At 36.9% G+C, this 143302-nt stretch overlaps 10 protein-coding genes and 1 long non-coding RNA gene across 31 annotated transcripts in view; 7 read left to right on the plus strand and 4 right to left on the minus strand.

Annotated features, from left to right (window-relative positions):
- Window positions 1-2866: 2866 nt before the first annotated feature.
- Window positions 2867-6346, plus strand: LOC113645145 (cathepsin Z). The gene is made up of 6 exons (XM_027150488.2): window positions 2867-3099; window positions 3931-4094; window positions 4671-4850; window positions 5135-5285; window positions 5395-5560; window positions 5876-6346. The coding sequence occupies exons 1-6, from the start codon at window positions 2981-2983 to the stop codon at window positions 5987-5989; spliced, it is 894 nt and encodes a 297-aa protein (XP_027006289.1). The 5' UTR covers window positions 2867-2980; the 3' UTR covers window positions 5990-6346.
- Window positions 6347-6744: 398 nt separating this feature from the next.
- Window positions 6745-17205, plus strand: abhd8a (abhydrolase domain containing 8a). The gene is made up of 5 exons (XM_027150491.2): window positions 6745-7049; window positions 11233-12005; window positions 12345-12515; window positions 12828-13044; window positions 13961-17205. Exons 2-5 carry the CDS (start codon window positions 11251-11253, stop codon window positions 14186-14188), a joined length of 1371 nt encoding a protein of 456 aa, XP_027006292.1. The 5' UTR covers window positions 6745-7049; window positions 11233-11250; the 3' UTR covers window positions 14189-17205.
- A 7886-nt stretch (window positions 17206-25091) lies between these two features.
- LOC113645149 (neurturin) lies at window positions 25092-39139 on the plus strand. Its single transcript, XM_027150492.2, has 4 exons — window positions 25092-25226; window positions 25461-26032; window positions 35884-36154; window positions 36782-39139. The coding sequence occupies exons 3-4, from the start codon at window positions 35911-35913 to the stop codon at window positions 37207-37209; spliced, it is 672 nt and encodes a 223-aa protein (XP_027006293.1). The 5' UTR covers window positions 25092-25226; window positions 25461-26032; window positions 35884-35910; the 3' UTR covers window positions 37210-39139.
- Window positions 39140-40674: 1535 nt separating this feature from the next.
- On the plus strand, window positions 40675-42900 carry capsla (calcyphosine-like a). 2 transcript variants are annotated; one of them, XM_027150684.2, is made up of 5 exons: window positions 40675-40801; window positions 41059-41255; window positions 41433-41610; window positions 41748-41957; window positions 42603-42900. In XM_027150684.2, the coding sequence occupies exons 2-5, from the start codon at window positions 41182-41184 to the stop codon at window positions 42702-42704; spliced, it is 564 nt and encodes a 187-aa protein (XP_027006485.1). In that variant the 5' UTR covers window positions 40675-40801; window positions 41059-41181; the 3' UTR covers window positions 42705-42900. The 2 variants fall into 2 exon arrangements, with proteins under 2 accessions (XP_027006485.1, XP_027006484.1); XM_027150683.2 differs by having other exon boundaries at window positions 40711-40812.
- A 205-nt stretch (window positions 42901-43105) lies between these two features.
- ranbp3b (RAN binding protein 3b) lies at window positions 43106-62297 on the minus strand. Of its 4 annotated transcripts, none has more exons than XM_027150682.2 (17): window positions 62233-62297; window positions 56055-56113; window positions 52647-52683; window positions 51685-51771; window positions 51305-51376; window positions 50179-50244; window positions 49206-49307; window positions 48670-48770; window positions 48361-48483; window positions 48183-48277; window positions 47994-48069; window positions 47761-47854; window positions 47213-47337; window positions 46840-46960; window positions 46526-46668; window positions 45547-45760; window positions 43106-44390 (listed from the first exon to the last, which is right to left on the minus strand). In XM_027150682.2, the coding sequence occupies exons 1-17, from the start codon at window positions 62252-62254 to the stop codon at window positions 44344-44346; spliced, it is 1584 nt and encodes a 527-aa protein (XP_027006483.2). In that variant the 5' UTR covers window positions 62255-62297; the 3' UTR covers window positions 43106-44343. The 4 variants fall into 4 exon arrangements, with proteins under 4 accessions (XP_027006483.2, XP_027006482.2, XP_047662327.1 ...); XM_027150681.2 differs by having other exon boundaries at window positions 47213-47364; XM_047806371.1 differs by having other exon boundaries at window positions 49206-49319.
- Window positions 62298-64426: 2129 nt separating this feature from the next.
- On the minus strand, window positions 64427-95474 carry LOC113645286. 3 transcript variants are annotated; one of them, XR_007139167.1, is made up of 8 exons: window positions 95158-95474; window positions 91952-92301; window positions 91117-91366; window positions 90139-90283; window positions 86702-86837; window positions 86393-86498; window positions 65006-65128; window positions 64427-64633 (listed from the first exon to the last, which is right to left on the minus strand). It is a non-coding gene; the product is annotated as an uncharacterized LOC113645286 (long non-coding RNA). The 3 variants fall into 3 exon arrangements; XR_007139165.1 differs by lacking the exons at window positions 64427-64633; window positions 65006-65128 and adding an exon at window positions 80368-80792; XR_007139166.1 differs by lacking the exons at window positions 64427-64633; window positions 65006-65128 and adding an exon at window positions 80368-80792 and having other exon boundaries at window positions 91925-92301.
- On the plus strand, window positions 75704-78526 carry ccl25a (chemokine (C-C motif) ligand 25a). Its single transcript, XM_027150802.2, has 5 exons — window positions 75704-75810; window positions 76287-76369; window positions 76999-77116; window positions 77247-77363; window positions 77512-78526. The coding sequence occupies exons 2-5, from the start codon at window positions 76306-76308 to the stop codon at window positions 77522-77524; spliced, it is 312 nt and encodes a 103-aa protein (XP_027006603.1). The 5' UTR covers window positions 75704-75810; window positions 76287-76305; the 3' UTR covers window positions 77525-78526.
- pnhd (pinhead) lies at window positions 89404-93044 on the plus strand. The gene is made up of 7 exons (XM_027150803.2): window positions 89404-89458; window positions 89826-89921; window positions 90168-90298; window positions 90597-90873; window positions 91168-91349; window positions 92153-92211; window positions 92747-93044. Exons 1-7 carry the CDS (start codon window positions 89404-89406, stop codon window positions 92895-92897), a joined length of 951 nt encoding a protein of 316 aa, XP_027006604.2. The 3' UTR covers window positions 92898-93044.
- LOC113645282 (anti-dorsalizing morphogenic protein) lies at window positions 95059-97227 on the plus strand. Its single transcript, XM_027150801.2, has 5 exons — window positions 95059-95600; window positions 95722-95858; window positions 95959-96081; window positions 96197-96392; window positions 96499-97227. The coding sequence occupies exons 1-5, from the start codon at window positions 95294-95296 to the stop codon at window positions 96924-96926; spliced, it is 1191 nt and encodes a 396-aa protein (XP_027006602.2). The 5' UTR covers window positions 95059-95293; the 3' UTR covers window positions 96927-97227.
- Window positions 97228-98114: 887 nt separating this feature from the next.
- LOC113645266 (GRAM domain-containing protein 2B-like) lies at window positions 98115-111186 on the minus strand. Of its 2 annotated transcripts, none has more exons than XM_027150782.2 (13): window positions 111065-111186; window positions 107208-107351; window positions 106590-106650; window positions 106020-106092; window positions 105715-105818; window positions 104831-104929; window positions 104668-104739; window positions 104061-104129; window positions 103378-103498; window positions 102299-102367; window positions 102043-102142; window positions 100147-100254; window positions 98115-99764 (listed from the first exon to the last, which is right to left on the minus strand). In XM_027150782.2, exons 1-13 carry the CDS (start codon window positions 111112-111114, stop codon window positions 99749-99751), a joined length of 1086 nt encoding a protein of 361 aa, XP_027006583.1. In that variant the 5' UTR covers window positions 111115-111186; the 3' UTR covers window positions 98115-99748. The 2 variants fall into 2 exon arrangements, with proteins under 2 accessions (XP_027006583.1, XP_027006584.1); XM_027150783.2 differs by lacking the exon at window positions 111065-111186 and adding an exon at window positions 108418-108768 and having other exon boundaries at window positions 98116-99764.
- Window positions 111187-117220: 6034 nt separating this feature from the next.
- Window positions 117221-143302, minus strand: part of ptprsb (protein tyrosine phosphatase receptor type Sb) — a 125326-nt gene continuing 99244 nt past the window's right edge. For 11 of the 14 annotated variants that reach the window (XM_047806212.1, XM_047806213.1, XM_047806218.1 and 8 more), the window contains 17 exons: window positions 143047-143134; window positions 140457-140672; window positions 139183-139340; window positions 137525-137536; window positions 137084-137196; window positions 135000-135097; window positions 134402-134525; window positions 130761-130936; window positions 129913-130032; window positions 128910-129064; window positions 127349-127634; window positions 125584-125762; window positions 125082-125208; window positions 124372-124497; window positions 123132-123286; window positions 121452-121587; window positions 117221-120810 (listed from right to left, as the gene is read on the minus strand). In XM_047806212.1, the coding sequence (XP_047662168.1) occupies window positions 120742-120810; window positions 121452-121587; window positions 123132-123286; window positions 124372-124497; window positions 125082-125208; window positions 125584-125762; window positions 127349-127634; window positions 128910-129064; window positions 129913-130032; window positions 130761-130936; window positions 134402-134525; window positions 135000-135097; window positions 137084-137196; window positions 137525-137536; window positions 139183-139340; window positions 140457-140672; window positions 143047-143134 (2338 nt within the window). In that variant the 3' untranslated portion in view covers window positions 117221-120741. The remainder of the gene's footprint in view (window positions 120811-121451; window positions 121588-123131; window positions 123287-124371; window positions 124498-125081; window positions 125209-125583; window positions 125763-127348; window positions 127635-128909; window positions 129065-129912; window positions 130033-130760; window positions 130937-134401; window positions 134526-134999; window positions 135098-137083; window positions 137197-137524; window positions 137537-139182; window positions 139341-140456; window positions 140673-143046; window positions 143135-143302) is intronic. The other 3 variants (XM_047806214.1, XM_047806224.1, XM_047806225.1) reach the window with 1 other exon arrangement.

Consider the following 143302-nt stretch of genomic DNA (forward strand, 5'->3'; position numbering starts at 1 on the left):
TAAAGATATGAGCTGGAGAAAGTCAGAGTGTTAAGAGCTGTTGTAGCTTTTGTTTTCAAATCAGTCAGAGTAATACATTTACACATATGACATGAACTTAATGGTAATTAAAACTGATATAAAATATAAGTTTTTGAAGGAAGATGGAAGGCAACACTTCATACGATTAAGTATGAGTAATGAAGTTGCATTTGCTTCTGATTTTTTTTCTTTCTTTTGATCAGGTAAATATCTATACTATTTTATCATATCCTGTATCTGTCAATAGATTTTAATAGATACTTTAAATAGTTTAAATAAGCCATGCTTTACATGAATGAGAAGAAAACACCATGAGCAAGAACACAGTGGTCAGCAGCAGCTTCAGCACTGAAACAATAAACGTTTGAAGCCATTTCAATATTTCAATATTCAATATTCAAAACAGAAACTACAGGCAAATTTCTCCACACCTGATGGTCTGTAAGATAAAAACATGTTAATTATTCTATATTGCTGTAATGGTGTAAACACACAAGTAGCAATTTCTGAAAATATCATCATAAGACAATATAAATAAATAAATATATATATATGTTTAAAGCACAGATGGTACAGTGGTATTGGGGATTGTTGGGCTTGAGAGGCTCATTTGTTTTAAAATGACATATGAGTTATTTGACGGATTAAAAATTAAAAAGCAAAATACGCCCTGTTGTAATTTACTTCCATTACACAGTAATCGTTTGTGGGATAAATCAGACCAATGTTGTGCAAAGGTGAAATAAAACTTAAAAATGCCTCATAGTTCCTTTCTCAATCACCAGGTTGTTTTACAAAATCCATTACATGGTTGGCATAGAACAAAAGTGTGTGTGTGTTTATACATTCTACGTTAAAGTTTAGAGTTACATCACATACTTTAAAGCATCTACAGTATAAGCAACCGTTTCTTCAAAAGCTTCAAAAAATGTGTCTTGTCAAATTACAAAAAAATCGCAAATCTCTGTCCTGAAGACACAGAATTAGCCCTCGAGACACAAAAGTGCTTTATATGATCAATTTTAAACCACATTGATATTATCAATAGTTTCAATTACAGTATATGGAGTATATGCAATACAAGTCTCTGTGAATTATATTACTATATTAGTGAAGCAGTATGTATCACCTGTTCACCTTTTAACCAGTCAGAACCCAGAATCATGCATTTTAATAATAAAAATAAATATATTTTCATTCAGTTTCAAATCATTGTTCCTAGATTATTATTTCAATGGTCTCAAGGGATCACTCGGGGGCCACTGACCCTATTCAATAAGATCATTCTGTAGTGAATCACAATCCATAAATATAAACCACACAGCTGGATCACAGATCTTCATTTCTTCCACCTACTGAACAACTAACATCAGTGTTCATGTGTAATCAGTGTTCATGAGAAATTCAAATATTTCTATGTGCTTTGTGTTTTATAACAAATACATTTTTCATGTCTCTTAGAAATGTAATAATCAATCATGTGTATTAAAATAAATAACCTTTCGAAAAGATATACAACCAAAAATCAGACTAATCATTTATTTTGCATGTTCTTTACGATTTGGAAAAAGTTAAACGTTATATTTCTTTATACATCAAGTTAATGAGTTTTGTCTAATACACTCTTAACTGATCTAACTACCAAATCTAATTTTCTCCTGTTATACTTTAATAAACAAACCTGCTTATTTAGCTCCTTGTGTGCTTTTAACATAGGATTCCATCTTATGTTAAATGATCCAAATTACTCTCATTATATTACAGGAAAAGTTTAGAAAGCGCTCCTGATGGGTTGCTGTTAACAGGAGTTCTGCTGTGTCTAATTTAATCACATGGCAATCTCAACCGAATGCACTTTGCTGACTAGACAATACGTGAAGTAATGACCCTTAGCTATTATACTAATAAGAACAATTTAATTATGCGAAAGTATAGCCAATAAATCTATCCTACTCTGTCCAAGGCCTTCAACAAAGTTAAGAGAAAAGGCTAGCAATATTATGACTACTGCTGATATCTATATTGCTGATTTTACTATTACATATGATAATATGTATGTATGGTAATAAACTCCAGGTGACATCGCCTGTGTAATAAAGACATCATTTCTGAAAGGGATGGATATTGTCTAAGAACCTAACTATATAGATATAGTGCAAAAACCTAAAGAAGATGTGACATGTCTAGGGATGTTTCTGAATAGAATTCTTGCATGCAATTTATCTGAAGCTGCTTTTCTTTAATCTGCACCAACATGCTAACATGCTAATAATTTATATTTATACTTTTTACTTATACTCTCTGTGCATCCTTGGGGGACATGAATGAGGATGATCCATATGTTTGGTATGACTGGAATACCAAGAGATATTGGCATAAATGAAATTCTTAGGTGAGATATTTCATATAAAAAAAAAACTTGATTTTTTGTGTTAATGGAGTAAAACCACAACATAAAGAACAATTCCTGTTTGTCATGTATTTTGTAAGATTTAAGATTTTTTTTATATATTTAACAAGTAATTTATGTTAAGATAAAATTGTAATATACGAATAATTATTGTAGATTAATATTACATTTTTTCTAGATTGAGTAACAAATTTCAGGTTTTGAATTCCAAGCCTGACAAACTGTGTCCTTGCTTCTACCGCCATCTATCGACGACATTTTGTTACGTCACTTGGGTTTAACTTCGGCTTCACTCGGGTTTAACTTCGGCTTCACTCGGTTTTCACTTCGGCTTCACCTTCACTCGGTTTTAACTTCGGCTTCACTCGGTTTTTATTTCGGCTTCACTCGGTTTTAACTTCGGCTTCACTCGGTTTTAACTTCGGCTTCACTCGGCTCTAGCATGGGCTAGACCGGAACGCGCAATGCATTGTGGATGTTAATGGCCAATATTTGCATTTTGCATTTGCGTACTTGATTTGCGGCAGCTTTGAGGATTTATTGCACACCATGACTCTCATCACCTGTGCTTTACTTTGGCTGTTATTTGTTTTGGATGTAATTTGTGTCGATATAATATCCAGTTCGTGCTACAAACCAGTCAAGTCCAACAGACCTACGTTTATTAGGTAACTACATGTTTTGGAGGGGGAAAAAAACATTTAAATCGTTATCATAGTAACTTTTACATTTTATACAGTGTATATGGTGTAATTCACAGCATTCCATAAATAAATAAAAACTAATTAAACACGTGATGTTACGCAGCTTTAGTAATGTGTGTACAACGGCGCGTTTGAATTCTCGATTCTGATTGGTTAATGGAGTTGGTTTACTTTTCTATCTTACAATGTAAGGGAAATCACACGTTAAGGGTATAAATATTAGTATTTCTTCATTCGTGTACATACTATTACATTTACATCATTTAGCAGACACTCTTATCCAGAGTGATTTACATTTTTATTTCAGTTTATACACCTGAGCAATTGAGGGTTAAGGGCCTTGCTCAGGGGTGGTGGACCTGGGATTCGAACCAATGACCTTCCCCTGGTATAACTACCTATACGTTAACATGGCGACCCCATTGTAGGGGAAATCATATTTATATCAATGTGCTCCTTCTCATTGTCTTTCTACAGCAGTAACATTTACAGTAGTGGGTATAGTATTGCAGATGCTCAACATAAACAGATTAAAAATTAATATTAATATTTAATTTCTAACATGGGCTATCTTGTATTGTGGACATTCTACTATATTAAATATTACTTTAAACAAAAAGTATGTGTTCTTCATCTTAAACAAAATTTCTGTGGTGTTTTGTTTATTTTGTGTGTGATTGGTCGGTCTTTATTTATTATGACAAATTGTGAAAAAAAAAATAGATTACAGTAATCCATAGAGAGAATTTTGCAGGGTTGCATTAAAGTGCTTTTTTTCCATGTTTTTTTTTTTAGAACCTATACTAGACCTTATGAGTACTTGAATATCACTGAGCTCCCTGCTGCCTGGGACTGGCGTAACATTGATGGGAAAAACTATGTGAGTGTGACACGAAATCAGCATATCCCTCAGTACTGTGGCTCCTGCTGGGCCATGGGCTCCACCAGTGCCCTTGCAGGTATTACCTGGACTATAATATATAATTAACAAAGTCTGGATCCCAGATGGATTTTTGTAGGGCCTGAAGAGCTAGACCTAGAGTGCAGAAGTTATTATATCATATATTATGCAGTGTGTGTGGAGAAGGAATGAAGTGCATCATATAGCAACTGAACAAATCCAACAGCTACTATTGACCAGTCAGCATTATGGGGGGAATGTGGTTATTGCTATAGTGTGTAAAAGGAGCAAAAAGGCTCATCCAGAGTGTTGTGGTGTACATTAATGTGATTACAAATAGAAGATGTAGATTAATTTTCTGTAACAGGAGCTGTGACAGTAGATCTGGCTTTAATTCAAAAGGTATGTGGAATAGCCTAATCTTAGACACATGACAATCTATGACAAATATTAATTGTTATTTTATACACTTATTTTATTGAGTTCACATGTATGTGATCTTCAGTAAGTGGTCCACTATGTCATGGGAAAGTGAGGACAGAGCAGTATGACAAGAAAAGCTGCATCCCTTTGGTCATGAAGATAGAAAAAAATATTCTGCAATCAAAGCACCTTGTTTGTTTTTCCTCATAAGATCGTATAAACATCAAAAGGAAAGGCGTGTGGCCATCAGCTTATCTCTCCGTCCAGAATGTAATTGATTGTGGAGGGGCAGGGTCTTGTTTTGGAGGTGATCACCTAGGTGTGTATGCTTACGCACATCACAAGGGCATTCCAGATGAAACCTGCAACAATTATCAGGCCAGAAATCAAAGTAAGTACAGAGTCTATTTATATACACCCATATGATTATGATTAACATAATGTATTTTATATGCACATAAAGAAGTGACCAAGCATCAGATATCTTTAATGAATGTGTTTATTACATTTAAATGTCATATTATATAGATCTGTAATAAATCAGTAATGATATGTCGGCCTAATTTCATTAGGGATTTACGGTAGCTTATGTCTCAGAATAGATGGTTGAACAAGAATCTTCAAACATGTAACAGTGTGAGGTTGGCATTATTTTCCAAATTTCTGTGTGTGTAGAGTGTGATCTGTTTAACCAATGTGGCACCTGCTCATTCTTCGGGTCCTGTACTGTTGTGAAGAACTACACTTTGTGGAAAGTAGGAGACTATGGTGAGGTTTCAGAACGAGACCGGATGAAAGCTGAGATCTACAAAAATGGCCCAATAAGGCAAGTTTCCTACTTCATATATGGAGTCAGTAAGCGCTTACTTCAGTGATCGTATGCAATCTGAACCTGAACCTGTTCCTTCCTCTCCATCCTCTCTGCATGGTGGCAGCTGTGCAATCATGGCAACTAAAGGTCTCGAGGCATATAAGGGAGGCGTCTTTGCAGAGTTTCATGTCATCCCACACACGAACCACATCGTATCTGTGGCGGGATGGGGAGTCACTGATGATGGAACAGAGTACTGGATAGTCAGAAACTCCTGGGGCGAGTTTTGGGTGAGCTACCCATTCATCTTTTCTGTACAGCCAGCATTGTACATGAACTGGGCAATATATGTATCATATAAGATTATTGTTGTCATTGATATTTTTACTTACTGATCCCTTGCTTTGGATCAGCTGTAACCTAGTCCAGAATATTATCAGAAGCTTAACATTTTATTAAAAGCCTAATGTCTGAAAAGGATACTAGGCACCTCAACTAAGACCTTAATCTGTCTAGCAAGACACAGTGCAATGAAATATGTTAATGAATGAGCTGGATATATTGGCTGTGATTTAAGCAGCAGTAATTTGTACATTTCTCCACAGGGTGAGGCAGGCTGGGCAAGGATAGTCACCAGCGCATATAAAGCGGGTAAAGGAAACTGGTACAATCTTGCCATCGAGAAATCCTGTGCATATGGAGACCCCATAGTGGCCTAGAGGAAGAGCAACTGTTGAGAATGACCCGTCCACATGTCCAGAAAGGAATCCAACTGAGTGCAATGAATGAGAATATGTGTTTGCAATATGATTCTTTTTTTTTTTTTTTTAGGTAAAATGCATTAACATTCTTCTGCTGTCATACAATATAAAGTAAACCATTTTAAGGTTTTATTTAACATGTATTAAGCACTATTATGAAGTGGTTATGGAAATCAGTAGTTTTCTTTATTGTTTATTACAATGTTTGGAATTTTTTTTTTCTTAAAATAACCTTGATTGTAAAATAAAAATATTTTTTAATTGTTATTTTCTAATCACGATACATCAGATTTTAGGAGCTTGATAACAATATCGCTTATGAAAAAATAAACATTATACATTCTTAAAACTTGGTTGTTAAATTGTTTGAATAAAAAAACAGTTTTTAAGCAACACGGCTACTAAAATAACATTCCGTTATATATCACACATTTATAATAAACAACAAACATGTATGCATTTTAACACAAAACATCCACTTAATTTACACGGTATTTTTAACCCAATATAGAACAACATTTTTTGTTGTTTTATTTTTAATGAGCATCTCATATTGTGATGTTTGTTGCCTCAGTACAGTTTTCTACATCAGTGCTAGCATGTACCGGTTCCTCTGCTTCCTATTGACTGACAACCTTAGCAACAGAATACAGGCGCGTCTCATTGGCTACTTTCTACTGCTAAGCCCCGCCTTTCCCGACTGCAGAAAACAAGGGCACCGGGTTAGTAACTAACCCGCCCTGGATGCACTGCGAAACGGGGATGCTGGGCAGAGACGCGCCCCTGTCACGGCGGGAGTCTCTGGATCATTTATCACTATGCACTTCTCTCTATAATACACACTTGGATGTGAAAGATGCCAGTGGTTTCTCATGTGCTTTGCAGAATCCGGTCCTATTGCAATTCTGGACTGCATGTACATTAGAGACATCATAACTGGTGGTGTTTTTTTTTCCCCGCGAGCGGATGCTGCATCTCTGCAGACCTGGAAACCGTTGCTAAGGAATAAGCATCCCAGGTGAGCAATGATATTAAAGCATTAAAAACAATGCTGTGATATTTTATACATAAATGCTGTGTCATGATGCACTGTAGTCTAGATCAGTCAACTGCGCAGTTAATATTTAATGTAAAGGATTTTCTTCTGCACCAAACAGTGTTAACAATATTAGGGAATAATATTGCTGTGTATAGTGAATCATTGTACTGTATGTTCCCATGTGTGTTAAACATTATGGGTTTGCATGTCCACACACCACCGAACACACAACTACATTATTTTATTTTAATGAACTCCATTCATTTCACTCATCTTCACTCATCCTTATACTGTACATCCTAAGGAACATGAGTAGTGTAGAGACAATGTATTCTTCATTCATTTAGCACACTCACACTATTTATGTCCCACTTTATTTATTTATTTATTTATTTATTTACAACCATTAACGTATAACATTGCACATTACATACTCTAGTCGATGTCAATTTTTCAATTTTCAATTTTTTTTTAATACATACGTATATTCTCTATCCATATATAAGACATGTAAACTTAATTCCATTGTTCTAGTATAAACTTACCAGGTAAGATATTAATTATTATTGATTAAATATTATTAAGTCATAATTTGTTTAAAAATATGTAACGCTTGTTCTAAAAACTAGCACTGGACTAGCAATTGACCTTGAGACAACAGGTTTAAAACAGACAACTGGATTTAATATTGCATATGGTTCAAAGATGTGTCACAGGTTCATGGGTTGTTGTGTACCTGTGATCGACAGGTTCTTTTACCTCTATAAACCAACCCCATTACTATGCGTGGGCCTTCACTGTCTACCTCTAGTATTGATCTAGGTGCAACTCTTATTGAGCTTCCCTGAGGGAAATGGGTGAACTGCACACTCACTGCAGGATAATCTGATTCATCCTTATTTTCTAAATGGAATCTTGCATCATTAGCATTGGAATAATCATTAGTGTAATAATTGTGATTATTACATAATGAACTTGCAGCCACCAATTCGTTCAACAGGTGTAGTATTACAGCAAATTGGCTTTTGATTATATGCCTTTATTAATACCAATGTTATCAAACTAAGAGGAAACAGATCAGTTATATTCTAAGAATGTATTTTAAAAATACTACAAAGATCTAAATGGTACTTTCAAGTGATTTAGATTATTTAAGATGGTTTATCTTGTTTTAACAAGGTATTGCTCCAGAAGCTTGGTTGAATAAAACTCTTCCCCTTAGCACTCCCCTTGCCCATAGCATTGATTTTAATGCAGAGTGGGAACGTCAGAGGATACCCTCTTTTGCCAATCGATAGTTGAGAAAGTGCAATGCAGTATCTATAAGAAAGGCAGGGTTGTTAGGATGTCCTTGAGCAATATAAATGCCTATAAAGTTATCTAGAACTAAAACAAGTCTCTATATCTGAAAGACAGGGAGACAATGGACAAGAAAATGTGATAACACACCCCTATTATGCATTTCAAATTCGAGACAATCCTTACGTCTCCTGAGTCCCTGGAACTCTCAAAAAAAAATATAATAATAATTTAAAACACTGAATCATTCAAATGATTTCCCTTTTTCCGTTTAGTACAGATGGTGGTGGGACTTGGAAGTATGGGCTGTAATTACAGCATGAGGATGTGAGGATGCACTGACCATAATTAAGCTTTAAGCATGCATATCAAATGAGAACTGTTGTTTGAACTTAAGTAGTTCTTCCTCCAGTTGTTGAATTAACTTAACTAACAGGTATATATAAAAAGGACACAATGGTACAACATTTTATTCTACAATGATGGCCTGAAGCTTGTACCAGCCCTAATGCCCTAAAGGGGATTCTTCCCATACACTCACTCACTCACTCATTTTCTACCGTTTTATCCGAACTACCTCGGGTCACGGGGAGCCTGTGCCGATCTCAGACGTCATCGGGCATCAAGGCAGGATACACCCTGGACGGAGTGCCAACCCATCGCAGGACACACACACTCTCATTCACTCACGCAATCACACACTACGGGCAATTTTTCCAGAGATGCCAATCAACCAACCATACATATCTTTGGACCGGGGGAGGAAACCGGAGTACCCGGAGGAAACCCCCGAGGCACGGGGAGAACATGCAAACTCCACACACACAAGGCAGTGGCGGGAATCGAACCCCCAACCCCGGAGGTGTGAAGCGAACGTGCTAACCACTAAGCCACCGTGCCCCCGCCTTCCCATACAATCACCAACAAAATAATTCTCCGTGCTAGAGAACTGGAGAAGCACTTTTCTATATTCTTATTTACTGTAGTCTCTTGTGATCTGGACTTATTTTAAGGCATGCTTTGGAAGGTTCCTTTTAAGTACCTTCCCCAATTTGAAATAAGTTACATCCAAAAACAATTCATTCTAAATAATGCATTGCTCATCACTTGGAAAAATGAGTGGAGGAAGCTGGGGGTGGCTGTAGGAGACACAGCTGTGGGAAATAACAGAGAACAAGACTGGGAGATGCAGGTGTTATTATGTTGTCCTAAAAAGGCAGACTGTCAGGGCATATATCAGAGAGACGGGCCTGATAAGTGCTCATATTTCTGCTTGCTGCTCTGAATGCTATTTGTGAATTACCGATCGACAGTCCTTAGGACTCTGCGTTCTGTCTGTCTAATTATTAGTCTGTCAGCTCTCATCAGCACTTATAAAAGCCAGGCTGCTGACTAATGCAACTCCAAGCTTCTGGTGAGCAGGAGAAATGTGCTACAATGCCTTAAATAGGAGGAATGACAAGAAAAGCCGTGGAAGACCTGATAGTACCCGAAGTTTCCTGTGTTTATCTGTGCAAAATTGTGTATTAGAAAAAATATCACTCCAGTCAAATCATTTTAGAGTCATCATTATGTTATTCAGTGTCCGACAAACACAAAGCTGCTAAGTAGAAATCCAGTTAGAACATTGTCTGCCTGTACAAGTGGCCTGATTACACAACAGTAAGCAGGCAGGCATCCACTCTCATTCGAAATACAACCCAGAGTAGCCTTTTTTTGTATGATGGTCCATCAATTATGCCATCATTCCATAGGCTGCTTTCTCTCAGCACCCAAAAGAAGCATGGTGGATTTTTAGCAGCTTTGGGTATTTTTAGATTAATGGCAAGGTCAAAATGTGAATTGACATGTCCTCGTTGTCACTTACAGCACAGTTAAGCTGCATGCGCCATATCATATTACCATTTCGCCGAATAGAATCAGTGATCTTTAATGTGGGTGAGTGTTTGGTCTTAATTATGTTTGATTACAGTTATTTGTAGTGGGCATTTGACAAGATTTCCATTCGGCATGAAAGCATGTTTAAAGCAAAAAGCAGTTGAGGAATGTTTATCTGTGTGAATGTGATTTCACTGCCATAAGCACAGAAGAACTGGAAGTTTCTTGAAAGCTTTTCTGCAGGCAATGCTGCTAAATATGTCCTTATACACTGTCGGTTGACAGCAGCTGTCAGGCACCACATCAGCAATTGCACGCAGCCTCTTTTGTGTGAGTCACTTTAACTCTATTTCTCTTTCTCTAGGGCACAAAACAAAAGCCCACGCTGCAAAATAAATGCTTAGTGTCCGTGCTGGTGTACTGTACTGCAGCTAAAACCAGGTCAAGAACATATTCAGGGGATTTACATGGTGGGCTTTGTTTGGTATTGTCTAGATCACATAATGTCATTTACATTATCTTATTCATCCAAAGTGAGTGAAGATACAATTTAGCAGTTTGTGGTTAAATATCTTGTTGGCAGTTCTGGAAATTAAAATTACAACCTGCCTTAACCACAGAGCCAACATTTCCCAATGGTACTTTGGGAAGCAAAAAAAAACCACATAATCCGCTGTGCTGAAAACTTTACCAGTGTTATCTCTCATCTGACTTGTTACAGAAACTTAATCTAACACCTTTTAACCAATCAGAACTGTTTGTTTATTTATTTATTTATTTATTTATTTATTTATTTATTTATTTATTTTCATTTCTTTACCAATTACTTGCATTGGACAGGTTAGACGACTGTGAATACTGTATGTCCAGATTGCATAAGAATTATAATGTATGTTTAAAATCAGACTGTATGTGATGGTTTCTAAATCCTGTAATTAATTAATCTGGTGTGTAGATGACACTAATTAGACTCTTTATACATTAGTCCAGGTAAGTGGGCGCCATGCTGACTAGCATCACAGAAGGCATCCTATGCTGCTTGACAGGCAAAAGTGGAAATACGGTGCTGCCTGTGGACTCATCGGACACTGCTCCATCTGATGGGTTCGAGTTTGTAGAGGTGAAGCCAGGCCGTGTACTGCGTGTTCGCCATGTTCTGCCAGAGCGTCCTGCCAGTCCTGAGCTAAAGCAGGAGCAGGGTACCAGTGTGCATTGCAAACGCAAGATCACAGTCTACCGCAACGGGCAACTGGTAATTGAGAACCTGGGTGACGTGCTGCGTGCAGAGATTCTACATTGCCCCAATGGAGATGTGGAGCAGTGCAGCACCGTGGAGCTGGAGCTTGCTGATTACTTTACTGCACCTTCCTCTCCAGAACCCAAGCCGGCTCCTCCCACTCTTACGGCTTCAGACCAGCAGAAACCAGCTCCGCCGCCGAGACGACGGAGGAGGAAGCCCAAGCGCACAGTACTTATTGACTCAGAGAGATGCATCAGCAGCTGTAAGGGGACACACTCCGACGTGGCACTCTTCTTCATCCATGGCGTTGGAGGCTCACTGGACATCTGGGGTCGTCAGTTGGACTTCTTCTCCAAATTGGGCTATGAGGTCATCGCGCCAGACCTGGCAGGGCATGGAGCCAGCACGGCCCCTCAGATAGCGGCTGCTTACACATTCTACGCCCTGGCTGAGGATCTCCGTGCCATTTTTAAAAGATATGCTCGCAAGCGCAACATCCTCATTGGCCACTCATACGGGTGAGCTTAGGCATGCTTCTCTCATGTATACACATGTACACATGAATGCATGTTAATAAAATGTGCTAAAGAAAATTGCTGACATTGGATCAGCTCTTCATGTTCACATGCAAAGGTATCTAAAAATTTTTAGTTAATAAGATTTAAATCAAGGACTTTTAGCCTAAATAAGGACAAAAGAGGGCAAAGAAAGCAGGAGTTTTAAGAGAACCGGAAGGGATTAGAGACAGAGTTTTAAGTAAGGTCTCTTAAAATGGCAGTGTTTAATTTTTTTGTGTACTTGCAAAGGTAATTTTAGCTAATGAAATCTAATTGAAGTCCTTACTATCCTCATTCCAGGGTATCATTCTGCACATTCCTAGCACATGAGTACCCAGAGCAGGTACATAAGGTGGTTATGATAAACGGTGGTGGCCCCACAGCGCTGGAGCCAAGTCTCTGCTCCATCTTCCAGCTACCTTCCTGTGTCTTGCACTGTCTGTCACCTTGCCTCGCATGGAGCTTCCTCAAGTACGTTCCTCACATTTACACGAAATGTGCAGACACATAAATGATGCTTCAACTGCACAGGGATTTAGGGTGTAATTAAGGTTTTACTGCTTGGTTCAATACCTTATAAAGGGGTTCTCACCAAACTCACCAAATTAGTAGGTAATGTAATGGTTGTCATTACAGTGGTAGCAAAGCAGGTGTATTGTACCCCAACAGTACTTCTTTTTGGTAGCATATCTGTCTGTATTTCTCTTTTGCGTTATTAGTCTTTTTTTCTCTCAATCTGTCATCTCTTCACTCTTCTCAAGCTTACTCTTGCTTTCTCCACAGAGCTGGATTTGCTAGACAGGGAGCTAAAGAGAAACAGATGCTAAAGGAGGGCAATGCATTTAATGTGGCTCCGTTCGTGCTGCGGGCCATGATGAGTGGTCAGTACTGGCCTGAGGGAGACGAGGTGTACCATGCTGAGCTTACTGTCCCCATTTTGCTTGTGCACGGCCTCTATGACAAGTTTGTGCCCATGGATGAGGACCAGCGAATGGCTGAGGTACGGTGAAATGTAGATAATAAAAAAGCAGAATTATCAAAATAGTTCTCATTTAATGATTTACGTCTTAAGGTCATGGGATTTTCTACCCTAAAGACAACACTATAGATGGCAAGTCAACCATAAACAACTAGATCTCTGTGCTGTAATGAATGTATTGTTCATTAAGGAGCATTACGTATATGCCGATGTCCCCACAGACGTGACAGATGGTTGCTGAATGAAACAAAGACTTTCTTTCATTTTACTGAGGAGTGTTATTATTATTTTTTTTACCGAAGCACTAGTAAATTCTCAAAATCAGAACACATATAATATAATAGCAGCTCTGTCAGCAGATCTGACTGTGAAAGTTTTATATTACACTGATTTGAATGTTATCATTTCTATAGTAACGTCGACTCCGCATGGATTTGTATGCTGGATGCTTCACGTAATTGAAATCTAACAATAAACTGCTTAAAACAGATGGTCTTCTCCCAATTATCAACTGTACAGGTTCAGAGAGACCACAGTGTCTTCAGGGTGTCCACAGTAACCTTAGACTCCTCTTAATGGTTTCAGTTCACCAGAGGTGTAAAGAGTTATTATTGGAGTAACTGTAGTGATCCTATCAGCTTGAGGCAGTGTGGTCTCGGACGTCTTTCGAGGCATTTTGTAAGATAGTCGTGCATGAAAATCAGTTTCTGAAACACTCATAGCAGCCCATTTGGCACCAAATGCTCCATTAAACTTTAATTGAACTTTTGTCTTTAGTTCATTATGTTTCCATGCATTGCACTGCTGCCACATGACTCTCTGATTGGATAATTGCATGAAGGAGCAGTTGTACAGGTGGTGCAAATAAAGAACAGTTGAGTTTGTTTGCCAGCGATTATTTTTTTAACCAAAAATCTGACATTATGTGTATTTCTAGATTCTCCTCTTTGCCTTCTTGAAAGTGATTGAAGAGGGCAGTCACATGGTCATGATGGAATGCCCAGACACAGTCAACACACTTCTGCATGAGTTCTTTCTCTGGGAACCAGACATCACCAGAAAGGATTGTACAGATGATACACCTGCTGTTCTGACTGTTACTGCAGATACCGTGACTGACGAAAACACTGGCAAACAAAAAACCAACAAGCCTGTAAACAAATAACCGATGAGAAGTGGTGTCTTTGTAGGGCAAACCAATCAGAAGGCTCTTGATGGCAGGCTGCATGAGGTGGAGTGATCACCCAGGCTGAAAGCTAATTTTTTGGAGCTGAAGATTGAGCTGAGCGTTCGAGCTGGTTGCACGAAGCAAGAAAGGTCCAAGAGGTGACTCTGCCGAAGTAGGTCAGAGGACAAAAGAGAAAAAAAAAATGAAAGCATAAAACTAATTTCAGAGCAGACCATCATGGTTTATTACATTTCACATCTCTCTGCTACCTTTGGACAGATATCTTTTGTTCTTGTGGTATATCAGCAAAAGGACTAAAGCTCTGTCTGATGGATGAACTCGGGCCGATTTTAAGTGCTCATGCTCTAAGTGGAAAGGTATGGGCTGATTTTTCGGCTGGATTACAGAGCTGTCCCCATGCTCACGCATTGCTTATAAATCTATTGTGTGATCTACTGTGCTCTAGGCCACATAAGTGCATCGAGGCAGGGAGAGAGATGTTTCTAAACATTGCTGTTTTTTGTAACACTAATAATTAACATAAGGGATAAAAGGGTAGTGATTTTGTCTTCCCATGGAACACATGCCTACAGTCCCATGAAGAAAAAAAAGAAGGCTGGAAGGGAAAACAATAACTTCCAACATGCGTATTTAATTTGAAGACGTTACCTCTGTAGTCCTTGTATAAGTGAGGCAGTTATGTAAAACATAACTAAAATACTAACATATCACTGTTACAGTTAAATAACCTGCTATAATGGGCTGTTGTTTTTGCCATGAATTGATATGTTTTCTTTAAACAAACAAACTAATGCAGATTCGTGGCTAAGTGCAGGGCCGAAGGGTGAACACAAATGCAATGAGCATAAAATTCTGTCAGCAGGAGCACTTTCATGTCTCCTAGCAACGAGAAAAGATTCGTTGGTGGTGCATTCACAGCTTTGCCACAAAGAGGAAAAGGGAGAGAGAGAGAGAAAGAGAGAGAGAGAGAGAGAGAGAGAGAGAGAGATATGTTGGTGCTGATGATATGGTTTATACACAGGGAATAAGCTAGGAAAACAAAATACTGTTAATATAAATGTAACGCTGTTATATATTACCATCAAGACAATAAGCAACGCTGGAAAACAACCAGAGATTAAAATAACATCAGTGTCACATTACAGCATTCATACAAATGCAGCCGACACACACCGAGTGATTATGCAGTCGGACAGGGTTTGACTTTATAAATAAACAGAAATACAGAAGTGGTGACTCATGACTAAGGAACAGATTGAGGATATATGAATGTGCAGGTTGCCATAACAACAGACGGTTGAATGTCCGCATGGTAAAAAAAGATGAAGGCTTGGTCGGTGCAGGGTAATGGATGCTGGAACTGTACTGTAGAGCAACATAATTTTCAGTGTGCGTTGCCTTCATTGTTTTTTTCCCCCATGTCATACACTGAAATACGAATTCTTATCAAATTCATTCAGTGTCATTCGGTGGAAACACGTTCTGTTCTCATAGCAGATATTATGTAAATGGGATCATGGCTTAAACTGATGCATTTATACTGTTTGGGCGATTATAATATTCTTAAGCTGCAACTTCTGGGCCCTTTGAGCAAGGCCCCTAACCCTCAATTGTATAAATAAGATAAATGAAAGTCACTCTGGATAATAGGATCTACCAAATCCCGTAAATGGAAATGTTGCTTTCAAGCTTATTCATTCATTTTAGATCTTAAATGAATGTGAAATGGGTGAAACGAGGCAGATTTTTGCGTTATTTATTATTTCAAAGCCAAAAACATCTCATATGAATGAATGAATGCAACGCACATTTCTTCTTCTTGTGATTCCTTTTCAGCAAAAGGATAAAAGGGATATACATTTTTCAAAATTGTGGAAAACTTATTTCAATCTTTCTCTTGGTCGATTAGATATGAGTCATGAACACTTCAATTTAAACACAGTATTTAAACACCGTTAAATATTATCTGTGTTTTCAGGTCTGACACAAAAAGGTCCAGGTGGAAATATTTTTTTAAAGGTTATTGTACTGGAATCACTGCATAGAAACATTATGCATGCAAAATTGAAGAACGCTGCTTCGAGCAGCTCTATATATCTTCCCAAGACAATGGTTTTTATTCTATTCATGCTTAGTCAAAACCTTGTGGTGATGTGAAACCATTGCAAAAGCACAAGTAGCATTGATATGCATGGCATTTCTGACCGTTACATTCCAGAGTGAGCCTTGAGATACAGGTTTTATGCAGAATGCAAGCAGAGTCATTTTTTAACCCTTGAATGATGAATTCTTCAGTAGACATGGGTGTGATCTGGTGTACATCCATCCAAAATACTCCATACAAGACTTTGGTAATCACAAGTGTTCAATCTCTAATTCGGTTGATTAACACTTCTGTGTGATAATAACTGCCGGGACAAATATGCATTGTTTCACTTTATCATCATCACCAAAATCCAAAACTATATAATAACTCAATTATTCATTTGTACTAACGATTAAGGATTATGCCAGATTTACTGTAAGTGTGAACCACTGAAACCACTGGTAAGTAAATGCGTTTTTTTATGCACTGGACACTAATAAAAAGTTCAAAATATTTGGAGGGAAGCAGCTTTAGGTGCAGTGTGAGTACATGTCTCTACAAGTGAATGGAGGTTTAGTTTCTGAACAAGAAGGACAGCATACTGTAAAAGGGTGTTGAAAGATTGAGAAGTTTCTCTTGAAGCACATGTGAATATCAGTAAGAGGCAAAGTGACTCTACAACTTGGCTTAGTGTTAGAACAAAGGAGATCAGTTTTGACAACCAAGATGAAAGACTCGTCCTCCTGCTCTTCCTCTGTGTGTGTGTGTGTGTGTGTGTGTGTGTGGGTGTGTGTGCAGTATCAGTGCTCCAGTGTACTGCCATCTGTGGTTCAATCTATGCCAGAGATCTATGTTATACTATCTATGATATACACACTGCCTGAAATGTGTGAATATATAAAATAATAAAAATGAAAATAAAAACTATTTTCTCAATTTCTCAATTAATTTATATCAACATATAAAAAAACCTGTTTGTTGAACGGCTTGGAGACAAATTGAGAGTTCTTTAATATAAAAGCATGGATCCATCATACCAAATGGTGAGTATTATTTATGTCCCTCTTTATATTTTTTTTCCATTTTAGCTATGAAATTAAAGGAAAGCTCCAAACGTTAACTCTGTTTGTACTGAAATTTTTAATGACATCTTGAAATTTAGTTTAATAGGAGAAAAAAAAAGGATCTAACAATCTCACAAATATGGGATAATGATCAGGTTTTGCTTGGATCTCTTCTAATTCAATATGGAAATGGGAGCCAGCACAGAACATGGAGAAACACTGAATACAGAATGCTGTGAGTTCATATAATACACAGTTGTGCTGTGTCTCAGTACGTTAGCGATCTGCGCCATGACAAGTGCAGTGCTATTAGGAGTGGTGTTGTAGAGGGCAGAGATGTAGCGAGGGCTAAATCACATATTACCAGCAGGTATGATGCTGAATGGCATTGTGGGCAATATTTAATGATGCTACTGGAGATGACATGTTAATGATTAAGAGTGCCATTTAGGGTGGATTTTTCTCCTTTAATTGATCTACATATGCAGCTTTCGATCTACAGGCTAATATGAAGTCCAACATTAATCATTAATCTGCCTTTCCTAAATAAATGGTTCTCAAAACCCTGCACAATGAAAATAAAGCTGGAACCAGTGTGCCAGTTTCTAAGCCCCCACTAGACGGCGCTGCTGATAGAGAAAACCTCTACAGTACAATTGAACTGCACTTGTTTGCAACTCTGTGAGACTTCAGTGTAACTTAAACTCAGTGTTTATTCAGTTAGTCATATTTACAAATATTATTCAGTAGTTATTATAAACTTCAGATCCAAATGAGGATTTTATTTTGTCACATTTTGATAAAACAACAAGGCTAAGAGCAACACGCTTTCAACATTTCCCTGTGAATGTTTCAAATTCATGGTAAAGCCCAAATCTTTGTCCTGGAAAAGCCCAAATGGTCGTCAGGAAACCCTGAATCACAAGAAACCGCCAAATATTTATATCCCACGCTCTTGAAGGAGTCATCATCACAACAGCTTCAGAGCATTTTCTTTATACTGAATGCTTGGCCACATGATCACCCCACCCTCTTGCATATTTTTGTGCTTAGTAAATCATCAAATATGAAGTCAGCTCTCAACTCGCACATGGAATATAAAACCTATGACTGTGTCACCTGGAATCCCCTCTTGGCAGTGCATGACATTTCAATTATATAATTTCAAAGCTCTTACTCATAGCTGCATAGATTAAAATCATATCTAACCTGCTGATCACACACTCTTTCCGATTGTGCAGTAATTTAATAAGACATATTCCCGGAGCTGGTCTGTCTCGCAAGGTACGTGCAACACATTATTCTACCACTTCATTATACAGTAATGTTTACAGGAGCATCAACCAAAACCATGTCAGGAAGTCCTTGGTGAGCTGCTTAAGTTATGCAGGGAACTAAATAAACACGTTAAGCCTCAGTAAAAACTGGTGAAGTTTCCTTGGGATGTGTGTTGGTGTTGGATTGTGTTACGAGTAATTGGTTCCATCGTGTGAAGAGTCGTGCCCAGAGAGAAGCTGATTAACATGTTGTGTGTGTGTATGTGTGTGTGTGTGTGTGTGTGTGTGTGTGTGTGTGTGTGTGTGTGTGTGTGTGTGTGTGTGTGCTTTGTTTACTCCAATCAATAACCTATGATCATAAGTTTTGATTAAACTTGCCAAGCAAACTGCCTTTTTTGGTGCCAACAAAATCGAAGAAATTTGCCTTTTGTCTTTTTTCCACCTTTAATTTTTATTATGTTTACTAGTTTCCTGTGTTCGCACCAAGCACAAAGACCACAACCCTTGAGACAGAAGCTGTAACATAATACACTTTCTGTGTGATATCCTGATACAATAAAAACACACCAAGAATCAAATGGCTGAATAACCAGAATGTCATGTAGTAAAAAAAAATGAATACAAAGGAGTTTGCGTGTCTCTTCACATGTCCACATGTCAGGTTTTATATTTCAGGAAAGTAAATGGTTTTACACAGAAGCTTTAACACAGGAGTCAAAGAATTCCTTGCTTTGCCTGACGCACACACACACATGCTATTTGTATCCATTCAAAAGAAGTTATCCATTTATTCAGAGTGATATATTCGTATTCAATTACACCCCAACACAAGCGCATTAAAAGTGTAAGGTTACTTTGCACTTACTGTACACACTCTTACTCCTTGTTCTTGAAGCTATTAATACTCATAGCATAGCAAATACAGAAAATCTAATGGACATCTTATTTTGTTTTTCTTGGCCTGGACCACAGAAGTCTAAAAGAAGTCTAAAGAAATTTTACCTGGACTAGATCCCACTAGCTGCATACCTACTAAGGAAAAAAGTCACCATTTTTTAGAATCTCTAAAATGCATTCAGAAAAGGTGACACATCACGTCAACACTTTAGAGCTCTCATGTGGTCTTTTGCTATGGAAATAATAGATCACCTTTTAAACTTCTAATTTAAACACAGAAAGGAACCCTGCATAGATAATGAGGAAAAGGTCTGTTCCTTGACTGAGTTTTGTCTGGCTCAGTGCTCCTTCCAGTACAATTTGTAAACAAATCCTTTTCTCCAGTTCATATTCCCACCTACTGCGCAACCGAGGGCCATTGTACTGTCAATTTACTAGTAGTTACTGTAGATGAGAAAGAAATCTGCAGAAACCGTTGCGGTTATGTTATTGGAATGTCAACAAATCACAATCCGCTTTGGTTTTGTAATGAATGTGTGTTTGCAGGAGCATTTGTAGCAATGATTCAAATGATTGCGAGGATTTCATATTTGTTGCTTTGGCTCAGTAGTTCAACGCTCTGGATATGAAATGGCAGGAGACGCACTAGCCACATAAGAGGAATTGCACAATTGCAGTGAATTTGATGTACATAAATAAATTCCGTTTCAAAATTGCAGCGCATTTTATATACATAAAGATCAAGTTACATTCAAGCTACATTATAAGATCAAGCAATTGCTATGATGATTATAGCCATAACTTAGATGAATCGCTTTACATATGCAGTACAGGCATCTGGTACAAACATGCAAAACGTCTACTGTAGTCACTATCTGATTGTATTCAAGCAGCTTTACCATCAAGATATATGGAATACAGGCTCGGTATCAGCTGACTTGGTATCTCATCAGTGTTCCACTTTGAAGTGTACTTGCACCAAAGAACTTTTTTCTGTAGAATTAATCCTGAATTCACAAACTATTGTTTTTTATCTTGTGGAATGATTTTTCCATATAAGTACTTTGTTGTAAACATATTCTGCTTTTAAGATTTCTTTTTGAAGATTTGTACTTTACTACACTTGTACTCACACTCAAGTGAATGTACAACAGAAATACAAACTGTGCAAGAAACATTTTTTTTTACTTTAAAATCTCTTTAGCTCAGCTGCTATTCCATTCATTTGTATGTATGTTTTAAGCATTATTAAGCATTTATTGAATATTAACTAATCAGATTTGGTAAATTCTACTAGAGTTTTTAATAAATATTTTATTTCATCAATACTTTTGATTTTAAGCTCCATACCTTTTCTTCTGATTAAGATTTTGACACAGTACCCATATTTTTACTCAAGTACCATTTCTCTGTAATGTTTTCACTCCTACATTTGTTACATAATAAATGAACAGAGTTTGTGTGATCCGAATCATTCTTTCATTAATGTCTAATCTAAACGCCCTTGGTGCAATTTTTGTTCACACCCTAAGAATTTTCCAGGATCTGTTCAGTCAATATTTGAGGATTTGTGGTTTCGTCTGGAGAATTGTCAGCTAGCCAACATGGTAGGCTTCTCTGGTTAACCGACACATTTTTCCTCTACAGATGCTCACAGTGGTTTTGTTCTCCTTAACGATGTGACAAACATTGACATGGATGGCTTTCATGGTTCTCATATTGTATACAGACAACAGAACCATCAGCAAACCAATGCATACAATTATCTCTTGAATGTAATATCTCTTGAATGACTTGAGTCACGGCTCCAGGTTCCCTACAACGTTTTTGGTAAACGTGACTGCTGTATGTTCCAGGCTGTGATATTGTAGTTAACTTAGCAGTGTATTAACAGTGGTTTTCTAAGTGTTGGCATGGTTTTGTTGAAGATGTCAGTGGCCAGTGCTGGACAGATGTGAATGTGGATAATATGTGAATTGTAGCTGGTTATATTTCACTACAGTAATTAGACATCTAAAGTGGCTATCAGTAACGAGTTCATTTTCAGTATAGCTAGCCTTTGCAGAATTTTTCTTGGGCCTACAGTATGTACTTCTTGGTTATTCTATTTCATTTGTTCTTGTTTTTCTTTTGATTTTTGTAGAAACAAATAAAGTCTGTAAGTTTCTAAAACTAAAAAGTCATTTCAATTTTGTTTCTGCTATTTCTGACAGCAAAATTTAATTTTGTCTTTTGTTTCTCCTGCCTGGATTTTCGAACAAACAAAAACAATTCATGCTTCACCTTTTCATAAAACGTGTCTGTTTCCGAATAAGCAAAATGTTGAATTTAATAAATGTACATGTTTAAAACATATAATTCCAAATTACTGGTTGTTACACTGATATCAAGCAAGTATCAAATTGTTTGTAAATTAGGCCAAAGGGGACAATATGGAACATAATGAGATAATTACAACTAACGTTTCTGTGTTACTGTAAAAGCTAAATTCCTATGAAGCAACTACAGTAACTTTGGCTTTTAAATTCAAAAGAAAAAACCCAACGAACATTAATTTTTAATGGAAAAAGTAAATAAATAAATAACAATTATATGCAAGCCAATTTAAAACCTATTATATTTTATAATTTAATTTAAAACTTATCGTAATTTATTTTTTTATATATTTATTACAATATTTTTACCCAAGCATCATCCTTCTGTAGCACTTTTCATATCAAAACTAAACCTAAAAATCCTGTTGCTTATGCTTCAAATGATAATGTCTTGTTCTGTGACTTAACTGGAACTGTTGAACTGCTTTCCAAAGAACAGCCTATGATCACTATACACTCTGAATTCCACGTAATTCTTTAGTTGACAAGGCATTCGTGAGGAAAGATAAACACTATGGTAAACACTCGTGACAACAGGAGTTTAGTAACAGGTTATGTTCTAAATATATTGACCCAGGCAACAAAACATAGAAAATTGATGGTTTTGCATCGATTCATAATCAGGGATTTACAATTTTAAAAGTGTTTTTTCTATCTTTGGACTTTTTTTAAGTGATGAATGCATTTTAATATTATTTGTGGAGTGTTGTTAGGAAGGTGCAGAGAATTGGTGAGCCAATTCAGGAAGATATCAAATAGTCAATCCAGAAATGAAAGCAAAGCAAAGCAAAGCAGACAGAGTAGAAAAAATATTCATAATAACAAAAATATATCACTGCAGTGAACCGAATTATATAAATAAATAATTAGAAGTGGGAAATACTGTAATGGGCATCATTATTGTGGGCATCAGCGGCCATGTGATAATCATATCTGCGTAAAGTTGGCTGGTCGAGGTTCTTTGGTAATGAGTTTCGCTTTTTCAAGTGAGGCTGGCAGTGACATTACAAATTTAGTTGCGAGTAAGTGATTTTGGTGATTAAATGTAAGGGGCAAAAAATTATAATCATCAAGAATATAATAAACAATATGCTTCAAGATGCATAAAGATTTGTTTTACTTTCTATTCAACCTCAAATTGAATTATTGCTGAGTCATGCTACTGGATAACAAAAGGATTTTAAGCAGTTATGTGTTCGATGATTTAGAGAAATGAGGTGTGATAAAAGTTGATATATTTGCAATATAAATACAATTCAACTAAGCTTTCTTAAAACCGATTTGATCGTATTGCATTTACTTGAATTGTATTCTAAGGAATTCATCATTTTAACCACAAATTTATTTTACAAATATATTCTGTTAAACGATCGTGGTGGATCCAGAGCCAATCCCAGAATACTAAGCATAAGACACAAATACAGAGACACCAGTCCACTGAACTTGTGTTAGTTCTGGCAGTTACCAGTTGCGCTCTTCAAAGTGTTTGCTTTTAAATGTACCTAGAGTTTTTACTGAACTGGGGAAAACTGCATTTTCCTATTTTGGACCTTTGGCATGGAATAATTTGCAAAAAGATTTAAAACTAGAGAAATTGGTGTCTATCGGTGAATTTAAAGGCATCATAAAGAAAGTGGTAATGAATGCATGTGATTGTTTTTGTTGAGAGGATCCTATGTTTTAATATTTCTTTTTATTTTTGTACTTGTTGTATTTTAATGTTGTCAAAATGTATGGCTGCTACCTTGGCCAGGTCTCTCTTGTAAAAGAGATTTTAATCTCAATGAGACTTAAAAAATAAAGGTAAATAAATAATAACACACACATTAATACCTAGTGGCAACACCAGTCCATGTATTGCCAGTGGGAGGGAAGCAAACCCAGAGGAGGGACATAGGGACAGTAAAAATCTTTCGTGAAACTCTTCTGCATGACATTGTTTACTTCAGTTTTCAACTATCTTAGTGAACGCTCTGCTCTTTGATATTTTTAAGAAAGCTAAAGGATCTCTTAGGGTTTAAATCAATTATACTGTAAGTATGTCTGTCTTGAGACACCTTTTCTAGACACTGCAATTTCCCATCATACACAATCACAAAAAACTCAAATCTTGGTAACTTAACCACTTTCTGTACAGAATATTTCAGCCCCAGACATAATACAAGTCAACTCAATGATAAAATGATATAAAATATAAAATAATCTTTTTATTTCCTCTAGTGATTTGTAGTTTAAGATGAAATATTTGTAAAAATATGAGATAATCCGTTAACGAATCTCAACTACTTTACTGGTATTGGGGCTTGACATTAGAATGTAAAGTAGTAGCAAATGTTCTGTCACACATGAAAAGGGTGCTTAGTGAAACTGACAGCAATGGGAGACATGTTATTAATTTCTTGCACTGACCCTTGCTATGCCATGTACGTTATAAAAGCATTAAGTGATGTGCACATAGTACGCTCGGATATTTTACGCGACACTCAGGTATTTATTTATTTTGAAGATTAGAGTGCTGGAGGGCTGCCCATAAGCTCTCCATCTGTTCGCCATTTGCTGCTTTTTACACACCCAATATTCACACAGAAGAAAGAGCTGGCCCCTTTCAAAAGACTTGTGTCTATGTCTTTCTCTCTGTTCTTTTCTGTCCCCCTCCTACTCTTTCTGGCAAACATCTCCTCTGGTTTATGTCCTCAGCTTGTGAGATGTTTTAGTTTGGAATGGCTTCCAGAGAGAATCATTCTCCAATTTGATTGAAGACGTTCCTTATTAGTCAACACAGCTGAAGGCCATGTATGCTCGTGCTCGTGCTTTGTGAAATATAGGAGAAATCAATGAGATGCATCCAGAACAAAGCACAATGCCAATGCCCTTGGCTTATCCGTGCTGACAGGTTACAATGCAACTTCGATCACAGCCATTGTGACAGGCTGAAAGTTGGCAGCTAAACATCAACACCTGGCCTATTATTATATTTGTGAGACTGAAACATACAGTAGTAATAAGGTATAAGGAGCCTCTGGACAGCATGTTCTGCTTGACCTGAGGGGGGACACCAGGGCAATGCCGCAAGCGATTAGGAAGACAACAGTAATCTGAGCTAGTCTGTGATCGCTGGTCTGGCTGAGGTGGAGCCTTGGACACAGGGAGGAGAGAAGGAGTGCTACCAGGAGGAGCACACATATTCACACAGTCTAATCCTTATACTCCAATACACTCAGATATTTACAGAGGCTTACAGCCTATTCTGTGGCTATATCCACCAGACCAAAGGAGATGCAATGAGCGTGTGCAAAGCTCTTCTTACTCACTGAGGTAGGTGAAGCGATGAAACAAATGCAGTTTTTTCTTATTGGCCTTCTTGTCACATGGTTGATGTTGTTGCATATGAAAATGTCTCTATGAATATATGCCGTTTACTTTGGGTAGTAAATTTGTATTCACATAGACTTTACTCAGTCAAAACTTTTTCTTTATAATTTTTTTTTATAAAAATTTTTTAGGAATTATTTCTTGACTGTTCACTCTGTTCGTGATCTGCTGTTTCAGATGACTGATCTGCCTTTGCTTTCTGAATGGTGAATCCCTGCTTCATCTTACTTTTTAAGTAAGGACTCATCATTTACCTACCTAAGAAGTGCCCAATACACCGGGATTTATACACGCTCTTGCTGTAAAACAAATACGTGCTGAATAAGACTAAAAAACTTAACTCTACTAGCCCTGGACATGTCTACGCTGAAGGATGTGAAAGATCCGAAATTTCCTCCAGGGGATCCTGACTCATGAATGATGTAAGCGCTCAAGAAAACTCGGAAAACTGCGTTACCATGACAAGGAAGCTTTAGTAGTAAACTTTGTCTACATTTATACTGAATCCAGACAACCCAACCCAGCCCAACCCAGCCCAGCCCAACCCAAACCAGCCCAGACGAGCCCAGCTTAGCCAGGGGGTTCCTTTCTTCCACAACACATGGAGGTATAAGGCACAGGGGGAGCATGATCTATGGTCCCCAATCCTGGCTTACATTACAAAATGAGGGATTTACCCTCCCAACCTCTTTCCTGAGGTCAACACAACACAACGCCACCCTGATAAGTCCGACTTAGCGGGGCACTCGGTAAGGACACATCTTCTTCTGTTAACATAAGCTGCTCCTTATAGTTTCGGCGATAAACACCACAGACAGCTCAAGCTCTGGGAAGATCCAATGTGCCAGAGCATGCACTATACTAACCAATGACTGTTGTGTTTATGTATACATTATGTTTTTTCTGCCAGTTGTTGCTAGGAGATGCTTTGGGAAGATTTTATTGTTTATGAAATACTATTGAGCTAACCATAGGTTAAGAGAAAGGTCTAAGGGTGTTAGATTACCTTAGACAGGATATGTATGTTTGCTGGTTTCTACAAAATACTCCCAGACTTAAATCCCTGTAGAGGATCCACAGTTATTGTTAACTTCCTGTGAGTCATCCAGTCTGAACTTTGCACTATAAGGCATGCAATTCATGGTATGCCACTTAAAAAGGTGGAGAGTATTTCAATGGAAGTTGGGATCATGAAGTAATTACATTTGTCTACTTGCGTGTTTGATGGATTGTACTCGTATAGATCAGACGGGAGAAATTATTTGTTAGGTCTCAGCTTTGAGCCAGTAGAAATCAGTTACTCGTGTTCTGACTCGGAATGGATCATCTGCTATTGTGCAGTCAAACTATACTGTGCTATAGTCATAATTGTATTGGTGATGTGTGGTAAATTGTAGTAGATGTAGCAGAACAAGAATGTAATATTTATCCTTTATCTCCAGCATCCAGGGATCCAGTTAGATTTAGCTTTCGATCAATCTTCAACTTAAGTAGGTGGTAAAACCTCTAAACCATTCCAGTCCATGTGGGGCATGAATGTAACATGTCCTGTGACATTCGATTTTGATTCCTACATGGTTTAGATTGATGCGTTTGTGTTGTGTTTTCTCTGTCTTCCCTGCTCTGACATGCTGCAACTGTATTTAGCTCCAGCCAAGCCTTCATCAGCTAGGCTTTTAAGCTGCCATCAAATATAACAAAACTCAAAGTTTGAATGTTTTGTAAGAGTGTGAACTCTTCGCTGTGTACAGATCCAGTCAAGATTCCAGCAAAAAGCTTTGAGACGAACGTTGCAAAATAAATAAATAAATAAATAGATAGATAGATAAATAAATAATAAACTTTTAAGTATTAAGCATACATTTTTAAAAAGCTACGTCTAAATGACCCCATTAAAAATTCCCCCTTAAAACTACTGCCGCAGAAGTAAATTTTATATCTAAACAAACATAAACCTAACAAGAACATGCATGTAGGTGCATTTGGGGTGAATTCTCCCTCCAGGTGCCTGGAGTTCCAGGGAAAATGAAACGAAGATCACTGAAAATGGCCGAATGGAAAAACCTAAAGAAAGATATTGTAGTATTGTGTATTATTGTATGTAGTCATTTGTACTGTATATCAAGACTTTTTCATTTAGAAGAAGTTTTAATTTATATTAATTTCCTTATATTTACCTTTTAACCTTAACATACCTACTTAACATTTTCTCTACCACCATCTCTCATTTGTACACCCAAGCTTTCATGTGTTAGATGTCTCTTGGTTTCTAAAACAGGGCACATTTTAACAAGCGAACAGACATAAATGGAAGTGAAAGAAAGGGGTCAAGAACTTGCTGTGGTCTTCAAAGATCCTGTGCACAGAAAGATCTTGAGAAGGCAGCCATATAAAATGATTAAATTCCTCCTCCAGTAACCTCCATGGATCCACAAATCATACTGACTGTGCGACGATACCTAACCTTATGCCTCTGAAAGCATATACAATATCCATCGCACACAGTGAAAATATAAAATGCTGCAGTGCAAATATTCTTGCTGAAGGACAGCCAGACTACATGGAACATCTGTACCTATTTATCAAATGTAAATTGCTGGTCAAGACATGCCAGGTGTTAACCCGGTTAACACACTTACATTAGTATAATCTGATCCAGCCACAGACAGCATTTATTATGATTTAGCCATGTAAACAGAGTAATACTCATAAAATGAATTGATGATTGAATTTCACGCTATTTAGAAATAAAAACCTTCCCACATCCCTGTTTGTGCCTTTGTGAAAGGCCTCAGCTAAACCAGTGCCAGTTTCCCAATCTCTAAAATATAACGGCATGGAGCTGGATTTAATTTTATGGATGATAGATAACAGAAAGCTATGTGACATTAATTGGCCACAGCAGACCTTCATGAACATGGTACAAAGGGGAAACGAGTGTAATACATTGAGGATTATATGTTGATATTGATAGAAAAGATTTTTGCATATATGGAGACTTAACTTTAAGTCATTCAAACAGAGATAGCGTTGCACTTGTACAGTAATGGATTTCTAAATAACAGCATCATTTTACAATGGATCAGAGTAAATATTACATCAAATCTAACAATGGTAATAGTCATTAATGACAAGGAAGTATGCATTGCTCTATTAAATAATCTAACACATGATCAGCCAGATCATCAAAGATCCTGATGGCTGAATGGCATAATCAGTGGTAAGTATAGGGATTACGCTTGAGCCCATTGACAGTGCTTTTGAATTTTATTTATTTATTTTATTCATTTTGCAGCATATGGCTGCAATGTTTCATTTTGCCACCTTGTGGACAGTGTTTATTAGTGCAGTAACCCAGTTGATGGATGGCCAAACTGTCTCCAATATCTTGGGAACTTAATGGGATGATGCGTTATTTCACTGTGACAAGCAACAAGGCTTGGCTTTGTGATATTTGGGCTGCAGCAGCAGGGTTCAAGTGGACTCTGATTATCCTGTCATGACCTCAAAGTGCGGAAAAACAAGATTCACTCTGTGGCATACATGAATTCAGCAACATTGGCTATGACAATACAGTGTATTCATTCTTCCTATCATTCCAGGCAAACAGACAAGACATTTTGCAGCAGAATCAAATGTGTCACACTCATAGACCCAAAGACCTGTAAAAAGGAATCAGACAGTCACTACATGTAGTGTAAATGTACATCTGTTTTCCCCTTTTAGCCTTTTGTAACATCTGTGCTATGAAATGTAATAGGTTTTCACAAATCCAGCACATAATGGACCCATTTCTTTAGCATCAAAAGCTAAAACAATCGCACGTCACCATAGGAAAACGGATTAATTCGGGAATCAAGCTTAGCTTGTACGCGCCAGGTCTGTGATATCTGTTCCAGTTCTTTTCAGCAAAAACTTCAAATGCTGCTAACCTGAAAAAATACACAAATGTGATTATGTTAAAACAGACAGGAAAAAACAAATCTGATTTGACTAGTCCAGCCATCTGTCCCAACATTGCCTGAGGCGCGAGTTAAGAATTACTAAGGGGAAATAACTTTTTAAAAAGCTTTTACTCAAAGAGCATAGGAATCTCAATGAGTTTGTAACATAAGCAAGACATAATTCAAAGCTTCTGGGAAATGAGACACAAGTTAAGATAATCAATGTGGTGTGAGGTTTCAAATTGGAGTATACTAGTACACTTTCTTTTCTGTAAGGGGAAGGTGCACTGAAATGGTTAGCATATGTGGGTGCACTGTGTGTGGTGTCAAATGAGGAAGCTGCCAGATTAGCGTCACTGGCTGCTTCCCAGAGAGAAAGAGAGCTGATCCCAGGTGTTTGCCCATGTGACTGTAGATAAAGCAGGCAGAATTAGTGCTAATCCTGTCCTGATCTTTTGCAGAAAACTCCTCTTCCAGTCCCCTGTTGTTTCTCAACACTCTCTGAAAGGACAGCCAACAGCGACCTGTGACCCACTTTTTTTAAGTTCTTAATAAAAGTGAAGGAAACACATGCTCAACTAATTGCTTCTTAGATATCTGTTTATTATTGACTTAGATTTTGAATCCTAGGTTTGAGAAATATTTAACTCAGATTTTTCTTGACCACAGATTGATTAAACAAAGTATGGCATAAGACAAATATTTAAGTAGTGGATGAAAAGTGTCTTATCATCAGCGGATTGCGAGTTTGAAGCCAAATAATAGCACAGCCATCTATGGCCAGAAGCCAAGGAAGCAATATTGGCCTTACTCTGTAGCTCGGAGGCATGGATTACTCTCTCTGTCCTGTCAATTACAGAAACACTAGACCAGGGGCGGCCAACCCGCGGCTCCCGAGTTTCATGAAACTTTGCCCGGTTTCATGCGGCTCTTACGTTCATGTCGACGTTTGTATCTGTGTCTTTTTAACATGCGTGTTTGCTTCGTTTGAGTTCAATACAGTATTTTCATCAAACGCGCATGTGAGTGGGATGAAAATACCTCAAAGTTATCTCAGTAGGAGCAAGATCATTTGAGTAAACAATATGTGACAAGTTCGCTCTCAAAATGGCAGGGAAAAAAAGGTGATCATGTGTGCCCATGTGTATAATGCGGCTCTTTGCGGTAACACAGTAAAAAATGCGGCTCTTGGTCTCTGTCTGACTGGTTGGCCACCCCTGCACTAGACAATCGTGGGTGTCTGAGCTCATGTATGTGGAAGAGGGCAATTAGTGCTTCCGTCTGAGTGGGTTATACTGCACTGAAAAGGGGTCCTGGTTTCACATGTCTTGGTGGAAGCACATGTTCACCTTCACCCTCACCTCTCAGCAGTTGTTGTATATTTATTGTAGGATATTCTGTTTTATTATAGGGGCCATTTGCATATTGCAGGCTTCTCTGATATAGGTACCGCAGAGCTTTTATAGAAGTTATTTTTGTTCTGAAACCTTTTTTCTACACAAAATTTATACACTACACTACACACACACACACACACACACACACACACACACACACACACAAAGATCTTTGAATAGAGCTCCACTTTGAATTGGAGCTCTGCACCTGGCCAGTTGAAGTCCTGTGGCCTGTGTTAACTCTGTTTGAACCTGCAGGGTTCCTTTCATAAAGCCATGAATCAAAACCTGGAATATTCCACACAGCCACCAACCGAGTAAAATATGTCATCCATGTGTTTTGTGTGGATTGTCTTTTCAATCCTTTAAAAAAAAAAATACAAATCCAGGAATAATTCACCCAAAAATGTTAACACCGTTGACAGTGAATGATAATTATACTGAGTGAACGTTTGAACTGGCTGCTGAATAATCAGAATGTAGTCCATACAGAACATTTTTATATATGCAACGTGAAAGGAAAATCAACACGTGAAGCTGAATGGCTGTCACAGTTTACTGCACTGCCATCTCAGTAATAATAATAATAGCCTAACCTCAATTCATTTAATTTACATAGGCATTTCTGTTTACTTTATAAGGAAAGTTTTACTTTAATGTATTGGTTAATGTGATTAATACAATTTCCCTCTTTCAAGGGAAGGATATAAATAGAAAGAAGTCACTAGAAAGTGTTTTTGCAAAATTGCAGAATTTCTATGATTCAGCATGTGTCACGGTGCATTAAATCTGTCATTATGAGTCACCCAGAGCCAGTGTGTGTACCAGTATGCATCTTATTTGCAGCATTCATAATTAACAGCTAAGTACTGTGACCACCACAAACCAAATCCTCTTATTTAGTTTCAGAAAGTCTGAGGTTTTTCAGAGCTATGGTTTTAGTTAATAGTCTGTTGTGTTGGTTGGACCAAACCATGTAAAATAAATATCTTCAAACCCACAGTGTGTATTTGTATCCTCATGAGATCAGTTGTAACACCAATTACAACCAGCTGCAGTGATGAAATTGACAGCTTCCACCACATTCTAACACAATACTAACACGAAAGGTACTTAATGACAGACATTATGCCGATTCTGTTTCACATTCAGATCACTATGAGCACGTATTCACTTCCAATGAGGCAAATAATTAGGCATCAAACTAATTTGAGTGTACATGGAAAAACTTGAAATTGGCAAACATGCTTTTTCCGATTTTTAATTGGACCAATGAACGCGTTTGTGTGATTGGCCTTTCCGGATATGTACAAACACTCCAAGCACATCCTTGATTTCTTTCCAACAGGCAAATGAGTCAAAATGCAGTCTGTGTTTGAAAAAAGTACAGGAACAGAAAGATCATTGCAACACCTTGATCCGACATCATCGTCCCTTACTGACACATGATTGATTGATTGGATAACTGCATCAATGAGCAGGTGTACAGATGTTCTTTTAAAGTGTCCAGTGAGCGTATGTGCTGTGTATATGTAAATGCTGAAGGATTTTTATCAACAAAAAATACACCTTGTTAAATCCACACGATTGCTAATACTGTCTTGCGGTGCTTTAGTGAACTCCCACATATGATAATGCAATGATTTTGCTCTGAATCTGACAGAATTGCAGCACAGTTTTTCCAACAGATAAGTCAGTCTCAAATGATTCAGTAAGACTTCCTTTATTGATGGTGGTTTTCCATTTTTATGTTTATCATACAAGTGTATGTTATTCCAGTGTGGGTTGCTTGTGGGTTTTTACCTCCAAATACATGCGGGTATTTGGACTGTTAAAACTATATTGTCAGGAAAGGCTCTGGATTCAGTGCAGCATTGATCAAGTTTTTAAACTGTCTGTATTTCTGTCTGTATTTCTGTTTTGTGTTTAGCTTGTATTACCATTTACATTTGTTTGTTTTGTCACCACTTATGCTTGTATTATGCTGTTGTTGCAGCATATATATATATATACAGTACGTGATGACATTCTGGTGCTCAGTAGTACATTAGGTAGAGAAGCGTTTACAAGACAGATGTACGTATCTATAGCTTCATTCTCTAGCCAGCCAAAATGCAAACAGACTTAGTGATGAAACAAGGCCCTGTATTCATTTATAGCCAATTTTACTTTTGTCATAACTTCACTTTCTAGACCATACGTCATACATTTACTGCTATCCTCACAGTTTGTGTGCATAGACCTGATAATTACAACACCAATAGTGAGTACATTAACACCTATTAATCCCAGGTGCCCATAATGTTCCAAGCTTAAAGCAATAATTGCAAAAAAAGGTGGTGGTGGTGGTGGTGGTAGTGGTGGTAGCAATGCAGCTCAATATGCAAGCAATCAAGCTTAGTGTTTGATTATTCATCTTGCAATCAAATGACAAAATGAGTAGAAAATGATTATTGGATTTCCATGTTAAAGACAGTTCATTGGTTTATATGCTCCGTTTTTGGAGACGATTACTGACATACCATAATTTTTAAAGATAATTAGACATTATGCAATCGGACTTAATGGGGATTTGTGTAAAGAAATACTTAAGTGGTCGGCTGTACGAATAAATAATTATAAAATAATAAATGATCTTCATTTATGAGAAACAAAGATTAAAAGTCTGCCAAAATACTATTGCATATTTTATACTTAGAATGGATAAGGTTCAGTGGTGTAGCTTATTGAAGTGGTACCAAATCCAAAACACACAGAACAGGAGATAAAAATGGATCCAAAATTGGAGCATGTTTCTCATAAATGGAGATATGTGTTTCAAGAACTATCAGAGCAACCTTTTGTGATGTCTCCCAACGAATGTTGCATGTGACAGAGACTAAGGAGTGTTAAATAATGTGATTTATTTTGTCTGGTAAAGTAATGCCAGATATTATTTGTCAGGATTCAGGTTGTATTTTAAAAAGTGAGACATCCAAACCTAAGGCTGCTTTTATGCATAGTGACCTGCAAAAGTGATGGCCAATAATCTAACAGGAAACTGTTTATACACCTATTCATCTGCCACTTTAATAGGATTAATCCAATGATTTAATCTGCCAATCCTATGGCAGCAGTGCATTAGGTAGTCTTGCAAATACAGGTCAAGCACAGCTGAAAATTGGAAAAAGAGGAAAAATGTTTTTCAGTAGTCCAGTTTTAGTGAGCCTCTACAAAATATAACCTTAGATTCCTGTTCTCAGCTAACAGGAGTGGAATATGATGTGGTCTTTGGATGGTTTAAAACATCAGCCTCAAGGTTTGATATGTTGTGAATTCTGAGATGCATTTCTGATCACCATGGTTGTAAAGAGTGGTTATTGGGTTGCTGTAGCCTTCATGCCAGCTTAAACTTCCAGGCTAATGCTGTTCTCTCATTAGCAAGGTGTTTCTGCTTGCAAACTGATAATGGATACACATTTTTTGTTTTTCACACCATTTCATGTAAATTCTACTGACTGTTGTAAAAGTCCTCAGAGATTAGCAGCTCTCAAAATAGTCAAACCAGCCGACCTGTAACTAGCATCCATGCCATGCCAAGGTCACTGTGATTATATTTTTCTCTGTACTAATATTTTATGTGATTAGTGGTAATTCATGCTCACACTGAATACTATTTAGACCATGTTTGAAGGAAGCACAAAAGAGTGAATGTTTATTACATCATCTCAGTACCACTACAGGGAAGAGTGTTGTCCTTCCTTGTTTCTTACCACTAAAGTACAAATTGGTTTTATTGTTACATACACCATGCCTTGTCTGTAACAGAACTAACACTGGGTTTACTTTTAAAGAGACATAAATGTACAGTAAGGGTGGTCTTGTGATTCGTACTTCAAAAGTTCCTGCTGGTAGAGTATTTGTTACCATTTCTATACGCATATACTTTTCAAGATTTGTATCAGCCAAGGCTAAACAGCTCATAGCTCACAGCCCACAGAGACCACCACACAGCGAGTGTGCCAAAACACTTTACTCTGCTGCCTGTCTGGATTTGTTCTTAACCTTCATACATTTCCCACTTCCTGATCTGGGGGAAATGTTTTCCCCTTGCCAATCATGGAAGGCAGTAGATGGCATACACTGGGTGTAAGGCTACTTTTTTATTGTGTAATTTGACAGCGATATTACACAGGTATCTTGAAGGGGATTGGTGACGATATATATATGATAAGGTCACTTCTAACATAAGCAAACTCAACTTTGGAGTTAAAATAATAATTCTCTCTCTCTCTCTCTCTCTCTCTCTCTCTCTCTCTCTCTCTCTCTCTCTCACTCACATGTTCTGTTTAACCTCAAAAGTTGGTATATATTTAAACTCACACACACACACACACACACACACACACACACACACACACACACACACACACACACACACACACACACACACACACACACATATATACATTATATATGTATATGTATATGTATATGTATATATATGTATATGTATATATATATATATATATATATATATATATATATATATATATATACATATACATATACATATACATATACATATACATATACATACATACATACATACATACATACACACACACACACAGTCACGCCAACAAGAATAACTATGTTTGTCAGGCCAAATCTGCTCCCATTCACTGAATCAACAGTTTCATAAGACAGGGAACTGCATTGGTTTCTCACTTTCCCAAATACTGAAGCTGAATGTTTGGACATGCTTATAAATACTGATGTGGGGTCCCCACCCTGGCGGATGTTCTACGCCCTCTCAAAACTGAGAAAAGGTTCACATAAAGAGTATAGAATGACCTAGGGCATCAAAAGAAAAAAAGAAAAAAAGAGAAAACTCTCCTTGCATTCATCTTGAGCAAACAGAGAAGCGTACAGTAGTGATGAAAAGCGAGACACAAATGGGACATTCCTAATGGGAAAAAGAGTGACTCATTTCCTAAAAATTATAATGAGCACAGAAACTATTAGTGCTAATCTGTTTCCTTTTGATTTCTTTCATGGCATACTAACAGTCTTTTTTCATCAAAAGTGGCACTGATGAAAAAAGCAGAAGGAGGCTCTTAAGTATATAACACCAGTTCACCTATAGTCCGAACGTTATATCGTAGCATCTGAATGGAATTACCTGATATCACCTTAAGGGAAACAGTTTAGTATTGTGTTGACCTTAGCTTTATATAACAATGCCTAATGTCTGCTCTTCTGTTCTTTGTCTTGTAGAGTTTCAATGCTCCACGCTGTTCTAAGATGAAGTTATGGAAAAAGGCCATTTTTGCCTTTATACTCCTTAGTGCTGCTCTCTTACTTCTGCTCTTCATAACAATGAAACCCGCTGGGCCCATCATCCCCTGGGCCTCAGCCGTGTCTGTACATCCTTCAACAATAACCATCACACCATCACCACCATTATCATCTTCATCTTCACCCATGTTCTCCAGTCTTCAGCGGGCACCCAGAGCATCTGAGGACACGAATTCTCTCCTATCTGAGTGTAAGATAAACACACACTATTCTCCCATGGATTAGTTAGTCTAAAAATAAACCGATGGGGGGATTTGAGTCCAGCTTAGCAGTTCATGCTGTTTCATTTACACATCTCGCTCACATCACACCTCATGTTTCAGGTCCCAAAGGCCTGAGCCAGACTTTAGAGATATAAAAGAGCCCAGTCTTTCAGAATCAGGCCGGTAGTAAACTGATTTTAATTTTATTGAGAATATTACGGTGCTATTTCCAAACGTAAGCTATTTAGATAACGAGTGAAAAATCAAAGAGCTCACTAAAGCTCTCTTGGTGTACTATTGTGCTTTCCTTTGGTTTTAAATTATTTTGTCAGTGAACCAAATCATATACACTTACCTGATCCATGTAAGAAGGCAAGTAAAAAAAATCAAAAGATATCACTCAACAAGCCAATGTGAAAAGGTATTTTAAAGGCAGACATAATCCCTCTTTACATGTTTCCTAAGGTGTTGAATTCAGGCCAACAGTATGTCAGCAATGCTCTGCCATCTAGAGTACAGACATGTATGTTCCTTCCCATCTCATTGGTTTATTTTAGTGCCAATCTCCAGATTTATATTTCTTTTCAAATGATATTGATTTTGCTTTTTTTCAGTTTCATACCTGTTTCAGAGCTTCACTGAGGGAGAGTTGCAGAGGGTCATCAGGTCACTAGTGGACAGAAAAGTTGGGAGAAGGACCAAGCGTGCGAAAAGCACAGAGACATGCTCATTGCACCAGGTGGTGCTAACAGTGAGTGAGCTGGGCCTGGGCTATGAAAGTGACGAGACGGTGCGCTTCCGTTACTGCAGAGGGAAGTGCACCAGACGCCTCAGCAACTATGACATGGTGCTGAAAAACGTCATCCTGACCAAGGCATCTGAGAAAGACATAACCACTAAGGGGAGCACTACTAAGAAAGAGCGACCACCCTACAGCCGCTGCTGCCGGCCCACCAAATATGAGAACATGTCATTCTTTGACAATAAGGCAAAATTCTTCACAATTCACGACGTGTCAGCCAGAAAGTGTGGCTGTGTCTGACACTGCACGGTTTGCTGAGATGCTTGTAGTAAACGAGTTCAACGCAGTCATGGGATTATATAAGCGATTAATTGTATGTATAGAGGGGCTTCAGAAAGAAGCTGGAATCAGTTAAATCGAAGTGGAAGGTGAACCAATCCTGTGAAATCTCACTTGGAGAATCCATGCTGGATCTATGCATTTCATAATCCAAGCCACAGTCTCTCTGGCAGGGCAGAGGGGAGCAATATAGAAGTTTCGTAAGGAGGAGTTTTGTCAAAGAATGTTTCAAGCTTAAGGGAAAAGCATTTTTAGTGGCATCATTTGATGTAGTAAACTTCAGTGCTACACAACACTGGCCTTTTACTGAAGACATGAAAAACCGCAATGGAGAAAATCCAGAATAATGTTAAATAGGATATTTCCATATGGACTACAGCAGTATAAAAAAGTGTGTTTATTTTGTAACAAATATATTCAAGTATGAAGTTATCCACAGCTACCTCATTTGTATTTGGTTACAGAAAGATGCATCACACCATTTCCCTTCTGGTTAACTATTTGTTAATACAAATGTTTAAAAATACAGTCTTCTCAGGTCATATACTGTAAATAACAGCACACATTGTTACTTGAAGTGAAAACCCATCAACGGACACCCTCGTTTCATTTGCCCTTGTCAAGGATACAGCTTCCCTTAAAGTCATGTAATCCCCAATCCAAATACAGAATTGGATTTTTGTGTAGTAGGTCATAAACACTGTGATGTTTATATGTTGAAGACATATTCAACTATTAATCAAATGTGCTGCTTTTAATGGACTGTTGTTACCTGTAAGTGTGTGGTTCACCTTAAAATATTAATTCTGCTCTTAAAGATTATACTCTAGTACATTCCCAAGGTTAGGTAAGACTTGTGCTGTTGGATTGTCCCACATTTTTAGCCCACTGTACACAGCATTACCATCTAATTCCCTTTAAGTCAATGCGGCCATAAATAACCAAAAAGAACAGTTAGATAACTATATTTACTATCTCTCTTTCTGATTATTTTCTCCTACAGGTTGATGGAAGGTTTGTTAAATTAAATACAGGACATAATTAAGCACACAAACAAATACAGATTGTGCCTGAATTATATACAGAACAATCAAGCTCTTACCACAGCCTGACATAAAATCTAATTGACTTACTGTGAACACAAGGCAACAGCTGAAGGAACATGCAGCCTCATGGATGCACTCAAACAACACAGCAAAAAAGCCAAACTAAAAAAAGTCTGGCTTTAAATTAAAGAATTAAATTGTACCCTATGCTTCGTTCAAAAGCAATCTTCAATAAAGAATTTTTTTTTAAACTATATAAATAATCCTATTTTTATCAGAATATTTATACATTGCAATTATAATGAATTATCCCAAATTTATCTCTAAAGGAAATTCTATAATTCCGAGGCATAAGATGAAAAACTCCATGGGGAATGTGATGCAATAGGATTTCAATACACATTTATCATCTTGTAACTCCATATACATTAATATATTCATATTTTGTAAGTCTCTAAATACAACGGTTTCGTTTTTGGAGGGTGATATGATATGTTGTAACTTCTGTCCATTATTTTTTAGAATGGATTGTTTCTAAGTACATAAAGTGTATTTTGTTTTGTATCATTCTGTGTACCTCTGTGTAAAGATGAGCTGAATGAGGCAGTACTATGTATGTACAGACAGCTTCTTTCCAAGTTACCAATTTACAGATTGGTAGCATTGGAAATTTTTCACACCAACAGCAGAAATGTTGATGCAGTGCATCTTTGATGTGAATACTCAATATTTATTGGACAGTGGTGTGCATATTTATTTAGATACTTTACTCGAAAAAGAGATATTGACTTATTTATTTAAATAAACAGCTTGTGCCAAATGTATTTTCTAACAAATCCACTATTCCTAAGTAACTGCTGAATAAACATAATCAGCTTTACAAAAAAAACAATGCTTATTTTTTCTTTTCATTGCATCTACACCCAAATTGTTCCTTCTCTATTCCTGAAATTGATGGCTGACTGCGTCATCCCTAACGATAAAATAATAAACATGGCTTAAATAATGTGCCAAGCCCAAAGAAACATGGTTTAAAATCACTGTTGAAGAAAACAGTCAATTTTTTTTTAAAGAAACCCATGCAAGATTTTATAAAGTAGCTCTTCTGAGGTGGTCTTTAGTGTCTGAGTGAAACCAGATGAGACATTAGTGAACACCTTCATTAGTATGGACAGTACATCAGGGTTAGGGTCAGTAAAATTCCACTTAGTCTATATGTCTTTTTTTTTAAAGATCCCAGCATGAGCATAAGCAGTTTTGCAGTGAGGGAAAATGTTTGTACAACCACAAGTAGCTCATCCATCAGCCATGAGTTCATACAAAAGTAAAAAAAAAAAAAGTATTACAACATACTCTTTGTTGAAACATGCCCGTAAATACAAGCAAGGCCTTCTGCAATAAACAATTACCATAGCGGGGAAAATATGTCTGTTCTGTTGTGTGCTTGCACTGTGCAAGCTAACACATTTAACACATTTAGCAACCTCTACTTACCACCAGTAAATACATGTAAGAGCTCCAGTTAGAAAATGATAAAGCATGCATTTGAAATCCATGGAAAATGTGAGTGAATACCATCAAGACAACAACTGACTGTAAACAATTTTGTAAAGCAAATTGCAGGTTGGAATTTGCCTAAAAATGGCCTCGGTTGCTAAAGGTTTGTGTTTATACATGCTTCACATATGAAACCAATTATTATCACCTCAAACGGGTCCCCTGGGTCATACACACTCGTCAAACCATTACAACAACTGAACCACCTTAAATTCCACACCACTTGGTCGCCCACCATTTAATGTTGTATAATGAGTTAGCTAATGAGAATGTCTTTCACCGTTTTTGAGATGCTTTACTGCAGCGGGTGCAGAAAGACGGTGAAGATATAATGGTTGTTGATGACAGTCAGATTCATGAGTTTCTTTAATAGAATGATTACCCACATACTCAAACTATTTAGCTTGTCCAAACTGATGCTTGCTAATGTATGCTTAACATCAAACGTAACCCCATTTCGTTCACGGCCGTAGCTAGCAAAGCTTACAGAGCGAAAGCCAGTAACAAAAAGTCCAGTTCAGAAACTTCAACACCATTTTGTTGCTGTTGGAAGTTTGGCAGCCATTACAGTGTAAACATATACCTTTGTGACAGTGACTTCCATGTCAAAGTAACGGCTCAAGACCGTTAACCAATGTCACAACTAAGTTAGGTGGCTAATAATGTGGCCCACTAAAAACAAGTTACCTCACAAATACAGTTCACAAAAAAAAATGTAATATGTGTATTTTAATTGTAGTCATATAAATTAAGTAAATAAAGTTTCCTGGGGAAAAAAAACAATAAAAAATAAAAAATAATGAGAAATTTATCAACTGCAAAGTCTCGAGCGTTTCACCCGTGATTGACGTACAGAGCAGCCAATAGCGTTCCGCCAAAAATGGAAAGGCGGGAAGAGGACTATAACATAAGACAGATGGGAAGACGGCGCGAGTTATGGAGCCGCTGAGGTAACAATGAGGTTGTGGTTGTTATTTTTAATTATTTGTACTTTGTTTTGTACTTGTTTTATTGTATTTTTATGTTCTTGTGGCCATGAGAAACTATCATGTCACCTTAGAGACCGTTCGTTGTGTTACAGCTACCTAAGTAACATTGTTTGCATTTTGGTTTCCATGCCAACTTAACCCTTGGGGTATCTGTGTTATTGTTTGCCCACGTGACCCTTTTGTTCCCATGCCAACATGCACTCTTTATGTACTTGCAGAGCTTCTCACTCAGAGCCGAACCACAGAGAAACAAGTCAGTGTTGCTGCTCTAATCTACTGAGTGACAGTCTGCCAAGTGTCAAGTTTGTGTGGATCAAACAATTAAACCTGCAAGAGTGAAGATGGCTGAATCAATGGAGGAGTTGAGACAACTTTGTCTGAGTAGAGGAGCAGCTGGGATTAAAGGCTTGGGAAGGCAAGAAACTGCATCTTTTGTCTCATGTACATGATTATATACATACATACATACATGCATACATACGTGACCACATAAGGAACTTAATATAATGTCAAAGTTGTATATGTAACATGTGTATTCGTAAAATAGTGAGTCGATAAAAAGTCATTATTAACGATCCCACTGTGTATACAGAACCTTCCGCATCATGGACGATGATGGCAGTAAGTCGTTAAACCTGGAGGAGTTCCAGAAAGGTCTGGAGACCTATGGTGTGTGTGTTAAAAAGGAAAAGGCCAAGGAGATCTTCACTTTTGTGGACAAAGATAAAAGCGGCACCATCGACTTCAATGAATTTCTTGAGAAACTAAGGGTAAGGGACTAGGTGCCAAGACTCCATAAAATCTGTTCTGTTCTCAAAAGCTGATGTGTTCTATTTTTTTTTTTCATCATCCAAATGAGCAATAGAAAATTTTTTGTGTAAGCTCATGTTAGATTATATGTTCCCAGCCAGCTATGTCCAGTGTCAGGAAGCAGGTGATCAAACAAGCCTTCCAGAAGCTGGACCGTACCGGTGATGGAGTGGTAACTGTGCAAGATTTACAGGGAGTCTACAACAGCAAACATCACCCCAAGTACAAGAGTGGGGAGTGGACTGAGGAACAAGTGTTCCACTCTTTTCTGGACAGTTTCGACTCACCACATGATAAAGACGGAAAGGTATTACTGTAATTGTTTCTCTGTATAAAAAAAGTCACATATGCCGCCATCTTTCTTTGTATCTGCAGTAGAAGTGTGCATGTAATCTGGGAGCTGCTGCTACAGTTATGAAGCTCACAGAATAAAACATTAACCTAGGAGTGTTTTTGGTGTGCAGCACATTTACCATGTTCATTTATACACGTCAGTATGTATATGAGCTCCTATGTCAGTGAGTGACATTTTGATTGTCCCGTAGACTTCATATCTGGTCAAAACATTTTGTGCACACACAAACGTATACATATACTTTAATAATCACAAATAATGCTAGTGCATCTTGTAGGTTTGAGGAAGAGACTATAACTCCTCTTCCTACACACAGTATATCATACTGGAGATGGACTCCTATACTTATATCGATAGCGGCAGTGTATGTGTTACTGATATCCTGATCACATCACTGTACCATGTCGAGATCATGTTGGAACACCGAAATGTTTTTTTTTTTAAAAACAGTGGACCAAATATGTATTATATAATTAAACTGACAACTATGCATGTATGTACACTATATAAAACCCACTAAGTTTTATTTTCATACTAGTAATGCATGTCTTTAAGCAACTTTAGTAGTGACTTGACACATGCTCCTCTCCATGGCAGGTCACTTTGGATGAGTTTGTGGATTACTACAGCGGCGTCAGTGCCTCCGTTGACAGCGACGATTACTTTGTCACCATGATGCAGAATGCATGGAAGCTGTAATCACCACAGCTCTCATCTCTTCATGGAAATTTACAAACTTGTAAAACCAGTGTTAAAAAAAATAAATGAGATGTCACCCCCTGGTGGACACACAAATGTACTACCATTCATCTTATGTTCGGTCATCTCAATAGAAGATCCAGTAGAATTCATGTTATAATAAATCAGAACACATTAACTGTGTAACACACATTTACCTGATAATGTGCAGCTATTTCTTGTTATAAATTAAGCCATGTGCAATTCAACAAAAATAACAAACTTAATATTAAACAGGTTAATGGTGTGAACCAGTTAACTGATGACTTCCAGGTTTTAATTCACTGTCTGCTGCTTTAATAACACCAAGCACTGATTTTTCTTTGACAAAGACTGATTAAAAAGGTAAACAATAGACCACATTTGACATTACACAAAAAATTTATTTCAAAGCTTTTCTTTTTTTAACTTTGATTTTTTTTTCTCTATTTGTTTTGTAAAGGAGATTGGAGACATGTTCTAGTAAATGATAATATATTCATAGAAATTTACATGAGAAGGTCTGTATTCACGTTTCTAAATGCACTCAGTTTTTCACACAAAAAAACAAAAACGTCATCTCCATTGTACTGTCTCCAATGGCATGGAAATGGATTAAAAAAAAAAAGAGTTAATAAAACAATAAAAAAGTAACATATTACAAACATTCAGAATATGGAAAATAAACATGGATATCTGCAGAGATGTTTATTTAAAATTTCAATATTTTTGTTCAAATTAAAACAAATAACTGCATCTGTCCATAAAGCAAAGCTAAAGGGCAGATTGTGGTGAATCCGTAATGGTGAGGGGACCAAAGTTAATTCCCTTTAACCTTTCTTATCTTCTCAGTGGAACACTGAAGAAGCACAGATCCACAATAGCACAGTCCATGTGTTGGTTTAGTCCTTTATTCATTATATCAATAAGAGATCTAACTACCATCATAGCAGACTAGTAGGAGTACTGGTTTAGGGGAAACCACTGGAAATGAGTTAGACTCTTATAATAAAAAAAAAAAAAGAATGATTGAGGTCCAGGAAGGTTTTGGGTTGAGGGCATAAAGTTACTGAACGGATGTTGGATAATTTTGAACAATGTCATACAGTGGTGGTCTGAAGCGGAGCATGAGAGATTAGGAGAAAATAAAAGTGGGTTGTGGGGAAAGCAAGAAAGTAAAAGACCAATCCTGTGGTAGAAATTGCAGCTGTGACATGTGCCGTATCTTAACACGGAGAGAGGAATACCCTCACGCTCATCAATATGATGAGCAGCCAAGTCCCAAACCCTTAAATGGAAAAGTCTGTTTCTCTTTTTTTTCCCCTTTTTTTTTTTTTAGTTTGTTTGCAGTCCTGGAAAACTAAAACAAAACCAAAAAAAGCAAACAAAGTGATAAAAACAAAAAGAACTGAATTCCAGATTCACAATAAATGTAGGAAGGGGGAAAAAAAATGAACTACGAGTTTTAAGTGAGAGACGCTGGAGCTCTGCTACAGGGCTGGAGCTGAAGGACCCACAGCGCTGGGCTGAAAGAGTTGCGGTGGTTAAGGCTGTCCACCCAGATGCCTGCACAAAAAAAACCCTGTTTAGCAGTTTTTAAGTCAGGCAGCTGGCCAGGGTGTTATGTGCCTTCAGCTGCCGGTGCCTCCGCGGAGGTTTCAGAAGTGCCTGAGGAAGAGAGGGGAAAAAAAAAAGGTGTTACTGTAGAACACTTGATATACTGCGTTCCCTTAAATAGCATTAAAAAAGGAAGTGTGCGCAATAGTCATGTGTTACATACTAAGATCAGCATATCACCACAATACTAAATAGAAAAACAGCCTTAAATAGATGATGGAAAGAAAATTTGCCCCAGAGAGCTGCTGAAACTTGCAGCCTTCTTGGAGGAAAAACAAAACAAAACAAAAAACCACCACCGGGGCAATGATATGAAGAACAACATATTTTTGTTTACAGATTTTTAGCACACATCCACGGCAAGATATAATTTAAACACATCACAAACTAGTATGCACTGAGATTGCCAGAAGCTGGGTCCTGGGTTAAATGTGTAGGCAGAAAATACAATGGGGAATGTTGGTAAAGTAAAACAATCAGACTGCATCACACCACTCTTAAGAAGACCCCCTCACACACACACACACACATGCACACGCACACAAAACAGTGCTTTTCAAGCCTATCTATCTATACCACCAAAATATGGCAGTGATTACAATTTCTCTCTTAATGACCAAAACACTCTACCATTTATATAGTTATTAGAGAAGCGCTGATCAGCTCAAACGTCACCCGAATTTGCTGCTTTAAATAAATCATCCACCAGCACCATAATTTCTTATTGTTCTTTAACAGCTCATTCGGTGCAGTTAGAGCGATCAGCGCGAAACATAATACACTGAACATATGCTGCTTTTAATTGAACATTTATATATAGTCCCTATATATATTTATTTACTGAAACAAAAGGTTGTTCTTTGTTCCGATTAAGCTACATTATATTAATAGCATAAACACAATCTTTACTCCCTGTCAGACCTTAGCTGGTATTTCACTGTTTCTCTCAACCTCCCGAACAGGTGATCACACACACATGAACACAAATGAAATTTGCTCAGTCTGAGCAATGACTGGATATCAGCTATCAGCCCCATCCCTTCAAAATACAATTCGGAATATCCAAAAATACACAAAATAATACATTAAGAAAAAAGACAATAAATTTTGTATTACCCGACCCGCGGATTATCAGACAGCGCCCGCGGATATAACCGCGATCTGCGCGTCACTAGTAGTTATATTATAGAGACAGGGAAGAGCATACCGCTGGCGGTGGTATTTCCTGTAGGGGCGATGTTGCTGCCGCTGTTGTTTTTAGCAGGCTCGACGTCATCGTCGCTGTCATCTTCGTTGGACTGCGTAATCTCAGTGTGGGGCGGCTCGGGTGTGCTCTCTGTCTCTTGCTCAGCTCGGCTCCGCAGGGCCAAGATGCGGTGGTGGAGCGCTGCTGCCAACTGCCCTGCATCCTTCGAGCTGGCCTGTAAGAGGAAACTCACACTTATCAAAGCATAGCTAGTCAAAACACACTGCAGAAGAGATTCTCAGTACCGGTATGGGGGATCAAACAGAATTTTAAAGAATTCTCAGAAACATCTGTTTTGCATACAAGATTACTGAGGTTTGAAGATACAGGCAGGCTGTTTGCATGAAGCACATTTTTGGTCATAGTCTTCAAGTATTAACCGTCAAAAACTATTTCTTTTACATGGCAAACAAATAAAGAAGCAAAGTCTGAACACAAAACCTGGCCCTTGGCTGACTGACCTACTTGTCTACAGGTCAGCTGTAAAACGGAATACATGAGATTTCCTTCAAAATATTCCTTCAGCAGGGCAAATTTAAATGTTTGGATTCTCACTGACCCTGAAGTGTAGGGTTCAGCTAATACTGCAGCTACAGGGACTCTATTTTCAGTTTCTGTTCTCCGTTTCGGGGAAAGTTTAATCATGTCTGAAAACAAGCTGTACTTTCTCTAATATGGAATTTAAGAAAACAGACAAAGAAGGATTTACTGCATTCCTCTGTGTATAAACAGACAGACAGAGTCTACCTACTGACTATCAGATCGTACAGAATCTCACGACTATACAAAACTGAACCACAAAAAAAAAAGTTACACAAACAAATATGTGGATTAAACAGCAACGAGTCAGTAGAGTTCATACAATTTCAGCCTGTGTGTGTGTGTGTACATCCTAACATGCCTAAAAACCAAGCCAAAAATGCTTTTAAGGGCAGCCTACCGATATGAGGAAGACCTTCACTCCCTGGTCCTCTGTGTCCATGGCAGTAATGCGCACGCTCTTCTCACTGGCCTTGTCCACCTGCATCTGAGCCCACAGCTTAGTGTTCAGAATCAGCCGCAGACTTCCCTGGGTGCGCATCACTGTTTAATAATAATTGGAGGGGGGGAGGGGGTGGGGGAGAGAAAACAAATGTAAGAACACATAGTGGGAAAAGCTACATTTCGGTAACTAAAAGAAACAAATATAATAAAAACATGCATCTGTTTTAAATAAACCTTACAATACATGCAGCAAAACACTGACACACTGACCTAGCCTGGATTGTAGTGTGCCATCGTCAGTAGATGCCATGTCATTGAGTCTCAGCAGCCCTCGACCTCGCTCAATCCATGACTGAGCTGGTTTATCAAACACAAACAGCTTGCACTGCATCTGTGGATCAAAGACAGGACCTTGTGTAAAAATTTTTTTTTTTTAAATAAATAAAATAAATAAAATAAACACCCTCACAAGCTGCTACTCACACAACCATCCATCTGATTTTCCACTTTTTATTTTTATTTTTGAAATGAAATCAATTACATGTTTAACATAAAAGTAAAAATGACCTAAACTGAAACGAATCGAGTATATTTCCTCAAACCCCGGACACGTGCATGCGTCACACGGAAAATAGCATTTTACCTGCAGCACATTGCTCTCGGCTTCCTCCCCGGTGCGGACCTCCACTTTCTCCAAAATGCACTTCTTGGCCGTGGCTTTGGTGTACGCTGCTGCCGATTCCTCTAGAGATTCTGTCACACTGTGATCTGGATACACACAGTATTCAGATGCACCTTGAATAGGAGTAGAGTGAGGGGATGCATCTCTTTTCATATTAAACTCAGAGTATTAATTATTAACTAGTAGTTTAATCAGGGCCCCGATGATAGAAATGTAGTCAGTTACAGTTAAGTCAAGTGATTATGGGGCCAATTTATTTAAGCCCACTTTCCTGATGCATCAACAGGCAGGACTTAGAAGGTGCAATTAAAGTGCACAACAGTGGATGAATCAATATTTCTCAAATCACTGAGGTTTTATGGGATTTGAATGAGAACAGCTAGCTAACGGCATGTGTAGCTTTCTGGATCGAGACATTGGCATGTCATGAAAATGAAAAAGAAAAGTAGCCATCACTGATTTTAATTAATAAATGCTATGAAGCATATACAAATGCTAAGAGCACTTACTCTTTTCTGGGGTGGCCTCCTGTGATGAGGGTTCTGATGCTGACGCTGTTTCTTTGCAGCCCTCTGCTGTTGATTCACCGCCTTTTGGAGGACTCTAACACAAAACGAACACAATCCTCAGATTCACGCTCATCAAGTTACACTTTGATGCACGGATACTTTGCTTTTCTAACATTTAGAAGCCAGAACCACTAAGCAGTGCCAACATTTTTGCAGTAATGCATCCATCTTACCAGCACTCTCTCGGACATATTCTGGCCAAACACAAACTTGGCTCCTTTGTCTGTGTTGTTCGTGGCATTCAGAGAGCTGGAAAGCCAAAAAGTACGAAATCAGACAATTACTGACAAACTGCTTTTTTAAATCAGAACGTAAAAGCCCCCCAAAAAACCCTTAAAGACAAACAGATGAATTGTAGTCACCTTGAAGTGCCCATGTACTGCAGGAAGTAATTAGTACTCGCAGACTCAGAGTCCTGTGTGCCGTCTTTAGATTCCACTGTGCTGTTCTCATCCACCTGCGGACAAAATGACATTTAAACATTTCATATGGAACAATTTGAGGCTGTGATTTGACCGATGTCCACGAGAACTCACTGACCTTTGCCCTATCTTTGATATTCTGACCAAACACGAAACCTGGGTCAACCACAACATCCTTCTTTTGTGTGCTCTCCTCTGTCTTTCCTAAGTATTCCTCTCCTCCTTCCTGGTCTTTTTTATTCTGCAACACAATGACTCAACGTATAATAAACATACACGCTGCTAAAATGATGGAATCATTAGAGGCTGTTTGAGTTGGAAGAGCTGGAAAATGTTTACTGACTTACTAAGTCTCAAAGCAAAGCATGTCTGTGTTTATGATCCAGTGTGCTGAGAATACAATGTAAAAAAAAAAAAAGGGTCTCACCGGTGATTTGTCTGAGCTCTCTGTATTGTTCAGGAAAATCGACCGGCCTTCTGTAGCTGCCTCTGAAAACTTGCCCACTCCATTTGTTCCACAGCTCGAGTCTATTATAGAAACATAATCAGTTAATATTGTATACACATAATACAACTTTAGCTGGGTAATAATTTACAAATATTGCTTCTCCACTGAATCATGGCTTCGCAAGAACAGACTTTATTGTCAGTCTACAACTAAAAAGTGTTTTCATAAAACACTCCGTAATAACACCCTTATAGCAGGTTAGCTTTACAACAGTGTATTTAACATGATCAGATGCTTTTTATTGTCACTACAGCCCCTATGCAGTTCCTTGAACTATAACATTTGTACAATGCTTACAATACTGTGGTTGCTTGAAATACTTTGCAGTGTGTGCAACAAAAATACACGCGATACTGTGACTGCATGAACATAAAGGTGTGAGAAAGAATGGAGGTTTGCAGTGTTAAGCTGAAACTGTTGTCTGTAAGGAAAGCACACGTTGTAAGTTTACTCACTGCTCTTGCTGGGCTCTGAGAGGGTCTTGGTGGGCGGAGCCTGTAAAACCGCAGGTCTGAGGACGCTGCGCTGCTGCTCCTTAGGTTTCTGACTAGGTACACCTGAAAAACAGCCTACTAATGGATTGGAACGGAAACCGAACATCCTACATAGCCAGCCAATGCTGAAGATCTACAAGACAAATTACAGGATAGCTTCCTAGATCGATACATGAAAATACTAGGAGATAAACTCATGCATAAAGTAACACATACTCAAGTTTATTTATTTGTTTCTACGAATATACGGTCAGCTTCAGAATTATAGGCACCATACGGAAGACGTTTCTTGGGTTTTACCACAAAGCTATTAGAAACTTGACAGAAATGTCAGATAAAACAAAAATACACCATTGTTGCAACTCGATCTAATTAAGCAGTACAAATGGAGGTGTGCCAAAAGTTTTCCCCTGATATTATCAGTGTGAGGTAAAGCTATTTAAACAGACTTTTTTACTTCCGACATTAAGAAGAAACTAGATCAAGAATCAAACAAAAAACCCAAATGAAAATAAAGGTGTCACTGAGGTGAATGCTGGTCTGTTACATAAATCTATGTTTGGCAAATTGTATCCATTTATATAAAGAGAAGGATTTCATTTATTAGTTTAGCATGCAGACCTGTGACTAAACTGTTATGAAATCCTCTCATAAAATGAATTATTAATAGCAGTATGAACTCATAAATGAACTCGTGGATGATCTTTCCTATATATCTTCGGGTGTATAATTTTTGTGTAGTCAAGTAGTGGAGAGTTGTGAAAATATTAATCCGGTACTTCGTTACTGTATATAGACGTCCATAATCACTGAAATACTCATACAATTGACAGGAAACCTTTTCTCCTTGCACAGGACACCCCTTCCTGCTGGTGGACTTAACATTAAGGATTATTTCAGCTTGTTCTCGCTGCATGGAACGAGTAAGTCTTACCTGCACTCGGTGCCTGTCCGTGAATCAGAGTTGGGGGTTTCAAGCGAAATCCAACTGGCTTTTCCTCTAAAAGGGTCAGAGCAGCAAGAAAAAAAAGTTTTTTTTTTAATAAAAATCAGTTTTCTTTTCCCCTTTTTTCTTATAAGAACATGGGTTTACTTCTTCCAAGTCGATTCCCTTACAAAAAAAAAGAGCCTCTAGAACCAGAGTCCAACTTGAACACATTCTTGCTCTCTCAGAAATGGTATCTAGACAGATTTGGTTTCTGCCTGTCTGACTGCTCAGAGAAGTAATAGAAAGCAATGCTTATTTTCCTTCATATGTCCCCACAACACAATCAATCACTTTCTGAGCAGTGTACAAGCACAGAAAAGGCTAAGGTCATTAACATGGCTCATTCCCTGACAAGCCTTTGACATGATAAGAATGTCATCTTCCTTAGATACAATCAGTAGACAACATGAAATACAACATTCTTGAAGGCAGCATACCTAAATAAAATGAAAAATAAATGTACAGAATCTCCTTGTATTGTATAATGGATGCACAAATTCAATCAACAAGCAGTCAGGTCAAAATGTGTTACACTTAATTTTTTTTTTAATAATGCCAAACTTTAAAATGTCTTTTTTTCCCAAACAAAATTCTACATCAATTACAAAGACAGCCTGGATTTGGATACTGCATTTGGATAAAAATGAATAGCTGCACAGACCAGGCAGGGAACTTAACCCTGGCACTGTGTTAGCATTATTTACATTAGCCTGAAATGCGATTAAGACAAGACAATAATACCATTTAGCATACGCAAAGACGCATTGAACGTTTTGACAAGTTTGGGATAGAGCCCAGTTATATACACTGTATCCAAACGGATTTTATACATCACGACAAGCAGGTCAGAAGAGCAGTATCTACAACAATGATTCCTCTTCATGTCAAATGTCTGTTTTATAAAGAAAAGTCATTTCATAATTGCACTGTGCAACTAACAACTTAATTATAATTACAAAAATCAATCAAAACTCGTATCAGTTCATGGTGATGAAGATTAAAATAGCACAAAACAATCTAACTACTGACTTGCATTAATCAAGTAATGGTAACACGGTTCACATGCTCTTACCTGGCTCAGAGTCCGAGTTGCCTGTTGGAGACTGACAGAAACTTGACGGCATAAACACATTATTCTTGGAAACTGCAATGAGACACACACAAACATACACAGGAAGAAGCCGCGTGACTAGGACAGCACGATGAGCCAATATTTGACACAGATGTCTGATTAACAGTTGGCACCAAGCTGAAGTCACATCAGAATAACACACAGCCAAGTGCCAAGTAGCTTGCAGAGTTGTTGAAGGAAACAGAATTGAAAGAATTGAGGTTCTTCTCGGTGGCAGAACCATATTCACATTAGCATGACATTTGCATAAAAAACATAAAAGGGAAGTCAGATAGGAACATAGAAGCAAAATATCATTATTATGAGCTCATCTGAGTTACCTGAATGTGCAGGTGGGAACTGTGTTAAGGATGAGGTTCTCTCTCTCTTCACTGGAGGACAGTATTCTCCCTCCTCCCTGTCTGAATCTAAAGACAAGACAAATCCACTATAATCCCAAATACTTATAGCATTACATTCACTTTCTGGCACTATATTCAGATGAACCCACAGCTTAAATATGTTTTTTTCTGTACTATCTATGCCCTAGCACTTCAATCAAGAGTTAACCAAAAAAAAAAAAAACAGAAAAAGAAAAAAAAAAAAAAAACACTTGTATCGATACTGCCATTTTAGTGGCAAATACTCTATCGACATCTGAGGATGCAACTAATTCATTAATCTTCCACAAAGCATTTTAGACCTGGTGGATCTGGAGAGCACAACCAGGTGGGACACCAGGTCTCCCACACACTTTCACACACTCATTCACACCCAGGAGCAATTTAGCATCTAGCAGCATGTTTTAGGAGGAAAGCAGGAAACCAGGAAGAAACCCACACAGACATGTGAAACTCAACACAGAAAGAACCTGAGCTCAGAATTAAACCAGGGACCCTGGACGCATGAGGCTGCACCGCTGAGCCGCCACTAACAATAATTAATAATTTACCAAAGTTCCAATCCCAACAAGTTCTGCTTTAATGTCCATTTAGCGCAGCACTTTTAATTGGTATTTTTGGTCAACCTAAATAAGTCCAAGAAGGGAATTTCAAAAAAATGTACACTACACATAGTATCGAAGTGGAACGCGTCTCTGATTTCAAGAAATTTTACCACATGCCTCACTTTGCATGGCACTGACTAAAGTGGTGAAGAATTTCTCGTTCTTGAAAACAAAACTTGGCGCATCCGTAATCTAATTTATATTTTCCCAAAATCCATGATCACAACCATGACCTTGTAACACAATTCTCTAAACAACTGTAAATGTGGATTAAGATGGAAGATGAAGCAGCCGTACCTTCCCCGTCCTCTGCACTGGACCCATCAGCAGATCGCTGGAATGGAGAAAATAAGCCATGAGAGAGACATTCACAGCTAGAAAATACCTAAGTGCAAGCCTAAATAATACACCTTAAAACTGAAAACCTAAATTTCCAGATAGTATGCTATCAACAAATATGTACCAAACATCATAAGAATAAGAATAATAAATAATAACCATAATACATTTGTGAACATATCAAAATATATGTAATAAACCCATTCAAAATCTTTGACCAAACTTCAAGCATCTAAACAAATCTGCATGAAGCTCAATAAATCAAAAGTACAAGGCTAAACATTTCCTGCCTTCAGGAAACAAACAATTGACTTAGAGCTGCCTTTGTGCCGAGTCCCTTATAGTTACAGTATTTTCCGCACTATAAGGCGCACCTAAAAGCCTTAAATTTTCTCAAAAATCGGCCGCGCGCCTTATAATCCGGTGCGCCTTATGTGGGAACCGAGTTCCAAAAATCTGTAAAAATGTTGTGTGACTTTGGTAAGCGCTCCGCTTGATTGACTGTCGGACCATTTCTCGCTGATACAGGGACGTAATACATACACTACGTACGCTGGCAGCGATAAACCAATCAGAGGACATTACGTAATATGTACAAGTACGTACGCTTACCTCCGCCATGCCTCCGGTTATGGAATAAAAACACTGTCAATAATAATCGTACGTAATTCAAAGCATTACTTTAGAGATTTTGTGTGTTTGTTCAAATACAACTCCAAAATGTACGACTATGACTAAAACTCTTCTTGTTTTAAATTCTCACTGAGGGCTAAAACCCCTAAGGATGAAACCCTAGAACCGCCCCTGCTCTTATGCCTACCGAAAACCACTGAAATTTTACTTTTTACTTTTACTTCAAATACTTAAGTACATTAAATATCAGAAAATTACTTTTGATACTTAAGTACAGTAAATATCAGATACTTAAGACTTTTACTTGAGTAGTATTCTAAAAGATGACTTTCACTTCTACCAATGTCTTTTTCTAGCACGATACTTGTACTTTTACTCAAATATTGCTTTCTAATACTTCATACAACACTGACGATGAGTGAGCGCTTGGCTGCTGATACGCCATTTCGGCGCCAGTGGTTTAAAAGAGGGTGGGGCGCATGCGCACTTCGTGGAATCGATTCATCTTCCCTCAGATAGTAATGCCTGTGAACGTGATGACGTATTTTTGACAGTTGTGTCGCAGACCGTTTTCGTGTGTGAAAAAGAGGTGTTGTGAAAACAAGCGTTGTGTCTGTAAACTGTCATAGTCGTACATTTTGGAGTTGTATTTGAACAAACACACAAAATCTCGTATCTGTAAACTGTCGTGGCCGTAGATTTTGGGATCCAACTCCGCAAAATTAAAATTTACACACAAATGCTTTGAATTACATACGATTATTATTGACAGTGTTTTTATTCCATACTCCGGTAGGTATAATACCAGTATGTTGCAAAACAACATTTGTTTCTTCCTAAACATTATGCGCTCCACACTCCAGTCCAGTAAGTGGTGGTAAATGCACCTTAAGTTGGTTTGCCATCCACCAATAAAAATCAAATGCTTACAAGGCACAATACAAACTACAGGCTATCAGTTACGCGGTTGTAAATGGGAATGGAGCAGCTGAAAGAATTCAACATCAATGAATTTATGGTTCGGAAGTGGAGGAAGCAAGAAAATGTACTGCGCCAAGTTAAGAAAACACACTAGATGAGGACTTTGATGGATTTGTGGGAGAAGATTGATTAAAAAAATAATGTGTGTGTGTGTGTGTTAAATAGTAGAATAAAGTTAAACTAAACTCACTGTTTTGCTTCTGTTACCTTTTTTGTAGACCGTATGTTTTAGCATGTGCCTTATAATACGGTGCGCCTTATAATACGGTGCGCCTTATGTATGGGTTAAGTGCAGAAATAGACCCGTAATTGAGACTGTGCCTTATAATCCGGTGCGCCTTATAGTGCGGAAAACTCTAACTGAATTTGGACCTGTACAGTGTGGTGACGGTCCCCCTGCCAGGTCGGGCCATCATGTCAACACAGATACGCTTCCATTGTCTGTCTAAGTTTGGTTGGCTTTTAGCAGCAGTTCTGACAAAAAGTATAAAAAGCTTGACAGGTGAAAAGCTAGATAGCAAAGAAAAAATGTACTAAATTAAACACCGGTTTGCATTGAAAAGATATAAAGTAATTTTAACTGTCCTGACAAAAAGGAAAAACTTCTACTTAACTACAACAGTTAGCTAGCTCAAGTCAGGAACTACAAACGTGTCCTTAAGGTAGCAGTATTAAGGATAATGTCTGACTACAGACAGAGGAGAAGTGGGAAGAATTGGTTGTTATTGTTGTCACATGGACAGTTCAGATTGGTAGAAATGCTTTATAAGCCGTTCATGTGCTCAGTGTTCTTGGATTGAATTTGTCCTCACCACTTGATAACGATGCTGGTATTATTACTAATGTAGGCAGTAATTAAAAATCACAGCTTGTGTCGTTTAAAATGATCAAAAATAATTAGTATTGCTTACACGGGGACAGCATTCGAGCAAAACATAACCATTAAAGCACAGGCATTATAGTCTTTCATAACCCCTTTAACCAAACCAAATTAACAATGTACTGGGTTTCAACATGCCTGAACTAATGAAATTTACTGTGCCACAAAGGATTGGAAATAATGAACTAACTATATTCATTTGACAAAAAACAAACAAACAAAAAAACACAATCAAATTCTTTATGAGAATCATTTCTCTGATAATCTTTAGTTCCATTAACAACTCACCATAATTATATTCCCTGCTTCATATCCATAAGTACTGCATTATCAGAACTGTCAGTCATCACATCATCCGTATACGTTACACACACTACTGCTGCTGCATATTGTACAAAAGCATAATATTGCACAATACTGTTATTTACTATTATGCACTTCACACTTTAAGTACATAACTCATCTGATGTATATTCTGTATTTATATTTAAATCTAAATATTTTAATAATGTTTTACTCGTACTGTCTATATTGTGTCTCATTGTCTGTATTGTCTTGTATAGTCTGTTTTGTCTTGTCTAGTCCAAGCTAAATGTATAGTATAGTGTTATTTATGTCTGCACTTGAGTCACAAACAACTGGAACCAAATTCCTTGTGTCAGTCAACACATTGGCCAATAAACCTGATTCTGACTTCGCCGACCGTATTTGTTCTGCAAGTCAGTATGGAATAGAAGCTTTACTTAAGGTGCCCATGTTAAGACCACAAAGATTTGTGGCAAGAGCAACCACTGAGCGCAGCCTTGGTTAAAACGTAAACCCATCCTCTACCTACAGATAGAGAATTCATAGACAAAAAAAATCAGACCTACCTTCTGTGCCTTGTCCTTTTGAAACACGAACACCGGAGGAGCTATGGCAGGCTTCTCTCCTTTAAAAATAAATAAATAAATAAATCATAGTGGGGTGGAGGTGATGAAAGGAAGGAATCATCCGAACAATAACACCAGTTAACACGAAGTAAACAACAATGGAACAATAACTTATAAAATACTTATACTACCTGTTCACAGTCATAAGGCTGGAGATAATGTACATTTTTTGGTGGTTATAGTGATTTTATAAAAAAAAACAAAAAAAAAACATTGGTGATAAAAGCACGATAATCAGACTCCAGTTTATTTCTACATGCTTTTGTCCATTCTCAGAAGCTGTCAATAACTTTCTGACCAAACAAATTGCTTCTACTGTCTCAGTGTTTCTGGTAAAATGGAAGCAGGGTTTAAACAGAGGCAGCTCCTGTTCCAATGCTCGCAGGTTAAGCAATGTCCACACAAAATGACTTTCAAAACCACCGAATTGCTGACCTTTTACACTACATGACTTTAATCATGTGCTATCAGTTGACATACGAGCGTGCTCAGTGTACAGTGTCTCACAGATGCTCGGACACATGGAGAGGTCCATGCCTCATCCCTAAATCCACTTTCTCATGAGAAAACAGAGCCATCTTCTTGTGATAAAAAAGGAGAATTAAGAGAAAACACTGGAGGGGAAAAGATTATAGATGAAAGCATAAAAATGCAAGCAGTGAGGATTGTCTGCTCTGCAAAGAAGGAAGGAACAGTACAAAAAACTGCCATGTAGGAATAGCAACACATTCGTTTGGATTTTTGCTGTTTGCAGATCCTTAACAACCACTGGAATACTAATCATATTTACAGAAACATTACTATGCTTACATTTCACCCTCATCCTCCAACATGATAGAATAGAATAGAATAAATCAAACATGTTTGACAGAACCTTTGGTGAACACTGGTGCAGATGGCTGTTGGGGAGACGATAAAATTAGCTTGCGGCAGGAAAATTGGGCCTAAAGTCATGACCAAATTATGAAGCAAACACTTCCAGTGACCTCTAAAGTAAACTTTTGATAAAGCAAATGGAATGATCAATAGGCCCAATAAAACTCTGGCAGGGTTAGCCGGAATTAGAATACACATTGTAGTTTGTAAATAAACAAAGACACATGATCAGCCTGACCCTGATCTGATATTTTTGACAGCAGTAGTAATACATCTGCTGCCGTAACTGCTGTACCTGAAACTTGATACTAACTGACCAGGCTCAGTCAGTGTGGTTCAGTGTGGACAGATTGAAAAAAATCCCAGAAACGAATGTGTGCACTTCACTTTACAACTATAAACAGAATTAATAAGTAGGTATTGACGACCTTATGCTTATACGAGCAAGTGACGAGTCTCGTGACCACTACTGTTGCTTGCGAACGTGCCAGCGCTGTGAGTAGCTACATATAGATTCCAAATCTAACTAGTAAAACACAAACTTACTAGTCTACTAATCAGTAAGAGAAATACTCTCGTCAATAGCATATTAGGAAAGCAAGCCAACTGTACAAGCAACATAAACTGACCACAAGCACCAACAATATTTTTTATGTCAGGCAATTAATAGGGCTAATGTCATAAATGAGGGAGACTGAAAAAGGTTCTGACCACACACACACACACACTCGAAGGAAATCATGTCATATATTATTAATAAAATAATCTTATTTCAGATGTCACTTGTTGCCCCGTCTCGAACACAGAAAATTAAAGACCATCTGTTGCTTTGTCACAAAAGTAGGATGACACATGACCAGGACATTTTTCATTTGGTCAATGAAACTGTTCAGCTGTCTAACAGAGACCTGTCGGGTTTGGGGCAGAATTGGTACTTAGAGATTCCCCCTATCTTGAGTAGAGTCCCAGTCCCAGCTGAAGAGAAACAGCCCCACAGCATAATGCTGACACTACCATGCTTCACCACAACTATGGAGATATTGTGTTATAAAATGCCTTGCTTTTTTCATACATATACATTATATACATTATATATTGTCGCTGTCGGGCGGAATCCTTGTATCTCCAAAACCATTATTTTTCAGGAAATTAAAAAAAACGGCGTCTCTTATCTGCAATGCACAGGGTTTAGTCCGCATTGCAGTGGAATGTCTTGCGCTAAATTCCTGTCCTCAGACGAGCACCAGAACGGGGGTCAAGATTTTTTTTTACTTTGAGCCCAGTGTTTTGAGGACATTTACCTCAGAAGGCGTGTTGATTCGTTGCGACTCTTAATCTTGAGAATATGCCGTGAAGCTCTCCCACTGAGTGAAGAAGAGGTGGACAGTTTAAGTGTCCAATGGAGTTAAGAGATTTGTGCTCAAGCCATTTTCAAGACTTTAGATTGGTTAAAAACTTGTAAAAATAACAGACCCACGTGGGGACTGACCAATAGCATCGATATGTGAAAAAATATGAAATTGACAAAATTTGGACATAGGAGGTTTCCGCCCGACAGCGACGATATACATACATACATACATACATACATACATACACACACGTACATAATTATAATTCACAGCTCCGATCTTTTTTCTGTACATATCTGTTGTAGATAGCACCTTCCTGGTTAATTCTCATCTTGTCTGTTCAGCAATTTTGGTGGAAAGTCCTATTCTTGGTCCTGTCACCAAGTATTCATTTTCATTAGTCATTAATGACAACCTTCACGTTGCTCTCCTGATTGATACCTTTTAAAACAGAGACCTTACGCATGCTTTGTAAGAAGTCCCACTTGACTTACGCTGGTTGTTCCAAGTCTTAGAATCTAAGACAATCAAAATGTGCAAAGGAACTGACATGACGTATCCTGGTTTCCTTTTTTTTGTTTTTTAATCACAAAAAACTTCACTTTTTGCAGGTGTGTGTAGACAATTTCTAGCCACTGTATACTGCACTATCTTGGGTACAGCAGCTACTGTATGATGCTTTTAGTGGTCTCTCAATGTCATGCTTGAAAACCACAAACTCATGACTTTGCAAAAACGTGAACCTTTGACACGATCAAAAGGGAAGTCTGCCATGTCAGTATATGCAGCGCTTTTACCTAACGTTATGCTTGAAAACAAATGCAAATCTTTCTAATCATGTCTCAATTCAGACACTTCTTTCTAGGTTGTTTTTCAAACCTAGAAACCTCGAACCATCTGGCACTCACACCATGTAATATAAAAGCAGATAAACGGGTTTGCACAACGATGCACTTTGACAGCTTAATCAATCAAACAACCTGTATTCCTACTTCATTGTTATATCTTAGCATTGGGTGCAAAAACACTACTACTCCGATTGTCTGATTCAGAGTGAAAGTGATCATTTTTGTTTGCTTTCACACTTCACATACAAAGTAAAATGCAAAAAATAAATGGTTGCGGTAAATAGGGATGAAACTATCTGGCAAAACTCTTCATTAGTCAACCGTACAGCGATAAACAAAGCTACACCTAAATCAAGCGTAGCAAACAGGGTGTAAATAATTATATAAATAGTCAGTTCTACATACTGCAGCCAGCATTCATTTTTAAAGTCTGTTCGTTGGTCTAAATATCCAGAACACGTTACATTTCTGCAGGGCTCCAGCTCTGTCCTTGGGCTCAGTTTGTGCCTTGGGCCTTGTGGATCAGTTTAGCAGCACGAATCTACAAAAAAAATGCTTTACGCATCCCAAAACATACGGTATCTTTGGTTCACTTTTTGCAGTTGGTCACTGTGCCTGCAACTAAACCAAGCTGTAATGCGGCTCGAAATGAACCAAGTGCACATCACACAGAGGGACAAGTGTGAATACTGAGCTAACACCTGCACATATAAAATGCAGAAAGATGGAAAACACACCAGGGTTAAATTCAAATGGACTGACCACTGCATGTGTAGGGAAAAGAATGGTGGCTGCGATACAGAAAGACAGACAGACAGACAGATCGTACATGTGGCACTTAGTCAAAACCAGAGGATCTGCATCAAACTGTTAACCAAATGTTGCAGACAGCAACAAAAAGTATAAAATAAACACTGGGTGTGATGCACAAAATGTTTTCAGCTACGTCTGGGCGATAACATAATATTTGTAACATTCGTACAGCATGTATTAAGCATTATGATATACTATACAGTTAACTTGCACAAAACATAAGTGTTTTGATGCAAATGAGCTTAATGACAAATTAGTAAAAATAGTTTTAAAAAACATTGAGTTCAGCGAGATTGAGTTACAATGAGCCTGATTTATTTTAAAAACACTAAAAAGTTAGAGATATCACGATACTGATGAGTTTAAAAAAAAGACAATAACAATTTTTTATAGTCATACTGACCTATTTTTCAGTCATAAATATACCCTGTCTGCCAACATTTCCTTTTTTTTGAGCTGTTAACTCACAGCTCTGATTAAGCCTTTTAGTCTAAACTCAGATCTGAGCAAAATGAAGCAAATTTGTTCAATATACTAAATGACTGTAGATCAGTAGGTTATCTCTGTGATCACAACACACTTCTCTAAAATTCACACTGGTTTGTAAAGTTTATGGAGGTGCTTAGTTTTTGTGTACTCTTTAAGCACTGACTTACACTGATTTCCCATCAAGCCAACATAACCCACCCCTAGAACACACACACACACACACACACCCCATCCTATCCCCACAAATAGAGATGGTCAATCATTATTGCAGTGAGAATTTTTAAGAGTGACTAATGCAAGAAAAAGATCTCATTGCACAGTAATGAATCCTGAGTTGGACCTGATGTTCACGTGCTGAAGAGTTTTCATTACACACCGTGATCACGGCTCGATTTAGCAGCATTAATGTTCATTACCCGAGTAACTGGATTCATCCTACATTACAGACGAATGGCCTGCACATGCGATGCTCATCTCCACAGATCGAATGCAGTACCTGTATCTCAAGGGCTTAAAGTGATGCGTGACGGACAGAAAAAATAATAACTGTACTCTTGTGACTCAAAACGCACATTTTCCTAACCACCCCAACTCGTGTGAACGACCTATGACATCTAGACTGGGGAGCTTTTCGTTTCTCAGTGTCATTGAGAACAGCGTGTGATTCATATCTATTCTCCAGAATCACTCACTCTCTGAAACACCATTTAAAAGCACAGGAAATCCCATTTTACATTCTAAACGTGGCCAAGTTATGCTGTAAATGTCATAAAACTGGTTACCAGCAAGATCTCAAACTGCTGTGTACTACAAAATAACCTTTATATGCAAAACTACCCGTTTATCTTTATACCCCTTTAAACTGATCATGTTGATGATAAAAAAAAAGTGTGCACATGTTGTACTGTCTTGTTAATGTAATAATCAGCAAGGCCTGGAAAAAAAAACATTTAACAGTTTATATCACACTGAGACACTAAACTACATCATGTTCTTAGACTAGACAAACAGGTGTGTTGGTTTGATCAAGTGCAAATGTAATTAATCCAGCTAACGTTAGCTAACAGCTAAGCTAAGCTAAGCACTGCCTGTGTGATCGAGTCCGGACCGGTTCAGATTTCAGAATAATCCGAATTAATAATGAATGTGAACGATTAACACACAGCGCTAATTAATGCTCATACGACTACTAACGTTAATAACACGCACGATTTTGTCGGCGACGTGTTAAAACAAAACGTTTGTATTCACACAAACCTGACATCACTGTGATTCCTCTCTAAACACGAAATATATCCTTTATTATTATTATTTTCTCTTTATATACATACACAACACAGAATATTTAGATGTGATTTGTTCCTGCATGAAAGTGTGTCTTTGCTCCGAAAGCTACGATCTCGAGTCCCTGAGTGTAAAAAACTAATGAACCCGCCTAAAAATCAAAGAAAACAGAAAGGCCCGGAACATCAGCGAGCTCCCGAAGAGGCTGGTTAGCACGTAGCTAGCACAGTTAGCCAGGCTAATGCTAATGCTAACCAGGTTAGCGCTAGCCATGCTAGCTAAAACATTCCCACCAAATGACCAGCTCGCTAACTAAACAAAATCACACCGAACCTTTACAAATGACATCCAGAATGAACGCAGAACTCTTATAACACACTTCCACATGCTTCTGCACTTCGTAAAGTCATTTATGGTTTTGTTTTGTGGCTTCATTGCTTCGCCCCATTTGCCTACCTTCGTTTGCCAAGTCCGCCATTTTACTTCTCCACGCACACCCACAATGCACCGCGCCAATACGGGCGTTATTTCTAGCAGAGAAACAAAAGCTGGGCTAAAAATCGAGATTATTTTTTACTTATTACGTATTATGTACGTTTTAGCATAGAGATATTTTTTCCTACAGTATGATCGTCTGTTATTATTATATACGAGTCTAATCCTATCTAATTTGACATTTGTTTGTTTTTCTTGATTCTCCTTCAATGGGACAAAGACTTATTCAGGTTTATAGCGTTAACACTTGTGTTTTGAATGGTGCTTTTATTTGAATGGCTTTTTTTGTCATTCCCAATTTTCTTCTAGAAATTGAAGTGCAGGGAATCACATATTTCGATGAGCTGTGCATGTCATCTTTATAGCCACCAGGTGGTGCTATTCTGTAAGTGTACATATAATCCTGAGTGTTTGACTTGTGTATTTGGTTAAACCCCTGGTCTAACGTATATTCAGAGATACAAGCCTTTATGATATTGGTTTCAATACAATACAATACAAATATATATATATAGTTTAAAGTATAAAGTTTATACTAATCAATATATGAATATTAAAATAATAATAATATATACATAAATAAATATTGTAGTGTTATAAATAAATAAATAAATAAATAAATAAATAAGCACACACACACACACACACACACACACACACACACACACACACACACACACACACACATATATATGTATATATATATATATATATATATATATATATATATATATATATATATATATATATATATATATATATATATATATATATAAAGGTGTCTGATAAATGTCCTGATAAGGGTGTCTGCTAAATGCCATAAATGTAAATAATATAATAATCCTTGACAGTTTTTTTCTATTTGTTATATAAATCATCCGCATACAGAGACATTTTTGAGAGCTGTATTTCAAAACCAATGACTGCAATAATCTTTGCTTTCGCATGCTTTTGTTGTTGTTCATCACCTGTATATGAAAATATCAGCTCAAAATAATAATGATTAAACGAAACATTGTTCTTTTTATTTATTTTTTCTAGATTTATGCCACCAAGGTCTTTAAAAACATTGAATGGCACATTAATTGTTAAATGTGCTCTAGTCATTGCGAACATTAATGGTAAATGTTATCTATATTGTTTAGGATTGAGATAAAGACAATATGTGTAAAGGACTTTTATAATCTTAGTAATTTGGTCAGTAGGCCCAAACAGTACCAAAGGGTCCAAAGAGGTAACACAAAGGTGAAATCAATATAATTTTTACTGGTTATTAGTCTCTCATTACAAAATTCCAGTGTGCACCATGTTAATAACCCTGAATGTGCAAGGTTTCTTTCTTTCTTTCTTTCTTTCTTTCTTTCTTTCTTTCTTTCTTTCTTTCTTTATTTATTTATTTATTTATTTATTTATTTATTTATTTATTTAATGTGCAAATCACTTGCGAATAAAAAATTCTGGACTAGATCCCACAGATCCTGTGTCTTGGGTTATTTTGTTTAAATGTTCTTCTCATATTGAACTACAGAGCATTTATTTTTACAATTTCTTTTTTTTTTAATAAATAAAGAAAACTAATATGAGTATGTAAAAACTATTTGACGCTTCCATTGAAGCCTATAGTCATAAATCATGACACCCGTGTTAGTAATTCTTTCTAGGTTGGTATTGTGTCTCTGGAAGCATTGTTATAAATTATGAATGAAAAGAAATTCACTGATAGTCCATAATAAGTTTGTAATGCAAATGTCACCCTTGATTACAATGCCATGTGTTGTACTCAAAAACCATTAGTGTTAAGATGATAAGGATCTGTGCATAAATACAAGGCATCCAAGCTATCAGAGAGTTTTAACTGGAGATAATGTCTTGTAGCTGTTTGTGAATTATAGTTTATAGCTGATTGTGAAACTACCAGAATCTAAATTGTGCAGTTGTGTGTTGATGTGTTATGATCCTTGGGGTCTTTTGGAAAACTTTTTTTTATTAGGACTGAAATGGTGCCAAATGACACAACATAAAAACCACCTAAAAAAATATTTTCAGTATTTTACTGGCAGCGGAGCCGATGGAGAGCCAAGTGATTACTGTAATTAGTATTTATTGTATTCCTGCAGTAAAATTTGGTTTGCATTTATGACACAGTGCAGTAAAATAAAATATATTAACCGTATTATACTGAAAAAACTCAGCTTGAGTTAAGTCATAATGTCTTAATTATGACACCGGTAAAAGATTATATTGTGTTATATTATAACTTGGTATATTATGTTTTGGTGGCATGCCATCAAGTATCCTGAAGCCTCTTGCCATCAGAAGTGCAACAAGGGTGCTTTGGTTTATACTGAGGACACCTGTGGCACTGGAGAGAGAGAGAGAGAAAGAGAGAGCGTGAGAGAGAGAGAGAGAGAGAGAGAGAGAGAGAGAGAGAGAGAGAGAGAGAGAGCACTGAAGTGGAGTGAAGGTCAAAAGGCAATGTGTTTGTGTTCTGGGGAAACAGAAGCATGACATGAACCAGTCCTATGGCTGCACAGCATCCATTATATCCCTTAGGTGCAGAATTTTCTAAATATAATTAAATAACAGTCCAAAAACACAGCAATGTCATAAAACAGAAAAAAGATCAAGAATAACCCGAAAAAGTTGTCAAGGATGAGCACTTTACTACAGGATGTGAGCACTTTACTACAGCTTTTCCATTTTACCACTGCGTGAAATAGGAGCACTGACGTACCTACTAGGGCATCCGTTTAGGCCTCGAACCAGGCCAAATTTTCCCGTGCAATCTTCGGGACGCTCTGCTTTTTTTCGAGACTCCCAGGATCCATCACAACCATGACTAGTCTACAAGTGGCTACTGAAATGAATAAATGAATAAACATATTAGTACGTAACAGGAGAACATTATTTGGTTTGGTTGAATTTATTATGTTTTAATGCAGTACTTGACGTTTGAAGAGATCATAAAAGAAAACAGCCTCATAAATCTTCATGAGGTATTTTGGCATTTCTGTTTATGTACCAATGAAAGAAAAGTGGGGGAAAAGAGAAAGGGATTAAGTGTATGTGATAAGGATATGCCTCTTAGATTTTGCAGTGTATGTGCAGTACATCTGACACATCCCTCAGGCAAACCCCATGTACTCACATGTTTTGAGGAGTAATTTCACAAATCCATCAGAAATAAAAGAAAACATGGGAATTGATGAGTGCAGAGGGGCTGGCTTTGCTAATCAACTGCAGGTTTAATCTAGTTGGGAAAGATTTTGATCTACTTAGATGGAAAAGTCAAACAAAAAGCTGTTTTTTTAAAAACTGATGTCCTTTCATTGACGTACTAATATTAATATTAATATCTAATTTGCATTTCATTTTGTAATTCTGGTTTAGGCAAACACTTTTTAGACAATCATTTTAAAACATACCTGTTGCAACCTCACTTTGGGCCAGGATTATAGATATTATTGTTGTGCTCAGAAGTTTGCAAACATTGGGAGAATTTGCAAGATGTGTACAGTTTTTTAAAGAAAATGTAAGTGAAAAGGCAAAACAAATGAATTTGATAAAGCATAACAGAATGGCGTAATCATCAAACAAAACATAACACAAAAGAAAACAAGGAAATAAAACCTGTTTAAATGTTTGCATACTTTTAGTTCTTAATATCATTAATATCAATATTGCCCCCTTTAGCATCTTTTATAATAATTGTGCACGAGGTCTTAATTCTCTCAGGTGCTGAGAGACAATGTTTTGGTTTTCTTGCACAAACTGTTTGAGATCTCCCCAAAGTGGCTCAGTGATACTGTCAGGTCAGGAGACTGTGATGGTCACTCCAGAATCTTCAGATTTGTCTTCTGTAGCTTTTAGCCATTAGAGGGTCAACCTTGCTTTGTGCTTTGGATTATTGTCATGTTGAAACATCCAAGAGCATCACATGCGCAGCTTTTGTGCTATAGAATGCAAATTGTCTGCCAGTATTTCCTGATAACATGCTGCATTTGTCTTGCTATCAGTTTGCACTGAGGATGGTCTACTCTTTGACTCCTTTCCAAACATAGCCTTTATGGTTTTGACAAACACTCATCACTCCAAATGACTCTGCTCCAAAAGCTGTGAGGCTTGTCTAGATGCAGTCTAGCGTGCTGAAAGCAAGCATTTTTGTGGAATGGGCACAGTAACCACTTTCTCCCATGCAGGTCGTTTGTGTTCAAGTACCCCCTTATTGTGCAGCTTGAAACAACACCACTTTTTTCCAGAGCAGCCACAATTTACAATTACAACGAGTCACGGGTGTGGAAACTTCACTTTAATACAATCTACAGGCTTGTAACTATTTGATTAATCTGATATTTAAAACATTTTTAAATCCTAGTTTCACACATAAGTTAATTCTAGATAACGATCCATTAAGGTGGCTATTAGAGATGGAAAAACTTTTCTTCTTATCAGTTCTGCTGCTAGTTTATTGAATACAGGTACTGTATGGAGTAGGGATGTAAAGGAAAATAAATCTATTATTTGGAATGAAATAAATAATGTACACCAATTAGATATTGATACAAATATAAATAGATGGTGCTGTAATTGTTGTGTTTTCGAAATCTTGAGGAAATGTTCACAGGGCACTTGGTCCTACTGGGTCATGAAGAACATGGAGCTTATCCCAGTAGACACAAGGGATAAGGCAGGGTACAGCGTAGAGAAGATGCCAGTCTACCGTAGGGCGCAATCACTGGGTAAGAAAACCAGAGTACCTGGAGGAAACCTCCAAGGCACAGGGAGAACATCCAAACACCATGCATGGCAGAGGCCAGAATCAAACCCCCAGATCTGGAGGAATACGTGCAGAAATTATTAGAGAAATAAACTTAATTCAATTCAATTCAATTTAATTCACTGATTATAAAAGTAAACAAAAGTAATAACTGCTCCAGAATGATCTCTCTTTTTTAAATCAATTAATTTCTTAAACGATGTTGCTGAGATTGAGGAACCATCAGAGCCAGGATTCACACACATTGTGATTTTATTAATATTCATTTAAAAAAAAAAGCCTTCAAGGCATGTTTAAACATGTCCGGTTTAAACAATGTCCATTTCGAATTTCATTAGAAAAACAGATACAGGTACTCGGTGCACTATGTTACAGATACACACAAATTAGCATGTTGTGTTGAAGTATAGAGCATTGACAGCAAAGTACAAATTTAGAGGAGGTTCCAAGGAACAAATTTGTTTTCAACAAAGGGATTGTTAACAAATCTGTAAGTGTACTAAAAGTGTTGTTTTGCTGCCAAGATCAATAGAGGATTTAAACACTGTATTGTATTAAAGCTCACTATAAATCTCTCTCATGTATAGCCAAATCTTCTCTTTATTTTAGTTTTAGTTCATGGTTGAGGAGCAAATCAATCACTTTACTGACATGTCTTAATGGGCACTTATTAAAAAGTTACAAAAACATGTAGCACTCACAACCGCACAAGCTGCCGGGACTATACATATGCCAAATCACTGAGTTATATGACAGGTAAATAAGCCTGAAACACCAAAACCCTTCTATTCCAATGTGACTTCATATTACATATCATATTTCACCATAAAAGCATTCTTTGATGCATTAATATTTCTGAGCATCAGATATGTTTTTGTTTGGGGAAAATAGCATAAATTAGCAGACATCAGAGTGAAAAGTTCTGTTGTTATTCTACATTGTGACCTTCATCTCTTTTTAAGAGGCAGCTAAAGTGTTTCAAATTGCAGCTAAATATTTTGATATGATTTTTCTTGATTTAAATGAACTCATTTGTTGTATATACAGTAAAAATGGGAGCCGGTACAATGATATGGCAACACATCACATATTACAACCTTTGAGGTTTCACCAAAGATACTATCATAAGAAACCTAAAGTGTTTACAATAGATTTTATTTTAAAGTATGTGCAGGAGTAAATATCTGGTCCAGTCTGGGACAGAACATCCTCAGAACCTGGACATAGACCTTTCCAGGAAGGCCAAAGAGATTAGTTCCTCTATAATTGGCAAAATAAGGGACTTAAGGGACCTATCTCCATTCAACTGAAGAGGCATGTTAAGCCACTCAACCCCAGGCCTTGCCACTGGGTGCCACTGAATGTACCTCTGCAGTCCTGCCACTGGGTGCAATTGTAGTACACCTGCAGCCTTGCCACTTTAGATGCCACTAAAATACCCCTGCAGCCTTTCCACTAAGGATGCCATTAAAATACCCCTGTAGCATTTCCACTGTAGCTGCCACTAAAATACCCCTGCATCCTTTCCACTGTAGATGCCACTGAAAGTACCCCTGCAGAACTGCCACTGATGGACCCACTGACAATCTAAGTAACACCACAAAACTCATACAATGTACATAAAGGGAGGACATGTCCACTAAGTAACAGCTCCTCTAAGTGCTTCTTCCATTGCTTAAGAATGTCTACAGAAGAGCTCATGACTCCCCCACATATTACCACATATACTGTAAACAATTACTATCAGTGAAAAAAATGTTTGGTGTTTATTCCTTGATCTGGACTTTCCTAAACAGTTTCACTGTTTGTGAGTATGTAACACTGGCATATTGGGGATTATGTGCTTTTATTTTAGACTGTACTATTAGAGCACCATATTTTTGGGCAAGATTCACTTCACTTATCGATTGACTGATTGATCCAATGTGTACACACATAATAGTCCAAATACACACACGCACAGAGTGCGCTTTAATCCATATTATTTTATCCTGTAATCCTCTAGTCAACTTTTCTGTCAATTGTACATTTCATATTTGCTCAGGATTTGTATTATTGTTGTGATTAAATCGTTGGCTTTCACCTGTCTGTCAATACATTTTTAATTTGGCCAGACAAACATGGTTCATTCTCATATCCTACAGAGAAAAGTGAGATTTTTAATATCTTTTTGTGTCCGTCTCAATCCCCCAAGCAGACCTGATCATTGTCTTTGTGAAGAAATATGAGGGTAATATGTGACATCTAACTGATGGAATGTGGAGGTCAAAGTTCATCCATTTGTTTTTTTAAGCACCATAAGCTCCATCATGCTTGGTAAAGGACTATCATTTATCATATTTCGTGAGCTTTAACTGTCATTAAGGGTTTAATCCACCAAAAAGGTTATGACCATGAATGGGAAACAGAGGAGATGATGCCAACTTCGACTTCTTTTTTCTTCTTTCTTGCTCTGCCAAATAATATGCTGTATTTTAATGAAAGAAAATATTTTGGCTTGAAATAAATGTAACTGCAAATATATGGCAGGCTCTTTGGGCTCATGTGGGTTTCCAGTGGGTACTCCAGTTTCCATCTCTCAGACATGCTTATAGCCCAAAATCACCTCTGGGTGTGAATGTGAGTAGAAATGTGTGTGTGTGTGTGTGTGTGTGTGTGTGTGTGTGTGTGTGTGTGTGTGTGTGTGTGTGTGTGGAGTGTGCCCTGTAACGCTTCCCACCCAAGATGTATTCCTGCATTATGCAGAGCATTACCTGTATAAAGCCATTATACAATGTATTATTTTCTGCTTTGTTATAAAAATCTGAAAGCAATGTTGCACACAAACAATTTCCAGGTGATTCTCACTGCCCCTGAGAGTTAGAAGGGGCAACATACTGACCGTACCTTTTTTACGCATCTAAACAGAACGTTTACATTTACACTTACATTTACAGCATTTGGCAGACGCCCTTATCCAGAGCGACGTACATAAGTGCTTAAATCTCTAACATTGAATCATTAATGCTCGCTCACTATGTTACATATTTAATGGTTAAATACTTTAATGGCTCTGAGATGTAGATAAAAAATGCCTTTAGTTGTTAGAAGTCGAATGTCGAATGGTTTAATCCGAACACAAAAACAAGTCGGACTTTGAATAAACTAAGCTTGAAACTACAGAGTTATGTTGGTGGAAAATGTATTAATGATGAGCTTTATTATTATTCATTATTCATTATAATATCATAATGAATAATAAACCTAACATTTTAAATGCGATATTTAATATTTAAGTTATGTTATTAAGATAATAATCCTTTTTGCTAAAAATCCCTTTTAAACCTCCAACATAAATAATTAAAAATGTAGGATTAAGTGATCTACTGTAGTTCAAACAAAAGGTTTTATATAGAGTAATATAATGTATTTATAGATAGCTATATAAAATACTCACCTTTGACTTAATCAGGAACAACTGCACATCTCTTAATTCGTGCAATTAATTATACATAAAACCAGAAAAGTGGCAGCATCACAACGCAAAAAGCACCACAGTGTCATATCAAGTATAAGAATGGGGAAGAAAAAAGAAGATAACCATGTCGTGGTTGTTGGTTCCAAATCAGAGATTTAAGAAACTGACCTCCTGGATCCTTTATATGGTATGGTACAGGGGAAAAACATCCAGCGAGCGATGGTTCTGTGGGTACGAACATCTTGTTGTTGAGAAATTGACTTGTGAGGAGGAGAAGATTAGACTAGACTGCTTCAAGCTGAAAGAGAGGCTACGGTAGCTCAGATAACTACTCTATACATATGTGGTGAGCAGATAAGCATCTCAGAAACCATAAACTCTCATAGCTTGAAGAAGATGAGCTACAACAGCAGAAGAGCACATCAGGATCCACTTCAGTCAACCAATAACTAGAATCTGAGCATACACAGCTGCAGATTGGGAAAAAAAACATTGCTGGGAATACTTATGTGTATATAAACATAAATGAAAAACATTTGATGACAAGTTTGGATAAATAAACTATAATAAACCATATACATAACAATCTTTGAAGCATTAGCATGAATAATGCTCAGGACATGCACAAGTCTTAAAAGGAAAGTAATCTTACCCTTAAAATGAATGTAAATGAGGTGTCAAGACTAAAGTTCCTTAAAAATTTTTCTTACACCCGCTTAGCAAACTTTGCTTCAGTGGCATGCTGAAAGAAAATCTTAAGGTTTAGACATCAGCATCACTATCATATAGCCACCTCTTTAAAACTTCTCCTGATGAGAAATTGTATAGTGTCATTTACAGCAGAGATCACAGGGAAACTGGGGGCTATGTGAACAAAACATTAGGCCTCACTGCAAGAGCTGATGATGGAGAGAAATCTGAGATATATTAGCAATCTGTCAGAACAAGATCCAACCTGAGAAAGAAAATAGCCTGCGAGCACGAGGTGTGCTGTGACTCCTGCTTGGAGAAGTACATTTGAGATTAAAAGCCGAGCAGAAGCCCTTAAATAAACCCTAAAGCGCAGAAATGAACATGAATTTGATTTGTTAAAAAAAGTCTGGCATAAATTTTTGAAGAACAAAACATACTATCTGAGATCTTTTTTTGTTTAAAGCAAAGAAAGAATTGTTTAGAAATTTTTACACAAGTGTATGTGAACCGACCGTGAATGAATTTTTTAGAAATTTAGAAAGCTGGTTAAAAAGAACGCTGCGATAAAAAAAATCCAGTCAGCTTTTCTGTTTCAGTGACTTTCTCTGACCTTCGACAGAATTGCAGGAACACAAATTATTTGACAGATATGACAGTTAAATCCATGGGATTTATAGATATGATTCATGAGGAGTTTGGATCAGACTTACAGAGAAGTGATTTGAGGTGGCAGGTAGCATGGCAAGATTTATGTCAGTCACCACTGTACCAGCTATGTGGCCAAGTCCTGGCACCCTGATGTGAAAGTCAATTAGGCCTTCAGACGTTTGAAGTTTGGGTGTTTGATAAAGATTTTAGAGGAGAACGTTTGCATAAGCCTCATGTTTTAACGAAAGAGAAAGTGATGATTCAGTGGATATCAACATTATGTGACTGTGAAGGGAAATCGTGTCAAAGTAGGACACTTATGATGAGAACTATTACAGTGTATATTCACCAAATTAGATTACATTTAACCCAGTTTATGTGATATACAGCATTATATATGATATATAGAATAACACGTCCATTTGTAAGCAGAACTCTTGCTAATTATATTGGGAAGTTAAAGCCAAATCTCTCTCGACTGCACCACAGAGAAAGGCTAAAGGTTGAGTTCAGATTTATGTCTGCACAGAGATTTGCATGTATCCATGTGGGTTTCTTTATAGTTCTTTGGTTTTCTTCCAGCCAGTAAGTGGATTCCATCCATTCATTTACTGTACTGCTGATCCTACCCTGACAGTATCCCAGAGGACTGTGTGCACAGGTCAGGGGATGCCCTGGAGGGGGTGGCAACCAATCAAAGGGCACAATCATACACATTCTCACACTCTCAATCACACAATATGAATAATTTAGATCAGCCTACAACGCATGTCTTTGGACGGGAGAGGAAATCAGAGTACAAGAAGGAAACCCTAAAACAAACTCTGTGGGAATCAAACAGTCAACTGACTATGATAAATTGCCTGCGTGTGGATGAACTTGCATCACTGCCTCGCACAAAGCGTTCCCAGGATCGACTCCAGATCCAAAACAACCCTAACTAAACAGTTACAAGATGAAGAAAGGAATTAATGCTTAAAACCATATACTGTATACGGCCAAATAATGGTAGACTCTCATACGTCAAAATGAGACCTTTCTCTGAAACGTCAAACATTTCTTTTTTTGCAAACAATGCCACAGCTTCATGGCATGCTGACACCCAAGAAAGCTAAAGGTATCTAACATTATAGCCTCAGGAACTGAAAATAAATGTGCTCGTTTGCCTCAAAGCATGAGAAACTTAGAGGGACCACTCTACAAGAGAGTGCATGTTTAAAAGATGGTGTGAAATGCTGACCTGGCTCGTCACATAATGGTGACACTTCTCACTGATAGTGAAAGAGAAATTATAAATGAAAGCATTTCTCATTCTGACAAGTTGAAACAGCACTGTTTGCTGGGATTGAGTTTCATAAAAAAATTGTAAAAAAAAATAAAGCTTTAAAAATGGTTTTGGTCTCCTTAAAGCCTTCTTACAGTAATGTCTTTTCTTATGCAAGACTTGGCAACAGTTGAATGCCTCCTCAGAAATGCTGCACAATGCATTTCACTCCATCTTACATACTAGTAACATCGTAGTTAATCACACTGTTTTTAAAAACCTAAGGTGCTACTGCTATAATCTGACACAGTATAGCATTATATTCTATGATCCCTTCCCTTAAAACAACAATACATCTGGAGGAAGTGGGCCTTGATTGAAATGATCATATGCTGGGATTCTGGATGTATTGATATAATTTACCTTACAGGACATTACAGACTCACTACTAGCCCACCCAGTTAATTCAAAACTTCATTTTGTACAAGCTTTTTCAAGCCAGTGCTGATAAATTCACAGTCCTGTGAACCATTTAGCCATGTGGGTTGCTGTAAAAGTGTTAAAAGACAGCAGAAAGGCATTACAGTCTTATAATCAGTTATATCACTGAAAAACAATGATATCCAATGAGATCATTCGTGACTTATATTATTAAGAGGAAAAAAACAACAAAAGAATAGCAAGCATCCCAAATGCAGAAATAAAGAAATCCAAGACATGAAATTATACAACAAAATCAGAAAGATTTTTCTCCTTTTCAGTGAAAAATATTTAAGTGTACAATGCTATTCGTAAAAGAGATTGATTCATTTAATTAATAAATAAGATTTTACATTTTTTTCCTACAAAAATATTATTTAAAATGTCATTTGGTCATTTAAATTGTAATTTTGTTTCAATATCAATATTCACCTTTTAACAACTTCTGTTAATTGGGAAAATACAACCCTTGAACGTCTTCTTGGTTTCATCCTTTCTAAAATATCCGACTTAGGAGTCATAAGTCATGAGTCGTCTCTTATGACTCTTAAGTCACACATTTTGAAATCTAAATATTAGTATATTGAGTATATTGACCATTTACAGAGATAAAAGAGGATATGAAGTATTTTTAGGAGTTTATAGGGAGTCTTTAGAAGAAAACTTCACAAAACACTTTTACACAATACGTGACACTGCTGTTTCCTAAAAGTGCTATTCCTAAAAAATAAAAAAGACTTGATAACAATCTGTATTTATATTTTACATCATTACAGTCAACATACAGTGAACATTCTTTTTTAATTGGAATAATGTGGATTATCGTTTCACTCTTTAATACTTTGAACAAATTTGTGATATTGACCGTCTTAACTCCCTCGTTTGGAATTTGAGGAACTTTTTCCTTCCAATGAAGCACATGTTCAGATGCAAAGCAAAATGGGGACACACTGAATACTAAGATGTTATTTTTCACTCAGGTTATTTCAGATACTATCACTTGTAAAAAGTAAAAGAAATATTAGTACTTTACTTGTATTATAATATAATTATTATACTGTGTTATGTGTAAGCTGTTGTATAATGCAATGCATTATATAATGTAACATAACTGCATATTTTGTCCTTTACTACATGTAACATATGTGCATAATTTGTCTTAACACATCTATACATCTATATAATTTGTCTTAATACATCTTTTGCCTGAAAACATCATTTAATAAGGCGTTGGTCTGTTAATGAATTAATCAGAAGTAAAATATCATGTACATAACCAATATTTTCCAGTAGCTAGAATTTATGCTAGAATTAACTGCCACAGTAGAACTAATATCACCTGAGTATAGCCAGTTAATATGATTAAAGACAGAAACTTACCTCTGAATGATTTTTCAAATCAGATGAGAAACACAAGCTCGATTCAGATGAAATTATTGATCTGGTACGGCCAGGCGCTCTGTGAAAAACCTCTGCAGTCTTATCTGTAATCTAACACTCATGTATAGTATGAACTATGGCATGTATCATGAGAAGATCTAAGCAGAGGAGGAATTTGATTGGATGTAAATAAATTTTACTAAGCAGTCTTTGGCTGGAGTGAAAAAAGAGGTCAGAATAAAAAAACTAAAAAAAAACTTGAAGCAACAATGTACAAATGCACAAAAATGTATGTTACTTTTTAAAAGTATGTATAGGCATTAATATACTTTATACATAAATTCAGATAAAAGATATGGAATTGTGGGACTAGTACATTATTACAGTATTAATACAATATTACAGACACAATTAAGTAAAGACAATACATAACATGCTATCACCAGGGTAGTTACATTTAGACAAAAACAAAATGGCAGTAGAATAAATATCTAATAGGCATGATCAGGCATATAATATATAGGCATAAACACTTTACACCTAACAAAGAGAAGCAATCACACTGGATTCCACACTTTTCTTTTATAAACAGCATTGTGTTTGATATCATATGCCGTAAACTGTATCTATATAACATTTTATGGGTATGGTGGCCAGGTCTAAAATGTGAAAGAAGTATAACATCCAAAACATTGAGACCTACCACATAACTGATTAAATGACCAGCCAAAGATAAGTGAAAGGGGGTGTGTTCACTGCTTCTTTATAAAAGAGGTGAGCAGACTTTTGCAGACTACAGTATCTGTAATCTCTGTTCATTCCCTCCACTGAGAGACTGAGGTAATTAGATTGCATTACAATTGCATTTAGCAGAAAATAAATCTAATTTAAATAGCTATATAAGCTTTTCTAATAATCCATTGTACTTGTGTTTATTGCTGATGATGTATTACATGCGGGTTTTTAGTGCTATCTGTGTGAAGGTACTCAATGGCTTCAATTACTTAAAGAATAAAAACAGATATGAAGAACGTAAAGATCAGTTCGATTTGGTAATGGTTCAGTTTTGTAATGGTTCTATGTATGGAACTGGCACTTTTGCCCAAAGGCAAATACGGTCACATTTGTTACTCAGAGTGAACTTTGGACTTTTGGAAAGAATAATATCTGTGTACTGACATCTAACACATCATTTACTACATGATCCACAGTTAAGGATCTACAAATAATGCACGTGGATTCTGTTATGAATTATAGGCCCTTTCAGGCAGCACATTTTATCGTGAAAAATGTGAATTTTCAATGTGTTCTGGCAGAGAGACATCACCTTCAGACATGCGATTCAATGTCCTGTTTTTCCTCCTGCTTCTCGGGGTCCTCTACCTCAGCCTGGCACAAGGTAATCGAGACGTATTTCTTTATTATGGAAATTATTTATGGTATTAGGCTCCACTCTAATTTATATGACTTTTATATGCATTGTAAAACAGCTCTTATGCAACAGGTTCATGTTTATTTCATTTGAGTTTACAAATTTCTTCCCAAGTTTACAAGAGCTCTTATTCATTTCATCAACACAGCTGGCATTACGGGAAGTACTCTTAAGACAGATGTTCGAATTCATAGCCACTCGAGTGTGTTTGTAAATCAAACATTCCGAACCGGGGATAAGCAGCACCTGTTACAAGTCGTGATCGCAATTTCATTCATCACACTTCATTTGAATCTTTTCCCCAAAGAAAGAGGGATGATAAAGCACTTGATGTTCAGTTTGTAAAGAGTGAATAGCGTGCGAGTTTATTGCTTGTTTCTAATTGCATTCGTTTTACTTTGTGAACAGTATTTATACTTTATAATTTATACAGTATTTAGTGTTTTTATCTAAAAAAAAACGGAAACCTGATCTACCTTGATGTCAACACCTTGACCGTTCTGCCTTTGTTATTATTATACTAGTAATCCTACTCACATAATCTTACTTAACACTTACTTAAATTGCTCTATCTTTTTGTTTGTGTCTTGCTGTAGGCTTGTATGAGGACTGTTGCCTAAACTATTCAAAGGAGATTAAACCGTCCGTCAAGAAAAGAGTGTGTGGTTACAGAAGACAGGAGCAGGATGGAGGATGCAATCTTCCTGCGATAGTGTGAGTTAAAGGGATTCACACAATTTGGGATTCAGAATTTTTACAGTAACAGTATTTCACAAAAATAATACAACTAAGCACTAAAAAATGGAGTGTTATAAAATGCCAATCGTCTTTATTTGCTCCTCAGGTTCAAGCTGAAGGGAGGTCGGCAGTTCTGCACCAGACCAGGGGACAAATGGGTGCAGGAACTCATGAATCAGACTGACAAAATACAGCAGAAGTACAAAAAACTAAAGAAAATATGGTAATAGAATGTGTTTAGTGTCTCCTGATGGGATTTATGCTTGATTGTGAGAAGAGTTTATCCCATGTTTAAAAGACACATATACTGGATATATTGTAGTAAAGGGTTTCATTTCACTCTTTGTGATGTTTTCTTTCTTTGTCTGCAGCGGGAAACACTAGCAGTGAGGACCTAAGTGCTCTAAGGAGACTTCTTTGTCCAGTTTTTGATCCAAGCATTGTGGTTCCACCAACTATCTTAGATAAGCTTTGTTGTGCTTCTACTCAGCATCCATTTCAGCCAGGACACAATTGTTTTGTCAGAACTTCCTGTATGTTGCTGCTATCACCTTCTTATTCCTTAATTTTTTTCCCCCATTGCCTATGGCTCAGTGCACAGGTCCAGCCATGCATGTGCAAGCAAGAAGGATTTACAGCCTAGTTACTGATAAAAAAAAAAAGTATCTATAAATGCTTTTATGGCTAAAGCTTTCACAACGGTTATGATGATGTGGGTGGTACACTTTAGGTGTCTATTCAAATATTGCCATTTCCTTGTGTCTCTTAAAAGTAACCTGTTCGAATGTGTGTATTGAGTGTTGTGCGGCGTGTAAATAGTGTATCAGTGTACTTCTATTTGTTTCATACGATTTAATTACTTTGTCTATATATGATTAGCTATGTAATATTTTACAATGTGTTTCATTTTCAGAGATTATCTATAAGAACTAGTTACTTCAAGATAATAAAGAGCTTCATTCATTACTTTGTACGGTTCAGAGTTTATGAAAGCAATATGATTTATCACCTGTATTACTTTTGATACTTTCACTCTTAACTTTTTTTTTTTATTGCAACAATAATGCTGTAAATGTTTGATTATTGCTGAGTCACCTTGAATTTGCTAGAAAAGAATCGTATTCATATTTTCTTATTACTACTCAATAATTGGGATCATATTACTATCAGCGTGTGACTACATTTTGCTTGCAATTGTTATGGGTGGTTAAAGAAATACATCTTAGACATGTTAGTTTTTTAGCCTCCTTTTTCTGCAGCATTCCTGAAAGAGGCTAAGAGGTAATGATTCGTGTATTTGTGTATGAAATATATTGAATTGTGGTATTTTGTATTATGTGATTTAAACATGACATTTAAAGTGATTAAATAAACAGTTTAAATGTACAAGCTTATGTGATTATTTGTGTTGGAGTTTAAGATTCTTCACTGAGGATTTAAGGCTTAGATTATGCGTCAGGAAAAGAAAGTGTATCTCACCTGCATGCTGACTTATATGCCATAAACAACAGCAAATAAAAATGTATATCAAAGTACAACAACTTTAAAACCCTATTAGCTACATGTACTGCTAATACTAAAGCAGTAATCCAAGCATGATGGTCATTGATGATATTTTTTACATTCAGGGGTTAGCTATATCCCCAATCTTTGCTAACCTAATAAAGACACACTTACGATTAATTGAGCAGGAAATGAAAATACATTCAGACAAACGTAACTCCCTAAGCAAATAGGTAAATATAAGAATGAATAAACAAAGTAGCAGTCTTGCCCGTCTAAATCTAGGTCAGTTATTCATCATGCATATCGCTAGTAACATACAGCTGAAGTTTTTAAAGCTATAGTGTGCATACCCCTAGGCTGAAGGCATGCAAACTTAAGCTTTCACAAATCTACAAGTTTAAATTTAAACGCTTGCTAAAATTGCAGGTTTTTGTCATTTTGTTAAAAAAAACGAGAGAAATCATGTCAGAACCTTTTCCACCCTTTTCCCGCTCTTTCAACATTTCAGATGACATCTACTGTGCACCGTTCTCTTAAGGTAAGGGCTCTGGTGAGGTGAGGGCAACTTACTATTGATTTGGATGTACGCATTTAGGTCACTGTCCTGCTGAAAGGTGAAATTTCTTTTCAACTTTTGCTTACTTGAAGACACCTAAAGGTTTTGCCCTTAAAAATCGACTGGTGTTTGTAGCTATTCATGCTTCCCTCCACCTTTATAAAAGCCCCAGTTCTGAAGAAAAGCAGCCCTAAAGCATGATGCTGCCACCACCATGCTGCACTGTGGACTGTGGGTATTGTGTTTTTCTGGTGATGTGCTTTATTTTAGACTGAACAAACCTTTTAAATTGGTCTCAGTAGACCATAATATTATTTCGCCGCATGATTTGGGGTGATTTAGTTGTAGATGTTTTTGTGAGAAAAAGCTTCTGTGTTGCCACCTAACCCATGGCCTAGACATGTGAAGAATATGTGAGATTGTTGTCACATGCAGACATTAATCAGCACTTGTCAGTTATTCCTGTAGCTGCTTTCATTTTGCCGTAGGTCTCTTGGCAGCCTCATTTTTATTTAAAAAAAAAAAAAACTTTAAAAACCTTGGAGGGACATCCTGTTCTTGGTGATATGACTGCGGTGCTCCAATTTTTTTTATTTGATGATGATGGTGGTTTTTAAATTTTTCCATTATTCATTCATTCCAACATCTAATATTTTTACATCTAATTAGATTCCATTATACACTTTCTCCTGATTGTTCATTTTCACTGCCCTGCTGGAAGACCCAGCTGTGACCAGGTTTTTACTTCCAGGCTGCTATCTGGAGGTATTTCTAAACAATTTTTTTGCCGAAAAGTACCAGTCCTTTTTAAAGCAATACACTGCACAACACTGTGCTGCCAGTCCCGTGCTTCACAATTAGGATGCTGTTCTTTGAAATAAAAGCCTAACTGTTTTCCCTCCAGACGGTTCATGTTTTTGTTTAATCTTCAAATTTTAAGAACCATCTTTGGAAACTGGTCACATGCAAACCTACTGTCCTAAAATTTAGGAATCACTTCACAAATGTACTGTATGCCACAGTGTCTCGAGACACCCTGAAAGGTTATTTGGCAATGGATCCCATACTGAAGCCGGATGGATGAATGGATGGATGGATGAATGGATAGATTGTCAGAAAAAAGGGGCATGTCTTCACAGATAAAATACATACCCAAGTGCAGAAATAATGTAAAAGGGGGTTTAATTAGAGAAAAAATAACTAGGAACACTAGGAAACCGTAAACACAAAACATGGGAACACAGAAACAGGAACAAAAACACAAGGACTCAACAGATGCAAGACAACTGGTATAAATGGAGTGACAATCATTGAAACACAAGGAACAGGTGTGCAGAGGCAGGAACGGATAAGGAAAGGACGGGGCTTACGTACGTGATACAAAAAAACAAAACAAAGACACAAGGCATAGATAAACAAACTGCAGCAATATCCCCCTAGTGTACAAACAGAAAAATGTCCAGCGTTGCCAGTGGGAGCCGAGCGATGCCCACAGCCGAGCAGAAAGGCTGAGCAATGTCCACAGCCTTGCAGAAGAGCCGAGCGATGCCCACAGCCAAGCAGAAGGGCCGAGCGACGTCCAAAGCTGTGCTGAAAAGCCGAGCGACATCCACAGCCGAGCAGAAGGGCCGAGCGATGTCCCACAGCAAATTTCAGCATATAACATATGTGAAATACTTATCAGCTTTATGAAAAAGTGTTAGGGACACATATGCTGGGCCCCCTAGCATAAGATACAACTCTGATATATTCACACAAGTTTGGGAAAATATGGCAAAAACCACGTCTTTTACATACACTAAGTTTATGTACAACCAGTCTGTATTGGTCTAGGGTCCTTCTCAGGGGTTCATATCATTTACTATTCCAAAGTGCAATAATGTGTCTTACGAAGTGCCTGAGCCTAATCCTATAATTCTGTAAGCTTGTCTACACGTGTAAAGAAGTACGAAAGCCAAGCAGCATAGTTTGTTTTAGGGACATGGGAAATCACATACTCAAGATTATACTTTCATTGCATTTGGACTTGATTCAAAGTTCAAGATGTGTTTACAACCAATCCCACACTCACTGGCAATGTGGTTCTCATTTTATAAGCTCAGTTGAGTGTGTATGTATACACAAGCGACTTCAGCTGCAGTTTTCAACAAAGTGCACGCCTGAGCAAGGAGCTCATAGTTTTGGACAGTAGGTAATTTTGTCTTTTTCGTTTCCCGGATGGAGCGTGCCGGAGCCAAGGCATGTTAGCTCAGATACTATCTAAGCACTGCACATTTTCAGAATTGGCTTCCTTGGTGATTAATGCCTTCCTGTTCCGACCAATTGCTAAACAAAATATCTTAGGGGCAAACATGAGGATCCAACTGTAAAAATTACTATTACTCTGGCTGAATTGCACCTTAGTAGGCTGGACGCATGACGTTTTAACGTTTGACTGAGTCATCCATTCAGGGCCAAATTAAGGACATGGCCTAATTCTACCTTTCCTGCCTAATCACATTTACACTTTTTATTGTTTACTTTGAGCCAAAGCATTTGCAAAATGGCTATATTTATATATGTAGCCAGTCAGGCTAAACCAATCAAATCCTTTTGCATTTCCTTTTGAAAAAATCTATCAGTGTCCATGATAAAAGTTTCATTTCACTGTCAGTGACTGTGCATTATTTTTTTCAGTGTTATTTTGCTGACAACTGAATGAAAAGCTTCTATACAGTATTAGCAATCACATGGATGACTGATGATTAGTGATTCCCACCTATGATTTACAATGCAAACCTGCCGTTACATTTACATAAAACTTTAACTTATCTTCATTTTTTTCCTATTGCAATTAATGGAGGTTGAAGTTTTTGGTATTATTTAGGTATTATTTTTAAGTACTGTATTACATTTACAATACAATTCATGTATTATTTGAATGAGTCCTGAGCTGCTTTAAGCAAACAGAAAAGTGTGTTATTGCACACGCAATCCTCTTCACTTAATCTTTTCCAATGTGTATCTAATCTAATATATCTATCTAAATGTATATCTACCCTGTACTTGATCTTCTACAACTGGCTCCAGATAGAGGCAGTATAATCATGTTGTATGTTGATTACATTTATTGTATGTATAGACAGTTATTGTATCCATGCAGTAATTCTTCATATTGCAGATATTGCATAACAATGGTTCTACTGTTTAAAAGAATTTAATGTCAGTTAAATTGACATGAATTTTGGACCTCGGTTCATTCCCTTAGGTTCCCATTGCATAAAATATAGTGATTGGCTATCATGGCACATGACATGCCTTGTCAAAGCCTTGTTCATTTTCCCAGAATTTACTGGATTATGATTAGAATTACATTCTCACAAAACCCAACAAGTTTGATAAGAGATGCATGCTTTCCTAAAAGCTCCTTATTGAAAGCCTGTCTGGACAGTGAGAGATCGTCACTGTAAGTGTAGGCTCCGGGCTATGCCAGATATGGAACATGGGAGAACACAATTTCAATAGAAGCCAAGGTATCAGTACAGAAATCGACACTCAGTTTACAGGGAAATCTTAAATCATCATTGCAGGAAGAGTAAACGTCAACGTTTTTTATTGGCAGGGGGAGTAAAGTGTCGCTTCTGGGTCTACTGCAAAATCTAGCCAGAGCCTTGAACAACTTATGGTTTTAAGGTTACTTTATATGTGCATAGGATTAATATGACTTTGTAATAAATTATCAACGTAATAAAAAAAAGGATTGTGCCATGAATTCTGCCATTTGTATACTTTGCTATCACACAAAGCATGCCATTAACCCATCAGAAATTATTATTTATAACAAGCATTAAATCTGCCTTTAACACATTTGTTAATAACTGGTTGTCATTTTGTATTTTTGTCCTCGACACAAATGTTATAACTGATTAATAAGTCGTTTTATAAAAATATATAATGAAACAAAATCTTTATTTCTCGATTTATCTTTGTGATGTATTTCCCTTAACATGTGTATAATTGTAGCTAAATATTTCTAAACTTATTTTGGCTCTTTCAGTTTTTCAAAAGAAGGTATAGAAGAATTTCCTCCTGAAGATCATCCAAATGGTCCTACTGGGCCAAAAGCGTCACATATTTCTAAAATTATGGGAACGTTTGCTATTCATGAGGAGATAAACTACAACTTACTTCACTTCATACTTCTAACATTCACTATGTTGCCATCTGGTGAGCATCACATACGCATGTTATTCCAAGTACCTACCAGATATTTCAGAGTTAAAACAATATCTTTGTAAATAGAAACAGATACGTCCTGATAGCTTTGTACGTGGCTATCATCACGGTGCATCACAACATCACACATAGTATATAATACTATGTGCCATATTTATTACTAAAGCCTCATACAGTTATCCCCAGCACCATATTTCTGTTGAGAATCTCACTAAAAGACTAAATCTCTTAGAGCCTGGATAATCACTCTGTTACGTCTTAAAGCATAGTACTTAATACGTACTACATTGTATGTAATAAGAAGGTTTGAGAGAGTGAGGAAAGTAAATCTGGACCCACTGACAGCTTCTGGGACTTCAGTAAAAAAAAAAAAGGTTAGGTTTATCTTCTTGTAAATGAAAGATGTGGGGTATTACTTGTGATTCTATAGAATATGAATGATGTGGATGAATGTTCATTGTGACATTATGTGACACTATTAAACAGACATATTTGGGTGGCCAGTTATTGCACCGCACTGTGTTTTTTTCTGTATTATATCGTACAGTATGAATAACAAAATTGCACCATGAAAATGTGGTTTAGACATTAATTGGCTCTCAGCTACTTTTAAAAGTGTAACTATTACACTACTTTATTCTATAGAAATGAAAGTTATATGATTTTTGGATAATCCAAACATGGAAATCTCTGTTGAGGTGTTTTGTTTCTGGGATGCACCATCAGCTGGATCCATCCATCCTCCTCTGAATATGGTACAGAATGATTCAATACACTCAAGTTAATGGGCTTCTGCAGTCCAGCTGTGCATTATTATTCGCCTCTGTAAAGCTCTAGCACATCCTTAATAACTCATTCATGTGTTGAGCTTCCTTGTGTGATCTGCCAGATATTCTGCTGTATTTGGGACTGTTGGTTAAGACTGTTAGGATTCACTGCCTTTCAGACAGATGCTGGACATGACCTGGATGACAGAGTACATTGTAACTAACACCAAGATGAGAGCAAGCAGAAGATCCTTTAAGTGCCATATGTTGAGGCCTCCATGGATCGGATTTTATTCAGCACATCCCACTGATGCATGATCAGAGGACGTCTACAGCTCTACAACTCTTTGTCTTGTTCCTCAAACATTCCTGAACAATTTTTGCAGTGTGGCAGGGGGCATTATCCTGTTGAAGGATGCCACTGCCATTAGGGAGTACCGTTGCCATGAAGGGGTGAACTTGGTCTGCAACAATGTTTAAGGAGGTGGTAGGTGTCAAAGTAATTTCCACATGAATGCCAAGACCAAAAGTTTCCCAACAAACCATTGCCTAGAGCATCGCACTGCTGCTCTTGGTGCCATGTCATCCGAAGGTAAGTGATGCACACACACCTGGCCATGTACGTGATTTAAAAAAAAGCCTGATTCGTTAGACCAGGCCACCATCTTCTATTGCTCCATGGTCCAGTTCTGTTCTGACACAATTCTATCAGCCAGCATTAACTTTTCCAGCAAAATTTCCAGCAAAAATTACTTCTTCTATGGCGGGCATCACCAAATGGCGGACCGCGGTCCGGATCCGGACCGAGTGACGGGTCTGCCCGGACCAGTTAAAATTCTAATATTATCATATTAAGCATCTCCTTATTATAATCTAATATAATAAGATTATATAAGATCTTTGATATTAATTTCGTTCATGCGCAGTTAATCTAGTTATTACGACAGGAGCGTCATCAAAAGCCAAGCCAAAAACTGTTTCTGTTCCATACTCCAGAGCAGAAGGTGGCAGTAATGCACCTAATTACACTGGCAGGACAATTAAGATTCAAACTCCTGGCAGGACAGTTACATGCCCATTTCTCTCACTAGGAACGGAAGATGGAAAGGGAGTAAGGAGAGATGGAAAGGAGAGAGGAAAAAGGGAGCTGCTCAAAGCTCTGCACTTTTCTTTTATTCAGTAAATTCTGCCCTGTACTATTTTACCTGAAATGTTCTTTTGCCAAAGGTTCCTGTGTTATTAGTTAATGTTTAAAAAAGTTGCAGCTCAAATGTCTTTTGTTTAATTTTTTTCTTAAAGATTAAAAGCACTTTTATTTTATTCAAAAGATTCTGAATGTTTTACATTACTTGAAATATAGGCCCTAAGTTCAGGCTGCTCAAAGTTGTGTTTGCACTTTTTATTTATTTTATTCAGAAGAAATTCAGTGACTGTTGTCTGTTACTTGACATGTAGTAAAGACAACTACGGTATTGTTTTCCATTCAAGTGCCATCCAAGTTCAGACTGAAAACACTTGAAATTTAACAATAAATTATATAGAAATGTATGTGCGTTATTGATTTTTTTTAACATGAGGGTACACTATTTTAAGTGACAATATAAGAATCTGACCTTTGCTGGGAGGAAATTTTAGTAACTGGACCTCTTTGAATTTTAATTGAATACCCCTGTTCTATGGGATCAGACCAGACAGGTTAATTTTCTCTTCCCACACACATTGCTGAGCCTTAGGAATTTTCAAGTCACTCAGATCCCCACTTGGTATACAATCTATGTTCCAATATATTATAAATGTATTCAAAGGGTTTAGGTCAAGGTTCGGGCTATAAGATCTTCAACACCAGCCTTGGTAAATCATACCATTATGGAGCTTTATGCTCAGTGGCACTGTCCATTTGGAGCAAGTTTGACCAGTAGAGAGCAAGTTTCATTCCAGTAGAGAAAAATCCATTAAATGAAAACACATTCTAGATGACTGTGTGTTTTCAACTTTGTGGCAACAATTTGGCTAAAGACCCACATAATAGTAACAGGTTGAGGAGTCCACAAAATTTGGACATAAAGAGCTTTACCATGATAGTGCTCGAGTAATGTTTCATATTTATAAAATAAATAAATAGAAAACGTGCATGTTATTAGCTCTGTGCTTTGATTCCAGAAACCAAACAAAATATTGGGTGGCTTGTCTTTTTGACAGATGACTCACCCACTGCAGAAAGAACCTGTGAGAAAGTCTCCCCCTGCTGGACATCCCGGAGTAAAGGTCCACCCTGAAGGCTCATTCAGTTTCCTTGTAGCCAGTTTCTCAGCTTCTGTGATAGAGCAGGTTGGAAATCAAAAAGCACAAGAAAGACAAAGAAAGAAAATGGTGTATGCAGAGTAATATATTTGTGGTATTTTTAAGTATTGCACTCAGCCTTTCAGACCATAAAAAGCCATTTAGATTCTTCATTTTAAATATTTCTTTGGGCTGTTAGGATAAAATATTTACAGATTACAGTATCTTAGGTTGTACCGTCAATGTCCTTGTTAATATGTACAGCATTAGCGTAGTTCTGCTTCCCAAGATGCACTGGGTGTCAGGACTGTTAAGGCTGTGCTGATGTCTTGAATCCCGACATCAAATAGTGACTGAGGAAGAAACCAGGAGCCTTGTGCAAAGTGACAAAATTAATCAATCGATACCACCTCTGCTCACTGCCACACTTTTCTGATTGTTATGACTGTTAGATAAATTTGTTACGATTGCTAAGTGAACTGTTATACATCATATTCCTGAGCACATTATACTGTAGATGCAGCATTGACAGGCAGAATTTTACATAAGGACAGCTTCTACAGCACAAGATGCTGTCTCCTATAATGGTGTATACATACAGTATACACTTGAATCCAGCAGACAGACTTTTTGTTTGACCTACATACAAAGGTATGGGTCACACATGTAGGGCATTCAATCATTATCAAGACAGTAAAGGGATTATGGATTCCTGGTGTCTACTATTCGGCCTTTGCGTTCAAATGGGAAATGAAGATTTGCATGCATATACAGTACACACATATACACACATACTAGCAATGAATGCATATTTAGTCGGAGAACAAATCATTCTGCAGTCGACCAATACATAACACGTAATAAATAAATAAATAAATAAATAAATAAATAAATAAATAAATAAATTTAAACAAAATAATAATAATAATAATAATAATAATAATAATAATAATAATAATAATAATAATAATAATAATAAAATAAAACTCTAGGAGAAAAAAATTAAGGCTAGGAAAAACACTGAAACTTGGGATGGCATTCCATGGTTTGTCCCACTGGGGTAACTATTCTCATTTTAACAAAGTGTTTCTCCATTAGAGAAAGTTTCAGGTAAGGACAAACTTAATCTATGCAACCTATTAAACCTATTAAAATTCTGTCGTTTTTCTTCTTGATGAGGTTCCACACAGAACTAATTTAGACAGAACAAAACACTATCAATAGAAAACTCTTTTATAATTGATTATTACTGTAATATTATGATACTGTTATATTATTCATAAAATACAAATCTTAGTAATGTACTATTGTGACGTTCAATCGCTGATTTTTTCATGAAACTGTCTACATAATGAAAAAAAAAATAGAACGATGTGTGTAATGATGCCTATAGTAAAGCACAGTTGTGCTGATTTGAGCCCATGTGATTTAGAAATCTTCCTTCTTCATCTTGTTCCCACAGTTCAAATGCGTATGCAGCCTCTAACGCTGCCCTTTGTCCTATTATCATTTAAAAGTTTTGGATTTGAGAAAAGAAATGCACTACAAATAGCATTTCCTGCAAGGAAGGAAAACTTTTAAGCTTTGATGTTACTTTTGCTTCATCTATTTAACGGAAATGTAATTAATGGTTCATAATATTTCCCTCTGACAGACTGGGTTTCTAATAATCCTATCATGATTTATGGAAAGAAACAATTAGCTGCGGTAATTGAGGCGTGATGCTGGTGGATGAGTGATTAGGTGTCATTTAGGCCTCCTTTTAACTGGATCAGACGCAGAAACTGAGCTGGTGTCAGTGTGATTAACGTGTGGGATGTTTCGAAGGTGTAACTCAAGATCACTGATTATGAGTGAGGTGGAAATTGGTCAGACAACAGATCAAAGAACGGAAATACTTTAATTCGGCTGGCTGAATACACTTACGAAAACAACAAACAACAACAACAACAACAAAAAAAAAAAAACAAGACTGAGCTTGGATAGAAGAAAAATAAAGATAAAATAGCCTGTAAATTTAAATGATAAATTAATTTGAAGGGTCATGAAACTGTAAGAACTAATCTCTCATACAGTGCCACTGAAAGTACTGACAAAAATAGGTAATAGGTAATAATAGTAATTAATAGGTGAGTCAAACACGTATTACGTACCACTATTACATAATGTATGCAAAATAAATACTAAATAACTACCAGTTAAGATCTTAATAGCATTACAGTTTGAGAAACAGGTTGTATTGTTCTTGCTCAGCATTTTTAATTTGAAGAGTTGTTTAACGGCCTAAAATGAATATATATATATATATATATATATATATATATATATATATATATATATATATATATATACACTACAAAATCCCATCAATTTTCTTAAGAGAAAAAGAATATGTATATGTTGCTTTGACCTCTTTCTTTCTTTCTTTCTTTCTCTCTCTCATGCCATTTGGCTCGTCCTGAATAAACGTGAAGGTGCTGCTGTCCTCAGCAGGAGGTGCTTTTCTGCCACGCACAGCAAGTTTTCCTTGTCGCGAGTCTCGTTTTGATTTAAGCGGAGGTGCTAAACACCTTCCTCCAGAGATAAAAGGTGAATAATGCCTTTCAATGAGAGGTGCTTAGAGCCTCAAAGCCCCTTAAGCAGTTCATTAGAGAAAGAGCGGGCCTGGTCGACGCAGCGACCCGCTGAGATCTCACAACATAAACAAGGGGGCTTTGCCTTAAGAGGTGAAAACCTCTACAGGTACTTCCCTTTGATGTGGCCCCCGCCTAGGAGCAGGCATTAGAATGATGGAAATTTGATTATTCCTCACCCCTTTCATTTAGCCAGTGACATTTGTGGCCATGTATAAATATCCCAACGAGCAAGAACAAGGAGGGCCAGTCAGGCAAGACCGGGTACGTGTTTAGTTTGTGTGTCTATCTCCAAGGAGTACTGCTATGGATATGGTGCTGTTGGACATGTTCCTGCTTCTCTCTTTGTGTCATCAGAGCTGTAAGTACTGTCCTTACTGTCCTCTTTTGTGGCACTGATTTCATGTGGATAGCTCATCGTGTCATCTGTTTGGGACCTTGGCTGTGATTGGGTAGATTTAAAAAGATTTTTTTTCAGTAGATTAATCTGTTTCCGTATAAGAAAGTATGTATTATTAACAGAAAGGTAGAACTGGCTAAAATGGTGACACAATAAATGATATAAGGAGTCATTATTAATGGGTGAAGAGTTGCTTTAAGGCATAGGTGTCTTCATGAAGTAAATGTTCACTTGTAAATTCAATAAAGATCTGCACAAATCGTTCAGACTGTGTATTGCAGCAATGCTGATCATTCGACCTCTTTGTCATTTCACACATCTTTCACAGTGACAGCTGTACTGAACATGCACATAGAGCCGAGGAATCTGTTTGCAGAGAGAGCTTGTTGCAGACGCCAGAGTCACTTCATCTACATAGGACAAGGTGAGGAACGGTTGGACGTGTGCCATAGCGCCCCCTATCAGCCCTAAACAGAACTAACAGCTGTGACACAATCCTGGCCACTTGCTTGATCTAATAAACCTCTTAATAAAACTTATAAAGCTGCACACTGCATTTGGACTAAAGCAGCTAACCACAAGTCTTTTCCTTATGCTTCAATAAAATGGAAACAGTTAATAATTAATAGTATTGAACTTACGGTCTTTTTGTCCATCCGCTGTTATTCAGATATCTTAGGCAGTCCAGTGAACGTGGATGTGGGCATGTGTCGAACGACCTGCGGCCATGCGCAACCCTCATCCTTTGAGGCAGGAATGCAAGGCTACTCCTCCATGCTGGACTTCCTGAGAGACAAAAAGGTATTAAGAGTCTATAAATGGCAAAGAGGAAGACTTTTTTTAAAAAATGGGTGATACTGAACACATGATTTTGCTACTTCAGTAACATGCAAACTTATAAATAATATATATTTTTATTTTAAAATAATTTAAAATAATTTAAATCATGTTCATTTGTACACATTTTGTAGATATATTTTGAAAAGCAAAACTACTGTTAGGAAACCTGTATATTGTATACTGTGATATATTTTATCTCATATCACCCATCCCTACTGGCCTCGTTCCAATAGTAATACACAGTCCCTTTTGTTTGCAGATGCGAACTCCAGGAGCGCCCTCTCATGAGTTCGGAGGATTTGGGGGAAACCTTCCCTCGTGCGGCACCAGCATGACCTGTGAACCCACAGGACTGCGTGTGGACAAAGTGATGCTCATGGACGGCCTGCGTGAGGTGGAAATCATTGAGGACTGCCACTGTGAGGCCAAAGTGACCCGCTGTGTCCGAGCACCCTCGCTCAGAACCTACCTCTTTGAAACGCCTTATGAGACTGTTATAGACGTGGGCAAGTGTGTGGGATCCAAAGGTGAACCAGGTAAGAAATGAGCAAAACAAAACAAAACAAAAAATGATGCCCATAGACATGCTATGAAAATGCAAAGATTTCAGTCTTGGCTATTTTTAATAACCCTATATAGGCCATTTCCACTATTCCCCGTTCCCTCTGTGATGCCCTTATTACTTTTATTGAGAATTCAAATTTAAACATCAGCTGCAAACATTTTATTTAACAAACCACTGGTGTAAAATGTAACCTTCTTCCATGACTGACTGATACCTTCAGCATATGTTAGCTTCATCGTGGATAATGTACACTTATTTTCCACAGAGGGCTTTTCCTGCGTTCCTACTAAGTTCGATTCTGCTGTTGTGGACACGCCTAATAAAGTGGAGCTGATTCAGACGGTGGCCGGATGCGATATGAAAGAAGGCTGCTACAGAATCCCATATGTGGAATATCATTATGAGATCACGTACAATGAAGACGGGCTCAAGGAAGAAAAACTAAAGGTGGGTTTTCAAATATCCTGAAAATAAACAAACAAACGAACAAACAAATAAATAGATAGATAAATAAATAGATAGATTAAATAAATAAATAAACAAACACAGACAGCACTGCTGTGACTGTAGTCATTTTATATTTTTTTTGTTGTTGTGTTTAAGCTGACGTCTAAAGCACATACAGCTTAAGAAAGTTTAGTCTGCGGATAACGGCTTTCACTTAAAGAGGAAATTAGTCGTTTCCATTTGGTGTTAGCCAAGACTAATAAATGAGACCCATTTGCCAGACACAAAGGTTAAACCAATGATCCATTTCCCCCAACTGCAATCCACATCTTACTGTTGACACCCAAATTATCCTTGCTTTGAGCCTGACTAATCCTTTTTACATTTATTTACTTGTAATACATCTCTAGTTCAATATATGTGTGCAGACGATGACACAGAAGTTTATTATAAAAGTAATCTGAAGTATGATGATATGACAACAATACTCTCGTACTACTACAGGATCCTTAATGATAAAATGTTTAGAATAATGAGTTATTCAGAGTCGGTTATGCTATTTTACAAGACCAAACCTCTTTTGTGGAGTTGTTTGAGCAAACCTTTGGCCATCTGTCGCAGCTCTTCAGAGGTGTGAAGCCAGAGGATCACAAATGGCCCCAGCAGGTGCCAAATCAAAGTGTTTATCATGTTAAGAGAACAGAACCCAGTCCCCCGCCTTTGGTTTCGAGCGCACCGGTGAATGTTAGCGGCTTGTGGTGAGCTGATTGCCTCTGTCTCTTGTCTTGCTAATTGTCTTGCAGGAAATAGATGTGGGGAGATGTTTGGGAAGCTGCACCTCAGGAAACCGCTGTCTTCTAAGGTATGCTTTAAAACAGCTGATACAACACAGCTAAATAACAAACCTTCAGCGCAAGAAAGGCTGGATTCACTTTGTGTGCTCTTGAACAAACTAAAGAGAAATGAGATAAAAACACACATTAGCACAATTAACAGTGATTCCAATTCAATAATACAAACCAGACCAGAATGACACATAAAACAGAATATTAAATTAACTGCTCTTGCTAGTGATTGAAATTTACCGATAGTTGACGGCAAAACAGCAACAATAATTAAAAAGGTGGTTTTTTACCTTTTAACAATGTGCATCAATAATGTATGGCAAATGTATATAAACTCTCTGGGGAACTGAACGGCTGCTACCAGAGATAGAGATGTTTTCAGTGTTCTGGCAACTAAATAAAATGTAGGCTGTGAGGAAAAAATTCAAATACAAATAAAAACTGTGAAATAATTGAAAATTCTATATCCAGCACACACCAGTTATAAAGTAATGTGCATCAATCAGGATCATGTAAACCACTCTAATTCCTGACTCAAACCTTTCTGTTCAGGAGTGCGTCTGATTCGGCGGAGTGTCTGCTGTGGGCAGAGGGACAAGGCAGCGCGTGCGTTCCACAAGGCTACGAGAGCCACACGTTTCTCAATCAGCATGGACAAACCCGAACGGTGTTGGCCATCACCTCGTGCCTCTGCCAGTCTTAAGCACAGTGACCTCTACTGAAAGTGCTCACACACTGCACCAACCAAGTGGACTTGACTCGTGTTGACCGTGTGAATGCAGAAGCACGTTATAGGTCGGAATCTATAACTCAAATCTATTATGTTAAAATAGCACCCGGTGTTCTGGTATTGTGACATACTGTTTAGCAGACATGGATTTTTTTTCCTCTTGTTGTGAACAGCTGCTTCGCTCATGCAAAATTACAGTTGACCTCTTTCAGCTGTCCCTGTAATATATGTAAAATATGTAAATAGAATTTTGTAAATAAATTTGATGCCATTAATTAAAGTCATGTACAGTCAAGCTTATTATTGTTCAATATGGGCCAATAAAATGAACAAGAAACAACATCTTGTAAAAGGAAATACTTATTTTTTTGTTATATTACATTATATGGGGGAAAACAGTTTATTTGTATTACATTTGTTAAAGATTTGTTATTACAATATAATATAAAAATCATTTTTGTACATACATTGAGTACATTAATTTTACTAGGTGGACAGAACCATACAGCTTTTTAGGAATTAATTCACAAACAGTTTATTTATTTATTTATTTCGCCACAATGCTGAAAGTCGTAGCAGCGGATAAAATAAATTGTAAACGTTTGTGTAAAAAAAAAAATTCAGAATCTGCACAAAATAACAAGAATTTGACCAAGCGATAGTAGAGCACAAATACTGTCTGGTCACATGTGCTGTATTTTATTTTGAAAACATATCAGTTTTGCAACTTTTTATACTTCAAATCGTGTGCAATAAATAAAAGTTCATGTAATTTGAATATAATAAAGTTTTATACATTTTTTTCTCAATAATAATGAGCTTGTCTGTGTCAAATATTTTATAACATGTGTATTTTTATAGGTTTATAGAGCGTGTGTGCTTTAAATAAAGGTGGTCATGTGATCAATTATATGGTAATTATAAACAATATTATGTGATCGTCTCCATAAATTCTGATTTAAGGGATTGGAATTTAAGTGCAAAGGTGAAGGGACTTTCAAGAAAAAGAGCATGCACGATATTTATCATTTCTTTTTATAACTGAGAGAAGTGAACTGTCCTTGAATTGCCTTTCATGTTGTTTTTCAACAGATAGTGCTTCCACGTGTAAATAAAGAAATCACAGAAGTCACAAGTGTGTGTGATTTACCATAGTCTGGTGAGAAAACACCACACATCTGAAGGATCCATTATATTTACACACGCTTTTTTCTGTTTTGTTTTGGCTTTGAAGACAAGTAAACAGACGACAGACTTTCTGTAGCTGCGGTTTATCTCCATAAATCACTTTTAAGCTCCTTAATGCCAGCCAGGGCATCCAAAAATATATAAATATTACCCTAAAATCTGAAAATATTTTAATATGTTGAACACCCATAATTATATATATATATATATGTATATATATATATATATATATATATATATATATATATATATATATACATTTTTTAAACAAACCGAATACATTTATAAACATCGAATATACTTAGAGGGGAAAAAATGGCTTTCTAAGAGCACCGTAAAGCTACATGCTAATAACAACTGCATAACAATCGAGCTGATATTTTTTTTAGCGTTAATAAATATAGTCCTCCAGGGCAAAGCAACGATCACACATTTTAAATTAGGTGACAAAGTAAAATTTGTTCTCCCACAGGATATGTTTTCATTAACAACCGATGACTGTGGTCTTTTCAAACCGAGGGATTTGCGACTATTTATGCTAATGCTAATTAATGGGCTGATTAGCATAAAGCTTCCACGAGATTCAAGCTATGTTTTTTTTTTTTTTTTTAAATATGTCGCTTAACCAGACTTCTCTGACTGTATTTGTGCAGGTGTCGCAAGCGGTTTCCGTTTTGTTTGTCAATGTAATTATTGTGTCTGTATTAAATTATCCTCGTTTGTCTAAATTAATGGATCCGATTAAAGGGACGTTAGCCGCCTGTGGTGAGCAAACTTCCTTCTCCATACAAGCTAATAGCTAACTCTATCCCTATCTTCACATTTTCACAAAAAAATAACTGTTTAAATAAATTCTCTTTATAATATCCACATTATTATTTTAATATATCTTTAATCCGACTGCTGTAAACTTTATAAAAAAAACCCTTCGTGTGTTGTCTGGGGAGTGGAGGAGAGCTGCAGAGGACTGATCACCCAGTCAGGTTCACACCTTGTTAACACCACCATTTAGCTTTGCGCTACATTTCGCCGATTATTGACTTACATTTGCGACCAAATAGCACCTCTTTATCGCTGTTTACCGATGACCTGAACGGCGCTAACGGATTTCATATAAAACGCTCCTGATGTTGAGGTGTTCATTCAGTCTCTTCAGTTGAACACGAAGTTTCCAGATCGACATGTTTTCCGCCGTCGTCTTCATCTCCATCGTCTCTATAGCTGGCCTGGTTAACTCTAGGCCTTCTATTGACTACTCAGAAAACCGATTTCCAGTGGAAAACGAATCGAAGGAGGTTCGTTTGGCTGCTATTAAACGCCTTTTGGAGGTTTTTGGGATGGAGGATCCTCCTGCTTCTCCTGGACGAGGACACAAACAGCCTCCTCAGTACATGCTCGATTTGTACAACACTGTGGCGGATGTGGACGGTGTCACCAAAGACCCTACTTTACTGGAAGGAAACACAGTACGCAGTTTCTTTGACAAATGTAAGCTATTATTTATTCTTATTCTATTTCTCAAAATTGATGGCTAACCAGGTGCTGCTTCTGTACTATGTCTAAAAGATTTTTTTTGTTGTTATCTTTTTCTTATCTCTATGTGGAACAGTACACAGTCATCAGGTCGAGTTCATGTTCAACTTGTCCACTGTGGCTAGAAATGAGAAGGTTCTTACAGCAGAGCTGCATCTGTTCAAACTGAGACCTCAGGCATCTCTCACATTCAACAGACATCACTTCTGTCAGGTAAAGATCCATATATATATATTTATAAAGAGAGAGAGAGAGAACTCAAAAATGAGAAACGGATGAAGAGTAGACAAAATCCTCTGCCTTTTATCCACAGGTCAGTGTCTATCAGCTTCTTGACAATGCTAAATTGAACGTTTCACAAGGAAAGAGGCTCGTGTCTTCAAGACTTATTCCCGTTCATTCTAACGGCTGGGAAGTTTTCACCATCACACAAGCGGTGAGTTGAAACCTTGACGTTAAAATCCTTTTCGCAAATTGAGCTCATGACAAATAGTTTTTCCATGTATGCTAACGTTGGAGACAACTAATAACTTAGGACATCTTTTTTGCAGGTCCGTACTTGGATGACAGATGAGAACAGTAATCTGGGTCTCATGGTGACTGTGCGGACTCTGGCAGGCATTCAGCTGGACATGAGGTCTGTGCGTTTTGCCTCAGGGCACAGCCACCATCACAGCAAGCAGCCCATGCTGGTCCTCTTCACTGACGATGGCAGACGTGTCACACCTCCAGAAGGTGTTCTGAAAGGTAAAGAAAAACGTTATGGTAGTTTCAGTGTCCTTCTCTTCAGCAGAGGAAAAAGTATCCTGATGTTGCAACAGATCCTTTAATATGTACTACTTCTCCTCTCTAGGATCTGATGATTCATCAGCAAGGCCCAAGCTCCCTTTGCCCAGCCTGACACTCACAGTCCCTCGTCATCGCAGTGCTCGCTCCCTTGACTATGACGAAGACCCAGATAGGAAGCCTTGCCAAAGATTGCCACTCTACGTTGACTTTGAGGAGATTGGTTGGTCTGGATGGATCGTGTCTCCCCGTGGCTACAATGCGTACCATTGCAAAGGGTCCTGTCCCTTTCCCCTGGGACAAAACATGAGACCCACAAACCATGCTACAGTGCAATCCATCATAAACGCCCTCAAGCTCACCAAAGGCATAGAGACACCATGCTGTGTTCCCGACAAGCTCTTCTCGATCAACCTCCTGTACTTTGATGATGATGAGAATGTAGTTCTAAAGCAGTATGATGACATGGTGGCAGGAAGCTGTGGTTGCCACTGAGATCATAAATCTGTATATATTGTGTATTTAAAAAAAAAACAGTTCAGATGTAGGAAGTAGGAATGTGTTTCACTGATTATACAAAATATTTAGGGTTGATCATGAGATTTTGCTACTCTACTGCAAAATCAGAAGCATTGATGAATAGTGTGTGGTATGATGTAAAATCTGGACTGGAACCCAGCTGATATTACAGACTGCTTCTTTGTATGATATGTAAATAGACATAAATACTAATATATGGAGGAGCTTGAGTGGGGGACTGTAAATTTGTATATTGCATGTGGTGAACTATTATAAAGTTTAAATAAATTGTAAAAAATGGCTTGAAGTTATTGTTTGTTGACATAAATTCCATTCATTTCTTGATTGAAAACAAACAAACAAACAATAGGACGAATCACATTCTTGGCGAAATATAACGTAATGTGTGAAAATCAATCAGAACGTGTTAAATAGGAGTGAATTTCAGTCTATCAGCCCACTGAAATGAAGGGACTGAGCTCGCACTGCAGTTTGTTTCTGCATACAGTACATATGCAGTTGATTCATTCACAAAACTGATGAGATTCATTGGTTTCAGAATTATGAAAATTATAATTATATGTAATATAATAAAATATCAAAGAAGCCTATTCAAAAGTAACTAATATTAAACAGATAACAATTGTATTAGTAGTAATGTATTCAACAGCAGCTATTGTATTTTGAGTATTTTAAATATTTTATTTTAAATATTTTAATTAGCAAATAAAAAGTGCATTTAAAGTGATGACACACATCAATAACTGCTGCTTATGTTGATACATAATATATTAAATTGGTATAAAATCAGATGCAACTTAATAGTTATACTAAAGGTGATGGTATTTATTAAATTACCAAAATAAATAAATACAAAAAAAAAAAAAAGAAAGAAAAGAAAATCTGTGTCTCATGTATTGTTCATTGATTTCATTCTGATGTAACAAACCAGTAGATGGAGACATTTACAAGTTGTATATTAATAGAACAGTAATAGAACACTTGATAATATATACTGTAATGTGAGGCATAACTAGAGGTCCTTGATATAATTACAGCACAATCAATCACTTTCTAAGGTATTCAATGTAGTATTGAGTTCTTATTGGCCTGTTTTACTGGTTTACTTTCTCACTAAGTCAAAATAAATATCTGAATTATTTCAGCTTGGATTTAATGTGTGTTCTGCCAGTGTATAATTAAGCAACAACGAAGCTCTGTGCTCCTAATAAATGTACAAAATTGTATTTAAATAATGTTCCGGAAATAAACCTTTTACTTTCTAAATCTAATCTAAAACATTCTCATGCATGTACTTCAATGGCACTTCAAGGTCTGATAAATTCACACTTTTTAAAGAAAAAATATAGAGATTTTTATTTAATCATTTCATGACATAGTTCAAATATAATTCTGTGGAAATTAAAGATACACTTAGCTCAATGTACCACATTAATAAGCTGGAAGAACTAAGCACAAACATTAAATTAACTAACAATTAAGTGCCTGCTGATAAGACAGAAAGAAATCAATATCAGAAGTTTTTGTTTCTTAGAGGAAAGAAAGAAGCCAAATATTGAAAAAGTGGTTTTGCAGATGATGTGTTCACTATGAAAGCTATGTTTCTATGCACAGCACAGCAAAGAGAAAAAAAAGCTTATGGAAATGAAAGCAGATAATGATGCATTAGATTAATTCTGTTTATAAAATTTTAACTTTGAGTGCAAAAACAAAAGAAAAAAAAAACCATTCCAAAAAAAAAAAAAAAAAACATTAAAAGAATAATGAGAGCTAGGCTGAGGGACGTCTGGTATCCTATGTAGTAGATCTGCATGTCCCATGCATTAACCCTTTCATGCATAAATTCTAAGTTTAAATAATAAGTTTAAATAATAATGTACTACTAACAATAAATTAACTTTTTTATGTATTTTTATTGTATAGACCACTGTGGTCTGACTATCAAGACATTAATAAACTGCATATGTTTTAGAGTCATTTTTATTCGAAGTCTAAAACTTTTTTAATGAAAAAGTGCAATTATATCCAGGACATGTCCATGTATGTGGACAACTGGTTTTAAAGAAGTATAATCAATGTGTCCTGGATAGAAAGTTTGGTGGTATGTATCTAGATAAGGGTTGCCATGTCTCAGCAAAATAACCAGACAAACTACATTTAATGTACTGAAATTATGGCCATTTGTTTTTATTTGTCTGGGGAAACAAGTGCACTGTGGTGTGTTTTTCTGACTTGCAGTATGTTTGTTGGTATGATCATAATCCACATATAACTTGCACACTGAAATGAAATTGTCTAAACTAACACACACCCTTTGTTTACCGTAACCTTTTTCCAAATGTATTGTAATAAAGAAAGAATAAAAAACAAACCTGGCAACCCTGATCACAATAATGTTTATTTTAAAGCTTAATCCATCTAATGACTCTGACTTTATTTCTATTTCTATTTATTTATAATATATATAATCTTTTTTATATTTAATCTTAACACCTTTAATCTTTGAATTCAGCTGTACCTGAGGTTGGATGCCATGCATGAAAGAGTTAATTCTCCATTCAGTTACATCACCCAGACAAATGAGGTGCACTATTTGGGACACGGCTGGAGCCTGAATCTAAGCAGACCTGCTGGGAATATAGTCTGCTGGCTTCAGATTGATTCTCGATCAGTTCACTGTGGCAGAGAAGACTCATGTTGTGCTGCATGTTAAGAGACGAGAAGTTCCTTGTTTTGACACCTTCAGGGTCTTTCAGGTTCTTCATGTATGCAAGGTGTTATGTTTCCTTATACCTGAGAGGAGGAAAGGGAGTTTAATTATAGGGGAGACTTTTTTACACACACACACAATAGGTTACAATAGATCTGTTTGGAAATGAAATGATCATGAACTCCAGTGACTCCAGACAGAAGATATTTTAGCAGTTCATTTTTAGTTCAAATGATCATATCATGAAAAAGTGTACCACAATGTCATGATAACTACGCCTGCACGTCTAATGCCAGCACAGATAAGAGCAGCCGTCTCTGATTATGAACTCCTCCTACTCTCTGATGGTGTTTGTGTGTCTATGCATATCTGTCTTATCATATGAGAGGTGGTTGCATGCTGTGTGTGTGTCATGTGAATCACACGTAATCATGTGCCTGAGTGTGTGGTTTTACAGTTACTTACGATCTCTGTACGCCGAGCTCAGTCGCTGATCCCAATGCGCTTAGCTGCTCTTCCAAAGCTGCAATACGCAGACCAATATAGCCGGATGACAGGAGCAGGAGCAGAGCTCTACACACACACACACACACACACACACACACACACACACACACACACACACACACACACACACACACACACACTGACAATTATTAATCCACTAACCATAACCGCAGTAACCAGGAAGAAAACCTCTTAAGATAAATACATTAAACAACAGAACGTGCAAAAATCTACTAATGACTATAAAATTACCGACTGGTCAATTAATAAGCAAAACATTCCTGAGCTACTCCAATAATGCAAAACTGTGAGAGACTCTCATTAACATCCAACTGCACCTGAAGCATGCCGATCTATTCGAATCCATCCATCCATCTTTACTATTTATCCTACACAGAGTCATGTGGAACCTGGAGTCTATAACAGAGGACTCGTTGCACAAACCAACGGATACTCAGGACAGTGTGCCAACCCATCACATGGCACAATCACACACACACTTCCATTCACACACTATGAACAATTTAGGGATGCTAATCAGCCTACAGTGGATGTCTTTGAACTGGAGGAGGAAACCAGTGTACACGGAGGAAATCCCAAAATCCATGAACACTGGGAAGCAGCAGGAATCAAACCCCCAACACTGTTAGTGTGAGGCAAACATGCTAACATCGTAATTTTTTTTTCATTACAAACAGGATTTGTAATGTCTTAAAAAGTCTTCTATACATAATTTTATGTCAAAAATGGCACTGGGGTAAAGTGTGAGATATTTCAATATATTGCATATGTTGTATCTGTGATTTTTCACATGCAGTGCAAACCTTCTCAGCGAAACAATGAAAGAGTTTTACTGATGTACCTGACGGCCGACTTGAAGAGGTTTTGACAAATCTAATCAACACAGTGGCGCAGCAATTGATACTGTACATGTAACTGCATGAGAACACAACATTTGTTGATAACTGCATGAGAACTGCATGACATTTGTTAATTGATAACTGCATGAGAACACAACAGAACATTTGTTTCATTCTTGACACCACACCTCAGAAAGTCACAAATCTACCTGTTAATCCACAACGATCCCAAATGACTAAGCAGATCAGATATGTTCATGATATGATTTAGACTGTTCCAAAACATCTGCATGGCATTTAAACCAACCTGAATTTCCTGGACATGTTTGTGCTCCAGCCATATAGCAAATTCCTCAAATTCTCAGAAAATATCAGATGAAATACAGTCATGTTTGTCATCTTCGCTTAAGGTGTTACAGCGATTCTGGCGGTAAGGTTTATATAAATGCCATCATTCTAATATGTTGTTTTATTAGCAATCACTCCATAAAAACATTAACAATCAAGGTTAACGAAAACTAATGAAAAAAATTTTTAAGATATGAATTTATGATATGTTTTCTGTGAAGCGATGGTTAATTAGCATTTTTGGACATTTTTGGAAGGAAAATAAAATAAAAAACACTGGTATGGGAAAGATAAGCTGCTATAGTATAACTGATAACAGGAACAAACTTGTTTTACAACCTTTACTACAACTATAAAGGTTTTAATGTTTAATGAGTCATTTCTTAATATGATTCCTTAAAATCTGTTTTTTTTATTGGAAGTTGATGTTGTATAAGAGGAATAAAGTTTTCATAGGTTGCTGTTATAGGACATTTCAACTGCATCCCTTAAATGCCCTCACAGATAGATGGGTATCAGTAGTGATTTTTTTTATTATACGTAATGCCACAAATAATTTTTTTGAATTTAATATAATAAAAAAAATTGGGATCAGGACATACTGTGCCTGTGCGTCTTACAATATAGGATATTATTAAGAGCTTACAGTATGAGATAGACAGTGATGAGTCTGTTGATGCTGGTTGTGCCTCCGAAGGAGAGGAAATATATGATCTTCTCTGTTACCACGGACACCCAGGAGACGCCTAATTATGAAACACAGGGTAAGAAAATTGTAGAATTAGCATCCGACCTAAGCAAACAGAACAGTCTGAATATGGTGTGTGTTGATAAAACAGTTCAGTTTATATCCTGTTTTTTTCATATTGCATGTGCAGCTTTTAGATTCAGTTTTTTTTTACCTGTGTTCTGTTCTGAACCGCTATCTCTGTTGGTGTTGTTCCATAATGCAGAGTTGTTTCTTGCTTCAACTGAAAAAAATAGTCAAGATATTCGTCAATAATCAAATTATCAAAAATAAAGTCTTTATTGATGAAGACTTTGTTTAACGTCACACAACTACAATCATGTGAGATTAGCATATAATAGCTAGTTTGCTATCTCTGGCAGTAAACATTTTAAATTTGTGAATATGAGATAATTCTTTGTGAATATTTCAAAGATTATAAGCATTTGTGAAAGTTAGACTTTTCCTGTCGGAAATTCTTTTAGATTATATTATGTTAGTCATTATTCTAAAATTATCATTATCAATTATCAATTATCATTGTCAGAAATTGCTAGGCTAGCTTGTTAGCATGTAAGCTCGAATGATGAGTGGAGATAAAGATTGTGTAAGGTGAGGTTGTGTTGGCATTTTGCTTTTATCAGTTAAGGTTATGAGCATGTACTGTTTGCATCAGGGAAGTAGAAACAGGGTTAGATTTAGGGATTACGTTCTGAGGTTCTTAGCTATTGTTATCACAGACAGTTTGTGACACCGCTCTATTTTGTGACATGCTAATAGTAGCAGTAGCAAAAGAGTTTTCTGCATTTGTCAGAATAAAACAAAATGAAACTCAACTGTTCCAGTCTTCTCTCTGGAATACAAAGCTCTTTATTAGCAGAGAAATAATAGGCAGAGAGATCAATGCCGGCCAATTCAAATAAAGGGCAGAAGCAAAAAAATAATGAGCCAGAGAATACCAAGAATAATGGCCAGAGAAATAGAAGTGCATGCGGCAAGATCACTCAAAGATAGGCAGAGAATAAACTGCTATAAATTACGGAGGAAAAAGGAAATGGTTTGATAGGCAGTTGAGTGAGAGCGTGCAAATGGCTGGATGGGATTGTATTGTGGTTCCTATGTTTTTGTGATTATTTGAAAGTAATCGATTTCCATTATTATTTATTCCTTATTAAAGTAAAACTAATATGCAGTATATCTAATTTTAAGATTTGGGACTAACAAATTGTTTTTAAGTAATTGGAGAATACGGACCATGGGAAGGGTTGGATTCTGACGATAATAAAGGAACACTGCGGACAGTCTTCCTGTCCTGCCCTGGATCGGAGGATCTGTGAGGGTCTGTACTGTCCTCCTGACTGGAGTGACTGGAAATCTGTAAACAGAAACGTTCTGAGTACTGAATAACAACAACAAATATTTTCAAATATCTTGAACATTCTTTAGCATTCTTTGGTTTGTCCCTCTAGGATAACCCTTAAAGGTTCTATGTAAAACCCTACAACAGATTGTTTTCCTCTTACAAAGGGTTCCTTTTTAAAGGATCTCTGAGAACTCCTTTCTTTTAACTAAGCACATAAAAAAATGCAGTTTCCAGCTCCTGGCTTTAACATGCATGTGACTTGTAGGGTTATGACAACAATCACTTTATATTCATGTGATAAAAAAGTTTTATTTACATTAAACGTAATAGTTTAATACATAGTTACATAGTATAAGCAACATTTATGAAACCGTTCCCTGTTCGAGGATAGAAGGTAAGTGCTTAGTTTCCATGCTAAACATGATTTACACACAATAATGCTGCATTTGAAAGCTCTTATTATTATATAAAAAACCAGCAGAATCACATTTATGTTGGTAGATTTTGTTAAAAGAAAAGACATACAGGCTCTTGGCATTTATGTGACATGGCACACGAAGGTGTGTATTCTTACTGTGTCGCCTTCCATTTCATGGACGTTTTCTGCAGAAGACATTTGAGGGCTTCCATTGGCTCTTACATACTGTGGAAAACAGGGAAAAAAAAAGATTTACATTTTGTGAAAAACCCTAAATCCACTATCGCATTTAAAAAACCCTTGTCTTTCAGTAACTACAGAAACTCCACACTTTTGCCATTTTCTAAACTCTTGAACACTAGAAGAGTCAAATCCTTTTGATTTCACAGCCATCAATGGACGAGACCCTAAATGAGCACAACACATTTATGTTATTTTTGCTATTAGTTCTTGTACTATTATTCATGTACTGTGTTATCGTAAAGTGTTACCAGTTGTTCAAGTTTTACCGGTTGTAAAGTGTTACCACATTCTGTGGTAGCTCATCGGAAGGTCATGAGTTCAAATCCCAGGCCCACCAAGCTGCCACTGCTCGGCCCCTGAGCAAGACCCTTAACCCTCTATTGCTCAGTTGTGTAAATTGAAATAAAATGCAAGTCACTCTGGATAAAGGTGTCTGCTAAATGCCGTAAATGTAAGAGGAGTTTAGGATTTATAATGTACGAGGTGTGAAAATAACACAAATAAACTAATTAGTGCCAACCTGTAGCTGTGGACATATAGACTTCAGGACCTTGAAACACACGTCTCGACTGTGTAGCGATCCAAACAGGTACTGAAACACATAAAGAGAAGGAAGGAAGAAATTAGAATGAAGCAAGCAGTGAAGTCAGAATTACTAATAATACAACATGCAAAGCTCATACTTTGTCACCATTGTTGGTGATGATGGAGACTGCGTTGGGTACAACCCGTGCTGTGTTCTTCTTCTTTATAATCTGGATGTCAGACACATCTATCTGGACCTGGGCCAAAAAAGGTAATTAAATAAATAAAAACATATTTAAAAAAAATATGTAATTAATTATAAACCCAATAAAATATTAACATTGTCTAGGATCCTGAAATAGAGCTTCAACTGGCAATCAAGGACAAAATCCAGATACATAATATTTAATATTTTATATAAAATTAAAATTTTTTTTTTAATATACTGAGACTTAGTTTGCTTCATCAGGCCATCAAGTAAGAAATAACACAATACAGTACAGTATTTTATAGGAAACTAATAAACCATGTCCTGGAGTGTTTTATTCTGTTTATACCACATTAAGTGTTCAGCGATAATCTTTTTGGTATTCATTAGATAAAATTATTGACATGTCATGCTTTTTATTCATTTATAGTAACATTTTATTGTTGTGGATTTTGTACAAAACAAGGTAACTCCTGCTATTACAGTAAAGATGCCAGGGACTCGTTCTAAAAAGTCATAAAAAAAAACCTTTGGAAATTATATTAATAGTAAGAATTTATTAGTAATACATTGTGATGTGAAATACAGCACGAACTATTGTCAGAGCTGCTGCTATTGAAAATGAACCAAAACCTTCTAACCAATCAGAATCAAGAAATCTTCAGCATTATTATGTAATGTAATTAATGTGTCATACAATGTATATGTTTATCTATACTTATATAATCAGCATATATAATGATGACAAATAAATGACTCACAAATAGAAATGTAGGCAATACAGGCTTAATGTTAGCAGGATCCTGGTCTTGATTATTTGCTTTGTGGTCTTACCTTGGTCTCTTTCAGTAGAACAGAGGAGTAGAAACACACATGCTGGTAGGACACGTACATCTTGCCGTGGTAGAGCACTTCCTTTTGGAGGGCACAGGTGAAAGCTGGAAAAGAGAAAAGAACACATTGTATCACCTATAATACACTTTTCACTTTCACTGATAGTCATCACTGGATATTGTACATGTGAACAATTTCCTTGATTAAAGGAAAAAACATGATATTATGTGAATTTAAAAAAAAAGAAAAACATTTGTCATAAAAAATGCAGGAAGAAGGTGTCAATAAACTTAAACAATACTCACCATGAATTAAATCGTCCGTCTCAGAGATATCCGGGAAATGTTTGCAAAATGTTTTGCTATGGTTCTTGAAACTCTGTAAAAAAAAACAAAAAAAAACATATATATAACTAAATGTCTAATTTTAATGTAAAATATAAAAAAAAAATTTTAATCTTATATTAATTATTTTAGGCATTTTATGAATATGTGTGAGGTTAGGTATTTTTTAATAATTAGAGGATAAAATGTGATGGATTTTTTTATCCATTTATATTTAGATTTAGTGTTGTGGAGTCTCCAAGATAATAATAATAATAATAATAATAATAATAATAATAATAATAATAACAACAATAATAATAATAATAATAATAATAACAATAATAATAATAATAATAATAATAATAATAATAATAATAATAATAACAACAATAATAATAATAATAATAATAATAATAATATGAAGAAGAAGAAGAAGAAGAAGAAGAAGAAGAAGAAGAAGAAGAAGAAGAAGAAGAAGAATATTCACATATTACAATCTTTAATTTATTGAATGGTCAGATATTCAGTTTTAAAAAGAAAGAAACTCACACTGCGATTAAAGTGTCTGTTTGTATGATTATCCCCCTCCTCCTCTATTGTACTGGTGGTTCTGTTGGACACAATGTAATTTCTGTAAGATATAATGTACTACGGAATTGTAAGTTTGAGGTCTTGGAAAGTCACACTGTTAAACTGTTTTATGTTTTATCTTTTTTTTGTTTATCTTTTTATTCTCAAGCCAATCATGTTATTACAGAGGCCTTAGTGCTGTATAATTGCTCTTTTGACAGTCACAGTCAAAGACATGTAGTGATGTTCTAGGTATAATATGAGTACCTAATAAAACAGCAACTAAGTGTAAATATCCTGCCAAGCTGCAGTAATATTAAATTCATCACATTTTCATGAAATTCGATAGAATCTGTAAGTGCAATTAAACAGCACTGAGTTTATGTGTTGAGTTTATAATTAAAGTGTAAGTTGAAACTTCTGCACATCATTGCTAGCTGGCAGCTCTTAAAGCATTAAAATGTTGTTTCAGCAATTCCTATTGGCAAGTAATAGTTAAAGTAAAAACAACATGGAAAAATGTTCATACTGCTGTTTAACAAGTCCTGTACTACAAATGCAATGGCGGTGTGGTTTGGCTGTACAACATGTGCTAACCTTATGGAGATGCTCCTCTGGAGGCTTTTGTTAAGGAGTTCACAATTTGCATCTTCCAGAAAGCGACTTTTTATGCCCTCAAAACTCCTCCTCATTTTACAGTCTTTGGACTTTCCCAGAGCTCCTCCACAATCCAGAGAATAGCTAAAACAGAGACATGTGAAAACATCACTAAAATGTAACAAAAACTGACCAAAATGATTATTAATGAATTAACTAACAGTAAACTGTCTTTTCATTCACATTGTTCTTTTAACAATTCAAATTTTTAACAATTTTTCATTCCATTAAAACATCCTATTCAGGCCATTAACTCTCTAGTACATGAGGTGCTATTTAGGATTTATTAGCATATCTTTATAGAACTTTGCGAAGAATTCGCTTCAGAATTAAACAAGCAAACAAACAAATAAATTAATGAAATGATAGAAAATGTAGATTCTAGTAGATAAAATTTAAGTCTAATCCCAAGGTCACTATTCGATGTTACTGATTCGTTAAGATATTTATTGACGTTTGATAGCTAAACGAGTGAGACCAACATGAACATGTAGCCAGTAGAAACCAAATGCTTTCTTGTAATTTGACTCTTTGTTTCAAGAGCGATGGTGGCTAAGGGAACTGTTTGGCAGGTCAGCAGTTTTCAACAGTAAACTGAATACTGAAGTGAAAAATGATATATTGAAGAAATCTTTATCTCGTAATAGCAGGTCCCCAGAGTCTCAGTGTCACATTGGATTTAGCTGCTAGCGTCAAACACTCTTAGCACCGAGTTCAGTATGCAGTATATCAAATAATCAGTCAGAATAAAGACTTACATGTCACAGAAATCTGGAATATATACAGTACATATATTTCTTTGTGTTAAGACTGATAGACAAATCAAGAGACTTTTTTAGCACTAGAACAACAGCTTTATCTGATTTTTAAGCACATTCCTGATCTACAGAGATAACATACAGTATAGCCAAATTAGCTTCAAGCTGCTGAAACACTGAATAACTTTTAACCTTTATGGCATTAACCTGAAGTAAGATATTAGTAATATTAACAGAATATATATTTCATGAGCTGACTTTCTATCAGTTCTCCACATTATCAAAACAAGACCGTTTTCTAAAAACTTTAACATCTTCTACTATCATTAGATTATCATATCAAGTCATTTCACATTTAAAAAGGTTAACTACACAGAGAAAAAGAGTTTTACCATCCCGAAGATTCAGGCTCCATTTCTTACAACAGACAACGCTCCAGACTCTGACTGTGAACAGATAATGAAATGTGCACCTCAAGGCTAAAAGTGCGACACTTCACACATACAACACCTCATGAATGCTTTATTCACTGAGACCGTTCAAACTCCCAAACTGGTACGTGGATAAAATTGTGCTCAACACAACATAACTCATGCTCACTCTCTTCTTTGAATGAACATTCACTTTTGCTCTGAATTGTATAGCCATGCCGTTCAGCTTGAATAGATCTTACTTTCTAAAGCAGAGAAACCTGTTTCTTTTAACAGTTTTATTTTTCCGGGTAAAAACCAGACCATAGAGACAAAAGAAAAATGAAGGAGGCGCTGCGTACATACTGTGCTGTCACTTTCAATTTCAAAGTGAGTCATATTAATGTAATATCACTCATTTTTTACATGATACAAGTAACATCATTAAAACATTTTTGGAGATTCTTTATCTGAAAGTCTGTTCTGTGATATTGTTGATTCTTTCATACAGTAAAATACTATAACAGTGTTTTTAAAAAAAAAAAATTATTCATGCTTTATAAACCACTAGACACAGTGTAGACATACATACCACATGTACTGTACATGTAGCTTGGGATAATTCAGACCTAACCAGTTTACAAAGAGAACATTTAAATCTATCTAACCACATAAAAAAGTCTTTGCCGTTACAGTATTTATCATTGTGGCAGAACCCCACCTGAAATGTTCACAACTACACAAGCAACTCGAACACTAGGACCTGTACACTTGCTCATTCATGCAAGTACGCAATTATCCAAGTATTCATATCAAATGTCAGAATGGGGAAACACGATCTCTTTGATTTTGCATGGTCGGTTTGAGTTCGAGAAACTGATGATTGCCTGGGATTTCACACACAGCAGTCTCTGGAGTTTATACAGAATTCACAGGTTCTGTGAGTGGAAATGTCTGATTAGCGTGTTCAGAAGAGACTAGTCAGAAGTATATAGGAAATGTATGACAACTCAAATAACCCATTTTTATAAGTGTGATGAAGGCTGCTGGTATAAGAGGAGTAAAGCACTTCAGGACATGCAGAACAAAATCACGTCACCCTTTTTTTGTATTCCTTGCATAACCATCAGTAATTTTAGTTTAGTCAGATAGGTAAAATTTTCAAATTGTATCATGACACAAACATTTAAAAATAAAGTAACTAAACAGTTAATATATATCATTATATTACAGAGAATAAAGTCTCATGGTTCATTTTGCGATCTGGAGCATGTTAGTTATTCCTATTCAATATTTTACTGCACGGTATGTTGCCTTCTGCTGTGTCAACATAGTATCAGAACCTGATAATAAAATTACCACATTTGTAATCATCCCCAAGGACCTCAAATGGACTCTGAACTTTTATTATTAGCTAAAATAGCTTTTATTAGCTTTTTTTTCCAGAAGCTAGCAGCACAAATAATATCTATCTATCTATCTATCTATCTATCTATCTATCTATCTATCTATCTATCTATCTATCTATCTATCTATCTATCTATCTATCTATCTATCTATCTATCTGTCTGTCTGTCTGTCTGTCTGTCTGTCTGTCTGTCTGTCTGTCTGTCTGTCTGTCTGTCTGTCTGTCTGTCTGTTCATGGTTAGTTATTTAAGGAAATAAAAATGGCCTTATATTAAAATGTTAAAATCAAGAGAATACAGAATGTAACAAAGTTAGAAAGTTACTCCTGTGGGAAGCAAATAAGGTACTTATGGTACATTAGTATAGTTTAAAATATGTGTAGTTTATTTTTATATTACTTTCTATGTTTCAAAAGAAAAAAATATTTATGTTCTGCTACAGTTTTAGCATTAAGAAGTCAAGAAATCTAAATTCCTAACAAATTTCAACTTACAAGCTGCAACACAAATTAATTAGATTCAAACACCATTCATTATAACTAGAATTTTAGAGATTTATAAATAAAGCTTGCATTAATAATCTATAAATAACGATGGCTCCATGAACCAGTGTGCAATACGAGGCGGATGTCTTTTCTTTTGTGAAAAAAATAAAATCTTGTTCACAGATTTACGAGTTGATTTTGAAGTGTTCAATACTTGCATGGACAAGTAATTTCGTTCTTACTTGACTAACAACTTTCGGGACTAAATCGTCAAAGACTAAACTATGAAAATGATTTACAAATATGTCTGTAATTTAAACAATTACTAAGAAATGATAGTAATTACCTGATAACTATATGCATCGTTGCACACAGCTGGTTGCTGGTTGAATTTACATATAGCACATTTACCTTGTCTAACTGTGTCAAGAATACTGAATATATTTCTGGCGAACATGATTGACATTTTCATACAATAAAGAAATAAAAAACGTCACGTAGGCCACATGAAATTTACTTATGTAGTGGCTCCAACAGCCTAAGATGTAATATTTTATTTCTAATAACATTTTGAATTTTTCTATCATGCTGCCAAGGTTTAGGAAAAACAAACTTAACTTTAAAGTGTACTCTATACAATAGTGTTTTACAAACTTCACCATCATCACACTAGAATTATAACATCATCCATAACAACCACCATATTTAAATATATAATGCAGCAGAGGATAACTCACCTCAAACTGTCCAGTGAAAATTTCCTGTTCATATTTTTATTTTCGTTCATGTCTCAAACTTCAGTTGGATCGGTATGGATCAGGTTCACTCACACCTTTTCACCACACACTGACTCCCTCTTCATACACCTTTGCTTTCGTCAGCACACACTGCCCTGATAGTAATTATAGCCAGGAGCTATACAGACTCCTCCTCTTCATGCTCTATTAACCCCACAGACATAGTTTTGATTTGCACCACCCACTGGAATGAGTTTGAATGGGGTTTCTTTGAGAAAGCACCACAATTCCATGCACATTATGCAAAGTTATGAGGGAACAGGTGACAAGGAGTCATGGGTTTGGCCAGAACACCCTCTGCCCTAATGCTTAGATACACATCACACAGGTGATTACAATCAGTAGTCTTACAGGAATTCTTACAGGCTGTTTTGAACAAGAAATTGTGGGTGAAAGTGTGTTTAGTGAGATACTGAGAAACAAACCATGCTACAATATACAGCATTAATACACAAAGTACCAACTTTGTGTAGAATTAACTTGAATGTAGTTCTAGTAATGAAGCTAACAGTCGAATAGTGATGAACAGTGGAAGTATTCAGAGAGGTCATTTTATCTGTACTAGAACAATGTGAACCAAGTGTAAATACAGAACATGCTTACTAACTCTTACATAGAACAAACTATGCTTAAACAATTCAGGATGACAAGAGAAAATGACACACACTCAACAGACATGACAGAGCAGTTAACTTTTTTCCCTTGTACTTTTCCACTGTGCTGTGTACCATCAAGAATACACCTTTGTGCATTTAGTGTCTTTTATAATGAAAAGCATTATAACTTTAATGGGTTTTTAGACTGAGCCGTACGGTTAAATTATCTACCATACAGGTGAAAGATACCTAATACGCCCCAGCATTCGACTCAGCGAGTTCAATATTATCATGCATCGTACTGTAACATGTATCCAAGCTGAAAAGTACCCCCAAAATCCACTGAGTGCCAAACTGCACAGCTCTGACCGCTTTCCCTTAAAGCGGTGTTATAACTTACTTATAACTACTGTATTTCTACTCATGTGCAAGATCGAGGGAGCATGTAAGATATAGAGTTTATGGGGTGCACTGGGAACATCACATGTGCACTTCTAACAAAAGTGATGTATGTGTTTGAAACCAAGAGAAATTAATCACAGCTCTCTGTAATGGAACATCCTGTCAAGTCACCAGACATAGTGTCCAGTCAGCGCAATAAACCTTGAAGCAGCATTTAAGGTTTATTGAGAAGAAGAAGAAGATGGAAAAGCTGCTTCTCAGAAGCAAAAGGCAATGCATAGATTGACCAAGAGCCCATTGTAAGTGTAGTAATCATTTCAATGTTGAAAAAACAACTGAGTGACACAAATGTGTACCAATGCTGGTGTACTAAATACCAGCACATTTGGAAAACAGGTCCAATCAACCTGCTGTATTATTTGCTATATTTTCATTTCATTGTCCTCTGTTTTGGAATACTAAAATAGTTCTGTAGGATGTCACTTGTGTACTACACGTATTTACAACATTTCTATGCATATACTGTACCCATTTACGGTAATATAAACATTACACAAAATACACGTTTACAGAACACTCTGTGGATTAAAGAGGCATCTGACTCTTTGGATTTACATCCTATTAAAAGCCTGTGGTGTAAGTTGAAGAGATGGCTGTCCAAATATGCAAACCTGACAAACACAAAGCTGCATGAATTGTCGAGCTACAGTACCTGAAAGAGCTTCAGAGATCCCTCTACAAGTGTCACTCAACCTTTGACAATTCAGTCTTAGTGATATTATTTGGCATTCATAAAGAATTTAAAGAAGGGTGCCAATAATTTTGGAATTACCTTTATATCGGTTGTACAACAAAATGAAAAGGCTTGACAAAACAGGGCAAAGGTAATTAAGCACCATAGATGCAATGGTTTATCCCTCTGGTGGTACAAGAAGCAATAAGCACATCTTACACACCTGCCACCTACACACACACACACACACACACACACACACACACACACACACAAACACACACACGTACACACACACACACACACACACACACACACACACACACACACACACACACACACACACACACACACACACACACACACACACACACACACACACACACACACACACACACAGTAACTAACACTAAAGCACTTGGGGTTACATGTGTAGCTCTTCAGTGATTAACAATAAACCAGAAGTCTGCATTCTAGTGCATTAATTGGCACTTCCTTTATTTTTATATATAAAAAAAGAGAGCGCAAGTAAATAATCACTCGGATATGATCAACAATTCAAGTGATAATGAAGTGGGGGAATACATAAGAGTGCAGATGTCGAAGTTTCCAGAAGCTTCCTGTACTGTTGTGGTATCACAGCTTGCATCATCCGTACTGCACCTGTTCTCTTAAGGCCCTGGGGCAGCCTGCCACCCATTGTTACAGAAGCCATTATCAGATCTCATGACCAGATCTAGTCAGCTTAGAGTGGAACAAAATACAAATTATCTCTGTTTTTGAAAAAGACTATTCACTCTATGTAAAGCTTGCTGTAAGTAAAGAAGTAAACATTGAGGATGTGCTGTTTAAGGAAAATAATCAAAGGGACACACGCTGATTATATTAAGATAATTACTAACTATTAATTGTGATAATTATAAATTATATTGATAACAACACCATTGTATTATTATTATTATTGTTATTATTATTATTGTTATTATTATTATTATTATTATTATTATTATTATTATTATTATTATTAGCCATACAAGTTCATGTGACTGAGCTGTTAGTGTAGAAAAGCAATGTAGATGCCATGCAACTGGAACGATGTCTGTCAGAGCTGCTGTTATGTATTATACAACAGCTAAAATTTGTTCACTACATAAAAATCCAGTTCTACAAATAATTTAGTACATTAAAACCACTGGTACACAAACTATTTTGGTCGGTCTGTGCATTGTGTGACAACATATTTTTAGAAAAATAAAATATTTTTGAATAAATAAATAAATAAATAAACAAACAAACAAATAAATAAATAAAGTCTGACATGTCAGTCGTTCCATATTCATTTCTTGTAAATAGAACTGCTGTGTAAAAGCAATATCACACTCACAAATCATGCAGTTGTACTGGATATCAGCACGACTACGATTACCCGCAACTACAGCCGAATAAGCGCTGTGGTGATATTCAATACAACAGTCTCTCTTTTATGAAACAGCAAATTCTAAAGCAGATCAGATTTGAGAATCCAGCAGAACCTTGGTGATAAGTATAATGACATCAGAGAAAACAAAGCAAAACAAAAACACGCTAACATTAACGCTAGTGGAAAACAACCAGTATTATCCAGCACACGCTAGCCTGTGTGGCCTGGGTGGCTAAATATATAGTAACAGCTCACTTTAAGATTATGAGCCTATTGTTTTCTATTATTACGTTTTTTGTTAAATTGCAGCAAAGTGACAAGATTTTTTTTTTAAATACACAATAAGAAAGAAAAACACACTGGAAGCACACACACAAAAAAGTTTGCATTGCCCATACACAAAGTTGACAAAAACTTTAACCTATTCAGAAAGTAGCAACCTATAAAATCTTGGGTATAAATCACCAGAAATTCATTCTGGCAATAATACATAAATGTAACATTTCATTTTATTTGTTTCCATTTGCACATTTTTGTAATGCATCACCATCCCTTACCAATTGCCTTAGAAATGATTAACGTTACACTTTAACGTTTAACACAAACACACCTCAGGGCTCTGTCAGCAACCATGTTGTCCTCGCTGTCCTCTGAATGCGGTCGCTTCCACTTGCTACGCTTCTTTATCATCTCATTGATCTCTATTGCAACGGCTGAAAGATTCACACTCACAATGTTCACACAAAATACAACACAAAGAAACCAGGTATTCTGTGTAAACCCTTAAATTTGTTTAAATAAAAAAAAATATTTATATGATAAGAGGATTTACCTATGGTTAAGGGTGTGAGTTGGATAATCCAGCCATCCTTTGGACATGGGAAGGATTAGATTACCTGGTTTCCTGGACACAGGCCCTGTATACAGTAACGAGATCCATTCTACAAGCAGAATGAGACATTACAAAAGAAAAAAAATACACAAAACCCCTGAAGGTTAAATATTTAAAGATTAAACATAAATAGGGAAAATAGGGACTTCCATCTTTATAGAAAAACAAAAATAAGTGCACAGCATCCAGGTGGTTAAAATAAGCAGAGTATTAAATAAAATTTATGAATAGTAATTAACAGTGGAAATCCTAAGCTTCAGGAATTTTGTCAATCATTTTTATTTTAGTTTCTGTTCAGTAGAACCAACGCAGTTTTGGGTGGTTCCAGTTCTGAGCACATGGTCAATCAGACATGCCAAGAAACAAATTCTGAACACCTCTGCTGGATTAACGCACATATTTCCTGCTGTGTGAGTTGTATCGCCATCTAGTGAAGACTTCAGAGCCACTATATATCATGTGAGAGTACCGTAGGTATATCATTATCTGTATCTGTGTCTGTGTAATGCACCAAATATTTGTCAGAGGTTTATGTAAGTTTGTACGACAGATCTATGTGTGTGTGTGTGTGTGTGTGTGTGTGTGTGTGTGTGTGTGTGTGTGTGTGTGTGTGTGTGTATGTTTATTAAACATTAAAACCATCGAGAGTTGATGTAAATACCTGTCAATCATCTTCTTGCCTTGTTACTCTGGCACCTGTCAAGGGGTGGGATATATTAGGCAGCAAGTGAACAGTCAGGAAAAATAGGAAAGTGTAAGGATTTTAGTGGCCTTAACAAGGGCCAGATTGTGGTGGCTAGATGACTGGGTCAGAGCATGTCAGAACAGCAGGTGTGTTAGGCTGTTACAGTGGTATGTAGTGGTTAGCATCTTCAAAAATGCTCCAATAAAGGACACCCAGTAAAATAGTGACGAGCTAGGGTCATGGGCTGAGAATGTTACTCTGTCTGGTCCAATCCTAAGTCAGTCATTTGGCACGTGAGCATCAGAACTAGACCATGAAGCAATGGAAGAAGATTGATGAGTGCCGTTTTCTTTTCCACCATGGAGACAGCTGAGAAAATGTACATGATTTTTTGAGTCGGTGGAAGGGATTTGATTCTCTGGGCAAAGTTCTGTTGAAAAACCCTGGGTAGTTATGTGGATGTTAATTTGACACCTATTCTGTTTTATAGCAATGGTATTCTCCAGTGGCAGAGGTAATTGAGGAACATGATTAAGATTTCAAAGGTTGTCCTGACTTTCAAATCCTCCAGATCTCATTCTATTCCATCATTCCATCCTCATTCCTTCCATATGATCCAAATCTGATCTGCAGTGCCAGGACTTAAATACTCAAAACTACAAAAGTCTTAGTGGCATCTTAAGAAGATTAGTAAAGTCCATGCATCAGGGGACAGAACTGCTTTGGCAGCATGAGGAGGACCAACATCCTGTTATGCAGGTGGTCATAATGTTTTGGCTCATCTGAGCATATCAGTGCTATTACTTTTATTTAAATACTCTGGATAGAATTAAACATTATAAGAATCAAAACAACAATGAAGAAATGCCTTCAAATTGACATTTCCTTCACAGGTCTAAGCTTTTTTTTTTAAACTAACACTGAATCTTAATTTAAACAAGGGATAGCAAGATTAATGTGAGGAAAGAGGACAGGTGGTGGATTGTATCTTTGTTTACCTGCATTTGAAAAACAAGAGCTAGGTGTAGAGATGGTGCTGTGAACAGCTTGCACCGCAGATGAGAATTGAGAAAGAACAGAAATGGCAATATAGGAAAGTATTGAGGCAGGAAGAGAAGTGAGAAACAAATCACATGGGGAAAATAGAGAAAGAGGGAAAAGTAAACAGAATTTGACAAGCTATTGTGATTTCTGGCTTGAGCAGAAAATTTTGATTAAATGTGAAGCACAGAAATGCTGAGATATTGACTGACTAATAGCTTTCAAGCTGTTGGCTGTGTGCTTGAAACTGAGAACAGAAATGGTGTTAGCTGATCACCTACATTTGAGAAAATCTGGAAAAGAATTCAGACACATTGTAAATGAGCGTGTATCCAGTCTTTCCGATTTTATTACAAAGTCAACATATCTACATATATGATTTCAAATAAATCAGCAGAGAGAAGAAAGAGGTTGAACGTATGAACACCTGCTAGCACGTGGCCTGAATATCTTGCAAAGTATTACAATTTTTGGGTAGAATTTTGTCCAAATTCTGTGAGTTATCCTGCTTTACATTCTCTCTTTTACAGTGTCTCCAGTAAGCACTCACTCCATAGTGATAAGTTCTCTTTTTGCTGTATATCAAATTAAAGAATATGCATTTGTGAGACAATATGTGACTCATAAAATGAAATACATTTTTTTGGATGCTCTCAGAATTATTAAAAAAAAAAAAGCTGCTTAATCAATTAATTATTTAAGTCCCATTCTGCCCTCTTTTAACAGTCAAAATTAGACCTTGTATTTCATTTTCTTGAGCACTCACACGTAAGATGTCAAATAAGATCAAATTGAAAACCATTTCATATCCACCTGGCTGTATGCTTACACAATAAACATCTCTAACTTTGCGAGGTCTCATAAATAAAATGTCAGATCAGATCAGTCCTGCTCTTATGAGGACCAATGGACTGCATATGAAGGTTCAAGATATAGAAGAAAAAACTACGTAAGACTAGAAAAAGATCGACAAACATTACAACCTCCTAGGAGTGCTGTGAAATCCATTATAATGGAAAATTTTTTTTTTAGAAAAAATATGGCACAACCCTGACACCACACAGATCAGGCCATCCTTTCAAACTGAGAAGATGGGCAAGAAGGGCAGCTGTCTAAGAGGAGGTGTGTAAGAGCCCAGCTACAACACTGAATGAGATACACTGCTCACTGTCTAAAATGGTAGAGCCTGTGTACATCTCAACAATATCATCAGCTCTTCACAGATCTTGCCTCGGTAGAAAAAATGGACAGAAGGAAGCCATTTCTGAGTTCAAAAAATTCATAGAGAAATATATCAGAGGGCTCAATACAGTACTTTCTGTAAAAAAAACAATGAAGTTATCCGGGTAGTGAATATTCGCTATCAATTAAAATGTTTTTTTTTTTTTACATCGATCTAACATCATTTTATTTTATTTCTCTCTAATCACTTCAAAAGGTTTTATATACTTGAATTTGATGTTACAACAAAAAGAGAAAGAATCGCTACTGTATGTATTGTGCTGTAACATTTGTAAGATCTTACAAAAGCTGGCTATAGATATATAGATTTCTGTATACTTGTAAAGCTCATTTTCAGTTGTAAGTCTTTCGGATGTGCTTTAACTTGAAAGATGAAGAGAAAAGTTAATCTCGTCTTTCACTTCAGCCCGTTTTCAACTGCAAAGTGCATCTGCTCGACTGATACAGAGCTATTTTCATCATCATTTTGTATATTGTGCAATTTGACCGTAATCGTTTCCATATATATATACACACAGTATATATGTATATATATATCAGCAAACATCAGCCATAATATTGTATAAATAAGTAGATTGGACAATAAAGGGTAATAAATATAAGTTAAAATAATATCAGTACTCCATCAGTGTGTGTTATAAATAATAAGATTTAAGTCGCAGTGGTTTTAATGTCCCTTAATCCCCCCCCCCGATACTTTTAAATAGTGGTCATTTGTTTTAGGGTAATTATTCCTATCAGCTGGAGAACTGAGAACTGTATTTATAGTACTGATACTTCAGAAAGCTGATCTGTCTGACGAGGAACAGGGTACATGGTCATTTTTACAATATTAAAAAGAGTCGTTTGTCTCTTCTGCGGCATCATTCAGATTTTTTTTTCTTTCTTTCTTTCTTTTTTCTTTTTTTATTTTTTTTAGGAACAAGCTCGTTCCAGGCCTTGTGCTGTTCTGTTCCTACAGGACACTCTAAGAGAGAATTGTACAGGAAATATCAAAATAACGTACAGAGGGACCATGTACAGTCACATTAGCTCGCCAACTACACAATATCTCGTCGATTATATTCCAGCAAGTACTCAAAAAAAATGATATAAATATTATTAAAAATACAAGCATAATATCAGCAAAACGAAATAAAAAAAAATCATGTTGGTTAAATATTTGACAACGACAGTAAGGCTCACTTTTAGTCTCTTCACGAGAAGAGTATCAGGCCTACAGGATCCGTCGTCCGTTTTCCTCCGTTTCAGACGGCTTGTGCTAAATCCTCAATAACTATTCTTATGAAACTCATTTGTGCTATTCCTACACACGACTCCTTCACTAAGCAAAAACATAACAATTTCTTCTAGCTCGGTTCGATTAAGTCAGAGGATAACTGGAATGACTGACTGGTACTGGCTCCCACGGTCAGTTTTTGCTTTTGGCAATGGTTTTAATTCAAATTTACAAAGCGTTTCGTTTTCTTTTTTTCGTGAAAAACTATAAAGGAATGCTAGAATGCTTTGAAATTGACTTGCAAGCGGAATCTTGAGACTTTTAGAGTTGGCAGGACCATTTGAATCAGAATTAAAAATACTTTGGCATTAGATTTTCTGCCTAGATGTGTCCTAATTACAATCCTACAATCTCCCGGAACAGAATAAAGGTGTGTTTTTATCCACATGGTCTTTATATAGGGCCCAAAGAAAGCCAGCGTCTTGATCTCCAATCGTGGATCTCCACAATTTCAGGAGATGACTGACTATTTTTGTCTCACACACAGGGTATAAAGCAGCATATTTGTGTAGAGAGAAAGTGACAGAGAGAAAGAGAAAGGAAGAGAAAGACTGACACACATCAGAATAACAGTATTCACAGGCGCTCTGTCGAAAACCGACAAAATCTATAGACGTATCTGACAGCTCTTCAAAGGCAAGGTTCAATCACAATAGCGCTCCAAATGACCAGGAGTAAAAGAGACACTGAAGCTGATTATATCACATTACTAATGTAGTGTAAGAAGAGTCCGTGATACAGCCGCTCGCCTCCGAAACCAAAAGAATCCATAACCTTTGACCCTCTGCTGTTGTTGCTCCTTGAGGCACAGAAGGTACGAGTTCTGCTTCTTTAACAGCACTGAAAACCTTCATCATACAGGAGCTGACCTGGAGTTCATCTCTGATCTTTTCATTGGCAAATACAGTTCGGGTTAAACTCCCAGTAAAGAGTGCAGCAATTTTCCAGGCGTTTGATTTCATAGTTTTTTTTTTGTTTGTTAGTTTTTTATAACATATCGTATTTTTTTTTTTTGTTTTGAAAGAGGTTTCATTTATTTTTACCCACGTTGTAATATTTCTAAAAAGGCGACCACGACATTAATATCAATAACTGAACACTGAGGTAATAAGCTTGCTGTGATACAGAACTTCCCTGGGAAGCTCTTGAGAGAAAACATTTTGTCATTTTTTTTTTTTTTCCTCCTCCAAAATAGTCTTAGATGTTATCGTACTTCAAAATGCTCCCCTTTCGTGATGGCATCATGGAACAAGAAAATTTCTGTAGCGTTGTAAAACATTGAGACAGGTGTAGGTGAGTTGATTTGATGAGTGTGTTCTTCCTCCTTTTATGTTGCATAGTGATCGAAGCTTCCCAGGTACTCGAGGGCAGCTTGGTAACAGAACTGGTATTCATCCTGTACAGACAAAGACCGAGACACGCAGGGTTAAATCAACCACTGAAGAAAATCTGGACAATACAGGAGGGTATTTAAGTCCGAGACCAAGACTTGTCAAAGTCAAAGCTATCTATAAAGAGAGTAACACAAAATCAAGTTTGAGTCAGAAGCATCAATTCCTTTTCCTGGCTGTGCCATAACATCAGTTAGACTTTATTCATGTGTCTCATAAGTTGTTGTTCTTTCAGCATTTTTTGTGAGAGATGAAAAGCTCTACAGAGGAGTGTATTAAATCCAGCACCACTGTCTGACAGTTTCACACAAAATATAAAGCTATAATGCGTGTTCTGGTCTGTAAAATACTATGGATTGTCATTTGAGGAGGCCAGTGTCACATACATAATACTTGTCTATAAAAATGGTTCCCTAGGCACTGCTGAAAATGCTTTTACTCAAGAAACACCATATAAGTATAAACAACATGAACCATATGCAGTCAATGACATCATTTCAATTTTGGCTCCGAATAAGAGCAACTTTTCACACTTAAATATTAACAGAACTTGCCATCTGTGAATATGGCCTTGTGTTAATACTTATGAATAGAAGTAAAGATAGATGTCATTTGAATTACGGATTTGAAAGAGGGCTTGTTTTACCTCTGTCTGCACCATGGCTGGTCGTTGTGTGCGCAGCATTTTGACAGTTTGGAAGATGTCCACAGCACCCTCGTAACGCATCCTTTCCAGCACGATACTGAGAGTGATGAATACACCTGTCCTACCAACACCCGCACTGAGTCGAGAGCGAGAGCAAGAGAGAGAGAGAGAAAGAGAGAGAAAGAGTGAGAGAGAGAAAGAAATAAGTAAGAGAGTAAGTAAGAGATCAACAACCACACTGAAAAGCACAGTGTGTGTGTGTGTGTGTGTGTGTGTGTGTGTGTGTGTGTGTGTGTGTGTGTGTGTGTGTGTGTGTGTGTGTGTGTGTGGAATGAGTCTCAATAAGCAAATGAGACAGATGAGCTGTTAGCTAAAAAAAAAAGGAAGTGGAAGAGAAGGTTGACTCCTGCTTAATGAATCACTCTCATTTGATTTATTAGTCAGTCTAATGTGAGGCAGCGGCTCATGTAGCCATTATCCTGACCCTTCTTCTTCCTGTTAGAGGTCCTGTCTTTGTTTCTTTACCACGTATTAAACCCTCGCAGTAAATCTGTAGAGTAAATATCATAACAATCAAGTATACACGAATAGGTGATTAAAAATGTCTATATCTATTCTCACTCGTGGCATTAACCGAAACAAAACCTCCTGTTACTGCTTTAACAGTAAACACATTCTATACAGTTTCATATAATGCTGTTTCTTACATTATTATGACTGGACAATCGCTTCTGGTGCACTAGGGGGAGTATAATTTTTGTATAATGTCATGTGCTGTTGTTATGTTTCATGTTCACATGTCTTTGCCCCACCTTAGCCTTTATACCTTTCCAGCTCTTCACACCTGTTCCTTACCTGTATGTGGTTGCCTTGTTCGTGGTTTCGTGTATTTAGTGACGCAGTTTTGAGTTTCGGTTTAATTTCTAGCGCAGTTGACTTTTTGCCCGTTTTTTCCTGTGCTTCTCACCATCATTATTTTGTTAATAAATCATGTCTATTTGCTAACACTGCATTCAGGACTGTTCGCCACCTCCCTGACAGATTCTGGTGAATCATTAAGTTAAACATTTGGCTTTGTGTCATAAAGTATCACTTTACTTTTTTTGTCCAAACTTGCTCAGTGTGCGACATTTGAAAAACTGTCTTTGCTCTTTCTCGGCATCGTTGCATGTCGCTGCCCTAATAATTTAGAGGGAAAGCTATCGGTCTGATTAAGTTTTTTGATTCTGCTGAATTAGACTAATGCAGCTTCAAAGTGCATCTGTAGGTGTGCATGTGTAGTATTATCTATTTTAATACTTACTGTATTTGCCCTTGATCACTGGTAATTTCTGAACCGTAGATAATACAACAGCATAGTTTGGAGAGGACAACTGAATTACACTGTGTCCTCAGAATAAGCACTTGTAAGCAGTACAGACTTGTGCCCTACAGCTAGAATTCGGGTTTAACGTTTCAGCTGTGTCACGTGACTACCGCGGTCTCTGAGGACATTTATATTTAACCAGCTGCAAGTGGTGCTGCCCTGTATTCACATGAGGTCAAGTGCTTATTTCCAAGGGTATAGCAGCAGAAACCATCAGCGGAGATTTGCACCAGTGACCCCTTGAGAAAGAGCCAAGTTATCTCTGATAGGTGGAACATGGCTAGGTATAGGATGTTTCCAGTACTACAACAAACCTGCAGTGGACAGTGATTGGCCCGTCCTGCCCGAACTGCTCCTTGGTTTTATGCACTTGCCCAATGAAATCGATGAAACCCTCTCCTGATTTTGGCACTCCCTGTTCGGGCCAGTCAGTGAACTGGAACTGCCTGACTGTCCGTGACTGTCCGTCCTTCAGAGAGAAACAGAGCAGAACAAACGCACAATGAGAATATGATAAAACAGTTGACAGAGCATGAAGTTGTTCAAATACCTAAAAAAAGATCTGTAATTGCCTTGTAGTATTTCTTTACCATATACATTTATGTATAATTATTTTTCCACTACAGCTGAATTCTTCATTTATGGCATTTGGCAGAAATCCTTATCCAGAGCGGCTTAAGTCATATTTCACTTTTTTATACAACCAATTTCTAAGAGCTTTGCCCAGGTAGCTTAAGGGACTTAGGATTTGAACTTACAACCTTCCGATCACTAGACCAACACCTTCACTTTTAGACTACCACATGCCCCAAACACTCAAATCTAATCGGTCAAAAGGTGTTGATTCATGTTCTGTAAGTGCAGCTCTGAGGAGTATACTATACAATGACTGATATGGTGAAGCTTTCTGTAAAGAGTTGTTGGAACAGTCTGTAAGGTTATCAGCATATCTATAGGATTATTAGATTGATCTATATTTATTGCAGCTTTATTAATAGCACTCATTTAACCCTACTAAATATCTGTGTAAAACAAAAAGGTGCAAGATAAATGGCAATGTTTACAGGAGATTTCATGCAAATAAGCAAAATCTTTATTGATACTGTACATCCTTGGCAATGGAATTTAAAATGACAATTTTAAAGGAACTATTCATGTATAAATTAATGGCACATTTCCTGGCAAAAAAAAACACAAGCAAAAAAAAAATGCAAAAAAATAATTACACTGATATTTCTCAGAATTCTTGACGTGTGAATGAGACTTAGTTTGGTACCATTTAATATTTTTATCATTCGATAACTATTTCATGTGGCAAGTTGGAGTTTCCGTTTTATTCCTTCTGGAGCCTATTTCTGATCTGAATTTGACACAGCAATCGCAGCTTTCATCACCAATTAACACTCTATAATCTCATTTACGTTACATCTCAAGCACAACACACCCGACAACTGTAATCTTTAAGATCTTTGATGGAACACTTAGCATTTTTGAATTAGCATTGAAGATCTGAAATGTTTGTATTTTTCTCTCTTTGGGTCGTGCAGTACTCACTCTTGCGTCTGTAACTTTGAATTCTCTCAGGATATACTGCGGCATGTTGTACTCAGCCATGGGGTCTACCACAAAGTACTGGTAGCGGGCAGAGCGTTCTGCAGGCCAGTACTGGTGACATTTTTCCTGTGTTTACACACACATGATGATAAGCATGTGAAAGTGGAAAGCAATATCCCTTATGCTTGAATTAATCTCTAATGAACATGAAAATATACTATAAAATACTATAATAAATATTATTTAATATAATATTATATAATACAGTTTAGTATAGTATAGTTTAGTATATAAAATGCTATAATATGCTATAATATAATATAATATTTTATAATATGCTATAATATAATATAATATAATATAATATAATATAATATAATATAATATAATATAATATAATATAATATAATATGTGAATCCAGAAATAAACAACTAGCTTAAATAAATAAACCAAGGAGAATAATCTCATTTCTGTTCACACACACATGCTTAAAAAGAAATGAACTGATATATTTATTTCTGACATTCAAATAAAATTCAAAGTAAAACATTAAATCTAGGATTTAATCTAGGAATTAATCATTGCAATAAGATTTTTTAATTTGCACACATTTAAAGCATGTTACTTTTTTGGTTGTATAATATCAAGCACATTATATTTCAGCATCTAACTAAATAAAAGACGTGGCGTGTTACGGTCTGTCACCCACCCGCCCCATTTCTCTCAGTTTGGTAAGCATGACCACGATGGTGGAGTTGTGCTCCCACAGCATCCTCCAGAAATCCTCTGTGGTCTCCGCTAAAGGACCTTGTGTGGCGATGTATGCCTTCTGCTGCCTGAAAGAGGAAAACATGGAGATACGCAATCAGAATACATTAAACTCTGGGGTAAATGCCAACGTGTTCACAATACAGCAGATGTGGGATAAAAGGAGAGAGTGTGAGCTGGTATCCTAAGGAGATAGACCACTCTAAACAATGTGATTTAACACATTGGTCAAAATAAATGCTTAGCAAAATGATTGACCCTTTATTACTAAACGATATTTCTTTAAATTAATGTAAATAACTTAAAATATATTAAATTGTCAATGCATGTTATTTATTAACTACAGTGAAACTCATACAATTTGTATATAGTTATAGGCAATCAGTGTAAATCGGGATTTCACAAAAAGCAAAAATGTATTCTGACGCTGCGCTATGCTTTACCTGTATCCATCAATAAAGCTGGCATTGATATAGTCAGAACCGTCGAGGCCTCTGATTGGCTGCAGGCACACACGTGTGGTCTCATATGGCATGATGTTCACCAGCCTGTTTTTGAACTTGTTACAGGGCAAGTTGGCCGTCACAAACCTGGAGGTGTGAGCTTTAGTGTTCGCCAGGCGCTATGAAAAAATAAAGAAAACATAAGTTTAGTGTTAGGCAAACTAGCTTAGACAGAAGAAAAATAAAGGTGGCTGGAGAAGACTGTGACTACTTGTGTGTAAAATTATGAAAATAGAATGCATAAACAAGTACCTATCTCAAAAAATCTCTCTCATTAACTAGTATTAATATGACTTAAAACTAAGTATTTACAAATTTAAAGATGCAGTTTGTTATTTTGCCTAAAGGGAAAATTGGAAATCAATGACTTACTCCCAAACAAATCTCCCAAGCAAACCCCACTCCTTCTGTTAAAATTACTTCTATCTATCTATCAGTTAGTGCTACGCAGCTGTTAACACTGGAGTCAGGCCCAATTTCTGGGCCAGAAATATAAAAGCAGGACCCAGAAATAAACACACTAGCTAGATTCAGTCATACTATAACTGCCAACTGCAGTTTTTAGATATCTTTTAAATGATTCATTTAAAGGCTTGGAAATGGGTTTCAACATTAACAAATGTCATCTTTTAAAAGTCTGATCCAAGTTCAATATAACTTTTATTCAAATGCAACTCAATTACAAACTCAGTTACAAAAACAATTACTATTCTGAGGAACATGAAGATTTGAGTAAAAGCGTGTATGAATAAATGAAAATACATTTTATCAGACTCTCCTGCTGACTCCTTCTACCTCAAATACAGCATCTGTAAGGCACCCATAATTATTAATGACCCTCAAACCCATTTCAGGAACTCTTCACCCCTCTGCAATCTAGCACTTAGAAAGATCTTGAGCATCTATTCTAGCACCACCAGACTTCAAAGCTGCTTCCTCCCGTCAGGATCTATCCCCACTTTGGCCATGTGCATTTTGTTTACGTTTCTTGTTCATGTTTCTGCCCCGCCCTTGCCTATTCCTCCCCACTTCAACACACCTATCCCTTATGTGTCTAAGTGTCTTTAGTATTTAGCTGTGCCGCGTTACCTACGGCAGCGTAAAATCCTTGTCATTTGTTGTCTTTTATTTTGTCTTTGTTGTGTCTGGTTTTATTTGTTTTGTTTAATAAATCTGTTTTTTGGCTATCCTGCATTTGGTCTAATCAAACCCTGCCTACAGTAACATCTAGCATTTGTATGACCATCTATTCACATGTGCATTTTAAAATGCTTCTATGAGACATGACCCCAATTGCATGATAGTATACATCCTTCCATTTACAGACATTAATTTGTCCTGGTTTTCTCACATGTGCACAGTTGACTGCTTTAAGTTCAGAAGGTGTGCATTTAACAACCTGGCTTAAAAATTAGTTCCGGCTGTTTCCTGAACAAGTTACTGGTTATTTTAAACATGATTCAGACCATCACAAACATTGGCAAATCGCTGTGGTATAAGGAAAATAATACACTCCAGACCACACAGTTAGACATCTCCGTACAATCCCCACCCCATTCAATGTATTTGCACATATGTAGTCCTGTGTAACCATGCTGCTGTGATGTTACGTGCCACACTGTGGTCCTGAAGAAGATTTCTTTCTAATGTATATGAGTTATATATAGTTAAAGTTAGACTTGACATCTTGACATGGGGTCTGTACCTTAAATTCCAGTGCCCTGCCTGTGACGTGTTCTCCGCTCTCCACCTGTTCCAGTTTCTGCATGTAGGAGAAGAGGCTGCGTGCTGCCACCTCGGTGTTGCCACAGGTGACAGCCTCGAGCAGAGCCTCATGGATGAAGCTGTACTGATCCTCCGTCTGCACCATGTAATTCCTCTGAGAGCGCATCAGCGTCACGTGACCATAGATGTCAACAGTACGCTCGGGACGGATACGCTCCAGCATGGCATCGATCACAATAAAGCAGCCCGTTCGTCCCACGCCCGCACTGAGACAGAGAGAGAGAGAGAGAGAGAGAGAGAGAGAGAGAGAGAGAGAGAGAGAGAGAGAGAGAGAGAGAGAGAGAGAGAGAGAGATCACATCAGGAGCATTCTAATGTCTCATTGTGTATGTGTGTGTGTGTGTTAGATGTATAATAAAGTCTCCAAAGACACATTCCATGACCAGAGACATGATCCTGTGGATTTAATTAACCACACATTGTAAATTTCATAGAGACAAACAGAATGAGACAGAGCGGGAGAAAGAGGAGAAGAAATCAACATCTTACTTTCTATTTAATCTTCATTAGAGGCCACATTACAATTCTAGAGGTTGTCTATTCTTAAAATTACTTATGGGAAATATGATGAAAGATAACATGCTTTTTGTGGTAAGGAGTCTGCAGTGGAGAGACATAAGTCTAGATCCAGTTTGTATGTATATATGAGACAGTCTGGAAAAGCCCGTCCATGTATCTGTGGCTGAATAATGGCAAACAACCAAAAAATCTCAATACAATCAGATGCTGACCAAAATTGATTTGTAACAAATAGACTGTTGTGGATGATACTGATGACCATAGAGACATAATGCTTTTATTATACACATAGTGATGCAAATTTCTGATAGATTTGGTTAATTTGGATAATATTAAACCCATTACCAAAGTTTAACCATGTTATAAGAAACTCGTATAGAAGTCTATTGTTTGCCATATTTATGAACTGAATTAAGATACTGTAGTAGCAATACCTGCACAAGAGAAATATATTTCATCTATACTGAATCTATAAACAAATGCCATACAAAACTAAATGACAGAAACATGGAGGTTAATAACGTTCGAGTTTATTTCATTCGGTGTTATACAAAGTGCACTGTGCTTGCAGTGTAGATAAACAGTTGAGGGTTAAGATCCTGGCTCAGAGACTCGACAGTGATACGTTGGCAGAAACAAGGATTTAAACTCAGACTTCTAAACAGTATCCCAGAGCCATAACTACTGAGCCACCATCACTAAATGCCCCATGACTAAAGATAATAATATCGAACCCAGTGAAATGAATGTGTGTGTGTGTGTGTGTGTGTGTGTGTGTGTGTGTGTGTGTGTGTGTGTGTGTGTGTGTGTGTGTGTGTGTGTGTGTGAGTGAGTGAGTGAGTGAGTGAGTGAGTGAGTGAGTGAGTGAGTGAGTGAGTGAGTGAGTGAGTGAGTGAGTGAGTGAGTGTGTGTGTGTGTGTGTGTGTGTGTGTGTGTGTGTGTGTGTGTGTGATTCATACTGACCTGCAGTGAACAATGATAGGTCCTGCATCTGGAGGATTACAGGCTTTAACTCTACGCAGGAAAGCCAAGAATGGAGTGGGATACTCAGGTACACCATGATCAGGCCATGCTGTGAACTGGAACTGTCTCACCTCTCTCCTCTCATTACAGCCACTCTGAGAGTGTGAGAGAAGGAAATACAAAAACACAGAGGAAAAATTAATTATAGGCAATAATTTTGCTGTATATTTCATGTCTATTTCCCTCAGTAGGGTGTAATATGTGTCCGTCCATAGTAATAAACATATAATGGGAAACAGTAGTTACACAAATCTAGCTTAACTGCCTTAACAGCCAAATGTACAGGACTTTCATAAATTCATAATACATATTTGACTAAAATGTGGGTATGAATTTCAGTCACGTTGAATTTATTACTATAACGTGTTGTCGATGAAAATCTGGATTTTGTATATAGTCAATCAGGTGATTTCATTAATTCAGCCACAAAATTTTAAGTGTATGCACGAATGTGAGCGTGAGCGAAAGAGAGAGAGAGAGAGAGAGAGAGAGAGAGAGAGAGAGAGAGAGAGAGAGAAGCCTGATATGTGATACACTCTCTGTGCTGGAGGAAGGTAATTATAGAGCCTGAGTCTCTGAGTCTCTGGAGGAAAGCGTCAGTAAGAAACACAGAGAATGTCAACTACTGAGATTAATTTAGACAGCGAGTCATGGAGAAAGAGCTACGAGCAGAGAATTTCAGACAGGCAGAAAGTAGAAAGAAATATCACCTGTTAGTGGAACTGAAAGCAGACAATGTGTGAGAGAGATAGAGAAAGATGGAGAGATAGAGAAAGTGAAAGGGAGACTGATTGGTTGATGGGCTGCTTGATTTCATGCAAGAAAACAAGATGGAATCTAACAGATATTTTGTCTCTGTGTTTTTTAATATCTTTTTACTTATAATTACCTCAAATGTACGGTTAATCGATTTTTTAAATCCTTAATAGATATTAAAGATCACCTTGTGCAGTGAGAGGGTCCGCACGCAGAAGGTGGCGAGCTCCATTGTGTCCAGCAGAGTGACCTGCACCAAGCCGTACGTTTCTGTGCCTCTGCTGGGCCAGTACTGATCACACTTTATCTACAAAAAAACAAACAACAGCCATGAATCACAAACATACACCATGTCTGAAACACAATAAGAGACACAGACACATCTACTGTATATACAATATACAAACATACAGTAGCCTATATTCTATTCTAACACATAGATACAAGCATTAACAAGAAATTTAAACACATTAACAAAGGATAAACTTATAATATATAACCTAACATACAAGTTATTTAATGTCAAGCACAAAAAAAATGCAATTTACTCCAGTAAGACTGTGGTGTAGAACTGAAAAGCCAAAGGCTACACTGATTAGCATAGCATGGCAATGCTAGCAAAAATAGTACAATTTGCACCTCAGGTTACAAAAAAAAGTAATTCTCTCATTCTCTTTGTATTTTACTACATACTATTATATGAACATATAGACTGTGGCTAAAAAAAAACAAAAAAAAAATGTGTAAAGAAATATGCTAAAATGTTATCTCAATAAAAATGCTAATGCTTTGATCAAATTCCTCCGGGCACAAATATACTTAATATGTGACAAAGAAATGTTAAAAAAATCAACAAAAACAAAACAAATTTATTAGCTGTGTATTAGCAAGAATTTTTTATAAGTTACCACAGAAGATACAGCTAATAGTAAGAAGCTAAATGACAGGGGTTTAAACGCACTGCTAACAAAAACAGCTGTTGCTTTTCACACCTTATCTCTCACACTTGCACACCCACTTAAATGATTCTCTTACCCGTGATTTCTCCTCTAGTTTAGTCATCATAACTATCGATGCAGCCCTCTGCTCCCACACCATCCTCCAGAAGTCTCCAAACGTCTCGGGCAGTGGGCCTTGCGTGGCGATGTACGCGTTCTGCTTCCTGTAGCCATCAATGTAGTTTGCATTGATGTAATCGCTACCTATAATGCCTGAAACAGACAACAAGTAAAAGTACTTTTGTTTATATTGGTTTAACATCTGAGTTACAATCTTGGTATTAAAAATGACCCCCTCTTTGATATCTTTAAGCATTAAAGCAAGTGGCTTGAGTCCAGGATTAGCTGTGTGAGAACTCAGTCCTGTAATAACCCAGTTTGAGTCTGAGTTTATATTCAGAGAGACAACCACTAAACAAAAAGTGCACGTTTAAGATAAATACAGTGTCTCTTATCAGGCATATGCACATGGACCTTTGTTTTCTGAAGTTATGCACAAAACTTTCAAAGCTAGTGGTTGTGTAATGTAATTTCACAGCACTCACACTCAGTGGTAGTGCTTTAGAGAAGGGTCAGTAGTAGAGCAGTGAATGTGCAAGCACTAATACTGCAGCTATCTGCAGTAATGGGGGTAAAACTGAAACATTTCCCATTAAGCAATGCAAATAAGGATGATGTTTATGACATTCCAAAAAGGACAGTAATAAAATGTGTATTAGCATCTGTAAATCCAAAAAGCACAAATTAGTGCTCTGCAATTACCTAATAATTTACTGTGCAGCTGAGTGAAGCAGGGTCACTTCTTTTCCATAACTTGCTTCAAACAATAACTGCAATGCTTCAAGCAAAACTCCACCCTGAAATGTGCTAAAACTGAAATATTTGTGATTCTCCTAGCGATTTCGATACTAATTTTTCAGTTTTTTTTTGTCTTTTCTATTTTATCTCACTCTTCTAGTTAGAAATGACAATGATGTTAGGCAAGAGAAGAAGTTTTAACCATTATAAACACAAGTATTAATGATCTCCACTAGTTCTGAACGTTTAGAGCGTAGTTAGTGATCGAGAGACTCGGCTCGGCTAGTGATCGATGAGATACCAAGCACAATGGGGTATTACATGAAAGCTGATCTGTCTGAGTATGTTGTGAAGATGAGGAAGTAAGGGGATCAGACAGACTAAAGGACTAAAGCACTGCTGCACTGTCTTTAGGTAGAAACAAAACATGAACAAAATCCTATTGGCAACATTCTCAGCTGGTATTAAAAACGGCATTATAGGTAACAGGGAAACGTTGAAATATTTTCCAGTTTCATTTCTTTAATTAAAAAAAAACCCTGAGAACACACTTATGATTAAGATTGTTATTCGAGCTGTTTATAGAGGATTTTTCTTATAAATAAATGAAGTACATACATTAAATTTAGTTTCCTCGATGAATAATGCTGTATTATAAACACCAGGTGGCAGCCTCTTAAAGAAGCTGTACACCATTCATTTTTTTTTCCTACTTCCTTTATTTAAACCTCAAGCCAAATTATGCATTCATTGCATAGTATAATGCTATAGACGAAATGCTGAAGAAAATATTTTTTTTAATAAATTGACATAATTAGACATGTTCACACCCTAATTTTTCCCACTAATGCAATTTTCTCACTTCATTCACTCTGTATAAGAACATTTGTCATCCTTGTTCTTTCAACCATCACACTAGCTCACACTGTTCTGATTGCAAAATTTTACAAGAAGTAATGAAGTGGAACTGACCCGAGCTTAGTGATACTGCTTAATGTTAATTAGGGTCTGTGCTATGGAGAGACTAATTAGTCCAGGTACATGCACAGACACATGGCTTTGTGAGGAGCCAGAAAGAAACAATAAAAAAAAAGTTCGTGGTTCACTATTCACAGCTTCCTGACCTTGGATCTAAATTTACTATTATATAAGGTACAAAAAAGGTCACAATGAATTGCTTCTTACAGATTGCTACACCACAATAACAGATGAGATGAGCTTCTATAGTAAAACAATCCGCCAATAATTAATGGTTATTTTATCCATGTTATTTTCTTACACAACAGCATTCCCCGAAGTGTTTTATTCCTCTCATAAACCTGCAACAACCACCATTTACAATATTTTACTGATTAAGATTAACAAATCACATTTTTAAAACCCATTTATTGTGAATTTTACTGTTATGCAGAGTCCATTAACAAGCTAGTTCCTGTTGTCACTTCCATTAGAGCGGTTATAAACAGCATTCCCTCACCATCCTCTGTTTGTTCTCTGTTAAACGTAATAAAACAAACAATCCAACTTGTTAGTGAAAAACTGTAAAACTTTCCTGTAAAGTCTTTTTTGACCCACCTGTGGCAGAAAAGGCAACCTTAATGCTTTCTCAAATCACTGACACTGCAGTCTCCTTCCAAGAAGGATAAAAAACATTACCCAACATCTTCAGAAAACTGTCCCACATTTATTAATGCGAGAGCAGTGACTGCATCATTCAGCCTTTCACTGGTGTTTATAATTGTGTTCAGAACTTCAGTGTTAAACTATTTAAACTATAGTTTCTCTTGAAATATCCTGTTGTGTTTGTCTCATTGCGAAGACTCGTAGTTTCCCTCTGATTTCTAGTACTTGTACTTCCTGTACATATGACTACATAAGGGAAATTATTCATAATAACACTCTTAAGAGTTTATAACAATTTATAATCACACCCTACAGTGTCACCCAAATGAGGATGAGGTTCCCTTTTGAGTCTGGTTCCTCTCAAGGTTTCTTCTTCTTCCATCTAAGGGAGTTTTTCCTTGCCACAATCACCTCAGTCGCCACAGGCTTGTTAATTGGGGATAAATACAAACACATTTAAATATAAGTCTAATATTAATTTAAAAATTGAATTGAATTGAATTGAAGTAGGTCATACCTACTGTATAGGTACTACATCCTCCAAAGTCCCATGATTGGTCTGCAAAGCCATTAGATTTAGGAAAGTATGTCTTTTCTTATGAGCTGTGTGTATAGACTGTGTGTGATAGATGAAGAGAAATCCAGCAAGACTGCAGGTTACTACAGTAACTGAAGAAATCGCATTTCACCTGAATGAAAATTTGATTCCTTTTCCTACAGCTTCACAAGCACTTTGCTTGCACAGCTGATGAAGGACTTTTTGACCACAGCTTTGTGTACTACACTGCAAAAAAATGACATCTAGATGAAATGTGAAGTGATGCGCTGAATCTAGTCAGATTTATCTAATGTTTCTTATTAAAAGATTACATTAAACCGAATCTGACAATAAAGCACTTTTTTTTTTAAGTCATGGCCTAATGGTTAGAGAGTCTGACACCTAACCCTAAGGTTGTTGGTTCGAGTCTCGTGACGGGCACGACTGACATGCCCTTGAGAAAGGCTCCGAACCCCCCCAACTGCTCCCAGGGCGACGCAGCATAAATGGCTGCCCACTGCTCCGTGTGTGTGTGTTCATGGTGTGTGTGTGTTCACTGCTGTGTGTGTACTTTGGATGGGTTAAGCCCAGAGAACAAATTCTGAGTATGGGTCACCGTACTTAGCCGTATATCATGTCAAAAAAAAACAAAAAACAATTATTGGATATTTTACTGTGCTAAAATGTGTATAGAGGAGAGAAAGCTCTTTTAGCTGTACCATTCACTGGTGCAAGGATGACTCTGGTGTGATCGTAGGCAATGACGTTAGCGTAGCGGTTCTTCGGTTTGTTCACTTCCAGGTTCGAATGCTCCCACGTGAACTGCTGCCCGGGATCAATGGACTACAACACAACGCAAGGGGAAGAGAGCAAGAAGAGCATGCTTATTTTTATGAAATAGTGCAAGTTCAAAAGTGCAAAAATATTCCCAAAGTCACCCAGAACAGACAGACTACAGAAGTGTGAATTTTTGCTGCTTTTTCCTCTCTGATGAATAAACGTGTTTCCAGCTAGCCCTCAATAAATTATCAGCTGTATAATGTGCACTGTTTCCTGTGGATCTCACTGGATAGCAGAATAACTGTATGGGCTGATGAGCTTCCCCAAGGTCACCTTGGATTTTATGCCCACCTCTCTGTTTCTACTCCCTCACTTTCTTCTCTTTTCCCGTTGAATAATCACACCCCTGTTCACTCCCCTTTTTCATTTTTATACCTCGTTTTCTCATCTCTCTCTCTCTCTCTCTCTCTCTCTCTCTCTCTCTCTCTCTCTCTCTCTCTCTCTATTCTCAATAGGCCCCCCACTCTCATCAGTCACCTCGTACTCCTGGGAGAGCCGGAGGTTATCGTTGGCCTTCAGGAGCTCGGTTTGTTCTGCCAGCTCGGCGATCGGGATGGGGGGGTGACTCATCATACCTGCAGGGGGTCAAAGGTAAAAGTGGAAGATCAGAACAAGCTAAAATCGCCATTAGTCACAAGTACACTGTGCTAATGAGCCATGTTAGCGTGTCTGTGTGAGTGAAAGCGTGTTTCTCTGTGCGTAGGCAACAACCGAGGTGGAGGTGATTACATGTACCTATGTGTGTGAAAAGTGTGTGTGGTGGGTGGGCACTGGTGGAAGGATCTAGACTTTAGGTGTGATTTCACAGTCATGAATCATAAACGTCTGCATCTCCAGAGACAATGGACATTTTGTTTTCAGGAATAGAATGGGGAAAAAATATGAGCAGGGAAAGGAAGATGGAGGGAAAATCCTGTTTATGATCAACAAAGCCATTTTTATGGGGAAATCTTTTACTGTAAGTAGGAGTTTTCTCCAGTTGCAGCAAATATGACACCATTCTGAATTTTGGCTGTGGTGTGAATAAAGTGATTTACTCTTTTCACAGACAGGATGTCCTCGTGTTGCAGGTGTAGTCTGGCACTAAACTATGAATACATTAGAGTTTAAAGGAGTAAGTCTTATTGGTTCACAGTTTTATTATTATCGCTGACAACTGAAAAGAATTATGTTATGTTATATTTATGTTTTGTTATGTTATATAATAGAAAAATTATTCCTTTTATTACTGTTCTAGTTATTTACTGGCACGGTGAATTATCACCAGAGGAAAGCACTCAACTCGTATCACCTTTACTGTATCGCCTTAGTTCTTGAACAAATAAAACTACACACATACAATTTTCCCGCCCCAAATGTGATGACACAAAATGACCAAAAGTCATTTATTTTTTAACATGTATACATCAAAACACATCAAAGTGGTAAGAACAATGGTTTTAGGTTCATTCTCACATAAATAGACTGTGCTGCATTTTATACAAAAGCGTCTGTCTACAGTAGCTAGCTGTCGTTTGTGTAACCGTTTTGCTCTTGTGACCAGTAAAATCTCAGATATTATAAATATTCCAAAAAAAACTAAAAAAAAAAAAAAGTGCACTAATATAATGTAAGACTTTTGGGGAAAGAAATAGGGGAATTCGTATCAAATTCATCGTAAACAAATGTTTAAAGGCAGATAGTATTGAACGTTTATGGAATGAAATGCAACAGCACTAACCGTGAACATGACGCAAACACGCACAGTACGCAAGCACTGTCAGATAGACTGGGTTAATTTCTTCTGAGCCTAAACTGTAACTTAGCAACCATAATTTCACATTTCAGGTCATTACACAGAGTGTAAAACATAACGCACAATGTGAACACATTGCATTTGTTTCTTTTTTCTACCAGGACAAAGATCAATGTCAATAACTGTACTAATTACACAAAGATCGGTTTGGACAACTGTTTGAGAACACGATCTATGTTAATTTAATGATAAATAAATAAAGAAGAAGAACATTGAAATTATTTTAATTGCAAATAAAAGATTGCAAAATGGGAAAAACCCCAACAGAAGAAGCTGTTAGTCATGTCCTCAGTGGATCAGAGAATATTATCTCCTACAAAGGACGAGGTTTATTACAGCGTGGCAGAAATAGCTATTTATGTCGAGTATCAATTAATGCTTATGTGCCAACTTTAAAGGTCATTCTGATTTAAAATGCTGAGATTCTCTGCTCTGTTCAATTTTTCTCTATCTAGCCTATATCTCCCCTTTAGCTTTCTTTCATTCTTTCTTTCTTCTGTTCATTCCTCTCCATCTATACTGTACGTTCATCACAGATGGTGTGCTGTTTTTGTTTCCTGTTTTATCTTCAGGATGACCCTGCAGAACTTTATACTTTATCCATCGATACATGCATACAAAGGTGTAATGTTCCCTGCATGTATGAGAGAGTGAGAGAGAGAGAGAGAGAGAGAGAGAGAGAGAGAGAGAAAGAGTGTGTGAGAGAGAGAGATAGAGAGATTTTGAGATATTGTGTGTATATACGTGTATGTGTGTGTTTACGAGCCTGGTGTCTGGAAGTTGATGCGTCTCATCTCGACGGGGTCGGTGGGGTGGTGAGCCATCATTTCAGCGTTGTTTAGTAAACACTTGGTGCCAGGCTCAGAGTCTTTGCGCTTGCTAATTAGCAGAAACAAACACGCCCACCCACACACATACACAAATACACACACACACACAAAACAAAACCCATCCATGTACAAATTCAGAGGTTTAACTAGACTCAGGACACAGAAATCAATATATCCAATCTACAAGTCTAAACCGGCAGTTAATAGGGGTTCTAGCAGCAAACTGCTAAACATTATATAACAGAAAGCCGATTCGGCTATTATTGGCCATAAAGTTCCCTCATTAGCAGGATTCAGTATTTGCTATTTGAGTTTTTTCCCTTTAAAATAAAATACTGTAATGTTCTACAGGGAATTACAGGCCAGCACTGGCTTACCTGTCTGGTTTGCTGATGTCCCCAGAGAGTGCCATGTGAAATATGAGAGGGAGAGAGAAACAGGGTCAGGGAAAGACAGGAAGAGGAAGAAGAGGAAGAGATAAACAAGAAAGAGAGAGAGAGAGTGAGAGAGAGAGAGAGAGAGAGAGAGAGAGAGAGAGAGAGGAGAGAGAGAGGTAGACAATTCAGAAGGGCCAGAGTACAGAATAGGAGGAGAAAGAACAAGGAAAAAAAAGACAAAAAAAATCAATATTTTGCATTCGTATGCACAGGCTACAGGACACCTCCTCCAGATAACATTGCGCTTCATTGGGGAGCGTTTAACTCCTTTCCCCTCGGGGATGAGAACGCTTCTGGATTAATGGGAGGGCTGTGATGGTGGTATGGCTCAGTGAGGGATTTACATGCCAAAAATGAGGACTAATAAGCCAAGGTCAGGACGTGACTGCAGTTTGGCAGACTGTATCTCTCTCTCTCTCTCTCTCTCTCTCTCTCTCTCTCTCTCTCTCTCTCTCTCTCTCTCTCTCTCTCTCTCTCTCTATATATATATATATATCTCTCTCTCTCTCTCTCTCTCTCTCTCTCTCTCTCTCTCTCTCTCTCTCTCTCTGCTGCTGCTCTCTACCTAAGCAAACACACAGAGATCCTCCCTGAGTGAACGTGACTGCTGGGATTCTTAATAAAGATTTCTTTCAATTCCATCTAGCGTTATAGTTCCCTTCTTTATACTGTAAGCTTTGCATTGAGGCTTGCACTTGCATTGCATTTTGGCACTCTGACTAGAAAAATCGTTTGGCAGCTATACCCATTATCTCCTGTTATCATTTAATCTCTTTTTTTCCCCTCTGATACTATTCTCTCCACTACCAAAATACCCCTCTGTTACATATTTAATCACTGCTTTAACATTCTTCCCATTACACTGGCAGTGTGCAATAGTGGCCCTATTACCAGCCACATTTTTCTCTTTCCTACTTTCATTCACTTAATCTTCTATAAATGGAAAGCAAGCCAATAAAATATTTTACAGCATTTTCACATATATTTCAGAGCTCCATCATTTAGAAATCGAATAATATCTGAAGAAGTCTGCGTAAATAAAGAATGTAACCAATTACAAATGCGTTATCTGGAGTGAACAGACAGAAAATGATAAATGTTGAATGGTACACAATAAATAGTACGTGTTTTACTTTCATGAGGGTGTGACGCGAGCAGTCAGGTATAAACCTCACAGAACAGAGAGATACTGATCGTTAATATAAAAAATACAGCAGTCATTCATCCTTATGCCTGATCAGGGTCACTACTAGTTTGTATTTTTTAGTATTTTGGGAAATAAAAACAAAACAAAATTCACAATAAAATATTGCTGGCAAGTACACACAACAATAAAAAGTGTGCAGGCAGGAAGGAAAAAGCAGTCCTGCATACAGTATATCTCGAGTTACTTGAGTGATGTAACTGGTGTGAGAAACTGTAAAATCCAGAATTCATTTTTTTCCACTGTTTTTTTTCAGAGTCTCTGGAGGTATAGTGCTAGGATTTGTTTTATGAATGAAGCAACTCAACAAATAAAGTTTTCCTAAACCTTCTACATGGAATTTAGTTTAAACTAGTAGACAAACAACTGATGCCGATTTTATTGATGCACTCACTTCTTGTACAGCAGGATAGCGATGACGATGCAGATGATGAAGACCACAGCAAGAACGGGTCCCACCACCCATATGAGTCCATCTCCAGCATCCAGAGGCTGGGGGTCTGAGTCAGGTGCAATTACCGGGTCCGTGTAGGGGCTGGCAACGAACATCTTCTGAACACACAAACACAAAAGTGTTACACGGGGGAATAAGTCCACTGCTGTCTCTAGAGCATCACTACTGCGCTCTTTAGAGATTTTTTCCCCCCAGAGAAACTAGAAACATCAGGTTTGCCTACAGTATAGTATGTTTTTTTTTTTAGTCAAAACTGAGAGCAAAACAGCATTTTTGGTGTATCTGTATGAGCAAACTCGCGTCTAATCGCAGTGTTTGTAAAGATCAGGGTAATGTTTTAACAACCAGAAAAAATGCTGATGGTCTTAGACAGTTACAGTATATAACAAAGTGTACACTTCTATAAATGTCTTTTTATTTGCATGAACCTTTGCATGAGGACAAGCAAACCTCTATCTCAGCTTTATACTCAACTATTATGTTTGGCATCTTCTTTACTCAAATCTAGATGCAAGTAAGGCAATAATGGACGATGTCTATGCTGAATGATTGATTTCAAGAATCAGACTTGTTTATACACTATTCATGCTTTTAAATCTACACTTTGTATATTGAATATGTGCCAATGGTATAATTGTCAACGTTTCATTTTATCAACAAAAAGAATAATTGGTCTGTCCTACTTCCAGCTACACTTTATGCAAATTGTTATATGTCATATAAAAGATTTTTTTCTGCCATCTTTATTTGTAATGTAATGAATGATGACATCTCTAGTGGGTTGCAGTACAGCCAATCATAGGATCTTATTAAGTAGCATAAAAAGCAGTGCTGCTTAGCACTAAAAAAAAAACAGGATGGGTGACAGGAGAAAGTCAGTCTGGTTGGTTCTCTGGCACACAAAGTATAAAGCATTAACCACTGGCTTACGTGGATAACATCCAATGTAGGACCTTATTAAATATACTAATATGCTCACTACATAGGGTATTAAATCATACAGTAGACACTATATAGTTCACTCTATATGACCAATAGAATGCTGTTTGAGATTCAGCCAAAGAAAAATGAGTTATATTTAGCGAGCGAGCAATATTTTACACAATATAGTAACAGATAAAGACAAGAGTGATGGTGGATTTCAAGGAGAAATGTAGAGGGCACATTAGCATAAAGGTCTCAAAAAACTCGCTTGCTCAGCTGCAGCCTCTTACCCCAGTGGTTGAGTTGAGTTCAGCGAGGATAAAGAAAACGTACTCCTGGCCAGACTCCAGTGCGCGGTTATCAAAGCCACCGTAGTCCAGCTGGTCCCCGAGCGTGAAGAACGCAGGTAGGGTGGAGGGAGTGAATCGAGCGGTGATGTAGGCACGTCGAAGGTCCACTTGCCTCTGCCGTGGATCGTGCTGCTTCTGGCTAATGTCCTTCAACAGCTAAAAGATGACACTCAATTGAAAACAGTTTATAGTAGATAGAATATAGAATATACTGTAAAGGGGAAAAAAACTAGAGGGATGAATTTATGGATAAACATTATATTAATGCAGCTGAACCGTTTTTCTCTCACAACCTTTAGTGCATTTGATGTTGCCAAAGTGTCTGTAATTTGAGCCAATTATAGTCATATGTTCAGTCAGGTGTTTACTGTCCTATTTAGCTGCATAATGTGCTTAAATAACTTTAACCTCATTGTATATAAAACCCAAGAAAAAAAATCTTATATCTGTGGTGACAAGAATTACGGTCCTAAATGTGTTTAATTCTCTTTGTCCTTTTGTTTATGTTGCCATGTGTAATTGTTTTGTTTTCAGTCCTGCTTCTATCTCTGTCTCAACAATGGCTTGTTACCCAAATGTATACATCTGTTTTGTGTTAATCTCTTTTGGTAAAATGTCGTCTCCGGTAATCTTCAGCTAGTCTTGTTGATTGTTTTTGTGCATTACTTAATGAATACAGCTTGTTATCTTCCTTGGTTATGAAAATTCCTAGTGTGACATTGTTCTTTGACTCATGCTATGGACACTGACTGTAACTATTGGATTTCTTGGACCTTTAACCGTTCGTTTTATCCATTCAGTCATCTCTTTCTTTCCATCATTCTCTAACTTTCGTGTATGATTGGGATGTAGACAAAGACTAAAGTTTGCACCTTGGCATTAAATCCCTTCACTTATCATGTACTCCAGACTTTGAAAATTGACACCTCAAAGTCCCCAAGCAGCAGCTTTTGCAGGTCCGACACTTAACTCTGCTGAGTGCCCTCATCACTCAGCATCAACATACAGCTGCCCAGATGGAGGAATTTTACCCGCAGGCCAAGTTCCATCAGAGATGTAACTTGAAGTCAGTGTTTTAAAAGAACTTCCACTAGTATGAAGTGGAATACTAATACTCCATGAGTATGAAGCAACAGTATGTTGGATAGGTGAACTTGTTTGTCCAACAATGTCAGTTTGAATCCTATTTTGAAAAACACTACAGGACCCCATTTTCAGGCCACAATTGTAAAGTCTGTAAAGATTTACAAGCTGTAAAGTCACAAATGCCACACTATCTACAGAGAGAGTACAAAAAATTCAGAGGTGTTTACCCACCAGGACACATTATTTTTTTCACATTTGTTTGGAAGCTACAATGTGTTGACTTAATACATTTTAATACAAGTTCTAAGTAAACTATTCTGAACCTGATGATTATTAATACGATGCAAAAACTGATTAAATAAAGTAACATAGCCATATACTTAGCCTTTTCTCTTACTGTGTAGATAACATTTCCATAAAAAAAAAACAAGATTTGCATATACATAAAGACTAAACTGATTTTTATAGTAAACTGTATTGTACCTGTTGATAGAGTAATAGCTAAAATATACATTACCAATGCCACTCATGTCGCACTACTATTATTGACAATACAGTAAGGCACAAAGCAATCTGATAAATTCTAATGCAAACTAAAAGCATGTTCTCGAATAAACTTTAAAAAATAAATGGTTCTGAACATCAAGACTACCAAAATACTGTTCTGCTAAATTTTCCAGGTGTTATAATGGCATAAATGTTAAAAATGTTTTAGCGACAGTATTCTAAGGCAGATTTCTGTTTACCCACCAGGCAAGCCGACAGATTTTATTCGCTGGCATTTGCCCTGAAGCTACAGGCTGCTGGCTTAATACATTTTTATAGCAATCCAGACTTTGCATAATAATGTAAGTTCAGTACAAACTAGAAAACTTTTTTATACAAAGCATACTGGTTGTTCATTCAATAATTCCACAGACAAGCGCTGTTAAAATTTAACACAAAATATTTGCCTTCAGATCTTTAGGACATATCTGTTTTAACCGAGAGATGTCATACACTTCCCTCTGCAAATGAGGGACTAAGACTTCTGTCTTTTTTTTCCAAAACTATTTTTCTGTTGGATTATGTGTTGCATAAATGTTGCAGTGTGGCCTCCCAGAAATGGACAAATTATAAGTTCATTATATTGTTTAACAGACAAGTTAAAGTTCCTTCCAAGTTCCATGTTGGCGAAAAACCACCTGGGCTAAAAAGTGCTAGCTAATAAAATAAAATAAAATAAAATTAAATTAAATAAAATTGAACAAAATTAAATTAAATATAATGTATGCTAACTAAGAATAAAACAACAAAGAATATGGCCAAGTAGCATATATTGTTTGCATCCAGTACAGAAATTTTGGCTTCATACAATCAAAATCTATGGGAGATGCAAACTTTTTCACTGAACTATACAGTAGTTTCTCCTGAGGGAGACAGTAATGGTGGTCATGCATCGTACCTCTTCCAAGTCCATTTCATCTGGGCTCTTTAGATGCCTGTTTCCTCCTCGGCCTCTTTTCAGTGGAACCACCACCACATAGATATTCCTGTGAGTACAGAGAGACAGCAGTGTGAGGCAGCTTGTCAGACCTCTCATTAACTAGGCTTACAGCAGAGAAATGGAGTCTGCTAATGAATGTTTTCAGCACCAAACTCCCCGAGGAGCTGCCGATCGTAATGACAGGGTCCACACCAGCACACGCATGAGCCATTGG

Source organism: Tachysurus fulvidraco, chromosome 22, assembly GCF_022655615.1.
Source record: "Tachysurus fulvidraco isolate hzauxx_2018 chromosome 22, HZAU_PFXX_2.0, whole genome shotgun sequence".
NCBI classification, from domain to species: domain Eukaryota; kingdom Metazoa; phylum Chordata; class Actinopteri; order Siluriformes; family Bagridae; genus Tachysurus; species Tachysurus fulvidraco.

What these genes read in the sequence shown, in the direction of transcription:
- LOC113645266 (XM_027150782.2), bottom strand. Translation starts at nt 111,114, where the DNA reads ATGAACGAAAATAAAAATATGAACAGGAAATTTTCACTGGACAGTTTG. An exon ending in ATGAAATGGAAGGCGACACA is followed by an intron (nt 103,499 to 104,060) that starts GTAAGAATACAC and finishes TTCTGTTTACAG; the next exon opens with ATTTCCAGTCACTCCAGTCA. An exon ending in AGAATCCAACCCTTCCCATG is followed by an intron (nt 102,368 to 103,377) that starts GTCCGTATTCTC and finishes TATTTTTTTCAG; the next exon opens with TTGAAGCAAGAAACAACTCT.
- pnhd (XM_027150803.2), top strand. Translation starts at nt 89,404, where the DNA reads ATGGATATGGTGCTGTTGGACATGTTCCTGCTTCTCTCTTTGTGTCAT. An exon ending in CTTCATCTACATAGGACAAG is followed by an intron (nt 89,922 to 90,167) that starts GTGAGGAACGGT and finishes GCTGTTATTCAG; the next exon opens with ATATCTTAGGCAGTCCAGTG. An exon ending in GGAAACCGCTGTCTTCTAAG is followed by an intron (nt 92,212 to 92,746) that starts GTATGCTTTAAA and finishes CTTTCTGTTCAG; the next exon opens with GAGTGCGTCTGATTCGGCGG.
- LOC113645149 (XM_027150492.2), top strand. Translation starts at nt 35,911, where the DNA reads ATGAAGTTATGGAAAAAGGCCATTTTTGCCTTTATACTCCTTAGTGCT. An exon ending in GAATTCTCTCCTATCTGAGT is followed by an intron (nt 36,155 to 36,781) that starts GTAAGATAAACA and finishes GCTTTTTTTCAG; the next exon opens with TTTCATACCTGTTTCAGAGC.
- ranbp3b (XM_027150680.2), bottom strand. Translation starts at nt 62,254, where the DNA reads ATGGCGGACTTGGCAAACGAAG. An exon ending in ATATCAAAGATAGGGCAAAG is followed by an intron (nt 48,278 to 48,360) that starts GTCAGTGAGTTC and finishes TTTTGTCCGCAG; the next exon opens with GTGGATGAGAACAGCACAGT. An exon ending in CACACTACAATCCAGGCTAG is followed by an intron (nt 46,669 to 46,839) that starts GTCAGTGTGTCA and finishes ATTATTAAACAG; the next exon opens with TGATGCGCACCCAGGGAAGT.
- abhd8a (XM_027150491.2), top strand. Translation starts at nt 11,251, where the DNA reads ATGCTGACTAGCATCACAGAAGGCATCCTATGCTGCTTGACAGGCAAA. An exon ending in CTCATTGGCCACTCATACGG is followed by an intron (nt 12,006 to 12,344) that starts GTGAGCTTAGGC and finishes TCCTCATTCCAG; the next exon opens with GGTATCATTCTGCACATTCC. An exon ending in AGGACCAGCGAATGGCTGAG is followed by an intron (nt 13,045 to 13,960) that starts GTACGGTGAAAT and finishes GTGTATTTCTAG; the next exon opens with ATTCTCCTCTTTGCCTTCTT.
- capsla (XM_027150684.2), top strand. Translation starts at nt 41,182, where the DNA reads ATGGCTGAATCAATGGAGGAGTTGAGACAACTTTGTCTGAGTAGAGGA. An exon ending in GGGATTAAAGGCTTGGGAAG is followed by an intron (nt 41,256 to 41,432) that starts GCAAGAAACTGC and finishes CTGTGTATACAG; the next exon opens with AACCTTCCGCATCATGGACG. An exon ending in CACATGATAAAGACGGAAAG is followed by an intron (nt 41,958 to 42,602) that starts GTATTACTGTAA and finishes TCTCCATGGCAG; the next exon opens with GTCACTTTGGATGAGTTTGT.
- LOC113645145 (XM_027150488.2), top strand. Translation starts at nt 2,981, where the DNA reads ATGACTCTCATCACCTGTGCTTTACTTTGGCTGTTATTTGTTTTGGAT. An exon ending in TTATCAGGCCAGAAATCAAA is followed by an intron (nt 4,851 to 5,134) that starts GTAAGTACAGAG and finishes CTGTGTGTGTAG; the next exon opens with AGTGTGATCTGTTTAACCAA. An exon ending in ACTCCTGGGGCGAGTTTTGG is followed by an intron (nt 5,561 to 5,875) that starts GTGAGCTACCCA and finishes ATTTCTCCACAG; the next exon opens with GGTGAGGCAGGCTGGGCAAG.
- LOC113645282 (XM_027150801.2), top strand. Translation starts at nt 95,294, where the DNA reads ATGTTTTCCGCCGTCGTCTTCATCTCCATCGTCTCTATAGCTGGCCTG. An exon ending in ACAGACATCACTTCTGTCAG is followed by an intron (nt 95,859 to 95,958) that starts GTAAAGATCCAT and finishes TTTTATCCACAG; the next exon opens with GTCAGTGTCTATCAGCTTCT. An exon ending in TTTTCACCATCACACAAGCG is followed by an intron (nt 96,082 to 96,196) that starts GTGAGTTGAAAC and finishes TCTTTTTTGCAG; the next exon opens with GTCCGTACTTGGATGACAGA.
- ccl25a (XM_027150802.2), top strand. Translation starts at nt 76,306, where the DNA reads ATGCGATTCAATGTCCTGTTTTTCCTCCTGCTTCTCGGGGTCCTCTAC. An exon ending in CTACCTCAGCCTGGCACAAG is followed by an intron (nt 76,370 to 76,998) that starts GTAATCGAGACG and finishes GTCTTGCTGTAG; the next exon opens with GCTTGTATGAGGACTGTTGC. An exon ending in TGCAATCTTCCTGCGATAGT is followed by an intron (nt 77,117 to 77,246) that starts GTGAGTTAAAGG and finishes TTTGCTCCTCAG; the next exon opens with GTTCAAGCTGAAGGGAGGTC.